A 132,612-nucleotide genomic window follows, 5' to 3' on the forward strand; every position below is an offset into this window, starting at 1 on the left:
TTGTTAAATGTAATAGTCTGATCATAATGCTCAATAAATGTCTTTTTAAAAAAATGTGCTCTGTAAAGTTAGTCTGCTCTGAAGCCATCAGGATAAATTACCCCAACAGTGTGAAGTTAGAACTCCTTCAGGGTGATGCCAGGTTCCATTTAAAATTTATTTACGACCTGCTTGGGCACACAAGCCACTGTCTTCAGAAATCTTTGGTGTAGTTGAACTGATTAGTTATTGTGTTGTGACCTTCAGTTCACCATTAAAAGGGTCCCTCGAGCAGTAAAAAAAAAAAAAAAACCCTACTGGTATTCCACAAGTTTTAAAAAATTATTTATTGTTGTTCAAGTACATTACCCCCCACCACTCCATCCACCCCCATCAAGCCATCCCCACCTCCCCCCCTGCTCCTTCTACCCTCCTTGGTTTTGTCCATGTGTCCTTTATAGTTGTTCCTGAACCACCCCCCCATTATCCCTTCCCACCTCCCCTCTGGTTACTGTCAGATTCTTCTTAATTTCAATGTCCCTTAATTATATTTTGCTAGCTTGTTTGGTTTGTTGATTATTTTCCAGTTAAAGGTGAGATCATATGGTATTTGTCCCTCACCACCTGGCTTATTTCACTTAGCATAATGCTCTCCAGTTCCATCCATGCTGTCACCAAGGTAGGAGCTCCTTCTTTCTTATTGCTGTGTAGTATCCCATTACATAAATGCACCATAGTTTTTTGATCCATTCATTTACTGATGGGCACTCAGGTTGCTTCCAGCACTTGGCTATTGTAAATTGTGCTGCTATGAACATTGGGTGCATAGGTTCTTTTGGATTGGTGTTTCAGGGTTCTTAGGATGTAATCCCACCAGTGGAATTGCCAGGTCAAAAGGCAGTTCCATTTTAGTTTTCTGAGGAAATTCCGTACTGTTTTCCACAGTGGCTGCACCAGTCTGCGTTCCCACCAATAGTGCAGTAGAGTTCCCTTTTCTCCACATCTTCTCCAACATTTGTTGTTTGTTGATTTGTTTATGATGGCCATTCTCACTGGTGTGAAGTGGTATCTCATTGTGGCTTTAATTTGCATCTCTCTGATGGCTAGTAATACTGAGCATCTTTTCATATGTCTCTGGACCCTGTGTATGTACTCCTTGGAGAAGTGTCTGTTCAAGTCTTTTACCTATTTTTTTTTAATTGGGTTGTTTGTCTTCCTGTAGTGGAGTTGTGTGAGTTCTTTTTATATTTTGGAGATCAAATCCTTTTCTGAGGTATCATTGTATGCCACAGATTTTAATGACAATCAGTATTTTTCTCTCTGGAAAACTTTAGAGAAAGTAATGTCTCTGAAAACATTCTTTTTCCCTCTTAATCTCTACAATTCCTCTTCCTTTTCTTTCATTTGCCTAGACACTAACTATAACTTAGACCTTACCTAAATGCCTCCAGCTTTGATCAAAGTCCTGCTGACTGGCATCTGGGGCCTCTTATGGGCAAATGTCCTTTTTATGTAGTGTTTTCTCTACTTAGTCCAGCCCTTGGCCTTCTCCCTCCCAGCCTAGGGAGGGAAACTGGGTGGTTGAAACTACTTCTGCTAACTAGAAGGAATTGGGCATTGCTGGACACAAAGCCAGGAATTTGAACTCTGCTAAGGAATGGAATGAGGGTAGCTGCTAACTCAGAGAAGAACTAGGAGCCTGCTCTCAGGGTGGCTGCCTACATGAGGGAGAGATTCTTCTGCTTCTGATAACAGACACCTTGTTCAGTTCTTGTCCTGATTCTTCTCTTGCTGCTTTTCACTGTATCCATGAGCTTTTTGGTAACTTTACTTCTCACCAAACTTTGCAATTTGCTGTAGATTTCAAAACTCAGGCTCCACCTCTCTTTCCTCTAAAGCTGCATTCCCCCCAAAGTTGAAAGCCAACAAAGACGATCATGTTTCTTTAACTCCTTCTTTCAGGGTCCTGGAACTGAACTTTTTGGGCCCATATGCCAGACAAGCTCTCTTTTATCCCATCACTAATATAAAGGTTCCCAAAGCATTTTGATTTTAGGTTGATCTCCAACCTAGAAGCTGAGAAAAGAGTTAAATACTCTTTTCAGAAATACTCATAATAATACATTCATGCTAGGACACTGATGATCCTTCGTTTGGGATAGCCCCTGGATTTCTCAGTTTTAACAACTGATTTTTGATGTTGTTTACTTTTTTTCTCCATTACCTTGATATTTTTGTCCCACTGTTTTTTTTCTTTCTTTTCTTTTCCTTCATGTCTGTAATCTGCTTCTCTCTTGATAGAATTTTCTCTTTTCTTCTTGATTTTTTTTTTCTAGTCAGGCTTCCCTTTCCTCTCTCTTGTGGTAACCTCTCCATTCCAGGATTTAACTTGCAGAATTTTATGAATCACTAAAAAGTGATTGCTAATCAGGGATAAGGGCAATTCATTCCGTTTGGGTTTAGATTCCTGGTCAGGCCTAGCTCTTAACTGCATGTGTAATCTTTCTGTATCTCCCTCCTACTGCTGTCTCAGCACTTCTTCTTAAATCTGTTACCCACACTTTTCTGGAGAGAGAGGCACCTTTTCTCATTTAAATTCCTCTACACTTTTGATTTCTCAGACATATGGCTGCCCTAAAACTGGCCCATGAATTCTGAAGCAAAAACCAGTTATTATGAAAATCTTTTCCTTGAGAGTCCTCTGTATGATTGCTCACATTAGCTGTTATTTTGTAAAAAGAGCACTAGATTTAAGAGTTAGAAAAGTTCCAGTTTTGCTCCCTATTGGCTGTGCAACTGAAACCAGAAAAGTTGGCATTTGTGCTGCCTGTCACTACCAGAACCAATAAGTACAGACAAGGATTGAATCTTTATGAGTGCTTTATTCAGGTGCCAGTGAGCTGAGAAGACAGTGGGTTATATACCCTATAAGTGGTCTTAACATCTCATCTCAAGCTGACCTTTTTTATAAGGAGAAGAAAAGGGTAGGTAAGGGGTTTGGAATTTGGGGGAAAGGTTAATCAGATAAAAGTTGCAGACCAGTGATGAAAATCTAGCATCCTTTCGTCTGCTGACCAGTGGTTCATTATCTGCATCCTAGTCAATGAATGTTCTCTCCCTGGAGTACAATGGCTCAGATACCACTTTGATCATTTGCAGTCCTCCTGGGACACAAAGGTTGAACTGGTTGCATTCTAGTTCCTGGAATAAGAGCTTTCTATGTGCATTAATCACTAAACCTATTAATTATAACTACAGCTAAAAAAAATTAACTCTTGTGTTTCCCCATCATTTCCCAGTTAGTTTTAACTATCTTATTTCTATTAGATTAATTTCATATGGAAGTAATCATTTTGCTTCTGAGCATTAGAAAGTCTCATAATTGCAGACCCACATAAAGGACACACTGTGTGCAACAAGAAGCTATGATACAGAAAAAGATAAAAAGGATAAAAACAACAAGTACCTCTCTAAGGCCAGTAATACTAGGCAGCTAGGAGGTTAGATTAGATAAACCAACAACAAAGAATCCCTCTCTTTATATTGAACACTACTTCATCTACTTGCTTTACGTTATGCAGTATGAGCTGTGGATTATTAGTCAGGTTGAAGCAGCAGAGTCCTTTAAATTCTTCACATTCATGATTAAGTCTTAAAAGGAGGTAGTTTATAACCACACAATCTTCTAATACTGCTAACTTGTCCTAGTTCTTCAATAATGGCATGAATGGCTTGAGGGTGGCATTCAAAGATTTTACCACAACACAAGCTAACCTACTTTTATATTCAAAGAGGTTACCATGATTACAAGTACAGTCAAAGTATTACAAGTATTACAAGTATAATCAAAGGTATATATTCAGTGAGGCTAAAAAAGTGCAAACCAATGTTATAATCAGGTACAAGAAAAAGTTCACATCAAGCCCAAGTGGTGGGGGGCTTCTGAGGCATAAACACCATCAGTCTTCCCAGAGAGCATGGTCCCCTAGAACTATTTGCTGGAACATAGAAATAAACAGTCCTTCTACATATGTCTAGTATGTAGAAACCATCTTGCAGGCAATTTGATGTGACTAAAGGATAAGACACATTAATGGTGGTGTTGTAATTCATCTCCCCATCTGCTGAAAGCACAAAACAATTTTTAGTATAGTTGACAAAAGTTGCACACTTTCCAGCTTGGGCTACATTAGTGACTTTTAAGAAAAATATTTCCCTGTCCTTTAGAGTTACCACAGGTCCCCAGTTATAAATATCAAAGCAGGTGATGGTCTTATTGATATGGAGAAACAAAGTATAATTTTGAAGGCTTTCCAGGGGGATACAAACACTTACAAGATGTGAAATGAATGTTTGTTTGACATAGGTTCATCCTTCAATACAAAAAATAGACATTTAGAACATTTTTTTTGCTAAATGTGCCCAAAATATTTTTATCTCATTTGAAAGGAATAAGTTCTCTGCAACATGGGATTAAACAAAAAATAAGGAAAATAATATAAGTCATTGTTTTCAAAAGATGATTTTCAGGTCTTCTTGTGGTTTGGTGGTCCATTGTTCTGGTGCTTTCTTTAGTTGGTGTGATGAATGCAAGGTTTTTATTTCTGCCAATTTCACCATGGTTGGGGGTAGTGAGGAGTACATTCCAAAGCCCAGTCCACTTTTCTTCTAGTCAGATTTCTGGGGACCCTATCTTCCAAGTCTTGAGTAGGAACTTATCTGAAGGCTCAAAGGAGTGTAGTGAACCTGTGTGGCAGATGTCTCTAATATAAGCTAGGTCATTAATTACAGCTAAGGTCTGACTTAAATGTTGTACATAGTTCTTTTTTTAAAAAGTATATTGTATTGATTATGCTATTACAGTTATCCCAATTTCTCTCTCTCCTTTATTCCCCTCTTTCCTGGTTTGCCTCTCTCACCTTCCAGCATTCCTTCTCCCTTCCCTCCACACTTCATGTCCATCGATTTTACATATAAGTTCTTTGGCTTCTCTATTCCTATATGATTCTTAACCTCCCCTATTTTGTGCTACCTATTATGCTTCTTATTCCCTGTACCTTCCCCCGCCATTCCTTCCTCCCCCTCCCCACCAATAATCCTCCATGTGATCTCCATTTCTGTGATTCGGTTCCTGTTCTAGTTGTTTGCTTAGTGTGTGTGTGTGTGTTTTTTTTTGAGGTTTAGATGTTGATAGTTATGAGTTTGTTGTCATTTTGCTGTTCATAGTTTTTTAAAAAATTATTTTATTGTTGTTCAAGTTCAGTTGCCTGCATTTATCCCCTATCACTTGCCCTCACCCCAGCCATCCTGACCTCCCTCCCCTGCTTCCACCCCACCCCTTGGTTTTGTGCATGTGTCCTTTATAGTTGTTCCTGAAAACCCTCTCCCCTTCCCCCCATTATCCCCTCCCACCTCCCTCTGGTTACTGTCAGATTATTCTTAATTTCAATGTCTCTGGTTATAGTTTGCTTGTTTGTAGTTTTTGGTCTTCTATTTCTTAGGTAAGTCCCTTTAACATTTCATATAATAAGGGTTGGTGATTGGTGGATTGCCTTTAACTTGACCTTATCTGGGAAGTGCTTTATTAGCCCTTCCATTCTAAATGATAACTTTGCTGGATAGAGTAATCATGGATGCAGGTTCTTGCATTCATGACTTCAAGTACTTCTTTACAGCCCCTTATTGCCTGTAAGCTTTCTTTTGAGAAATCAGCTGATAGTCTTGTGGGCACTCCTTTGTAGGTAACACTCCCCTTTCTTTTGCTGCTTTTAGGATTCTCTCCTTATCTTTAATCTTGGGTAACTTATTATGATGTGTCTTGGCATGTTCCTCCTTGGGTCCAATTTTTTGGGACTCTCTGGGCTTCCTTGACTTCCTGGAAGTCTATTTCTTTTGCTAAATTGGGGAAGTTTTCCTTCATTATTTGTTCAAATAAGTTTTCAATTTCTTGCTCTTTTCCTTTTTTCCTTCTGTATCCCTGTGATTCAGATGTTGGAATGTTTAAAGTTGTCTCAGAGGTTCCTAAGCCTCTCCTCATTTTTTTGCATTCTTATTCCTTCATTCTGTTCTGGTTGAGATGCTTATTTCGTCCTTTTGTTCCAATCATTGATTTGAGGTCCTGGTTCCTTCCATTCCTGTTAGTTCCCTGTATAATTTTGCCTTATTTCACTTCATGTAGCCATCATTTCGTGATCCAGCTCAATCAATTCTGTGAGCATCCTGATTACCAGTGTTTTGAACTCTGCATCAAGAAGTTATCTATCTTCTTTTAGCTTAGTTCTTTTTCTGGAGTTTTGATTTGTTCTTTCACTTGGGCCATATTTGTCTCAGTGCACCTGTTACATTGTAGGGAATGGAGCCTTAGGTATTCACCAGGGTGGGGCAACCCTCTTTGCTGCATTATAGGGCTGTGAATGGGATGGGGTCGAGAGAGGGCACAATGCTGCTTGCTCCACTGTGTTCCATTTTGCATCACTTTCCTTGCTCCCCACAAGCAGATTTGTGCCCTTTCAGGTGCCAATTCACAGGTGAGTGGTGTTTGTGTATGTTTTCTGTGGGTCTCCTCCAATGAACTCTCCTGTGAGACTGGGACTTTCTCCTGCCACCATAACCCTCACAATTTTTTTTTACAGCTTGGGGTTTTGAGTCTTTAGTTTATTGCACCGAAACCATGGGTTCCACAGTCTGTCTCACTCCCTCATTGTTCCACCATGCTTGTCTGTGCACAAATGTGGGATCTCCTGTCTGGTCTGCCAGCTTCTGCCTTGTCTTCCCGGTCCTCCACCCACCACCTTGCTGCATGTCCTCTCTGCCCGGCTGCCTGACTCTGTCCCTCCTACCATCCAGATGAATGTTTCTTTCTTTCACTTCCTGGTTGTTGGAGTTCCATGTAAATGTTTTTTTTTTCTGGCAGTTCTGGTTGTTCTTTGTATTTAAATTGGTTGTTATCCTCCTTTTGGTTGTGTGAGTAAGTGAAGAATTCCCGCCTACACCTCCATCTTGGCCAGAACTCTGTACATAGTTCTTTACTTTCACTTCTTGATCTACATACATATCTTCCGCCCCAATCATAGTCTGAAATGGTAATCCATACACAATTTCATAAGGACTCATTTGAATCCCACTTCAAGGTGCCAACCTTATTCTGAGCAGGTTAATAGGTAAATTTTGATCTCAATGGAGATGAGTTCCTTGGCACAATTTGGCTATATATTTTCTTCAAGGTATGGTTCATCTTTTCTACCTTCCCAGAAGCCTGAGGTCTCCATACTGTGTGGAGTCTCCATTTCATTCCTAAATATTTACTAACCTTCTGTGTAATTTGTGAAGCAAAAGCAGGTCCATTATCATTCTGGATGCTGCCAGGTAGGCCAAAGTGAGGAATTATTTTCTTCAGTAGATCTTTCATTACTTCTGAGGATTTCTCAGTTCTAGTAGAATAGACTTCTACCCATCCTGAAGAGGTATCAACAAGGACTAAAATATTTCCACCTCAGACCCTCAGCATCTGGTAAAGTCTATTTGTCAGTCCTCAAGTGGGCATTGTCCTTGGTATTATTTACCTTCTTTCTTTTGATGGGGATCTGTCTTGGGTTTGTCTTATGGCACAGGACACATATAACCATTACTTTTCACATGGCTTTAAAAATTCCATGACATGTGAGCCACAATTTAATATAGGTGATTAATGAATCCTTTCCATAGTGAATAGTCTCATGCAAATGCTTCATGACTGGCTCTATTAAATGTTCTGGAAGGAGTATGACTCCTTTCTTATTCTTTCTCCAATTGCCATAGGGACATTCTGCATCAAAACCTCAGCCTAACTTTTTCTAAGTCTGCAGTCAAATATTCAAGATTGGATTGTGACACATCTATGACAGGTACCAAAGACATTATAAATCTTCCTTTAGCAGCCCCTTTTGCTGGTCAGTCAGCTAGATTGTTTCATTTAACCATTTCAGTGACCTCTTTTGATGCAGTACATAACTACCACTTGTAAAGGTACATAGAGAGCTTCTAATAATCTTAAAATTTCTTCTGCATGCTTAATTTCTTCCTCATTGGAGGTTAATAGTCCTCCTTCCTTCCAGATAGAACCATGTGCATACATAATTAGGAAAATGTACCTCAAGTTGGTATACACATTCATTCTCTTTTCAGGTGACCATTCTAGTGCTCTTGTCAGTGCAATCAGTTTAGCTTTCTGAGCAGAGGTTCCTGCACTAAGGCCTTGGCCTCTACTATTCTTTCAGGAGTCACAACTGCATATCCAGCCTTTCTATTTCCTTTATCCATATAATTGCTTCCATCTGCATATAGAGTCAGTCTTTCTCCTCTAGAGGATGGTCCTGTAAATCAATTCTGTTTAGAATAAACTTCATCAATTATTTCAGCACAGCCATGCATTAGCATGGCTGAGTCAGCCTCCAGGAGAGAGGAGGCAGGATTTAACTTAGAGTTTTCAGGGAGATGTTGGGATTGTTGAGAAGAATTGCCTGCTACCTGCCTATTCTTCCAGCAAATTTCCTTTTTGCTCCATTAGGTTCAACAATTGGTGGTGCATAAATGGTGATAGGCTGTCCCAAGGAAACTTTCAGCTTCCTGTAAAAGCTTGTGGGTAGCTGCCTCAGCTCTCAAACAGGCGGCCACCCCTGAACAGTGTGATCTATTGATAATTTCTTTGACAAGTATGCAATAGGTTGTGGAATGTCACTAAGCATTTGGGTGAGGACTCCTAGGGCAATGCTCTGGCTTTCATGAGCATGTAATTGTTCATGTAATGCTTTAGTAGGTTTGGAAGCCCCAAGTCTGGTGTAGAAGCCAGATGTGCCTTTAGGGACTCGAAAGCCTGAGTGCACTCTTTATACTTTCTAAAGGACATTCTGGTCCTTTCAGAGCTTCATACAGTGGTTTAGCAATGAGCCCAAAGTTTGGAATCCAAATGCAGCAGTAGCCTGCCATTCCTAGAAATCCTGTTAACTGTGTTAGGAACTCTCATTTGAGAATCCTGGTATTGGGAATTCTCATTTGAATTAGGTCTCTTTTCTTATTTATTTATTTAAATTATTTCTTTTTTGTTCAATTACAGTTGTCTGTATTACCCACCACCACTACTCCTACCCCAGCCATCCCCACCTCCCTCCCCTGCTTCTACCCCCCATCCTGGTTTTGTGCATGTATCCTTTATAGCTGTTTCTGAAAACCCTTCCCCTTTTCCCCCCATAACCTCTCTCACCTCCCCTCTGATTACTGTCAGATTGTTTCAGCACAGTTCTTAATTTCAATTACTCCTGGTTATATTTGCTTGCTTGTGTGTTTTGTATTAAGTTTCTTTTCCATTCAAATAAGTGTCCTTTTGCCAGGCTCAAGCAGGAACCCAAGAAATATTACTTCTTGTTAGAAAATCTGTGTCTTCTGTGCTGATACTTATAGTCAAAAATACCAAATGACTTGAGGTAACTATAGTATTAGTTAAATATTGTTAAAATAACATTTGGTAATTAAGAGGTCATATACATTCTGTAAATGAGTTCGTCCTTCTAGTTTTAGACCCTCAAAGTCCTGTCTCAGGTTTTTTCCAATAAATCACGAAGGAGTTCTTGAACCCTTATGGTAAGATTGTCCAGCAGTGCTGAACTTTGACCTGAGATTCTGGGTCCTACCATTCGAAAGCAGACAATGGTTGAGAGTCTCTCTAAACTGGAATGCAAAAGTAGGCATCTCTTAAGTCCAATACTGAATACCTGGATGTACTGTTCACCAAAATATAAGGATTTGGGACAGTGGGGTGAGTGTTCTGTTCCATTGAATTTATGACTCTTAAGTCTTGTAAAATTTTACTCATTTGAGTGGGGTTTCCTTCTCTTCTTTAAAATTTTTTTCTAACCATTTTTTAATTTTATTAAATTTATTGGGGTGACAATGAGTAATCTAACCCTTTGTTTATTGTTGTTCAATTATAGTGTCCCAATTTTCCCCCTGTTGTTCTCTCATGACTCGCCCCATCCCGCTCTCAGTTAACCCCTACCCTGTTCCACTCCCATGAGTCCTGTATACATGTTCCTTGACTTGCCCCTTCCCATTCTTTCCCCTGTTAATCCCTGTGCCTCCCCTATGGTTGCTCCCAGTTTGTTCCTTATTTCCATGTCTGGTTCTATTTGCTCATTTCTTTGTTTTGTTCATTAGGTCCCACTTATAGATGAGATCATTTGGTATTTGTCTTTTGCTGCCTGGCTTATCTCACTTCGCATAAAGCTCTCCAGTTCTACTCATGCTGTTGCAAAGGGTAGGGAGTTCCTTCTTTCTTTCAGGTGTGTAGTATTCCATTGTGTAATGTACGACAGTTTTTTGATCCATTCATTTACTGATGGACACTTAGGCTGTTACAAGCACTTGGCTATTGTAAATAATGCTGCTATGAACATTGGGGTGTATAGGTTCATTTAAATTGGTATTAAGGATTCTTAGAGTACAATCCCATCAGTGGAATCACTGGATCAAAGGTCAGTTCCATTTTTAGTTTTTTTGAGGAAATTAATATTGTTTCCACAGTGGCTGCACCAGTCTGCATTCCCACCAGCAGCGCAGTAGGGTTCCCTTATCTCCACAAATTGCCAGCACTTCTTGTTTGTTGATTTGAATATGATGGCCATTCTGACTGGTGTGAAGTAGTATCTCATTGTGGTTTTAATTTGCATCTCTCTGATGGCTAGTGATGCTGAGGATCCTTTCATATGTCTCTGGGCCCTCTGTATGTCCTCCTTGGAGAAGTGTCTGTTCAGGTACTTTGCCCATTTTTTAAATTGGATTGTCTGTCTTCCTGGTGTGGAGTCATGTGAGTTCTTTATTTTTGGAGATCAAACCCTTGTCTATGGTATCATTGTCAATTATGTTTTCTTCTATGGTTGGTTCCCTTTTCATTTGTTGATGTTTTCTTCAGATGTACAGAAGCTTTTTAATTTCATATAGTCCCATTTGTTTATTCTCTCCTTTAAATCTCTTGCCCTAGGGATGTATCAGTGAAAATATTGTTGACATATTTGTGACTATGTTTTCCTCTAAGAATTTTGTAGTGTCATGACTTATATTTAAGTCTTTTATCCACCTTGAGTTTATTTTTGTGTCTGGTGTAAGTTGGTGGTCAAATTTAATTTTTTTTGCATGTATCTGCCCAGATCTCTCAACACCATTGGTTGATGCTTTTGATTTCTGAATATTGACTTTGTATCCCACTGTTTTGCTCAACTTACTTATTAGGTCGAGTAGTTTTTGGTGTAGTCTATAGGGTTTTCTATGTACACTACCATGTCATCTGCAAACAATGACAGTTTTACTTCCTTCTTTCCAATTTTGATGCCTCTTTTTTTTTTCTTGTCAGATTGCTGTGGCTAGAACTTCTAATATTATGTTGACTAGCATACAAGGCAGACATCCTTGTCTTCTTCCTGATCTTAGTGGGATAGTTTTTAGTTTTTGCTTGTTAATTATGTTATTGGCCATAGATTTCTCATATATAGCCTTTATTACATTGAGGTATGTTACCTGTACTCCCACTCTGCTGAGTGTTTTTATCATAAATGGATGCTGTACCTTATCAAATGCTTTTCTACAACTATTGATAGGATCATGTGATTTTTGTCTTTCCTTTTCTTTATGTGGTGTATTATGTTTATTTTGAATATTGTGCCCTCCTTGAATCCCTGGAATGAATCCCACTTGATCATGGTGCGCGATCATTTTAATGTATTGCTGGATGTGGTCTGCCAACATTTTGTTGAGGATTTTAGTGTCTATGTTCATCAGCAATATCGGCCTGTAGTTTTGTTTATTTGTTGTGTCTTTGTTTGGTTTTGGGATTAGGATGATGCTGGCCTCATAAAAAGAGTTTGGGAGTCTTCCTTTTTCTTGGGATTTTGGGAATAGTTTGAGAAGGATAGGGATTAGCTCTTCCTCAATGTTTTGTAAAATTCTCCTGTGAAACTGTCCAGTCCAAGGCTATTGTGTGCTGGTAGTCTTTTGATTACTGCTTCAATTTCACTAGCTGTTATCAGTCTGTTCAGGATTTCTGCTTCTTTTTGATTCAGCTTTGGAAGATTATATATTTTATAAATTTGTCCATTTCACCCAGGCTTCAAATTTCTTGGCACATAGTTGTTCATAGTAATTTGTTACAATCCTTTGTATTTCTGTAGTCTCAGCTGTAATTTCTCCTCTTTAATTTCTGATTTTATTTATTTGCATCCCCTCTCTTTTTTTCTTTGCTGAATCTCTTTAAAGGCTTGTCAGTTTTGTTTTTCTTTTCCAAGAACCAGCTTCTGGATTTATTGATCCTTTGAACTATTCTTTTAATCTTTATGCCATTTAATTCTGCTCTGCTCTTGATTATTTCCTTCCTTCTACTCTCTCTGGACTTTGTTTGTTGCTTTTCGTACAGTTTTTGTAGATGTAGGGTTAGGTTGTTCGTTCGAAATGTTTCCATCTTTTATGGGTAGGCCTGTATTGCTTATAAACTTCCCTCTCAGGACTGCCTTTGCTGTGTCCCTTAAGTTTTAGGCTGTTGTGTACTCATTTTCATTTGTCTCCAGAAACCTTTTTATTTCTTCCTTGATTGCATTGTTAAGTCATTCATTGTTTAATAGCATGCTATTTGGTCACCATGAATTTGAATTTTTTTTTAGTTTTTCCTTAGGGTTGGTTTCTAGTTTCAAGCCTTTCTGGCCTGAGAAAATGGTTAATATGACTTTATTTTTTTTTTCAATTGTTGAGGCTTGTTTTGTGTCATATCATATAGTTTTTCTTAGAAAATGTTCCATGTGCATTTGGAAAGAATGTGTGTTTTTGCTTTTTTTGAGATGAGAGGTTCTATATATATCAGTTAAGTCCATTTGAACTAGTTCATTGTTCAGTGCCACAATATCTTTGTTGATATTTTGTTTGGAAGATCTATTGTTTACATTAGGGTTTTAAAATCCCCCACTACAATTGTGTTGTTGTTTATATCTTTCTTGCAGTCCTCCAAGATTTTCTTTATATATTTGTGTGCTCTTATGTTGGGTATGTATGTGTTTACAATGTTTATGTCTTCTAGATGGATTCTTCCCTTGAGTATAATGAAGTTCCCTTCTGTGTCTCTTTTATGGCCTTTGTTTTGAAGTTCATTTTGTCTGATACAAGTATTACTACCCCAGCTTTTTTTCCTGTCCATTTGCTTGGAACATTTATTCCAACCCTTTACTTTCAGTCTGTGTAGGTCTTTTGTTCTGAGATAGGTCTCTTGTAGGCAACATATGTGTAGTCCATGTTTTCTTGTTATTTTTTTTTATATTTTATTTATTTATTCTTAGAGGGGAAAGAAGGTAGAAAGAGAGGGAGAGAAACACCAATGTGTGGCTACTTCCCATGTGCCCCCAACTCGGGACCCTGCTGGCCACCTAGGCATGTGGTCCAACTTGGAATCAAACCAATGACCCATTGGTTCACAGACTGGCACCCAATCCACTTAGCCACACCTGCCAGGGCACATTCTTATCTATTCAGCTACTCGATTTCTTTTGATTGGAGCATTTACTCCATTGAAATTTAAGGTTATTATTGAAAGGTACTTATTCATTGCCATTTACCCCCTTTCTCTCACTTTTTTCTTCATTTTAAAGTAGTCCCTTTAGCATATACTGGTCTATCTTTGGTATAGGTATATTCTTTTAGCCTTCTTTTGTCTGGGAAACTTCTTATTTTGCCTTCCATTTTAAATGAGAGCCTTGCTAGGTAGGGTAGTCTTGGTTGCAGGCCTTTGCTTTTCATTACTAGGAATATTTCTTGCCATTCCCTCGTGGCTTGTAGTGTTTCCATTGAGAAGTCAGCTGCTGGCCTTGTTGGCCTCCCTTGTATGTTACTTCTTGTTTCTCCCTTGCTGCCTTTAATATTCTCTTTGTCTTTTTATTATGATGTGCCTTGGAGTGGGCCTCTTTGGGTTCCTCTTTATTGGGACTCTCTGAGCTTCCTGGACTTGTATGACTTATTCTCTCATCAAATTAGAGAAGTTTTCCATCATTACTTTTTCAAACAGGTTTTCTATCCCTTGCTCCTCTTTTTCTCCTTTGGGTATCTCTATTATACAGATATTATTACATTTCATGCTGTGCTGCATTCCCTTAACCCCACTTTGTTCTTTTTGAGTCTTTTTTTCCTTTTCTTGCTCTTTCTGAGAGTTTTTTTCCACCTTGTCTGCCGCTTGCTGATTTGATCCTCTGGTTCATCAAGCCTGCTTTTGATTCCTTCTATGTGTTCTCCAATTTGGAAACTGTATTCTTCATTTCCTCCTGGCTCTTATTGATAGTTCCTATTTCCTTTTTCATGCTGATGTAGTTTGCGGTAAGTTCCTTGTAAGTTCCCTGTAGTTTTTGGTAATTGTCACTGAGCTTTTTAAGTGTCTTTATAACCATTGTTTTGAACTCAGTATCTGATAGTTTACTTGCTTCTATTCCATTTATCAATCTCCCTGGAGATTCCTCTTTTCCTTTCAATTGGGGGTTCTTTCTCTTCCTATTATTTGTAAGACACTTATTGTTTACTTCTGCTTTCTGAATTGATCTGTTTTGACTCCCTGACTTTATGGTGTGATCTTCTATAGTAGGAGACCTGTGTGATTCAGTGGTGCAGGCTCCTTTACCTCCTGAACTTGATGTTCTTGAGATGCCCTTTATGCCATTTATGTTGGCTTTTTGGATATAATTGGGTTTTGATTGTTGAGTCATTGTTTGGTGGGCCCTTCCCTCTAGCTAGTTGACTGAGGGTCACTCCACCCACCTTATCTTGTGCACGAGCTGCCAGTACAATATTACAAAGCCCAGGAAACAACCCCATACTGGGAAAAATAACCCCCACCTGCAATCCCACTATCTATAGTAAAGAACCAGTATTAATAATGATATAAAAAGACTGAGACTATTATAAGAAAAGAGAGTGAATATGAGATGACCTACTGAAAGAAAAATGATTTTGAGAGGGTAGAGGGTGAACGCTAATAAGTAGGAAATTGAAGCAATGCAAAGAGAGAAAGTAAAATAACATTATAATTAAAAAGGGGAATGAAGAAGACAGAATGGAGTAAGGGAAGGGAAGTGTATAGGATTAGGTTTAAACAGAAATTTAAAAATAGGAGTTCTGGCCAAGATGGGGGCATAGGTAGAAACCCCTCTCTCTCTTGCACAACCGAAAGGTGGATAACAACCAATCTAAAATCAATAAAGCACCAGGAAATCAAACTGCAAGGAAGTCTGACAACCAAGGAAATAAGAAAAAATTAACCAGAACAACCAGACCAGTAAGGTGGCAGACCACGTGGACAGACTCAGAAAAACTGTGGTGAGGCAGCTGAGGGGCCTGGCTGGCTGCTGAGCTCAGTGGCTGCATGGGAGGGGCTGACATAAGGAGAAAACTGAGACTCAGAGCTGACTGTGGGCTAAGGCTGGGATTGCTGCAGTAGGAGTTTCTCCCAGTCTGACACAAGAGTTTGTTGAAAAGTGCATAGAGATGAGCAGGTGAGCTGAACTGTTCCCTCTTTGGCCCCTCCCCTATAGGCAGAGCTGAAGTGCAGCAAAGAGCATTGCGCTGACCCAGTGAATACCTAAAGCCCTGCCCCCTTATGATTTATCAGCTGCACTAAGACAAAGAAATATGACCCAAATGAAAGAACAGCAAAACCTCAGAACTAAGTGATGAAGAGATTGCCAACCTATCTGATGGAAAATTTAAAGCCCTGGTAATCAAAATGCTCACAGAACTCATTGAGCTTGGTCAAAAATGAAAGAACAAATGGAAGATACCCAAAATGAAATAAAGCAAAATATTCAGGTAACCAACAGTGACAAGAAGAAAACCAGGATACAAAGCAATGATTTCGAACAAAAGGAAGAAAAAAATCCAACTGGATCAGAATGAAGAAACAATAATCTAAAAAAAATGAAGAGAGGCTGAGGATTCTCTGGGACAACCTGAAACATTCCAGTATCCAAATTATAGGGGTACCAGAAGGAGAAGAACAACAGCAAGAAATTGAAAACTTAGTTGAACAAATAATGAAGGAAAACTTCCCCAGTCTGGTGAAGGAAATAGGTTTCCAGGAAGTCCAGGAAGCCCAGGGAGTCCCAAAGCAGTTGGACCCAAAGAGGAACACATTGAGGCACATCATCATTAAGTTACACAAGATTAAAGACAAAGAGAAAATCCTAAAAGCAGCAAGAAAAAAGGAGACAGTTACCTACAAAGGAGTTCTCATTACATTACCAGGTGATTTCTCAAAAGAAATCTTGCATGCAAGAAGGGGCTGGAAAGAAGTATTTGAAGTCATGAAAGGTAAGGACCTACATCCAAGAATACTCTATCCAGCAAAGCTCTCATTTAGAATGCAAGGGCAGATAAAGTGCTTCCCAGATAAGGTCAAATTAAAGGAGTTCATCATCACCAAGCCCTTACTATATGAAACACTAAAGGGATTTATCTAAGAAAAAAGAAGATAAAAAATATGAACAATAAAATGATGACAAACTCATAACTGTCAACAAATGAACCTAAAAGAAAAGAAAAATAACAAAAACAAAAACGAAGCAAACAGCCAGAACAGGAACAGAATCAGAGAAATGGACATCACATAGAGGGAGTTCAGTGGGGAGAGGGAAGGGAGGAATGGGGGAAAAAGGTACAGGGAAGAAGCATAATTAATAGGCATTAAATAGATGGGGAAAGGTAAAAAATGGTATAGGAAACAGGGGACTCAAAGAACTTATATGTACAACCTATGGACATGAACTAAGGGAGTGGGGAATGCTGGAGAGTTGGGAGGGCAGGGTGGAGGAGGGAAAATTGGGAAAAATTGGGAAAACTGTAATAGCATAATCAATAAAATACTTAAAAATAAAAAAAAAAATAAATTAAAAAATAAAAGCAAGAGAAAGAAAAAGGAAAAAAGTAAATAAATAATTTTAAAAATAGGAACCAAATTGGAGAAAAAGATTCAGCACAGCACTATTTACAACAAATGAGCTAAAATTAATGTAGGTGGGATTGGAATAAGAGGGGAAAAAGGAAGAAAGAAAAGCTTAGGAAATGTTTAGAGGAAAGGAAAGTAATTTTCATATGCTAGCAATGAAGTAAATACTAAGAATGAGGGATGAAATCCAGGCTACGACAGCAAAGAATTAAAATTCAAGATGAAAAGAAAAAGAAAAAAAGGGCAGAATGAAAGAGAAAAAAGAAAAAATCAGGCTAAGACAGGTAAAAATTAAAATCTGAGACAAAAATGTAAGAGAGGTGGATGGTAAAATTTGAGAATTGAAATACAAAAATAGTGAATATCTAGAGGTAAAATTAGAAACATGCAAAAAGAACTACCCAATCCACAACCAATGAGCAAAAACTGCTGGAAGTGGAAAGAGAATGTGGGTATTTTAAGAGGGGGAAATGTGAGATGACCAGTGACAAAAAAAAATTGGTTTTGAGAAGGTGGACAGGGAGAAATAGCAAGAGTGCTGAAGAGAAACAATTGTGATGAGAGAGAAAAACAAAATTTAAAATGAAATAATAAAAGGAAGAAGGTAATATGGGGTAAGAGAAGGGAGGAGCAAAATATGTGAATTAAAATAAGCTATAATATAAAATCTGGTGACTTAATATGTACAAACTTGAGGGACAAGAAATGAATATTAAAAAGCTATGTAGGAAAGAAAATATCGCAAATCATGGATAATACCACGGTGGATTTCATCGTGGTATTATCTAGTATTTACCACTGTTTTTTCTCTCTGGATCCATCTCTGGTGATGTCAGATGGTGACATCTGACCTTCTGGCCTTAGGCAGTCTGTTTGAGGCTTCCAGTGATTTACTGTCTGTGGCTGTCTCCTTCAGTTGTTAATCTAGTCACTCTGCACTCAGCAGTCAGGCTTAAGCACTATAGGGAAGGGCAGAATCCCTTCTGGGGTTGGGGCTACTGTTTCCCCTCAGGCTGCTGCAGCTCAGAGAGGAATAGTGTGCCTGAGCAGGATGGCTACTTCTGCCTGCATGGGGGTTGACTCAGCACTGGGGTCCTGATGGCTACTCTCTCAGTTCTCTCCCCAAAGCCTCTGTCCCCAGTTTCTCCTCAAGCATCTCTAGTTTACTCTGCCCCTACCTTTGTAGGAGCCCAGGGTAAGTGGCTGCATATGAAAATTTATATGTTGGTCCTTTAAATGGCTCTTTGCATCTCATGCAGTCCATCTCTGGCAGAGAGAAACCACTTTTTGCAGCTGGATATTATCTATATACTTTTTGGGCTTTGGTGCTCTAGGCTGGGGATCCTAGCATAGGATTTAGACCCCACACTTCTCAGAGGGATCCAACTGGTCACTTAAATATCCCTCCAGCACTTCAGCTGCCACCTCTGGGTGCCCAGCCAGCCCTCTAGCGTGTCCACCACACTTGCTACCAGTCACATTGTGCTCAGTCTGTTTCTTTTGTGTCCATGGTTATAAGGCTTTCCTCTTGCTATTGTTCAGTTGTTTGTTCTGGATGCTTTCTCCACAATTTAGCTGTAATTCCAGATTGGTCCTGGGAGGAGATTAGTGTAAATTCCACTCACTCCTCCACCATCTTGAATCCCTCCTGCTTTCCATTTTAAATGACTGTCTTGCTTGGTAGAGTACTCTTAGTTGCAGGCCTTTTTCATTACTTGGACTATTTCTTACCATTCCCCTGTGGCTTGTAGTGTTTCTGTTAAGAAACCAGCTGCTAGCATTATCGGGTCTCCCTTGTATGTTACTTCTTGTTTCTCCCTTGCTGCCTTTAAGATTCTCTCTTCATCTTTGAATTTTTCCATTTTAATTACATGTGTCTTGAAGTGGGCCTCGTTAGGTTCATCTTAACTGGGACCCTCTGTGTTTCCTGGACTTGCATGACTTTTTATCTCATCAGGTTAGGGAAGTTTTCTATCATTACTTTTTCAAACAGGTTTTCTATCCCTTGCTCCTCTTCTCCTTCAGGTATCCCTATTATATGGATATTTTTTTTTTCATGTTGTCCTGCAGCTCTGTTACCCCTCTTCATTCTGAGTCTTTTTCATTTTTGTTGCTCTGCTTGGGAATTTTTTCTACCTTGTTTTCCAGCTCACTAATTTAATCCTCTGCTCATCTAACCTGGTTTTAATTCCTTCTACTGTGTTCTTCATTTAAGGTATTGTATTTTTCATTTATTCCTCACTTTTACTAATAGTTTCGAGGTCCTTTTTCATGCTGGTGTAGTTTGCAGTAAGTTCCTTGAAGCTTTCCTGGAGTTCTTTGAAGACCTCAATGAGGTCCTTGGGCATCCTTAAAACCATTATTTTGAACTCGATGTCCGATAGTTTGGTTGCCTCAATTTTGTTTAGCAGTCTTTCTGGGGCTTCCTCCTTTCCTTTCATTTGGAGGTTGTTTCTTTGTCTGCCTGCTTTAGGTGACTCTTTTTGTTTGTTTTCTGCTTTGACTCCTTGTCTCTGTGGTGTGAACTTCTATGGCAGAAGACCTATGGGACTCAGTGGTGCAGTCTCCTTGATCACTTGACCTTGATGCTCTTGGGCTGCTGTTTATGCCATTTATGTGAGCTCTCTGGTTGTAGTTGGGTTTTGGTTGTTGTGGGGTCATTCTTTGGTCAGTCCTTCCCTCTGAATGACTGACTGAGAGTCACTCTACTCACCACATCTTGTTTACTGTTGTGCAGGTGTTGCCAGAACAAAAACCAAACTGCCCAGGAAACAGACCCACACCCAAAAAATATCCCCACCCCCAGTTACACTATCAACAATAAATAAGTCAATTTAATGGCGTAACGGTTTCGACTATTCTACGCAATGAATATGCGACCCTTCTGCCAAACGCTTTTTGAGGTGTCCTCAAGGACGGACACGATTCGGGTATAGAGAGACGGCAAAGAGAACAAAATGTTACATAAATACGGGAGGAGGGAGGTGGAATGGAGTAAGAGAAGGGGCAGTAGGTCAAGTCAAAATTACAGAAAATATATATGTATATATCTAATGAGAGAAAAAGCAGATAACCACAACACACACACACACCACACAACCCACACACACATTAAATAATATGAATCTAATTGTAGGAAAAGCTCCCTCACAACAAGATCAACAACCAAACCACTAAGATTTATGTAGGTGGGATGGTAATGAGAGAAAAATGAAGGAAGAGCTTAAGAGATGTCTAGAGGAAATAGAAGTTATTTTGAGAGGATATAGGGAGAAGGAATACTAAAGACATGGGATGAAAACTCTGCTAAGACAGGGAAAGATTAACATTTAAAACTAAAAAAAGGAAAGGGCAGGAGGAAGGCAAAATGGAGTAGTAGAGGGGAATGGTGAAATTTGAGATTTGAAATACAAATGTAGTAACTTCCTAGAAATAAGATTAAAGAAGTTGTAACAACAACCTCCTTATCCACAACCTATGAGTAAAGGTTGATAAAAGTGGAGAGAGAGTAGTGGTATTTTAAGAATGGAAAAAGAAATGTGAGATGACTAATGACAATCACAAATGGTTTTGAGAGTTTGGAGAGGAGAGCAATAGTAATAGTGCAGAATAGAAACAAGTCATAGCAAAAGAGAAAATAGAGCTTAAAACAAAAATACGAACAGGGAGGAAGGAGGTGTTATGGAGTAAGAGAAGGGAAGAACAATAAATGAGATTTGAAATAAACTATATTATAAAACCTGGTGCCATATTATTCCCAAACTTGAAGGATATGAAATGAATGTTAAACAGCTCTGCAGGAGAGAATATAGTACCTTGTTGCATCTGTCTCTATTTTCTCTGTTCTGCTAGGTTTAGTAGATTGGGGCCTGAGGAAATGTATGTAGCAGGAAACTCCTGACCTTGGCCTAACTGATCTGTGGAGCTTGTAATCCCACAGGTGGGGTTTGGGTTCAAGTCTGTGAAAGGATCTGGCCAACTGCAGCAAATCTCAGACATTCAGTTCCTGTCTTCAAGACCCAAGCCTGCTGCTCTCTTGCAGGAGGTCCAGCCTGAGTTCTCCATTCTGAGCTGCTGTCCTCTCATGAACCATGCTGGGTTAGGTCCTCCTGTTCCTTCAGTGTATTCTCTGCCTCTGAGTTTTTGGTTAGCAATGCTGCTGTGCCCCGCCCTCACACACAGGCCTGCAAGATGTGGGTTCCTTTGAAGCCTTGGATCTCACCTCAGCTCTCCTTTTAAAAAAAAGTTTCTGTATGGCCAGCACTGTAGCACTGGTCCCTGGGTGTCCTGTTCTCAATGTGCTCTGAGTGGGGCTTCTTAATGGGCAATATGGGTATATTTTATGGGGAATAGCAGGGATGAATAAATCTATATTCCCAAAACTTCTAAATTATTGGGCATATTCCTTCTAGGGTCTCTTTTCTCAAGGGATATAGCCTCTTACCTGGAGTCCCCACCCCTGGTTTGAGGTCAACTTTAACAGGGGATGCTTGCTTAGCCCTCTCTGGCTTTTCCAGCAGTCCACACAATGGTGTTTACCTGATCCTCAAATTCTTCTGGCCACAATCGCTTTTCTTCTTCTTCCCATGGTTTCATAAGGAACTGCCAGGTGTGCTCTGGAGGGACCTATAGGTGGAGCTGTTGTTCTTCTGGAGAGAAAGTGATTTGTGTACGGAGTTTGGACAGCAAATCCCTTTCCAGAGTAGGAATTTGACACTCAGAAGTATATGAAAATTTATGAGTTAAAATCTTACCTCCCACAGCACATTCTAATGGCTTAAAGAAAAATTGGCTTTCAGAACTTCAGAGAGTCCAGTTATAGTTACAGTTTGCCACAAGGACTCAGAGTTCTATTGACCACTTAATATGTTGCTTTGCTACCAATCAAAGAGTCTACAATTTGCCCCCCACCATTAGTTTACTTAAGGTTCCTGGGCGGGGGGGGTGACTTTAATAGGCTGTTGCAATTATTGAACCTCTGGGCTCCATCATTCATTGTCAGAGTAGTTTGATAACTCTCAAGTTCTCAAACTCTGACTTCCTTTTCCCTCATTTGGGGCACTCATTTTTCCAGTGCCCCATTCCTTTGCAATACATGCATTGATCAGTGGCAAGCATTTTAGATGGGAGTTGGAATCCTCTTGCTTGCCAATGTAATTTCCCTGAGGCCTATTCCAAGAAAATAGTGGCTGCTTGGGCCCTTTTTTGTTCAATGTTATTATAAACTTTTAAGGCAATGTCTACTAATTGGAAAGGATTCTTGCCTATTCCTCCAACTTCTCAAGTTTCTTTCTGATGTCAGGTGCATTTTGACAGATAAAGGTCAAATTCACCATTCTAATATTTTCAGGGACTTAAGGATCCAAATCAGTCTATTTTCTGTAGGCTTGGTATGTTTTTTAAAAAAGAATTTTATTTATTTTTAGAGTGAAGGGAAGAGAGGGAGATAGAGATGGAGAGAAACATTGATCAGTTGTCTCCCACACACCCCCAGCTCAAGACCTGGCCCACACCCCAGGCATATGTCCTGACCAGGAATTGAACTGGCAACCTTTTGGTTTATGGGATGCTGCCCAACTCAGTGAGCCACATCAGCCAGGGTAGGCCTCGTAGATTCTATCAAGAAACTCCAAGGGCTCCTCTGTGGGCTTTTGTTGTACTGCCTGAACCATATTCAGACTTTTCTGCTTAGGGACTCCTTTCTTCAGTCCCTCAAAAATACACCTCTTATAATGCTCTAAGAGAGGAAGGCCATTTTCATTATGGTTCCACTTGGGCTCGATTAAAGGTATTATCTTAGTAGGGTTGGGAGCCCCATCTGGATTTTCTTGATACAGTCTCCTCTGAGCCTCTTCATTTGCTTATCCAATATCAACCTCTGCTCATCCTCCATAAGTAAAATATTCAGCAAGGCTTGTATATTTGACCAGTTGGGATGGTAGTAGCAAAAACTGACATAACTAAGTCAGTTATTTTAGTATGATCATTCCTATAAGAAGGATTTAAATGTTCTCAGTTTAACAAATCTGATGTAGAAAACAGAGTATGTGCCAAATAATATCCAGTGAGCTGGCTCTCTGGTCCTACTCCCACTGGAAGTCTTTGTAAATGGTATTGCCCTGCCCAGGTAGGGGATTTTCCTCCACTGAATTTGGTTCCCTGATGGGTTTGGAACCGAGAGATTAGTTTAGGCTCACCTCCTCTGGCTCCCTCAGCTGAGACAGGAGGAAAATCACCCAGTTGTGGAGGGGCTTTGGGAACCCTGACCATGCTCACAGCAGCCATAATATCCTGTTCTTCCTGGTTCCTCTCTTCTGAGCTTCTGCTGTCTGCCACAGGCAAATTCCTTTTTTTCTGAATCATTTATCTATTTCTTTTTAATCCTGCATCTTTATTATGCAAAGCCATAAAGCCTGTACCATTTCCCTGATCTTTGAAAAAACAACTCTAATTGCAGTATAATATAGTAATTTAAAGATGATTTCAGAGTCCAGTACTTTCTTGAGTCCAAAATATAAATAAGCCAAACAGTATTACAATGAAAAAATCATTTTCTTTTTAGTCATAGGTTCATAAGCATAGGTCAACCACTCAGTAAAAATTTGCCCCAAAGGGCTGTTTCCCAGCTCTTACTACACTCTAAAAGACAGAGCTCTGTAATATCACATAAACCAGAAGGCACTTTTATTCCTGATGACCGATCTACATCATGACCTGGAACTGTAATCCTGAACCAGAAAGCACAGCAATTCAATTGAAAGTGAAGGTGAATAGGGAGTGCTGAGAGTTGGAGAAGAGTTCCCAAGTGAAATCACTCGGTAGCTGCTAGGGGGTCTCCAAATCTGCACCCCAGAGGTCCTCCAGTCTAGGTAACCAGCAGGATTCCCTGTAAAATATCCAGACTTACCAGAGAATCCCAAACCAGTCCCACCACAGTCACCAGAATGTGAAACTGGAAAAGTTGGCATTCGTGTTGCCTGTTACTATCAGAACCAATAATTAGAGACAAAGATTGAATCTTTATGGGCACTTTACTTAGATGCCAGCAATCAGAGAAGACAGTGGGTTATACACCCTAAAAACATCTTAACATCTCATCCCAAGCCTATCTTTTTTACAATAAGAAAAGTGTATGTAACAGGCTTGGAATTCAAGAAAAAGGTTAATCAGATAAAAGTTGCAGTCCAGCAATTTTCTTAGTATCCCTTCATTTGCTGGCCAGCAATTCTTTATCTGCATTCTGGTCAGTAGACATTCTCTCCCGGTAGCACAATGGCTCTGATAACATTTTGATCACTTGCAGTCCTCCTAGGGCATAGAAGTTGAATTGCTTGCAGGCCTCCTGGAGTCAGTATGTTTCTGGTCATGCATTGCAGTTCCTGGAACAACAGCTTTCTACATGCATTAATCACTAAACCTATTAACTATAACTAAAGCTACAAATTTTTAATTCTTGAGTTCCCCCATCACAACCTTGGGCAAATCACTTACCTCCTCTGGGGTCTGAGTGTCCTCACTGATAAAATGAGTATACCCCATAGGAGTATTATAGAGATGAAATAAACAGAAAAGCACTTTGCAAACTGTATTGAGATGGTAGGGTAAATAAGCAGGAATATCTTGATTCTTCTTTAAATCCTTCAAAAGTAAAGGCTGATTAAACTTTAAGATTTGTTTTGGTCAGTTTATTTCAGGTGTATCTCAGGGAAAGCTACAAGCTAGAAAAGGCTCAGAAATCCTCATGGTAACATTTGGTTAAAATTAGGGTGTAAACTGTAGGACGTTTTGTCCACAGAGGGTGCTAAGGAATCCTGATTTGAGTTGTGAATCTGGCCCTAGGCTAATATAGCCTTAGGGAGGTGCTTTAGCAAGTTAAATCACTGCAAGTTAGTTTGAACATGCACTTCCCAAGCAAGGCTAAAGCCCGTTTTTTTTTAAAGAGCGTGTCTGGGCTAAGTCCAAAGCAGCATGGGACATTTCAGACTGGCACCACCTCTTCCCGCTGTTTCTGAGGCCATCCAGAGGCCAGAGGCCAGATTAACTAAAAAGTAAAGAGAGGACTGCTGAGTTTGGGACTTTGTGCAGACACGTCCTTAGTGTAGAGAGAGGGCGGGAGGGAGGAAAGGAAGGAGGGAAGGAGGGCGTTGGGAGCTGAGGCCCCACCTTTCATTCCAGCAAACTGCACCAGCCGAGCAGGAATGAGTCACAGACAGACACAGGCGCTCAGATTCCCATAGGTGAGAGACTGACTTCTCTCTCTGGGAAAATTCGGGTGCTCACTCCTTGGGAACGGCCTTGAGAGGGTGTTGGAGCCCTCAGTCTGCCTTGTCTGGTCTCTCCGGTCAGGGCTGGGTTTCCCTCATGTATGGCAAGAGCCTTATGCGTGCTGTGCTTCTTGGCATACAGCTCACAGGTAAGCTCACTGGTGGGCTTCCCTCAGCATTTCCTCCCTCATTGACTATCCTGGAAAGTTAGCTAATTGTCTATTGAATCGCAAGAGGTTTTTTGTTGTTTTGTTTTGTTTTTTGAGCCTGAGCTACACTTGCAGTTCACTTTAGTTTTGAGTTTACAGAAACCAAACTGGTGACTTGTTTTGAGGGAACTGCTTTTGGACAAACAGGTTTAGGTGTGTTTCAGCTGCCAGTGATTCAGGCACAGAGAGGGCTTTCAAATCTCAGATTACAAACCATTCTTTTGTGGCTACTTTCAATCTCTCGCTGCAGGCGGGACTTGGCATTTGGATTTCTGTGTGTGAGTCTTGTATGAGACTCTCAGTGACACTGGGAAGGCCAAAATTGTTAAGGAGAGAGCTCCACTGTGGTTTTGAAACTCCCCCAACATGTGCATTCTAAATGTAAATATCATGGTAAAAAGTGCCATTTGGTATGTTTCAGGAGTTCAGGCAAGCATAAACTCTCTGGGGTTGATTAATTTAATTTCTGCAGAAGAGTAGGAATAGTGCAAAATCCACATAACAAGAAACTTTTCTGGAAAACTTACCTGCTAAAGGACCATTAAACATACAATACAGAATGCTTAACTTGTATACATATGTAATTCATGTTATGATTACATTTTTGTTTCTGCTTTCAATTTTTATTTGCTGACGTTTGTAGTTTTGAAGTGGGCACCGTGAGGCTAGCATATCATACTGTGGAGAAAGTGAGAGCACTTAAAGAAGTTCACTGTGAAATATTTTTAGTTGTTATACAGAAAGGGAGGGTCAAGGTAGTATATAGATAGGCATGCAGACTCTGGATAAAAAGAAAGTATGAGAGCTGGGTCATTTCAGTTGTTTTATGCCCTAAACATTTACTTTGGTTGAGTCAGCAGTTTCTCTTTCTACACACACCCAGGTTAAACCCTTCTTTCCTTTTCTTTATTGCAGCTCTTTGGCCTCTAGCAGCTGTGGAAATTTATACCTCTGGAGTGCATGGAGGCTCGTGTTAATGGGACAGATGATTGTCGGTTTTAAAATGCACTTTATTTCCAGCTTGTGCCACTGTAGTGTATAGCTCCTGACAGTGACTTGGAATTTCCGTCCCCAAGATGGGGGATCTGAGCAGTTTGTAAGTAGATTATTGTCATTTCTAGGTGATCTATGTTAGGAAAACAAGCCGGTCTATTTCTCCTTGCCCTTCCTGCACTTTTTTTTTTTTTTTTTAGCAACAGAGGGTAAAGCTCAGAACAAATTCTTGGGACAGAGACTGACAGAACTGAGACTGAGAGGCCAGTGAAATGGGAAAGAAAGTTCTTGCAACAGAGCTACAGATAGGGCAATGGGCTTGCTGGTGTTTCTTCTGCCTCCACCTCTCACCTCGTTGCCCAGGCACTGAATGATGTTTTCCCAATTCTCCTTTCTAGGTATCTATTATCATGTGGATCCCTTCAAAACCCATGAGTGGACGGTTCAAGGACCGGGTAGTCTGGGATGGGAACCCTGAGCGCTATGATGTCTCTATCATCCTCTGGAAGCTGCAGTTTGATGACAATGGGACATATACCTGCCAGGTGAAGAACCCACCTGATGTTGATGGGCTTGTAGGGGAGATCCGGCTCAGCGTTGTGCAAACTGGTAGGTTACGCAGAGGAAACGGTTTTGGGAAGTGTGAGAGATTGTAGAAAAGAGAGGGGGATCTTTTGTGATGGCTGGAAGAGCAGAGAGGAGGACTAAACCCTTCAAATCTAGAAACCATGGAGGGAAAGTGAAGAATCCTGTGGTAAAAAGAATGGCTTTGTTTGTGGAAAGAAACAGGAAGTAAAGCAAAGGGACCTAGGGAATCTGTTACAAAAATGGCACTGAGATCATAAAAGGGAAAGGAAGCAACTTTCTGATAAAAGGGTAACAATAGGTTTGCCCATTCACTCACTTACTTACACGGTGCTGATTGAGTGCCTCCTCTGTAAGGTACTGTCCAAAGTGCTCGACATTACTCTCATTTAATCCTTATAACCACCCTAAGAGGCCAATACCAATAATGGTAGCTGTTGTTTATTGAGTGTGTTAGGGGCTTTGCATATCTTATTTAATCTTTACATATCATGTCAGGTTACTGTGCTCTTAGTACCTCCCCCCAATTTTACTAAAAGGAAACTGAAGCTAATAGAGGTTAAGTCACTTGTCCAAAGTCATGTAGTTGATAAAAGGAGTCACACAGGACTCAAATCCAGCATCTTTGACTCCAGAATTGTGCTCCAAACTAATGCATTGTTATTGCCCATAGTCTATAAAGGACAACCTGGAAAGCTCTGCCAGATAACAAAGTGCAAAGACCATAAAACTTCAGAGTTATAAATTTGGATCTGTAAATGCTACCATTTACTAGCTGTAAATACATCTTTTTTCTCCCTCTCCAGTAAAGTAAAAGTAATATAGCAAGGATTAATGAGGATAAAATGACATAATGTAAAATTTTCCCAAACTCTGAATTGTATTGAAAATTGTAACAGCTACTATGTATTCAGTGTTTTATTATGTGCAGCACAGCATAGAATAATTTAAATGAATAATTTTATTTTTTATAAGAATGCAAGAAATGGATATTGTTATCTCTGTTTTATACATTGAGGAAACTAACACTTAAAGAAGTTAATTATTACCCCAAAGACACAGCTAAAATAGTGGAGCTGATATTTAAAATTAGCTTTCTCTGGCATGCGCTCTTAACCAACACACAATATTATTACCCTTTAAAGTGGTATGATTTCCTCCATTCATTCTTAGTACTATCCTTCAAAGCCCTATGAACAGAGAGCTGTGACTTTGGAAAAGTGATCTGAGTGTTGAAAGTAATGTCATACCTTCGGGACCTCAGTTTCTTCATCTGAAAAATGAACAGATTAGACAAGAACACATGGTTCTTAAACATGAGATCACTGCTCTTTGAGATCTCATGAAATTCATAGCCTTCCTTCCCCACCACCCCAAAATGTACACACAGAAAATATGACATGGATTTTGTGGGCTTGTGTTCTCCTCTTCCCCCTCCTTCATGGTATCTAGGCTGGGAACCCCTGAACTAGATATTCTCCAATGTCTTTCCTGTTTCTGAGGGTTTTTTTGAAGTTTAAATCTGAAATCAAGCTAAAAGACAGGAGACCCAGGCTTCACAGACTCTAGCTGGTTTAGGGACCTTTACCTCTAGGTTCCCTCTTGCATCATTTACCCACTATACTATATAGTCCTGTGCCACATAATGATGTTTTAATCAACAAAGGACCACATATACAATGGTGGTCTTATAAGATTATAATAGAGCTGAAAAATTGCTATCACTCAGTGATGATGTAGCCATCATTACACCATAGCACATAGGTTGCAAAAAATAAGGCTGTGGTTGAGATGGCAAACAACTTTAACCTGAGTGTGGATAAGGATGACTTTTGGAGGTCCTAGATGTGGTTCCTGAGGAATTGACTAATGAGGTGTTGTTGGAACTGGAACAGCAACACATGGTTGAAGAGGAGGCAAGAGAAAAGGAAACTACAGGAGAAGAATAAGAACCCACAAAAAAATTTACAGTGAAGGTTTAGTGGAAGCTTTTGCAGACCTCAGTAAGCTCCTTAAAAAGCTTAAAAACAGGGACAACACTGAAAGGTTTTCATTAATAGAGAGGAATCTTCATGGCACATTATCTGTATACAAGCAAATTTATGATGAGAAAAAAAACAAACCAAGCAAAATGCCATGGACATATTTCAGAAAAGAGTGATACCTCCTCAAGAAGAGCCTCAGGCAGGTCCTTCAAGAGGCGTTCCAGGAGAAGGCATGGTTGTAGATGACAGCTCTGTGTGTGTTATTGCCCCTGAAGACCTAGTGGGATGTGATGTAGAGGTGGAAAATGGTGATACTGACAATCCTGACTCTGTAGGCATAGGCTAGTGTGTGTTTGTGTCTTAGTTTTTAACAAAAAAGTTTAAAAAGAAAATAAAAATTTAAAAATAGAAAAATGCTTAGATAATAAGAATATACAGAAAGTACTTTTGTACAGCTGTACAATGTGTTTGTGTTTTAAGCTGTCTTATTACAAGAGTTGAAAAGTTAAAAAAATAATGTTTATAAAGTAAAAAAGTTACAGTAAGCTAAGGTTAATTTATTGAAGGAAAATATTTTAAAATAAATTTAGAGTAGTTTAAGTGTCCAGTGTTTATAAAGTCTACTGTGGTGTATAATAATGTCTTAGGCCTTCAATGTTACTCACCGCTCACTCACTGACTCACCTAGAACAACTTCTAATGCTGTGAGATCCATTCATAAGTGCCCCATACAGGTGTACCATTTTTAATCTTTTATACCATATTTTTATTGTACCTCTTGCATGTTTAGACATGTTTTGACACACAAATACTGACCATTGTGTTATAATTATCTACAGGATTCAGTACAGTAATGTGCTTTAGAGGTATGTAGCCTATAAGCAATAGGCTATTCCACAAGCCAAGGAGTGTAGTAGGCTCTTCTATCTAGGTTTGTGTAAGTGTACTCTATGATGTTTGCACAGTGATACAATTGCCTAACAGTGCTTTTTTCAGAATGTATCCCTATTGTTAATGATGGATGGCTGTAGTTACTGACTTACCCTTTCATCTTCCCAGTGGGTATAAGTTCCTTAAAGGTAATGTCTTTTTTTGGCTTGATATTTCCATTAGTGCCTGGAACATGGTAGGCCCTTAATAAATTTGAATAAATGACTGAATGAATGGCAAAGATAGTTAGGGAGACTTTGGGCACTGGATTGATTAGGTCAGCAATAACCTTACACAGCTGGCCCAGTAGTTCTCATAATTTTAGCTTGCATCAGAATCGCCTAAGGATTTGTTAAAACAAATTGCCATCCCCACCTGTCATTCAGTAGGTGTGGGGTGGGGCCTGATAATTTGTGTTTCAAAGTTCTGTTGCTGCTACTCCTAGGACTATAGCCTGAGAACCACTGAAGTAGTCTGCATGACCTTCCTACTGCTACTAGAATTTACAAGGAAACATGTCAGAAGAAAGATTCCATTTAATGATAACAACACATCCTTATTATAGCTTTAGATTTCTCATAATCCTTCTCTTTTATAGAACCCTAACTTGACCTTTTTTCTCCTTACAGTACGCTTCTCTGAGATGTATTTCCTGGCTCTGGCCATTGGCTCCGCCTGCGCATTGATGGTCATAATAGTTATTGTGGTGGTCCTCTTTCAGCATTTCCGGAAAAAACGATGGGCTGAAAGAGCTCATAAAGTGGTGGAGATAAAATCGTAAGGCTGGGCAAATCTTTTTTTAACATGTACACAAATATTCACAGCTTTATTTGTAACAGCCCAAAACTGGAAACAGCACAAATATCCACTGATAGCTGAAAGGATAAAAAACAACTGTGGTATATCCATACAATGGAATAACACCCAATAATACAAATGAACATACTATTGATATATGTAACAAGATGGATTAATCTCAAAATAGTCAAAGTTAATTTAAAAAGCCAGAGGCCCCACTCCCCAGATAGCATATTACATAAAATTTTAGGAAATGCTTGCTGCTGCTTGTGAATCATGAGAAACGAGTTTAGAAAGGACTGGGAGGAAAGAGTGCTAAAGGGACACAAGGAGTCCCTTGTGTTGTTGTTGAACATATTCACTATCTTAATTGTAGTGATAGTTTCTCAGGTACATACACATGCTGAAACATTTCACATTTTGCATTTGTGCAATTTATGGGAAAATCTTTTAATACTCTTGTATGGTGACACTTGCTGTTTTACAATGAGGCTAAATAACGAACAGATAGTCTTTCCTTTGAATAAATCTTATATGAAATAATTCAGATTCCCAGTATGGATAAATTAGGGTGTAAATTAGTAATTTTACAAAAGGATTCTTAATTTTACAGATTTCATTATAGCCTTTCTCTATTATAGAGGATTTGAGATTATTAAAATCTGTTATATTGGATGAGTACAAGATTTATTGGGATGATCATATAGTAAGATATAATGCCTAATCACTAGGGTGTACACCTGAAATTAATATATTGTATAAAAAATTTTAAAAATCTGTTATGTAAACCTTTTTTAGAATACTGCTTACTTTATTTTTACAGAGAGGGGAAAGGAGGGAGGAAGAAAGGGAGAGAAACATTGACACACAAGAGAAACATTGATCAGTTGCCCCTAACTGGGAAACTGGCCTGTAACCCAGGCATGTGCTCTGACTAGGAATTGAACCCATGACCCTTTGATTTGTGGGATGATGCCCAATCCACTGAGCCATACCAGTCATGGCAGAATACTCATTACTTTTATTGTAACACATACATTTCTAAAAATCACTGGCCAGTCAGCAAGGGCACTATGAATCAGTACCTAGGAAAATCAGCTATGTGGAAATAAGGTGCTCAATAAATATTTTTTACAGATAAAATTTATATACTATAAAATTCACTTTTTAAATATTTCAGTTACCACTAGTTCCAGAATATACTCATCACCCCCAAAAGAAACTTGTGCATACCCTTTAGCTGTCACTCGTTATTTTCCCCTCCCACCTGACCCTGACAACAACTAATCTGGTTTGTGTCTTTATGGACTGACCTATTCTGGATATTTCATATAAATGGAATCAGGCCATACATGGCCTTTTTTATCTGGCTTTTTTGACTTAGTATAATGTTTTCAAAGTTCATCCGTGTTATAGCATGTAGTAGTACTCATTACTTTTTATGGCTGCATAATATTCTACTGTATGTATACATCACATTTTGTTTTATTCATTCAATTGATGGACATTTAGATTTTCCCCACTTTTTGGCTATTTTGACTAATGCTGCTATGCACATACATCTATAAGTTCTTGTGTAGGCATATATGTTTTCAATTCTCCTGGGTATATACCTAAAAGTGAAATCACTGGAATATATGGTAACTGTATGTTTACCTTTTTGAAGTATTGTCAGACTGTTTTACAAAACAGCTGTACCATGTTATATCGCCACCAGCAATGTATGATGGTTCCCATTTGTCCATATCATTGACAACACTGTTATTGTCTGTCCTTTTGATTATAGCCATAGTGGGTGTAAAATGGCTTCTCAGTGAGGTTTTGATTTGTTTTCCTAATGACTAATGATGTTGAGCATCCTTCCATGAGTTTATTGGCCATTTGTATATCATTTTGGAGATATATCTATAGATATATCTATTTAAATGTTTTGCCTATTTAAAAATTGGGTTTATTTTAAATAATTAAAAATTATTTTGGAGTATCTAAAAGTGCCTTATTAGATATATGATTTGCAATGATTTTCTCCCATTCTGTGGACTGTCTTTTCACTTTCTTGATAGTGTCCTTTGAAGCACAAAAGTTTAAAATTTTGATGAAGTCCAATTTATCTATTTTTTTTTGTTGCTTCTAATATTGGTGTCATATCTAAGACACCATTGCCTAACCCAAGGTCATGGAGATTTATGCCTATGTTCTTTTTCTAAGAGTTTTATAGTTTTAGGTCTTACATTTAGGTCTTTGATTTATTTTGAGTTAATTTTTGTACATGGTGTAAAGTAGGAATCCAAATTCATTCTTGTGCACAAGTTGCAGTTTTTTTGGTGCTCCCAGTACCATTTGTTTGTTTTCCTTGAGAAATTTTTATTGAAGTAAGTAGAACTGATTTTAAGGAGCCTAATGAACCCATCTCTGAGGTTCTGGTTTAAATTGAACATAATCAATAAAGATGACTTGTAGGTCAACACAAAACTTTTTCTAAAATTTTTCAACTACAGTTTACTTTCTATATTATTTTGTCTTGGTTTCAGGTATACAGCATAGTGGTTAGACAATCATATACTTTACATACTGTTCCCCTTGATATTTCCAGTACCCCACTGGCACCATACATAGCTATAGAAATATTATCGACTATATTCTCTACACTTTACTTTATATCCTCTTGATTATTTTGTGACTGCCAATTTGTATTTAATCCCCTCACCTCTCTCTCCCAGTTCCCCAACCTTCCTCTCCTCAAAACTTTTTCTTTTTTGAATGAGGAGTAGAATTGGAGGTAAGATACTAGTGGTAAATTAAGGTACCTGCTTTAAATCTCTGGGGTCCCCAAAATATACTATTCCCTTCTAAAAATATTCTGAAAAATGTCTGAGTTCAGATACCCAGGGTCATGTTAAGGCATGAGTATTATTAGTTAGATGGCACTAGTGATAGAGCTCTCTGTAAGCTTGGATCTATGGCCAGGTACATGTAATTCTTCCCAAAATATGGGGGGAAATATCTTACCTGAAGCTTTGTAAGAGTTGCCTCCCTTGCTTCCTGTACTGTTCATTTAACATTAGTTCCTGTTTTTTTTTTCTTCTGTTCCAGAAAAGAAGAAGAAAGACTCAACCAAGAAAAAAAGGTTGCCGTTTATTTAGAAGATACAGACTAACTTTCTTAGATGGTGAGGTTCACAAGAGGGTTAATTTCTTTCCCTAGCTTTCTGGCTCATCTCTAATGTAGACTTCCCAGATTATATGATTATTAGGTGTTTCCTATATGAAAATAGAGAAGCTGGATCAGGGAAGTAAAAGTCTATTAGTAATTATGGATGGCTTCCCCTTTGAGAGTGATTTGTACAAAGTTTTAGGAAGCTAGACCCTTAAAACTGAGAGAATTCTGATATTATTTGAGGCTTTGGGGGCTATATTTCTCATCCAGAATCATATATTAACTTTCAACATGTAAATAAATATTTTAAACAAAAGAATTAATATGTTTGTTTTGTTTTATTGTAAATCAGTCATGACATTAAGAGAGTGACTCAATAGATGTGCCTGACATTTTGGCAGAACTATTGTACTATATGGAATGGATTTCAATTCCTCTCATTTAGTTATTGGGACCACAAATACAATTTTAGTAGTGTATAATTTTGTTTTGCCAGTTTTGGGGTTTATTGGGCTTAAAAGGTAGGATGATTTAATTTTTTAATATAATCAGAATTTCTTCTATTCTTTGAAATAGGTCCACTATTATTATTTGCCAAAGAAGTCACCTTTTAATAGCCTAAAACTCCAGTGAAAGACCTTAAGGATTTATAAAATAGAATATGGGGAGAAATGATTCTATTGTAAACCCATGAAAACAAATTTAGCATCAGAGAGATTTTACCAAGGGCTATTTATTTTTAAAATCAAGGCAATTCTTTTAACATGTGAGTCATGGAAAAATAAGATGGTGGCTCTCTTATGTTTAAAGAATTTAATGAACTAACAGAATCAATGCAACGTGTGATCCCTGGCTGGATGAATACTAGTTTGAATAAACTAGTTGTAAAAAAGATTTAGGGGCATAACTGGGAAAGTCTTGAAAAATGTTTGAATATGGGTAATGTGGAATTATGAATTTTTATTAGGTATAATTAGGATATTGTGGTTATACAGAAGAATGTTCCTATTTTTAAAATGCATATTGGAGTATTTAGGGATAAAGTCAGTAATTTGTCAGCTAAAAATATATATTAAGGCAAAATGCTTTAAATTATGTGATGGGTGAATTGCTGCCTTCTCTACTTTTCTCTATGTTTGATTTTGCTTATAATAAAAGGAAGGGAGGAAGGGAGGGACGGAAAGAGAAGAAATGTTTGTATGAATGAGCTATGGATCATCCAATTGTCCACACAAGGCAGTGACTATGAATTAAAGACGCTGACTCTGAGAATAAGGATCAGGAAACTTCTTTTAAAAGTTAGATTAGGGGGAGAATAAATATGTTTAATAAATGAATATGTGTTCTCATACACAATGAATAATAGATCTAATGATATGTATGTAATTCATAATGCTAGGTATTTCTAATGCACTCTGCCCAAATGCATTATCCATTTAAACTTTTGTATTTCAGGAGGCTGAAGATTTCCAAGAACCACAACCCTGGGATAAGTTGAAGTTGATGGAAGCTTTTCTTTGTCTTTTTTTGGTTGTGACCCGTCTTCCAACCAGCTCTACAGTACATATCCACCTAGACAAGCAATACCCCTCTGGAGCCAGCACAGGGCCACTAGGGAGCAGATACCTCCAGACTCATATCCAGGCTTATTACTAAGGATTTATTTAATTTTAGAGTGCAAACAATTCAAATTAGCTTTTGTATATTACGAAGCAACATTTTTGCCCTTAAATACTGCTTTGTAGATTATGACTTCTATATACACATACTGGCAGCAAATGGGATAAAAGCCAATTTGTCTATCATGATATTTTCTTTTCCATATTAGTTTCTTTAGAACAGCACTTTTGCTACTAAATTTAATGTGTTTACTTTTTCCTCCTCACATTCTCAATTAAAAGTGAGCTATTTCTCCCAGCTGTTTGTGATTAACAGAAAATCTTGTGTTTAAACTGTTAAAGAACAGTTTGATTTTTATGGCTGTCCTTAAACCTGAGACAAATCTTGTATTGAATTTTAGTATCCTAGATGATATTTTCTTTTTTTTGGTCAGTTGATCTAAGGTATACCACAGAGCCAGTACAAATCACAGAGTAACTAACAAGAGGTTACCTATATGTTAATAGATTGACAAATGCCACCCTCAGGATGAACTGCTTGTCACCTTTTTTTCTGTACTGCACAATGCAGGTCTTTTTTGAGCAGTGAATGACTGCTTAGCTTACTGTGTCCTCCCTGTTTCCCCCTGCCCCATTTACATTATCTATCACAAAAAAGCAAAGTCTATGCTCATTAATTTGTAGGCTGGAATCATTAAGCAGTTTAAATAGAATTCTGGAATAGTATCTTATAACTTTAAGAACTTAGGGCTGGTGAAAAACAATCAACCCTAAATGATAATAATTTTGTCCAGTGTTATACAGAGCTCTGAGGCTTGGAAGAGATATTTAAACTTTTTCCTTTTTCTTTTTAATTTGCTTGTTTGGGGAGAGAATTTGGAATGGGGCAAAGAAATACCAAAACTAACAGAATGAAATGAACTTTATTCTTTTTTCCTGAAATGAACTTTATTCTTTTTTTCCCGTGTATCAGTAGATAAAGGACACTTTGTAAGTGGGCTCTGAAAAGAGCTTTTTTAAAAAAACGTTTATTTATTTATTTATTTATTTATTTAATTTATATTTAGAGAGAAGGGAAGGGAAGGAGAAAGAGAGGGAGAGAAACATCAATGTGTGGTTGCCTCTCATGCACCCCCTACTTGGGACCTGGCCCGCAACCCAGGCATGTGCCCTGACTGGCAATCCAGCAGGTGACCCTTTGATTCACAGGCCTGAGCTCAATCCACTGAGCTACACCACAGGGTGAAAAGAGCTTTTTAAAAAGGGTCTAGTTTCCTGGTTCCTTTTCAAACATAAGCTATACCAGAATTTATTCAAAGGACAGAAAACATATAAAAGTTTAGGCCTCCCAAAAATCTTTACAACATGATATTCTCAGCTTTCACTGACTGAGCTGAAGATGTATCTTTTTACGAACTGGAATTTTCAAATTTAAAGATGTTGAACTTTCATATTTTTTCTGGTAGTTTAAAAAATTGGCATAATTAACAGACAAACCTTAATTCTCAAATACATTCCATATATGTCTTGTTTTGCATATTACACTGTTTAAAGAAATAAAGTTTCAATACCCAGTTTTGAAACAAAAAATTAACTTTCAGGTCTATATTACTTTCCATTCACATTTTCTATTTTTCTCCATAATTTACCCTTTCAAAATATAAAAACTGGATATTTCTTCAAACAGATGGCTTGGATAATGTTCCATAAATATAGTGAAGAAGTAGTTAAAAACTCATGGAATGCCTTTCCTGAAAAATTTAATAGCTGTGTCTTTGTTAAAATACTCAATGATTAATAATTGCTCTTTTGTTCAGTGTCTTCTTCCTAAAGAGAAATTCTGTACTGTAATTTATAATTTTATTTTAATTTTTCAAAAATATTTTATTTATTTATTTTTAGCAAGGGGAAGGGAGGGAAAAAGGGAGAGAAACATCAGTGTGTGGTTGCCTCTCGCTGGCCTCTTACTGGGGACCTGGCCCACAACCCAGGTATGTGCCCTGACTGGGAATCAAACCAGTGACCCTTTGATTTATAGGCCAGCACTCAACCCACTGAGCCATACCAGCCAGGGCTGTAATTTATAATATTAGTGTGCCTTAAACATTTATGTAAATACCTTTAGCAATAAAGAAATTAATAGTTACAAAACTTGCTTTATCTACAAATCTAAATTTTACATAGCAGGTAACAGAAAATGGATAGGTGCATATTTTTATCATCACCAAAAACTCTTCTCACCAGCAGCCTGGAAGTCAATAAAGGATAGAATTAATTTCTACTGGATAAATAAACCTATACGGAGTTTCACAGAATTTTCACTTTGCTTTGGATAACTCAGAATCTGGTACAACATACTACTTAGTTGGGAATTCTTTCAAAGGAACAGTATCATCTATTCCACTTGGTACTCTTATAATACCTTCTTAATGGTGAAAACTACCTGCTTTCAAATCTAGTAAAGGAATGGGAATTAAAAAATGGCAAATTAAAACTTTCTCAAAAGCTGAAGCAGAATTTTGTTTCCCTCTTATTTTCAGTAAATATACAGAGATTCCAGGTTCAATAATAATTAAAGCAGGGTATCATTCCTTTTTCAGAAGCATGACACCATTTCTTAATTTCAACCATCGTGAAAACATTACTTTCTCAGTTTTCCAAGTAAACGCTATACAAATACCAGTTTCCTTTCCCCTCCATTACATGTTGTAATGATTATATCATTGCCAACGTCAACAGCAATTTAATAAACACCCAGTTCAGGTAGGTGCTGAGCTGGAATATGTAATAGCTATATTAAAAAAAAAGCACATGGAGACTTAAGGCTCAAATTCGCCACAAAGGCCTAATACATATCCTGTATTATCTCCTAGGTCCTTCTGAACTCTAAATTTACAGAAAATCTAAATTTTGAATTCTAAATTCTGGGAGCATTCAAATAAAATAATCCGAAGGAAGTATAAAAAAGAAAAACTAACTTTCCGGTACAGAGTCAGAGAATAAGACTATTTTGTCCACAGGACTCCATAAAACTAAATAGTAAACTTCGCCAAGTCTGTATCCTATCTCATTTTCAAGCAAAAGAGAATAAACTCCTACTTGAGAATTAAATCTTCGCGGGTCCGTGAAAATGTGGGTCTGGAAAAAAACCCATGTTCCCATGGCAACTTTGAATCACCATTTTAAGGGTTTCCGCTGCCACCTGTTTTACGTCACTTCCGCTGTTACCTGCGATGTTACTGGGAGAGGTAAACAAGGTGTACAAGCATCTGGAGAGCTGTCGGGATGCGGCAACGCGGAGCGGCGCGAGGTCATGGCTGCATTCTGCTTCCACTGGTGGGCGTCCTGTTCTTCCAGCGTGAGTGTGCCGGCTGGCTCTGCCCCACTTCCGGGGGGGGGGGGGGGCGGCAGGGAAGATGGTCGCTATTCCGCTTCCGGGTGGGGGGCAGTAGCGGAAAGCCCCCACAATGCTTCGGGGAAGGAAGGAAGGAAGTGGGAAGGTGTGGGGAGGATGTTTTCTTCTTGTAATCACTACCCACTCAGTGGTGTCGGTATCTTGCCAGTGCTTTCCAGAGCCCCTGTGATCTCGACCACCTTGCGTGACTGCCTGTGTTATGGTGATGGCTCGACTTGATAGAACCACGGAGGGCTCTGGTTTTGAGTGTACCCTGCATTAACTTGTGATTGACTCAGCTGTGGATTGTGGGCTGTATGTTATGATTTGGAAAGGGCAATTCTAGTGTTCATTCGTTTGTCTAGTATTTCGGGAAAGAGAAACATGATTATCAGTAATTTTATTTTTGGTAGGTGATTATCAGGGCCTTTGAAATAAAAACGTATTACATGAAAGATATGCTGTAACTTGGTTAGAATAGAGAAGCATTTTGTTGAAAAAACTGCTTCAGCATGTTAATAGCAAAATTTAAAAAATACAATAAAGGGCACATCAATTCTTTTAAAATTTTAATGTATACTATTAACTAATATAAGAAGTATAGTATTCACACTATGACATACTCTTAAAATTTGAATAAGTTTTGCTTTCATGCAGTTTCAGATTGCATTGTTTCAATTGAGCCTAATTACCTTCATTTTAGGGTGCAATTATTTGTTGGATTTTTTAAAAAATGTGTATGTGTGTGTGTTTGTGTGTGTTTTTGGTAAATCATGTGTTAGTAGAGCTAGCATTAGAATGACTTGTTAACATCGTATAATTTCCCTGTGGATAGTGAGAATTCCTGAAGGGTACCTTTAGTATAAAGACTTTAAGTGTTCTAAATCTCAGCAGGTAAGGTGGGGAAGTTTTTATTTGGCTCATGAGTAATATTCATGCTGCCAGCACATTTTCTGATCCTTCCTAGCTGCCTATGTCATTATAAGTGTCCAGTTTTTCAGCTAAATTATTTTGCAGTAGAATAATTAGGTTGACCTACTGTCATTCCAGATAATCCCAGACCCCCACCCCACCCCCAATGGCAACGTTCAAATATTGTCCCATTGAAGAAAACAAATGTAGAAATCATGGGTGATTTTTTTAAGCTTGATGTCATTTCACATCTAGCATGCATCAAATCTAGCAGACCAAATAATTCAAACATTAAAAGTTGATTTTATGATCTATATACTTGTTGAATAGATTTATCTTTTTGCCTTTTAAAAAGAACATTTTTTTTCTGGAGATATAATTCACATGCCATTCAATTTATTTATTTAAAGTGTACACTTCAGTGGATTTTAGTATATTCAGAGTTGTGCAATCATTACCACAGTCAATCTGGGATCATTTTCATCACCCCAAAGAGAAACTCCAAAACCATTAACAGCTACTCCCCATTCCTCCCTTCCCCCAGCTCTTGACATACATCAGTCTACTTTCTATTGTTACGGATTTGCCTATTGTGGACATTTTATATAAGTGAAATACTATAATATGTGGAGGGGGTGGTTTGTGACTAGATTCTTTCAATTAGCATGTTTTCAAGGTTAATCCTTTTTGGGGGGATGTTGATTTTGAATCTGTTAGGTGATACCTTTGTTTTGTTTCAGTGTTTGTCTTTCTTCTTCAGTGATAGGACCCATTACATTATTAGCTTGTTTGCTTTCTCCCTATGTTATAAATGTGGTTCTGCTATTATCAGTTGTCTAAGTATTAGAAACAATAGATTAGGGACCTAAGGTTTTTATACTTTTTTTTCATTTAAGTGGGTGATTTCTTTTTTTAAAAAAATGATTTTATTTACTTATTTTTAGAGAGGGAAAAAGAGAGAGAATGAGAAAGAGAGAAACATCAATGTGTGGTTGCTTCTTGCATGCCCCACACTAGGGACTTGGCCTGCAACCCAGGCCTGTGCCCTGACTGGGAATCAAACTGGTGACCCTTTTGTTTCGCAAGCTGGTGTTCAATCCACTGAGCCACACCAGCCAGGGCTAAATGAGCAATTTCATAAATCAAAGGCTGATAGATTTTTATTTTGGAAAAGTATACAAAATTGGAAGTTTTACCATTTTTTCATTTCTTCCATGTTTAAATGTCATTTTCTTGTTTTCCTCCCAGATTAAAATTTTGATAATTATCATGAGTATTTCTATAGTTAGCTGTTTTTGCATGGAAAGAATGCTTTTTTACTCAGGTGATAAGAAATATTCATAAGCAGATTAGCCCTAGGATAGAGATTTATAAATGAATGTAACATTGGATCAATATCTTTTATTATTTATTTTTTGAGTGAAGGAGACAAATGATTTTACATCCCTTGATTTTAAAACATGTTCAGTTTTAGTATAATATATAGAGAAAAGTGCACATGTCATAAGGGTACAGCTCAATGACTTATCAGAAACTGAACACACCTGGGTAACTGGCTTGATGTCATTTCATCATGCTTCCTTATGCTTCCTTCCAGTCATCATCCCTTCTTCCCCAAGGGGAACCAACATCCTGATGTGTAAATTAGTAGTGTAGTCTGATTCAGTGGCTGTGTCCCTCTGTGACGACTGTTTCTATCAGGTGGCAGTCTCTTCATCTCATATCAGGCTCTGGTAACACCACTTCCTTCTTTTGTTACTTCAGGCTTGGGGGTGGCAAAGGCCTTGACTTTGGCTTCCATGACCCTGAGAAAAGTTCCTTTGAAAAGTTGCCCATACACTTTTCAAAATCTTGGTTGTGCCTTCTATTTCTTGCCTGGGGTCTGTCTGATAGATGCATCTTCCCCCAAGCTCATGGGCTACATTGGAAACTGTGGATATCCAAAGAAAATCTGTGCATTGTTAGGGAAGGAGAGGAGGGGAATGGATAGAGCAGGCAACAAATAAAAGTTCACTACATTCAATGTGAGACCTTGTGATGGTGATACTCAAGGATATATCTAGTAATATTTGGACACTCAGGGACAGTGATGGCTAGTAATATAGATTGGGGAATCATTAGTCGATTAAGAATTGTTAAATCTATAAAAGTGGATAGGATTGTCCAAGGAGAATGTGTTAAATGAAGGACCATAGGCTAAGGATGGAACTTGAAGGCATGCCAATGTTTAAGGGGTAGGTAGGAAAGAAGGACACATAGAGATTTGATAGAAACTGTGAGAGATGTGGAGTGTGTGTGTGTGTGTGTGTGTGTGTATAGAGTTGGTTGCCATATCTGCCTTAAATCAAAGTAGGTAAATTTTGGTAAAGGGCCAGAGAATATTTTAGACTTTGTGGGCCACATGGTCTTTTGCAACCATTGAACTCTGCTGGATTATCATAAAGACATCCCAAGACAATGTATCAATGAGTCAGCATGGCTGTATTCTAATAAAACTTTTTGTAGCTCTGGCCTGTGTGGCTCAGTGGCTGAAGCATCATCCCATATACCGAAAGGTCACGGGTTCAATTCCTGGTCAGGGTACATGCCTAAGTTGTGGGTTTGATCCCTGCTTGGGGCACATATGGGAGATAACCAGTTGATGTTTCACAATGATATTTCTCTCCTTTTCTCTCTCTAAAACAAAACAAAACAAAACAAAACAAAACTTTGTGTAGATGTGGGCTAGATTTGTCCTATGAGCCATAGTTTGCTGACCCTGCCCTAATCCAGCTACCCTCTTGACATCATTCCTTATGTAACTCAAAGGCACCTTAAACTTATTCAAAGTAAAACTCATGTTGTTTCCTGCCAAGCGTGGTACTTTTCTAGTCTTCCCTGTGTACATCAGTGAATGGTATCACCAAATTAGGAACCTGGGAATTATCCATGGTACTTCTCTTTGTCTAACATTCCGTATCTGATCTGTCACCAATTCTTGCTGATTTTAGCTTGTATTGTCTCCCTAGTTCTCTCCGTGTCCACTGCCACCATCTTCATTCAAGCTCCCCTTATTTGTCTTCTTGACTATTGTAGTGGCCTTCTAAGTAATCTTATATTTACTCGACTCCTCCTAATTGTCCTCCCTAGAGCAGAGGAGTTGACCTTGCATAGAAAAAGGGACACCACACTCTTTGAGGTTGGAAGTTAGGATGAATGCAGATACAGGAAGGTATGTGGCTAGGCAGTTTGTATGGCCTCAAGTTTCTTGAAGAAGTAAGAGGAGAAAATTTTCTGAGAATGAGGGATTTGTAGGTACACAGAGGATAAAAGAGAATGGCAGAGTCTGAGGAATCAGGAGCTGACCAAGCCTGGTTAAAGGGCCATCAGTGTCATTAAAGGCTCAGCTGTGGGTGGAATTCACAAATGTCTTATGGTAGCTATCTGTGCAGTTGTGTGATATTTCTCCTTCAGTGTTACCACAGTCACAGTGTAGGCATGGTCATCTAGGAGTGTAGGGAACTTAAGAATGTTGAAAATACAGTAAAAGGGGGGTAGGAAGAGAGTGGGTGACCAGTGAGCACACTTTATTCCTACACTACAATTTTTGGTGACCTGTTCACTTCTCTGTCTCAGCCCTTCTCTGCCTGCTTCCTTCCTTCTGAATTTTGCCCTCAAAGTGGTACATTAATGGAGGAAATCATCTTTTGAAACTGAGTGTAATCAATGATATAGGTAGAGTAGCATTACGTCCTAAATGTAATGAGAACATTGAAGAAAGAACAATGAACTGCATCAGGGTATTTGGGTACACATCACAAGGGGGCTGATATTTGAGCTGGGTTTTGAAAGCATGTGAGCATTGGGGGATGGTATGTGAGGGAAACAACTCAGACAGAACTAATAGAGATGGGGAGATCCTTCCAGACAAAGACACATTCAAAAAAGGGCACAGTAATATAAAAGGACATAGTAAATTTAGGAAATGGCAGGACAGTCAGGGCATGGTGAAGGGGATGGGATTGGTAGGAGGGTGGAGAAGCAAATGTTTGGGGCAGACTGTCACTGTTTGTATTTTATTCTATAGCCCAATAGAGAATTATTGAAAGGTTTTGAATGTTTGTGGTATTTTCTTTAATAATAATAGCTAACATTTATTGAAAGTTTCTATTTCTGGTGCCATGCTAAGCATTTTGTGGTTATTTAATCTTATTAGATCCTCACAGTGATCCAGTGAAGTAAGTCTTATTATAATTCCCATTTACCAAGTGAGGAAATGGAAGTTTGAACAGATTAAGTAACTGTGATAAGAGTGTTACAGCTAGAAAGTAGCTGGACTCGAAATCAAAGTCCAGGTCTGTCTAATTCTAAACCCATACTTTAAAATCTCTCTGCTATGCTTATTCTTTAGAATAAAGGGTATGGAGAGAAAGTAGTTAACCCATTCATTTCCACCTTCCATTTTTTAGAACTGGATCTTGGGTGATGAGTAAGGTAGTTCAGGAGAGAGTAGGGACTGAGGGCTGAAGGCTTTTCAGGAAAAGGTACAGCATTCATGAAGGCATAGAGAAATGACAAGTTTATTCTGTCAAAGTCAGGATGCTATGAATGAACCAGAAGTAATTATCTTTGGGATGGGTCAGATTCTTATTAGAGTTGTGAGGTCAGTCTTGGTCTCCTCCTTTAAGAAGAATGTGAACAGACTAGATTGTCTGGAGAGAAGCAAGAAAAATTATTCAAAGCAGCAGAAATAAAGTCAGTGGAATGGATGACTCATAACTGTCTGTGATAAGAGGTTGAAAGAGTGTAGGCAGAACTGAAGATGTGGCAATAATGATGATGAAGCTAACATACATTGAACATTCTCTCTGGGTTCAGTTTGGCTTCTCAGTGTTGTAAATGTTTTATCTCATTTACTCCTCACAGTGAACTTCTAAGATAAGTGCTATTATTATTATTCCCACTAGAGAGAAAAACGGAAAAAGTAAAGTAACTTGCTGAGATCACAGAGCCAGCAAGTGATAGGGCTGGGATATGCATCCTGCCTCTACCAGAGGAACTTCTGGTATTCAGGACAGTGTGTGAGTTTGCTGTTCTGTTTGTCTTTGGCCCGCTGAAGCAATCATGGCTTATTGCCATAGAGAAGGAAGCAGGAAAAACAAAGTGGCCAGCGGCTTACTTCCCTAAAAAAAAAAAAAAAAAAGGCTCCCTATGGGAGAGAAATGTCTACTCACTGTTCTCTGAAAGCAGAGGGGATTGGTCAGAGGGAGGTGCCAACTCTTTTAGGGTAGTAGAGTGTCAAAGTTGGACATATGATGTGGTTTTAGAAAGAGTAAGTCTCTAGAGATTTAAAGAAATTGTATCATTTTCACATTTAGAATGGATTAAGTTGTTCTCTTTTCCTCCCCATGATTTACTTTTAATGAATATGATTCATTAACCAGCTTTAAGAAAGGAAAAACCAAAACAACGCTAGATAGAACCTTAGGGCAGTTTTACAAAATTATTTGAAAAAAATATCCTTTTCTTACTTTGTATTCTCATTTGGCTGGTAGTTGAAGCCGGAGTAGCTTCAGGTTACAACCATGCTGTAGTTGGGGTAAGTCCCTTAGACTACAATAGCTGACATACTCCAGGAGGGAGGGAGGGAGGGAGGGAGGAGAAAGAGAGATAGAGCGAGAGAGAGAAAGAGAGAGAGAGAGAGAGAGAGAGAGAGAGAGAGAGAGAGAGGGGGTGGGGAGGAGTGGGTGGTGTTTTCTTTTAGCCTGCTGTGGGCTGACCCACTTGTTTGAACGTAATTTAACCAAGAGTCTGTATTTGGAAAAATGCTGGTGGAACCACTTTTAAATTTTACCCAAGAATCCATCCTATGATTTAATATTGTAAAATGACAAAAATACTATCCTTGATTAATGCAGACATCCACTCCTTGTCCTTTTGGACTTGCATGAGAAGATATTTATTACTGTGGTTTCTATGAGAGTCCTAAACATGATAAATAGCATCTTTATGTTCTTTAGTCATCTGTATTTCTACCCAAATAAAAACACTTTAAATATTTGAGCTTGCTTTGATTAGGTGTTTACACTGCCCTTTCCTTGGAGATTAAAGTGGATGCCCATGTTCGGGGTTATGTTGGAGAAAAGATCAAGTTGAAATGCATTTTCAAGTCGACTTCATCTGTCACTGACAAACTCACCATAGATTGGACATACCGACCTCCCAGCAGCAGTCGCACAGAATCAGTAAGTGTATACTTCAAAAATTTTCTTTGAGTCTTCTGTGGTCTAAAGCTTAGGAATCCTTTTATTCCAAGTCCCAGGCATTCCTTAGGCATTCTCATCTTAGAATAGAAGATGAGCTTCTATTTCAATAGGAGATGAGCTGCTGCCCTACATAACACCCATTTGGTCACGTAAGGCTTTTTATTCTCTGTAAGAGTTTTGCAAATAAGCTATTGGAAAAAAAAGTTGTCAGAAATTCAGAGGAAATGTGGTTTAATTTTGTTTCCCCTTTGTTGTTTCTTTTTGCCTGGCTGCATAATATCATTTTCAGATTCCATGTACTAAGAAATGGTACCTCCAGGACTGTTGGCTAGAAAAATTCTATAGGTGTCCAGTCCTAGTCATCCTTTCTTTCAAAGCTGCTCATTTACTGTCATATGAAGTTGTCTCAGTGGGTGTATCTGCCTTAGTATCTGTACTCTAGATTTATCTTGGCATCTTTTCCCATTGTGTAAACATCTACATTGATTTATATAGTACTCTTGGAAGGAAATAGTAGCACCTGATGTTGATGACAGATGCTGTTGGTGACAGATGGTCTTTCACTACTAGAAGTGATACACTTCAGTCACACATATAAAACAATTTATGATTCAGATCCCATTGTGGATGTCTGATTGAAGATTGCAGTGGTATTAAAAAAAAACAAACCCTTTCTCTTGATGCTTCTAGCATTACCCTAGTTTGGAGTAGATACTCTCAATAATGAGAATGTCAAAGCTGTATATGAAATTGGATTTTTGAAAGTATCTTTAATTTGTTTTTCCTGTTTCCTTCATTGGAAAAAACTTTTGATTTAATTTTAACGTATAGCTTTGAATTTTTTTTAGGAGTCATTATTTAATGCCATGTAGCTTGGGGTTAGGTAGGTGACTCCAGTGAAGAAAGCGAGGCTGTGTGCATGGTCCTCTATTTTAGACCTAAAATAGTTTACTTTATTTTGAGTGATTGGGAGCTATGGCTCACCTCATTTAGTTCTGCCTCCTTGGCCCGAGTAGGAGCCCTGACTGGTATGGCTCAGTGGGTTGGGCATTGTATCACAAACTGAAAAGTTGCTGGTTCAATTCCTAACCAGAGCACATACCTAGGTTGCGAGTCAGTTCCTGGTTGGGGGCATGTGAGAGGCAACCTACTGATGTTTCTTTTTCACATTGATTTGATGTTCCTCTTCCTCTCTTTCTTCCTCCCTTCCCTTCTCTCTAAAAATAAAATCTTTTTAAAAAATATAGAACAGAGAAAGCAATGGGGATTTTCTTGGGTTAGAAGCCTTAACTGCAAACAGCAGGCTGTTCTCATATAGTGCTAGTCTCTGTTAGTCTGGTCAGAAAGTCGGCTCATCCAAGTTGGAATTAGTGGCCGTTTAATGTTATATAACATGATGTTGCAGTTATGTGGTCAGTCAGGGATCTATCAGACTAATCAGTTAGCAAGGATTTGAATATTACTAACTTGGAAGTTAGAAGTTAGATTCATCTCAAAGATACACAGCCAGCCTTGTTCTGTCAATAAGGAATTTCAAACCCTGTCATGCTGATGCTGATAATCAGCAGTAGGCATTCTTTACCTCCCTTTTTGGAACATACATTGCACATATTATTTCTTAACATCTGTATCTCCCACTAGACTGTAAATTCCATGAGAGCAGGGATTGTGCTCATTTGGCTCTCACCATATCCTTTTGCTCAACACAGTGCCTGGCACATAATAGGTGTGCAGTAAATATTTGTTGAATGAATACCTGAACAAATGAACCAATAAGAAGTGATTCAGCATCTTCTTTGGGAAGTTGCTCTTTAAAATTGGACAATTGTTCCTAAATGGGGAGGTACCAAGTAAACAAATAAAGAGGAAAGCCTTGACTCTTGCATGGGAGGGAGGGAGGTGGGGGTGGGGAGAGAGAAAGGGGGGGAGATATCATATTGTGTTGTACCTGAAGGGGCCTGCAGTCAGATAAAATTCCAGTAAGTGCTTTTGGTGATAATGTGTCTGATCACTCATCTGAAGCAGTTTTTTAATTCAGAATACATTCATTGAGTACTGATCATGTTTTTGACTTGGGATTTTTATTAATTGTCAAGATAGATAGCTTGAGAGAGGCTTGATTATATTATACCCTCCTGGTGATTTTGAGAAAATAAAAAAATCTCCCCTTTTCCATTTATTAGCTCTGTACCTTTAGTAGCTCAGTTGTTTTCTTTTTTTGGCCTTGTTCCTCCTTCTATAAATATGAAATAATTATACTTGCCCTGTATATAGTTGTTATAAGGCTCAAATAGCAAATGCATAGAATTCATTTGCAAACCATACAGTACTATATTAGATGCTACTTGGGAATAGGGTTTCTTAATTTTGTCACTGTTGATATTTTAAACTGGATAATTCTTTGTTATGGGGGCTGTCCTATGCATTTTGGGATTTTTAGTAATATTTCTGTATTGTACCCACTAGGTGCCAATAGTATTCCCCCCAACTGTGACAACGAAAATTGTCGCTGGATATTGCCAAATGTTCACTGGAGGACAAAATTGCCCCTGGCTGAGAACTGCTTTAGGACTTTAGGGAGAATTTAGAAGAGGTTTGAGAGTTAGGGTACCAAGATTCTTTCATCAGGCCTTTTTTTGATGTTTCATTAACCCGTCTTTTAACCTACAGGATGGAGGTGAACAAAGCATAAAAAAAATGCTCAACTGAGAAAACTGTTTACACATTTGTATTTTATTTTAGACCTACTAAGCTTTACATTTTCATTGCATTTTCCAAATTAACTTTTTTTTTCTCATGGTGTTGCTTTCTTAGATTTTTCATTATCAGTCCTTCCAGTACCCAACCACAGCAGGCACATTTCGAGATCGAATTTCCTGGGTTGGAGATGTATACAAAGGGGATGCATCCATAAGCATAAACAACCCTACCATGAAGGACAATGGGACATTCAGCTGTGCTGTGAAGAATCCCCCAGATGTGCACCATAACATTCCTATGACAGAGCTAATAGTCACAGAAAGGGGTAAGCTAACTGTCACTAACCTTTTTTCTGCAGTACCCAGTGATTACTGTGGTACTTTTTGGACAGATCAAAGACAAGCAAAACTACCTATCTTTGTAGTCCAGTTGGTCTTTGGAGCATTCTGCCATCCTGAATTGTCTATTAGGATGATTTTTTAAAGTATATTTTATTGATTATGCTATTACAGTTGTCCCATTTTTTTCTCCCCTATATCCCCCTCCACTGGTCCCCCACCCTCCTTAGTCCGTAGGTCATACATGGCTTCTCCATTTTTCCTATATTATTCTTAATCTCCCTCTGTCTATCTTCTACCTATCAATTATGCTTCTTATTCTCTGTGCCTTTTCCCCCGTTCTCCCCTTCTCCCTCCACTCAGATAACTCTCCAGGTGATCTCCACTTCTGTGATTCTGTTCCTGTTCTAGTTGCTTGTTTAGTTTTTTTTTTTTTTTTTTTTTTTTAGGTTCAGTTGTTGATAGTTGTGAGTTTGTTGCCATGTTACTTTTCAGTTTTGATCTTTTTTTCTTAGAGAAATCCCTTTAACATTTCATATCCTAAGGGCTTGGTGATGGTAAAATCCTTTAACTTGACCTTATCTGGGAAGCACTTTATCTGCCCTTTCATTCTAAATGAATGATAGCTTTGCTAGATAGAATAATCTTGGATGTAGGTCCTTGCCTTTCATGACTTTGAGTACTTCTTTCCAGCCCCTTCTTGTATGCAAGGTTTCTTTTCAGAAGTCAGCTGATAGTCTTCTGGGAACTCCTTGTAGCTCTGTCACTCCTTTTCCCTTGCTGCTTTTAAGATTGTCTCATCTTTAATATTGGGTTATTTAATTATGATGTGTCTTGGTGTGTCCCTCCTTGTGTCCAACTTGTTTGGGACTCTCTAAGCTTCTGAACTTGCAAGCCTATTTCCTTCATTGGATTGGGGAAGTTTTCTTTCATTACTACTTTTTTAAAGTATTCTTTTCTTTTTAAAAATATTTTATTTATTTATTTTTAGAGAGAAGGGAAGGGAGGGAGAAAGGGAGGCAAACATCAATGTGTGGTTGCTCTTGTACACCCCCAACTGGGGACCCAGCCTGCAACCCAGGCATGTGCCCTGATTGGGAGTTGAACCAGTAACCCTTTGGTTCACAGGCTGGCACTCAATCCACTGAGCTACACCAGCCAGGGGCTCATTATTTCTCTCAAATAGTTTTAATTTCTTGCTCTTCTTCTTCTCCATCTGGCATCTCTATGATTCAGATGTTGGAACATTTTAAGTTGTCCCAGAGGTTCCTACGCCTCTCCTTATTTTTTTGAATTCTTGTTTCTTCATTCTGTTTCAGTTGCATGTTTATTTCTTCTGCTCCAAATCATTGATTTGAGTATACAGGGCACTGTTGGTTCCCTGTATATTTCTCTTTATTTCACTTTGCATAACCTTCACGTCTTCCTTTATTTTGTGTCCTTACTCATTTCTTTAAGCATCCTGATTACCAGTGTTTTGAACTCTGCATCTGATAGGATGGCTATCGCCTCGTCACTTAGTTCTTCTTCTGGGGTTTTGATCTGTTCTTTCATTTGGGCCATATTTTCTTGTCTTGGCACAACTGTTACATTGTAAAGGGCGGAGTTTTAGGTAGGGCAGGGCTACCTACTTTGCTCCATTGTGGCACTGTATGTGGGGGAGGGATCAGAGAGGGAACAATAACATTTGCTTAGTTCTTGTCCTGCTTTCAGTCACTTCCCCCACTACCCGCAAGTGAATTAGGTCCTTCTGGTGCTGATTCCTGGGTGACTTAGCTTTTGTATGTTCTAGGAGCCTATGGGCCCCTCCAATGGACTCCTGTAAGACTGGGGTTTTTTCCCACCTCTACCCCCTTAGGTTTTTATAGCCAGTGGTTTTGAAGCTTTAGTTTCCCACACTGGGTCCCTGGGTTGCACAGTCTGTTCCCAACTTGCTCCCCACTTGTTCCTCCTGGTTTATCCACATGAGAATGTGGGACCTCCGGTCTGCCAGCCACTGCCTTGCTGAATTTCCTGTCTGCACCAATTGCCCATCTCCACCCCTCCTGCCAGTCTGGATGAACATTTCTTCTTTACCTCCTTGGTCATTGGACTTCCATACATTTTGATTTTCTGGCAGTTCCGGTTGCTTTTTGATTTTACATTGGTTGTTGTCCTTCTTTAGGTTGTGTGAGGAAGTGAAGAATACTGACATCTCCATTTTGGCCAGAAGCCCCCCATTTTGCTCAGAAGCCCCTCTCTTGGGATTAATATTTTAATTTTCATTTTGCAAGCTGAAGTTTTTCATCAAATACTGTCATAGTTTCTTCATCTCCCCCACCTCTCCTTTTGTTAAGTCTTCATGTGGCCAGAGGTGTGTGGGATGTATGACAAATCCTGTAATAAATGAAGGTTGTTGTCTCTGCCATAAAGAAGTCATTCTGGTTTCCCTAGTATGTTCATGCCTTAGTTATGAGACAGTGTTCTTACCTGTGTCTTGAAAGGGTACCTCCCACTCCAGTGATAGAGGCAGCACATTTCCTTGATGTTGCAAAGACCAGCACTTTCCTTTTAGTATGAAACAGAAGGAGAGTAGATTAAGGACTAATCTTTATTTTCTATGTTATTTCCTGATGACATTTGAACATTCTAGTTCTTAGTTGGATTTGAACCAAAGACTTAGAGATACAGGACTACATTATGGTTTTTTAAAAGATAATAACCCATAAGTTTCAAAGACATGAACACATTCACACTGGTGGGGGGAGTAGAAACTAATATAGTTTTTCTGAAAGATGGTTGTATGAATAGATGCCTTAAAAATATATACCCTTTAATTTAGAATTCTATTTAAAAATTTTATCTTAAAGAAATAGAGCTAAGCATGAAGATTTATGTACAGTGATGATCATCATAATATAACTCATAAATTCAAAGAATTGGAAGTAATTTGTATGTTCATCAATAGAAGACAGTCATTAAATTACTCAATATGGTAGAATACTATGCAGCTTTTTTAAAAATCACATCTGGAAGGAACTTTTAATGACATGGAAAATACTTATCATATATTAAGTGAAACAGGAGGTTAGGAATAATATATAAAATATTATTTGTACTTTTAAAATATACACTGTCCTCCCTATATGCAGACCCATATTCACATATACTTAGAAAGACAATTGAATAGATAGATACTAATGTGTCAGTCCTAGGTAGTAGGATTATGGGTAAATTTTTATTTTTTTTTATATATTTTCTACATTTTCTATATCCAATTTATTCCTTTTGTAATGTGAGGAAATGAAAAGGTGAAAGTAAAACCTATCTCATATCCAAGGAAACATTTTTGAATGTCCCTCTCTTTTACCTTCTCTTTTCCTTCTCTAGGTTTTGGCACCATGCTCTCCTCTGTGGCACTTCTTTCCATTCTTGTTTTCATTCCCTCAACTGTGGTGGTGGTTCTGCTGCTGGTGAGAATGGGGAGGAAGTCTGCAAGGCTGAAGAAGAGGAGCAAATCAGGCTTTAAGAAGTCATCTATTGAGGTTTCAGATGAGTAAGTCCAGTAAATCCATTTCCTCTTCAGATCCCTGCTTTGTGGATGGTACCAAGGTCACTGCACCCATGCCTTCCTTTCTTCCAGGCTGAGACTAGTTCTGCTGTGGAAATTTCTTTTTTTTTTTTTTTAAACATTTTATTTATTTATTTTTAGAGAGGGAAGGGAGGGAGAAAGAGAGAGAGAGAAACATCAATGTGTGGTTGCTGGGGGCCGTGTCCTGCAACCCAGGCATGTGCCCTGACTGGGAATTGAACCTGCGATGCTTTGGTTCACAGCCCACACTCAATCTACTGAGCTACGCCAGCCAGGGCCCTTTTTGTTTTGTTTTTTTTTAAAAAATATTTTATTTATTTATTTTTAGAGAGAGGGAAGGAGGGGAGAAAGAGAGGAAGAGAAACATTAATGTGTGGTTGCTTCTTGCATGCCCCCAACTGGAGACCTGGCTCACAACCCAGGCATGTGCCCTGACTGGGAATTGAACTGGTGGTTCTTTGGTTCATAGGCTGAAGCTCAATCTACTGAGCCACACCAGTCAGGGCACCTTTTTATTAAAAATTTTTTTTATCCTTACCTGAGGACATTTTTTTCATTGCTTTCCAAGAGAGAGGAAGGGACAGAGGGAGGTAGAGAAGGAAGGGAGAGAGAGAAACATGGATGTGAGAGAGATGCATTGATTGGTTGCTTCCTGTATATACCGTGACTGGGGATTGCACTTGCCCAGACTGAGAATCATATGTGCCATGACAGATCAAACACACAACCTAGGTATGTGCCCTGGCTGGGAATTGAACCTGCAACCTTTTGGTTACCAGACAACACCCCAACCGAGTGAGCCACACTGACCAGGGTTGAAACTTCTTTTGAAGAGAAGAGTTCTGCTGAGCATTACTACAGGGAAGGTTGAAAGTGAAACCTGTGGATATTAATTTGGAGAGAGATGGAAGGGTTGATTGTATGGTCCTCGTTTTCTACTTTGGAAATGAGACTTTATGATTCTTTGGTTCTGAATGTAAAATCTGATGTGGATATCTCATTAAAATGGATAGGAAGTTCGAACAAGTCATGTTGTTTTCTACCATTTCTTCTCATTTGATCCATATTCCAGCTACAGTGAGCTTACTTTCTTTTCTCCACATACTATACCCAATCAGGTCGTACTCCATCCCTCCTCCACATCCTTCTCTCTCACCTGGAATCCCCTCCTTCTTTCCCTTTTTTTTGCCTGGCATACTGTTCCTTATCATGTAAGACCCAGCTGAAATGTCCCTTTCTGTTGAGTTTTCCTGGGTCCTGCAAGGAAAATTAGTCACTCCCTCTTTTTTGCTGCCAGAGAATTTTGACCTTAACTTCATTAAAACATTTATATTATTGTATTATATAATAATGTACTTGTTAAGTTTCAATAGGTCTCTCACCCCCAAGAGACTATGAACTCTTTTTTAAAAAAATATATTTTATTGATTATGCTATTACAGTTGTCCCATTTCCCCCAATTCATTCCCCTCCACCCTGCACATCCTCTCCCACCCACATTCCCCCACTTTAGTTCATGTCCATGTGTTGTAAGTTCTTTAGCTTCTCTATTTCCCATACTATTCTTGCCCTCCCCCTGTCTATTTCCTACCTACCATCTATGCTACTTATTCTCTGTACCTTTTGCCCCTCTCTCCTCCTCCCACTCCCCTGTTGCTAACCCTCCATGTGGTCTCCCTTTCTGTGCTTCTGTTCCTGTTCTAGTTGTTTGCTCAGTTTGTTTTTGTTTTTGTTTTAGGTGTGGTTGTTAATAATTGTGAGTTTGCTGTTATTTTACTGTACATGTTTTTTATCTTCTTTTTCTTAGATAAGTCTCTTTAACATTTTATATAATAAGGGCTTGGTGATGATGAACTCCTTTAACTTGACCTTATCTGAGAAGCACTTTACCTGCCCTTCCATTCTAAATGAGAGCTTTGCTGGATAGAGCAATCTTGGATGTAGGTCCTTGCCTTTCATGACTTGGAATACTTCTTTCCAGCCCCTTCTTGCCTGCAAGATCTCTTTTGAGAAATCAGCTGACAGTCTGATGGGAACTCCTTTGTAGGTGACTGTCTCCTTATCTCTTGCTGCTTCTAGGATTCTCTCCTTCATTTTTACCTTGGCTAATGTAATTATGATGTGCCTTGGTGTGTTCTTCCTTGGGTTCAACTTCTTTGGGACTCTCTGAGCTTCCTGGACTTCCTGGAAGTCTATTTCCTTTGCCAGAATGGGGAAGTTCTCCTTTATAATTTGTTCAAACAACTTTTCCACTTGTTGCTCTTCTTCTTTCCCTGCTGGTACCCTTATAATTCGGATGTTGGAATGTTTAAAGATGTCCTGGAGGTTCCTGAGCCTCTCTTCATTTTTTTGAATTCTTGTTTCTTCATTCTTTTCTGGTTGGATGTTTCTTTCTTCCTTCTGGTCCACTCCATTGATTTGAGTCCCAGGTTTCTTCCCATCGCTAGCGGTTCCCTGTGTATTTTCCTTCATTTCACTTAGTGTAGCCTTCATTTCTTCATCTAATTTTCAACCAAATTCAACCAATTCTGTGAGCATCCTGATCACCAGTGTTTTGAACTGTGCATCTGATAGGTTGGCTATCTCTTGGTTGCTTACTTGTATTTGCTGTGGAGCTTTGATCTGTTCTTTCGTTTGGGTCTTTTTGTGTGTGTGTGTGTGTGTGTGTGTGTGTGTCTTGTAGTGCCTGTTACGTATGAGGGTCGGAGCCTTAGGTGTTCACTGGGGCAGGGCAACCCAAGTTGCTGGGTTGTGACACTGTATGTTGGGTTGGGGTCCAAGAGGGAACAGTGGCACCTGCTCTGCTCTCTGTTGGATCCCAGTACCCTCCGCAGCTTCCCCCAAGCAAACTGGGCCCTTCTGGTACTGATTCCCATGTGGGTGGGCCTGTGTACATTCCAGGACCCTGTGGGTCTCTCCATTGAACTCTCCTATGAGGCTGGGAGTCTCTCCCTGCACCTTAACCCCCACAGATGTTTTCAATCCTAGTTTTGAGTCCTGTGCGGCCTGTCTCACTCCCCAGTTTTGCCTGGTTTATCTGTGTGTGAATGTGGGACCACCCAGTCAGCCAGCTGCCTTGCGCTCAGTGCCTTGCTTCACAGTCGCTGCCTTGCTGGGTCTGCCTATTGCCACCCCACACCTGAGTCTACCAGCTACCACCTGTGCACCCAGGGTCCGCCCACTGCCATCTTGGATAGCTGGGGTGGGGTGCCTTGTGTGCTCAGTGCCATCACTTTTTGTGCCTCGACCTCTCTCTGCCGGCCCTCTGACTCCACCCTGCCTACCAGTCTGGATGAATGTGTCTATTTTAACTCCTTGATTGTTGGACTTCCATACAGTTCAATTTTTTGTCAGTTATGGTTGTTATTTTGTTTCTAAATTGTTGTCCTTATTTTGGTTGTGCGAGGAGGCACAGTGTGTCTACCTACGCCTCCATTTTGGCTGGAAGTCCGAGACTATGAGCTCTTTATCCCCAGCCTACCACAGTGCCTTAGACATGCTTGGTGTTCAGTATATTTCTAAATGAATGACTGGGACTAGCTCCTATTTATTGAACCCTCACTATGTGCCAGGCAGTGTGGTATGTATTTTATGTGTTTTTATTTTTTCTTTACTCCAAACCACTATCCTCTATCTACATTTTATAGGGGAAACAGGCCCCTGGAACTTAAATAATTTGCCCAGTTACCCTGATAATAAGTGGCAGAACTGGAATTTAAAACCAGATCTGTCTGACTTTAATGCCTGTGCTTTTAACTGCTCTAATACACTGACCTCATGATTGTTCTTATTTGGTTTGTCCTTTTTTACAGCACTGACCAAGAGGAGGAAGGTGACTGCATGGCAAGGCTTTGCGTCCGTTGTGCTGAGTGCTTGGTAAGCTTATGCCATTTCTTCTGTCCCCTGTTCATGTTTCACTCTTTTGCTTACTTCTTTTCCTTTGCCCTTAAAGGGAGCAGAGGGCATTCCAGTAGGCCCAAAGCATGGTATCACTCAAGGTCTTCCTCCAAAGCATTTTGGTTTCAGGGAGTCCCCTACCCCCAAACTCTAATTGTTATTTTGTTTTCTCTTTCATGGGCAGAGAGGGGTGTCTTTGGATTATAGAAGGGGACAGTGTAGAGCTTTCTCTGCTGATTGACAGAGAACATCCTGAACATGGAGTGTCCTCTGCCACTGAAGTCATGCTAGGAGACTTTGACTGGCTGGACCCAGAGCCCTGAATTGAACTTTTCTGCAGAGCCTCAGGTTTTTTTCCCCCATGGAATTAGAGTGATATAACCATTTAGGTGACTTAATGGCTTTGTCAGTAAGAAATACTCAGGTTGGAAGGACTGAATTTTGATTTAAATTTCAAAAGGTTGCCATTTCTCTCCTTTCAAGCACTTGCTGTGACTGATAGGTTTGTGTGGCTATCCCAGGATCCTAGGAAAAAGAAAGGCTTTTTCTTATGTGGTCCAGTTGGAAACAGCTCAGAAGTAACATGATCTAATATGACGCATACCTGTCATTTTATGGTTTAAACCCAGTCCCTTTTTGTACTTACTATAGCCAAACTCAGCACTTAGCCAGATGACCACAGCCTAATTACTCATTGCAGTGTTCTTTATTCCTCTTTCTCTGGTACTTCAGTGTAATAGGTAAGATGAGGGAAAGTGCCAGTGGAAACAACAAGTGTTAGAGAAGTTGTGGAGAAAATGGGACCCTAGTGCACTGTTGGTGGGATTGCAGAATGGTCCAACCACTATGGAAAAGAGTATGGAATTTTCTCAGAAAACTAAAAATGGATCTGCCTTTTGACCCAGCAATTCCACTGCTAGGATTATATCCTAAGAATCCTGAAACACCAATCCAAAAGAACCTATGCACCCCAATGTTCATAGCAGCACAATTTACAATAGCCAAGTGTTGGAAGCAACCTAGATCTCCATCAGTAAATGAATGGATCAAAAAACTGTGGTACATTTACAAAATGGAATTCTATGCAGCAGAAAGAAAGAAGGAGCTCCTACCCTTTGCAACAGCATGGATGCAACTGGAAAGCATTATGCTAAGAGAAAGAAGCCAGGCAGTGAAAGGCAAATACCATATGATCTCACCTTTAACAGGAACCTAAACAAGAAAACAAAGAAACAAGCAAAATATAACCAAAGACACTGAAATAGAGAACAGACTGACATAGTTCAGAGGGGAGAGGAGAGGGAATTTCAGGGAAAAAGGGGAAGGGTATACAGGAACAAGTATGAAGGACACATGGATAAAAACTAGGGGCGGGTGGAAATGGGAGGGAGGTGGGGAGCACTGGGTGGGTGGGTTGGGATGGGAGTAAAAGATAGAAAATTGTACTGCAACAACAATTAAAATAAAATTAAAAAAAAAGAAAAAAAAAGAAAGTGCCAGTGGAGAAGATCTAATACCAACCCTTTAGAGTTTGGATATTTTGATAAGTTATTGATGGAGCATTTGATGTGTGCCAGATATGACTCTAGGTAGTTAGGAAATAGCAGTGAACAAAACAGACAAAAATATTTGCTGTCAAAGAACTTTTTTTTTTACTTTAAATAATTTTTTATTGTTCAATTACAGTCGACATACAATATTATATTACTTTCTGGTGCATACCCCAGTGATTAGACATCTATATAACTTACTAAGTGATCCCCCTGATAAATCTAGTACCCATCTGACATGGTACATATTTAGTACAATATTATTGACTACATTCCCCATGACTTTACATCCCCATGACTGTTCTATAACAACCAATTTGTACTTCTTTTTTTTTTTTTTAAATATTTTATTTATTTTTTATTTTTAGAGAGGGAAGGTAGGGAGATAGAGAGAGAGAGAGAGAAACATCAATGTGCGGTTGCTGGGGGTTATGGCCTGCAACCCAGGAATGTACCCTGGCTGGGAATCGAACCTGGGACACTTTGGTTCCCAGCCCGTGCTCAATCCACTGAGCTATACCAGCCAGGGCAATTTGTACTTCTTAATCCCTTCACCTTTTTCATCAATCCCCCCAGCCTCCTCCCAGCTGGAAACCATCAAAATGTTCTCTGTATCTATGAGTCTGTTTCTGTTCTGTTTTGTTCATTTACTTAAAATTCAGTTGTTGATAGACATGTATTTATTGCCATTTTATTTTTCATGTTTTAGATCTTATTTTCTTTTTAAAGAAGACCCCTTACATTTTTTATAATACTGGTTTGGTGGTGAAGCCTTTCAGCTTTTTCCTGTAGAAAGCTCTTTATAAATCCTTCAATTCTAAGTGACAGCTCTGCTGGGTAATCTTGAATGTAGGTCCTTGCTCTTCATCATGTTGAATATTTAATACTTGTCCCTCTGGCCTGCAAAGTTTTTGTTGAGAAACCAGTTGACAGTCTCATGGGAGCTCCCTTGTAGGTAACTAACTGCCTTTCTCTTGCTGCTTTTAAGATTCTCTCTTGGTCTTCAACCTTTTGTATTTTAACTATGATGTGTCTTGGTGTGGGCCTCTTTGGGACTTGGTGTGGGACTCTGCTTCCTGATGTATGTTTTTAAAGGGTCATCTGGCTTCTGTATTGAGAATAGGTGGTAAGGGACCTTGACAGAACCAGAGAGCCCAATTAGGAGACTCTAAAAATGCAGGCGAGAGGGGATAGTGTTGGTTTGGGTCAAGGTGGTGGTAGTAGAAGTGGTATAAAGTAGTTATATTCTTATTATAGTTTAAAGGTAAAGCCAGAGGTTTCACTTATAGGTTGCATGTAAATATGAAAGAGTGAGAGGAGCAACTAGTAGAATAGAGTTGCTGTTTTCTAACATGCAACGAGTCTGTGGGTACAACAGGTTTTTGGAGGAAGATTGGGAGCTGAATTTGGATATATTAAGTTTGAAATAGTTGTGGAGATTGGAGTAGGCAATTGGTTATATAGATGTGGAGTTCATAAGAGAGCTCTAGACTGGCAGTATAAATTTAGGAATCATTAGCAGGTAAGGACTGGTAGAGCCATTTCTACTAGGGAAATGAGTATAGATAGAGAGGAGTCAAAGGACTGAGTCCTGGAGTTCTCCATGGTTGATAGATTGGGGAGATGAGGAGGAATTAGCAAAGGAGGCTAAAAAGAAATGTCCAGTGAGGTAGGAGGAAAACCAGGAGAGTGTGGTATCCTGGGAGCCAAGTGAAGAAAGTGTTTGCAAAAGAGAAGAGAGAATGAGTGTGCCAATTGCTGCTGGGTCAGGTTGGGTAAATGAGCATTGATTATTGGATGATATGATAATGTGGAGGTTATTGGTGACTTTGGCACAGCAGCTTCAGTGGAATAGTGGGATGAAAGCTGAACCAGGGTAAGGTTAAGAAAGAATACAAAGATATTTGCTGGTGACAGTGGGTATAAACAACTCTTACAAGGAGTTTTTTTTTTTTTTTCCTGTGGAGGGATGCATAGAAATAGGGCAATAGTCAGAGGGAAGTGTATGTCAAGAATTGATTTTCTATTTAATATGGGAGAACTAATAGCACATTTGTATGTGATAGTAGATGAGCCAGTAGAGAAAGAAAAGTAGCTATCAGAAAAGAGAGAGGTGAGGATCGCTGGATTGACTCCAGGATCTAGTGCACAAGTGAAGATGTTGGCCTTACATAAGGGCAGGGAGAGTGTATCTATAAGAAGAATAAGGAAGGCCAGGTAGATGGGCCCAGATGTAGATGAGTAAGTAAATATGATGATGGGAGCTTGTGGAAGTTCACTACTGAGTGCTTTTCTATTTCCATCATGGGAGTGATCAAGATCATCAGCTGAGAATGAAGTGAGAAGATTTTGGAGGTGGGGAAAGTGGGAAAGGTATGAAATAGTCATCTAGGAGAGTAGGAGAATGAATGGACTAGAGAAATGTGGTGCGCCACGTAGTGGTAATGGCCCACTTGAGGCTTGAAGCAATGAGTACAAGTTTGAATAATAAAAATAATGGTAAGATTAGCTAATCTTGAATGAGTGCTTACAAAGAACCAGGCACAGTATTAAGTGATTTACATACATTGTCTCATTTAATTCCCATAGCTGCTATATGCAGTATTAGGATTTTTATTATCCTAGTTTTATAGATGATGAAACTGAGGCTTACAGAATTTAAATAATTTTACTCAGGGTCACACAGCCAGCAAGGGGTTAAAACTCAGTGGTAGACTGACTCCTAACCTAAACTCCAAGCTACAGTCCTACGCATTCTGCAGTAGACAGGCATCTTTTAATGAGTGTTCAGGTTTTTAAAAATCATCAAGGAAAAGGGGATGCTTAGGGTTTCAAAGCAGGAATTCACCCAATAGTCACCAATTATATTGAGGCCCTGGGATGCTTCATGGGAATTTAGGTGTATTGAGTCATTGCCACCTCACAGTAGATACTGCCCCAAACTAGGTTCTGTTTGGGAGATCCTGATGTTTGGCCTTTGGCTAAATTCTGGCTGTTGTATTATACTTCACATATATACCACAATTACTGTTTTTTCCCCTCTAGGATTCAGACTATGAAGAGACATATTGATGAAAGTCTGCATGATATGAGAAGAATCACCTAATAACCGAAAATATCCCATTCCACTGGCAGCTAAAGGCTCTCAGAGAAGTGGAGCTGACCTGGAGACTAGTGATGGAAGATTCTCGAATTCATCAGTCAAGACTTTAGGAACCATTTATTTATTGAAGAAATGATCTTTTTGTATTTATAAACTGTTTGGAAACTTTCAGAAGAGACTCATAACTACCCCTTTTAATAACATACTCTAATTGAATGAAAGAATTCTTCTCCTGAACACAAAGATACTTTTTATTTCACCTTTGCTTTTGAATGTATTACATGTTTTATTCCAATTTGAGGAAGAATCCTAAATGTTGACCACACTGCTGATACCAAATTTTTTTTTAAATGAAATAGAGCTTTGTAGCTTCCTGATATGCTACCAGACGAAATGTTTGGGTTTTTTTGCTCCCTGAACATTTTCAACTGTGAGTTAGCATGCAGCATATTACTCACTGGTTTAATTATCTCATCATCAATTATGTTTGGGTGACTTGGAGCATATAACATTAATTTCCATAGAGTTGATAGGCTCAGGAGTAAGTGCTTTGAGTGGGTTTTTAAAGTGTTATCAATTTATAGTCAAGTAAAGGAATGGTGAGACACAGGGAGTCCTTTTTTTTTTTCCTTGCCAAGTACAACTTGTTATTTTACTTTCTTAGGGTTGGTTTCCTTCTTGACATTAAAATCAGAGGCAAGAAAAACTCTCCAAAAGATTTTGTGGGACTATATAGAATATATTACCAGTTATTTACAAGGAAATATTCTTTTAACCTGTGTTGTCTTGAAAATGTTTTTTGATTTATAAAACGAACCAAATATGAGTGAACTGAGGTATTTACAAACTGTTTTTATATAATATTTGAGATAAGGAAGTGATGTTGTCATAACCTATACTTCTCCCTTCTGATCTCTCTCACCCTTATATCAACTTCCTTCCCTTTCCTACAGCAGCCTATTTTAAACTTTAATTTACATGAGAATTTCTATAAGCCATTAAGAAATATGTATGACATGTCAGGAAGGACTGACAGTGTAGTCCTCTGTGATAGAGTGATATAGTTCTCTTCTCAAGTATGAGAGACAAAAATTATCCCTTCTTTGTTTTTTCATCAGGATAGTCCCTCCCCATGCTCTTCACTAGGTGGCTCAGCACATTGCCATTGTACATACATTATACACTGTATATGTTATTAAATATCACTTTTATATTCTTTGCCAAGATCTATTTTTTAAAATTTGATTTGTTAGCTATGTCTCATAGATTTGGCCTGGCCTCTTTTGTTAATCTTGTCCATAGATTAGAGCCTGGCTAGTTAATAGACATTATGATTTACCTCTGGTCCTATAAGGAAGTAGAAGTGACAGGATACAATTAGCAGTTTACATTTCCAGTGTTTAAACCTCACAGTGAAGGACTACTTCTTAAGTATGTGGTTGTCTGGGGCCAATGTAGTGGGCCAGTCCGGCACCTCAATAGAGAGAGGGAAACAGTTTGGGCAGTAAGAGTAAATAATTTAGTCTCTAGAGGATTTGAAGATGGTGATGTAATTGTGAGGCACACTTTTTGTAGGTCCTCATTTCTTTGGTAAAGATGATATTCTGGGAACCCAGTTAAAGCCACATCCCACTAAATGAGGAACTAGTTTTAGCTAGATTTTCTTGTAATTTTCTCTCAGCCATGTTTTCAGGATTAATCCTGTGCGATATGTTTGTCACTTCAGGCAAATGGTGCTCTATGAATCCTTAGTTGTGTTGTTTTGTAGCTCTGATCATGATTTGAAGCAGTCCCTTGCTTTTGAAATGAATGAACAACAGAGTCCTTCATAGGAAGAGAATAAGTTGGTAATTGAGTCAGCTCCATGGGTTTGTGTTCACATCACAGTCATAAGGCTGCTATCAGTTTCCTTCTTCATTCCTTATTTTGAGGTCTGGGTTATAGCTTTCTTCTTCAAAGGAGCACAAGGCAGTGTTTGAACACCTGCTTTCTTTAAGGAAGTAAGAAAGATAAAGTGTTTTTGTTCCTCTGTTCTAATATATTCTAGGTGCTATTCTTTATCTTTTTGATGTTCCATGAGTTTTTATCACACTATATGGAGACTATAAAAGGAATTTAATTCTGAAGTCTTCAGAAGGGGTTAAAAGCCTTTGAGATGTTTTCTTTGGCTGCTCAAGTATTTATTTCTGGTTATATTACTTTATGAGTTTTGTGCATCTAACTCTTAATTCTGTTTCCAAATGTGAACTTACAGAATGCTTGGTGTTTTTCCCATGTGGCCTGTTGCCTTAGACTTCTTGGCGAACAGCTTAGTTCTCTGCAACTCCCAAATTAGATACTGGTACTTCAAGGGGGAATATTGCATGTCTCTGCCTTAAATACTGGAGGCCAGATCCTGAATCTGAATATTCTGATGTGCCACTCTGTTATGGTTCCAAAGGGGAGCTTTAAAAAGATCCACAGGGGGTGGACCAAGACTACCATTTAATTGCACATCTCAAAACTTGGCTGTCAGGAGAGGCAGCTCCATACCTTTGACCCCAGTGCTGTACTGTTAGACTGTTAATTGCTGCATTTCACTGTATTTTATTATTTTTGTTTTTAGGTAAGAGAACATGTAGCTATTGGGCCATGTGCACAGACATTGTCAGGCTTGATCTCTTTACCACATCATAGTTAATAAACTTTTTTGCACTTTCTAGTGTATATCTACATATAAGATGAGAACTGTCATATGTAAGAGGGGCAGGTTTGTGGTTTTCAGCACCAAGTAACCCATTCATCTCTGAGCTGCACCTCGCTGAGAACTTGCATAAATTTAGTGGTGTGCTGGATCTAGCTCACATATCAAGAGCCAATTGTTAATTTTTTTTAAGATTTTATTTATTTAGTTTTAGAGAGGGAAGGGAGGGAGATAGAGAGAGAGAGAAACATCAATGTGTGGTTGCTGGGGGGTCATGGCCTGCAACCCAGGCATGTGCCCTGACTGGGAATCAAACCTGCAACACTTTGGTTTGCAGCCCATGCTCAATCCACTGAGCTACGCCAGCCAGGCTTAAATTTTTTTTTTTTTTTTAGATAATTGGAGTTGCTATGTTTTTTTAAGATTTTATTTATTTATTTTTAGAGAGAGGGGAAGAGAGGGAGAGAAACATCAATGTGTGGTTGCCTCTCATATACCCCCACCTGGGGACCTGACCTGCAACTCGGGCATGTGCCCTGGCTGGGAATTGAACCTGCAACCCTTTGGTTTGCAGGCCAGCACTCAATCCACTGAGCCACACCAGCCAGGGCTAAATTTTTAAGAATATTTCAATTCCTCATGCTACATTGCTGGTAGCTTGAAATAGGCCATGGTGGGTATATTTAGGTAAACTGCTGACTTACCAGGACATGACTTCTCAAGAACCATGGAGCATAGTCCTTGAAAAGAGCAAGTATTCAACAACTTTTCAAATGATACAGGAAAAATTGCAAGTGTGCCCATGTGTAGGTCAAGCCAGTCCAGCCAATGTAGAAGGCGTGTACATTGGGAACACTTATTTTGAAGTGGTGACCTAAAAGCAAAAGATACCTTGAAGTGAAAAGTCTTGAGTTCTTATCTAGGATGTCCAAGACACCCAAGGGATTCTCTGGGGGAATGAAATGCTATCTGTTTCCTGGAAATACTTATATCACAAGGTCAGAGGAAACTGACATGTCTAGGTGGTGAGTTGGAGGACTGAGCAGGCATAGCTTGGAAGCAGGGATTGGGGGATTACCTGCCTCTATCGCACCTCTGTGTTGAGAGAGAAAAATAAGAGAGGTTGCTATATTTGTAAAAAAGACATGATGTTTTGTGTTTATCTTAAATTTATTGTTTCATTTGCCCAAATCTGATTTTTCTCTCAGCAAACGTTTGCCCACTGCCACCCACGATTCCACTCTCAGAGAGCTGGTAATCTTGCAGGGGAAGGAATGCCTGCAGAGGTCAGAAATATGAAGTTCTCCTCAGGAGGTTGAATTTATTACCTCTTTTTACATTGAAAGTACAAATACAAATTGAGTAATGAGCCAAATGACTGAAATGAGAACCTACATTCAGAGGTTCCTGTCTGTGTCTCTGCAACCACCTCAGGACTCACGCATTTGGTTTCTCTGAGCCTGACCTTCTCTGCTTGCAGCGTCTCTTCAGTTAGAGTGGAGAACCGCAGTTGTGGCAGAGCTCAGTGCATTGCTGCTCCTGGGTGCTCCTCATCTTGGGTAAGCAGTTGCTTTGTATTTTTAAGCAGTGAGTTGAACTTTTCTCTCTCAGAAGAAGGTTCTGGAGGTTTTAATTGCATTCTTTTTGGATTGTGAGGCCACAATCAGAACTCTCAACCTCTGTGGGAGGACTGTGTAAGCTAGTCTAGTGGGTGGGTGCCATTTCCCCTTCTATAGTGTAGAGTTACTTATGTTAAGATCCTCAGAGAAAAGAGTAGTAAGGCTTGCTTTTAATAAAAGAGTAAATGATGATAAAGCTTTAGTTTTTAAGTCCAGCTTGATGCTGAAAACCACAAACCTGTGAGTTTAGGCAGAGCTCATGGCCAGACCCTTCCTTCACTGTTTCTCTTCTCTCAGTCCTCAGCAGACTAATATTTAACCATAAGAAGTCAGGACCTGAAACCTCACAAGAGAGCTGGGCTATTGTCCATACTTGTCACACCTTTTGTGTAGCCCTGATCCCAGGAAGGACTGATGTAGTGTGGTTTAGGTAACCTGGTCAGAGGGTGCAAACAGGAGTAATGACTTCCAAGGTCCCCTTCTGTTATGGGACAGGGCCCAGGCTTCAGGCCAGCCTGTTGGGTGTGTGCTCTTGACTTCATGCAGGAAAGATTTCACAACATGACTCCAGGTGGTTTTGAGAGAATGTTTATTAAGGCTAGAGGTGGTGAAACAAAGGAAGGACTTAGGGTAGAAGAAGCAATAGGAGAGAGTCTAGACTGTGCTCTGCTTTGGCTCCCCAGAAATGATACAGGAAAGAAGTGAGCCAAGGCAGGGCTGCTATTAGCTCATTGGAAATTCAGACAAAAAGGGAGCCTTGGAGACAAGTTCAGGGGGTTAGCCTAGGATGAATTGCCACTCCCTGCTGCTCCCCAGGTTGCAAGTTTTGTGGGAACCCTTAGAGCTCAGGAGAAAGTAAGTAAAATGTTCGTGCCCAAGAAAAGGCATGGATGTGCTCCAGAGAGAGCCCACACGAAGTCTTTGAAGGGTTTTTATCTTTCTATAGGGCCGGAATCCTAGGGGAGATCTCAGGGGAGTCTTAATAGAATATTCATTAGTTTTCCAGGTGTGTTCTTCAATATGTTGATTTGTGAAAATGAGTGTATAGGGGAGTTTGGGATTATTCTCTGGTCACTTTCACTACTTTGCTCTTATCTTGGGTCTGTCTGGCTCTAATTGTATTTTTGTTGTTGTTGTTGTTATTTGTTCCCCTTACTTCACCCATCCTTTAGTTTGGCTGGCATAAATGACATTAACTGAGCCTTTGTTACATATCTCCCAGTCCAGGGGAATTTCAGCTATGTATCTCTGGTTAGCAAGGAGTGGTATAAACCATTTGCTCTCAAGTGTCCTTGGTTGGGGAGGTAAGGTCTTGCTGGCTGTAAAGTTGCTCAAACTCTTTGGCCTTGTTTAGTTTTCTTGTCTCAGTTTCCCTATTCCATTTGCCCAGGACTTTTCCTAGCTTCTTACTATCCTGCCTCACTTTTAGTAGAGGGTTGACTGATGTAACCTAGACTGTGTTTCAAGAAGCTTTGTAACCTATCAGTCTGCGTTAAGTGGTCTTGGAAGGAATAACAAGGACGTATTTTAAGAGGTTCATTCCTCAGAATGGTTATATGGACTTACATACCTAAAAACATCTGAGATCCCAGAGGTGCATAGCCATGTGTAAATTGAGGGAGCATAGAATTGCAGGTGGAGCTGGCTGTGTGAGTAAGGGAAGGGTGTGCCATTGTGTTTGCTCAGTGGTTGGTTTTCCTTACTAGGGGCAAACACTTTGAGACAGCACCTCTCCCTATTTTGTCTTGTAATAGTGTAATATGTGGGGGTTATTTTCACATACTGTGTGGTGATCTCATTGTTATGAGTCTCTTATCTAAGGATTTTTTCTGTCATAATTGTGTCAAGGATAACAATTCCCCCACACAATTAATAATTGGAAAGCAGATCCTTACAGTTATAACTCCCCAGGAGTGATAGAAGATATTTGCTAGGTATTATATAGTGAAAGAAGCTCAGTCAAAACATTTAGCCAAGATATGAGATAACTTACTACATAAGATTATCTCAAGAATATCTGCTGAGAAGATAAATTAGTGTCTGGAGAAGTAAGCAGAGTAGAAATTGAGAATTCAAATAGAGCCTATTATTATTAAGGTGTTTTAAGGTGCATCTGAATGCTTTGGTGGATTTTTAAAGACTGAGATTTATTTTATATACTGTATGTCCTTATATTGTCAATAAGTTCTTTGAAACTGATGTTAAAGCGGGGTGAAACTACTCCTTAACTGTTAAGGAGTTGAAATTACATTTGGCCCTTTGAAGGCAACTGCGAGGCTGATGTGGCCTCTGGTGAAAATGAGTTGGACACCCGTGCTTTAAAGGAATCAGCATATGCGGAATTGGTTTTATCATAGACTGATGTAAACAAGAGTTAAATTCTTATAGCATATTTCTAGTCACAAAAGCATCACTAAATTTCTAAATAAAGACTCCAAACACTAAATAAAGACTATAAACACCAAAATAAAAGTGAGTTATACATACAATTAGGGAAGATTAATAAAAACTAGTAAGATAATTATTTTCCAACCCACTTTTTCCACTTTGTGGTCGCAGGTGGCAGGAGTCTATCCTGCAGCTCAGGGGGCAAGGTGGGACCCCACCCTGGACAGGACACCCTTCTATCACAGAGCCATTCACACCCACACCCTCACACTCACTCAGCTTGGGACAGTTTGGTTACACTAGTTAACCTAACATACACATCTTTGGGATGTAGGAGGAAACCAGACTCCCTGGAGAAAACCCACACAGACATGGGGGGAATGTGCAAATAGACAGTGACCCTGGTTGGGAATCAGTTTTTTTAAATCATTGTTATAATGAAATTATACTGAAAAAATTAGGTTATTTGAAGACCTGATGTATATAAATACAGTTGACCCTTGAATAACATGGTTTTGAACACATGGTGTGAGTCCACCTATATGCAGATTTTTTCAATGAATATACACAGTACTGTAAATGCAGTTTCTTCCTTATGATTTTTTAAAAGATTTTATTTATTCTTAGAGAGGGGCAGGGAGAGAGAAAGACAAGGAGAGAATCATTAATGTGTGGTTGCCCTCACACAACCCCTAACTAGGGACCTGGCCTGCAACACAGGCATGTGCCCTGACTGAGAATCAGACAGGCAACCCTTGGCTTTGCAGTCCAGCACTCAGTCCACTGAGCCACAATAGCCAGGGCTCTTCCTTATGATTTTTTAATGGCATTTTCTCTTCTTTAGCTTACTTTATGGTAAGAATACAGTATATAATACATATAATATACAAAATATGTGGTAATCAACTTTTTGTTATCAGTAAGGTTGTGGTCAGTAGTAGGCTATTAGTAGTTAAGTTTGGGGGAGTCAAAAGTTATACTTGTGATTTTTGACTATGTGGGGTCAGCACCCTTAGCCTGAATGTTAAGGGTCAACTGTATTATATATAAAATTCAGAATTTTATCATTCAGATGTATGTCAGAATTTATATATACCCATATGTATATTCAGAAATTCCTATCATATACATATGTGTGTGACTATTCACAATTTGGTGACTATGTATGTATATGATAGGGGATTCTGAATAATTGCCACTAACTAGGACATTGAAACTTGACTAGAGTGTTCTGAGCCCTGTTATTAACTCATGGGACAGGTGGTCACTGGGCTTTCACACCCTGGGCCTTACTCCATGCTGGCACTGGAGGTGCAGTGGCACATCGTGCAGTTCTTGGCCGCATGGAGCTTACAGTCTTGGAGGGGTGAGGATGGGGAGAGCAAGACTTATACAAGCACACAGATAAATGGACAATTAGAAACTGGGACAAACCGTAAAGGAAAGATCAATAGCACTATTAGAACATGTGCCTCAGTATCTGGCCCAGGAAGGGGATTCAGAAGAAGTTTAACTTGAGATCTGAAAGATGAACAGGAGTTAACTAGGTGAAGGGGTTGTGAAGAACATTTTAATTGGGGAGAAGATTGATTTTGTTTTGACAAATGAAGTTCAGAGGAGCCTTGCCCTAAAACATGGAGGCGCAATACAAAGTAGTAAGGAGAAAGGCTCTGGTCCAGAATGCGTGGGTTTGAACCATGGCTCTGCCACTCGGTGTGTGTTATTAGGCAAATCACTTACCAATCTGTGCCTTACTTTCCTTATCTATAAAACCTCATGGAGTTGTTGTGAGAATTAAATGGGTTAATGTGTAAAGTGCTCAGACAATACCTGGTGTATAACCTTCTCTGGTTTATTACATACCAACTACTGATTTCTAGTGTGGTGACACATTAACTAGGGGGATAAAAAAAAGTCTGATCCTTTAATGTTAGGGAGTCTTCTAGTCTCCAGGTAGATTGAGTGATTTCCTGAAGATTAAAGAATAGTTACGGGAAGGTCTGAAGTAGGGAAGAGAATTTTTTTAAAAATTCTATTCGTTCTTTTTTGTTTGTTAAATTATTGCTTATCTATTCATTTATACAGTTCTAATGGAGCATTTGAGCACTTAGAACTGAAAATCGGTATCTTTTATTCATCATATTGTTTGTGCATTCTTAGAATTTGTTTGAAAAATAGTTTGGGTGTGGCTCTAAGCAACCTGAGTTTGGTGATCACAATCAGGGTCTTTTGGGGGTTGCTGGTTTCCTCTTAGAATAGAGTGGTTCAGTTGCAGGATATCTAAGTTGATTTTAATTTGATGGTCATATTGACAGCTGTCATCAATTACCTGGTATATGCTGGGCATTTGACTAGTACTGTAGCACAGGCATGGGACACTCATAAGTAAGACATGTATGATTATGCCCTCAAGAATATAGACTTAATGTGGTTTGATGTTAGACATGTAAATCAATTATTACTTTTCCCTGCAAATTGTGCACTGCTTTGGGAAATGTACAAGAGCTGTTTGCTGGGCAGAGGAGGGAGACCAATCAACTCCCTGGAGAAGAATTCATCCAAAACTTGCCAGGAATCTTAGGGGTCCCTGATATGATGTATTAAAGTTCTGACATACTATAAAGTGAGCCCCTTATTATGCTCACCCATGTAAGTGTTGGGTAAGGTGGGCATCCTGGAGCAGGAATAGGGCTGTGGCTATCTTAGAGAGTTCTGTATTTTCATTAAATGTACTTGGGGAACTTAATGTTACTTTTGGTACATCTGAATTGGTGTAGTAATTGTCTATATTGATGTGATGGGATTCAAAAATTGAAACTTTAAAGTTTTCCAGTTCATTATGATTCCTCATTTGCTATTTTTATAAAGGTAGATACTCTGAATCACAATCTACCCTGAAAGCTATACACTCTATTTCCTGTCTGATTTTCAGATTATAAAAAATAGGATATTAAAATGGAGTAAAAATATCCTCTTCAACAAATGGTGTTGGGAGAGCTGGACAGCTACCATCAAAATATGAAACTTGATCACCAACTTATACCATACACAAAAATAAACTCAAGGGGGATAAAAGACTTAAATATAAGTGGAAACACCATAAAAGTCCTATAGAAGAACATAGGCAGGAAAATCTGATACTCCACACAGTAATATTTTCACTGATATGTGCCCTAGAGCAAGGGACATAAAGGAAAGAATAAATAAATGGGACTTCATCAAAATAAAAAGCTTCTGCACAGTTAAAAAAACACCAGCAAAATGAAAAGGGAACCAACTCCATGGGAAAATATATTTGCAAATGATACCTCCAACAAAGGTTTGGTCTCCAAAATATGTAAAGAACTCACAGGACTCCACTCCAGGAAGACAAACAATCCAATTAAAAAATGGGCAAAGGACCTGAACAGACACTTCTCCAAGGAGGACAAACAGAGGGCACAGAGACATATGCTGAAAGGATGCTCAGCATCACAAGCCATCAGAGAGATGCACAATGAAACCACAATGAGATACCACTTCACACCAGTCAGAATGGCCATCATAAACACAACAAGTGCTGGCGAGGTTGTGGGGAAAAGGGAACCCTAGTGCATTGTTGGTGGGAATGCAGACTGTTGCAGCCACTGTGGGAAACAGTATGGAATTTCCTCAGAAAACTAAAAATGGAACTGCCTTTTGATCCAGTGATTCCACTGATGGGTGGAGGGGGTAAAATGGAGACAGCTGTACTTGAACAACAATTTAAAAAAATGAGAAAATAGGATCTTATGCTTTCTATTTTTCAAAGCACTGTTATCTACATTATCATATTTATTCGTGCATTATTAATCCCCATGTTATAGGTGAGAAACTGAGGTTGAGCAAAATCAACTGACTTCTCTGCATAAGTTGGGACCCAGGGCAGGACCTTCTTGAATAGTTTGACTCTGGTTTTCCAGATGGAGGATTTTGTTGAGTAGAATACAGATAAGGAATCTTTTAAGAAATCATTTTTCATAAATTAAACGGCTACCATAAGTTCTGGACTTCCCAGCAGAGCTGGGTAGAATACTGTGATGTTAATGCACAAAAAAAAACAAACAAACCAACTTTCCTCCTAGCAGGTTCTGAGGTGGAATTCCTCCAGTGGCTGGTTGTTATGGGTACAGGGATCATGGCTGAGATTAGCCACAGTAGTAGATAGGACTACAAGGCTTGCTGAATTGTGACTCGGAGTTGTGTCCTTCTGTTTCATTAAGAAAATTGGGAGGCACTGTGTAAAACAGTGATTCCTTTCCCAGGAACTGGTAGATGCAGTGAAATTAATACCACAGAGATAATATAAGCATTTAAAAGATAACTTCACCCAATTCTTATTCTACCCATGCTGCCCTGCCTAAAAAAATTTAAAAAGAGAGAAGAAAAAAGCTTTCGTGTGGCTTCTTTATGTCATAGAGCTTGGTGAATGCCTTAACTGTGTTGAAATATTTCCCCTTATTTGTGTATCTCCTTTCTCACATGTCCTGAATATTCTTCATATGTTTAAAAGTAGTAGTTTTCATTTAGTTGGAGGGATAGGTAAAAATTTCAGGCTGAGAATCCTGTAATCTTTTGTTTATGGGAAACTTTCAGGTTATAGAATAATGTCTCGGGTTGTCATCTCAAGGGTATTCTGAAGTTATTTGCTTTTTCCTCTCTTTGTTTTTAAGATTTTATTTGTTTGTTTGTTTGTTTATTTATTTATTTACAGGGGAAGGGAGGGAGAAAGAGGAAGAGAAGTATCAATGTGAGAGAGAAACATCAATCCGTTGCCTCTCCTGGGGACCTAACCTACAACCTAGACATGTGCCCCAACCAGGAATAGAACCAGCAACCTTTTGCTTTGCAGGACAATGGCCAACTCACTGAGTCACACCAGTCAGGGCACTTTTTTGTTTTTGAAAAGCAACTTTCACCTAATCTTCCCTTACAGCTAATCTAAAGCAGCCCCCAAGTGACTCACCCAGTACTACTATTTTGTTTTATCATGGCAGTTACCAGCATCAGCTGTTTTATTATTCATTCATTTGCTTCTTTTTTTCTCTATCTCCCCCACACGCACACTGCAGGTGAGCAAGGGCCTTATCTTTTTTGTTCAATGCTATATCCTACAGCCTCAGGCAGAGGCTGGACTTTGGAGGAACTCACTGTTGGTTTGTTAAATTAATGAACTGCCCCTGAAACTATTTTCTGATTTTTTTTTTTTATCCTAAGACTGAAAATTGAGTGCAGCATGTTTTGCCTATGGAAACTCATCCTAATGCCAGGATTACTGGGTAAGTAGAAGCCAAGGGAGCAAGTGGCAGTGGGGGTGGGGGAGATGTGATTTCTCATAAGTCTCCTGCCTTTTGAAAAGCCAGTTTTGTGTATTTTCATTTTGCTTTGGTTTGTTGGAAACAGAAACCCTAACCTGGAACTTCACAGTTTTGTGGAAACAGTTGTTTTGCTGAAACAGCTGTTTTAGAAGCTATGTAGCAGACTTTATTGGAAAGCTGAATCTTCCTCTGTTTGTAGTGAAAACAATGCCTTGGGTCCTTACTGGGTGTTCTAGGACCCTCCTATGTGATACAAAGAAAACATCCTTCTGGCATTCCTGCCCTTTAAATTGTCATCTTTGAAACCATAGCTAGTGTCAGATCAGTAAATGAAATTACGAAAGCAAGTCCCAGAATCCCTGTAGTTTCCATGCTTTAGCCATTCCAGTCTTCTTGTGGTTCCTCCAATGCACTGAGCTCTTTCCTAATTTTGGGCGGTTTCTTTTGCCAGGAGCCTTCTCTCCCTATCTTACTTTAGCAAGCCTGCCTAAAGTTTCCTTATCCTTAAGGTTTCCCCTTAGGCTCCACTTTCTTCTAACAAGCCTCCTCTGGCTGTCTTTTCAGACCATGCTGGAGTCTCCTGTTCATAGGTAACCTAAGTGCTTGTTGCTCATTTCTCATCTTCGCTTCTTTCTAACTTTTCATCCTTTTATACTATTTTGTCTTTCTCTGTATCCTTTGAATATATCTCTGTAGAAAGAATAAATTAATTAGATGCTTTGCTCTCATAGCTTTTTACTTTTCTCTTTATTAGTTTTTTTTTTTAAACTGTGGATGGTGACCTGAACACCGACTCACTGAAGTACACAGAAGAATTGCCTTTGTTCTAGTTCCAGGCAACATAGAGTATGCACTAACATACACACAACACACACATGTGGAAATGGTATGTATTAGACAATTTTTTAATAAATTTTTAAATGATTTAATGGTTAAATATTTTCCCAGCAGTCTGTAAAGTAGTCTGCAGGTTTTTGCCCTTCTACACATAGAGTTAACAATCCAACCCTGGCCCTTGCTGGTGTGTTGCTCAGTGGATTGAGTGCCAGCCTGTGAACTGAAAGGTAGACAGTTAAATTCGCAGTCAGGATACATGCCAGGTCCCCAGTTGGGGGCGTGCGAGAGGCAACTAATCGATATTCCTCTCACATGTTGATGTTTTTTTCCTTCTATCTTTTTAAAGATTTTATTTATTTATTTGTTTCTAGAGAGAGGGTAAAGAGAGGAGAGAGAGGAGAGAAACATCAATGTGTGGTTGCCTCTTTCACGCCCCCAACTGGGGACTGGCCTGCAACTCAGGCATACGCCCTGACTAGGAATTAAACCAGTGTGACCCTTTGTTTTGTAGGCCAGCACTCAGTCCATCCACTGAACCATACCAGCAGGGTACCTTCTCTTCTCTCTCTAAACATAAATTAAATCTTAACAAAAGAAACAATCCCCCTCCCCCCCAAAAAACAAAACAACAACAATCCAACCCTGTATGTCATGTCTTGGTGCATCAGAGTTTCCATACTTCTTTGTAGAGGTTTTCCTTCTGTAGAAAGTCTCATTTTCTTTAGTCATTTCTCTGCAAAGGTTATCTGTCAAGTATAACTTTCTCTTTGCTTTAGTTGCTGCTCTTGCTTTCTAACATACCTTCATTTAATTCTCCATATAGCATGCTTAATGTTAAAAAAAAATAGCTTCCTATACCTTTAACTGCATATAAATTTGCTCAGTTCTTCCTGACAGGAAAATTCCAAATTGGTTTTAGAGCTAATTTTGATTTATTTTAAAGTAATTTCCTCCAAATTGTTTAGAATTCATGTTTTCTTTTATGTCTTCCCTGTGATGTGTGTATGCCTGCTCTTGGGCAGGAAGTTATCACTCTTTTCTCATCCGAGCAGCAGCTCGGATGAAGAGACTGGCACATTATCCATTTTTCTATATGTGTTCACTTCGCTCCTCTTTGATATAAACTAGCCAGTATTTGGACATATTTTTCTTTTTTTAAATATTTTACTTATTTATTTTTAGAGAGAGGGGAAAGGAGGGAGAAAGAGAGGGAGAGAAATATCAATGTGAGAGAGAAACATCGATTGGCTGTCTCTCTCATGCCCCCAGCTGGAGTCTGGCTCGCAACCCAGGCACGTACCCTGATCAGGAATCAAACTGGCGACCCTTCACTCTGCAGGAAGACACCCAACCAGCTAAGCCATGCCAATCAGGGCCCAATTTGTACTTCTTAATCCCTTCACTTTTTTTTTTACCCAGTACTCCCAGCCCCTCCTTTCCTCTGGCATCCGTCAGTCTCTAAATGTGTCTTTTTTGATGTTTTTGTCTTTGCATAAAGCATATCTTGTAAAAACAGAAATAGCCATATAATGGTTTTCTCTTTTAGAGAAAAGAGAAATTACTTGAGTGACCTACAAATAGTGGAGTGGTACCATGTGTTCAAACACCTAGAGACTGAAAAGCCAGGGCTGTTGGCAGAGCTGGAGGGGGACATAAGAAGTCAAACACAAGACAGATTCAAGGGAAGAGCTGTGTTCTGTATTGGCCCAACTACAAGGGCCTTCAGCACAGCCAGAAGATTCAGAGATAAGCTTCTGTAAAGGAACTAAAGAAAGAGAAAAGAAGAAGGAAGCAGAAATACCTGTGAATTCATTTTTCAGATAGGGAACTGATGGTAAACTAAGAGTAACAGTTATCTCAATTCCTGTTTATGGGTATTTAAGCACATGATCTGAAAGTAGGGACTTCAGGGTTCTTTTTTTCTTTAGAAAGGAGATGGGGTCAGGGAGGAATTCTGGAAAAGGGGAAGGGACTAGCTAGGAGAATGAGACCAGTTTAGTATTTGTGTAGTGTGAAGATTGCAGAACCTCCTGGTTTGAGCCACATAGGTAACTAGAGGGTATTTTTCTTATCCTTGGGAAGGCCATGTTGGTTTGAGGGGAGCCTTTGAATACTTTGTCCATGTTTGGACATCTGGGGAGGGAAGATGTATGGTACTTGGTGATTAATACTGATGTTTGTTGAGGGTATTTGTCTAAATGATGTCTTCTCTTGTCTTTGACTTCTGTAGGTTATTTCTTGGGTCTGAACGACTTGATTGTTTCCTCCCTTGAGCTAACAGTCCACGTGAGTGATTCAGTCCTGATGGGATGTGTTTTCCACAGCACAGAAGAGAAACGTATAACCAAGGTAGACTGGATATTCTCATCAGAGGAGCATGCCAAGGTAACTAGGAGGAAATATCACAGTGTAGTTGAAGCCCTGGTGATGGTGTCAGGACAGTGGAGGAGAGGGAGAATCAGGTCTTCTGCCATGAGGTGGTGTTGTAAGAGCTTGGGCTCTGGGGCTTGTCAGAACTGTTTTCAGTCTGGATACTTGGCTGTGTAATCTGCTGGGCAAGTTATCCAACCTCGCTGAACTTCTACTTCTCCATCTGTGAAGGTGAAGGTGATTATAATAATGGTAATGCTTAACTGTTCAGGTCATTTAGAAGCTAATGGGAGTTCTTAGCTCTTCTAAAGTTATAAAGTTCTTTTAGTTTCTTGCCTCAATTTCTGCACTTTGTAGAGGAGCATAGGCGCATAGGCTGTGAGATGATAAGAGCACTTTGGCTGAGTAGACAGAAGGGTTATGGTCTAAGCATAAGAATGACGTCACAGCAATAGTGTTTTCAGTGTTCCATTGCCCCATTTATATGCTGGAGAAGCTTCTCTTCTTCACAGCTGCTTGAAATGCAGATGTAGCATAGCTGAATGAGGGTATTTCATGGGAGCTCTTTGGAGTAGGAAACAGTGTATTAAGCCTTATTAGAGATGTTGCAAAGATACTTGTATGTCAGGATCATTCATGAAGTATGCCCTAAGTAGTGTGTTACTAACAACAAGCTCCCAATGTTTGCAAATGATCATGTTATTCTTATAATGCTACTCTCACTGAACTTATTATTATAAGAGGGATATTCCCATGGTGTAAGTAGAAATAGGAATTCCTCAGGGCTTTCTCTCCAGCCGTTAAACCACTCCCTGTTGATGACTTCTCATGCTCTATGATAAGTTACCTAGAAGAGAACAGAGAGCAGAAGGAGTGATGACAGCCAACATTCTGGAATTCTCACAGCAGTCTGCTGTGGAGTGCATTGTGCCTCTGAGTGTCCTGTGATCTGGGGACCATAGCAAAAGTTGGGGCAAAGATGGCAGGTGGTTTTCAAAAGTTGTGAGTTTGAATCCCCAGAGTGATCTTCAGAGTGGGTATTACGTTTTTCTTTACACTGTTCCAAAGAAAAAGTACGGACTCTGTTTCTCTACTTGTTTTTGTATAAATGAGCCACAGAGCCTTGTGCAAGTTAGATTATTGCCCACATGTTATTACTGTTAACTGGGTAACAAATACTTTTTGATCATGATAATGATGATAACCATGCTGCCACCATAGAACAGGGTCTTTTGAATCCAGGCTCCTAGGTCTGGTGTCACTGATATTAGTTTTTCCCCAATGTTGTGTTGCCCTCCAGGATGATTATGTGCTGTACTATTATGCAAACCTCAGTGTGCCTGTGGGACGCTTCCAGAATCGTGTGCGCTTAGTGGGGGACATCTCACACAATGATGGCTCTCTCCTGCTCCAAAATGTGGAAGAGGCTGACCAGGGAATCTATACCTGTGAAATCCGCCTTGAAATGGAGAGCCATGTGTTCAAAACACCAGTGGTACTGCATGTACTACCAGAGGAGCCCAAAGGTACATGAAATTTTACTTAGAAAAGGGAGAGGGGCTAGAGATTTGTAGAGCAAAGAGAGGGAAGGGAACTGATTGTGTGAGTATGCCAACCTTTGGGCTACACACTGACCATAGAGTGAGTCCTCAGTAAATAGTGCTCTTTATACTAAAATAATGATGATTATTATTTTATTGTTACTTTAAACATATTTCATCCTCTTGAAAATTCTGTGAAGGAAGTACTGTTCTTTTTATTTTACAGATGAAGTAACTGAGGCTTAGGGAAGTTAAGTGACTATGCCTAAGGACCTATATTTATAAAAAGTCATATCCATTACTTGAACCTTGTCACCTTTGACAATAGAGTTCATGTTCTTTTTACTATACCTGATACCTCCCTTAATTTATCCACATTGATGCTACATCCATATTTTATAGGTACCTATGTTAAGTGCTCTGGGGGATATAAAAGAAATGAGCAGATTTTCCATACTTCTTTGGTCCTCATGTTCCCATTTGTAGATGGAGGGAGTGGCTTCAGTAGATTGGTGGTTTAAAAACTGCTCTATAGAACCTCAAAGTCCAAGGGATCTGGTAGACCACACAAAGGGTGAAACAGAAGGAGTTGATAGAGGACCTGGTCAGGCAGGACCTCTACCTTCCACCTCCACTGCCACCATAGTCCTTCATCTTTTTCCCGATTTATTATTGGGCTGCCAAGTAAGATTTTGTTTAAAGAAAGAATTCTGCTGCTTAAAAATGTTTGAAAACCACAGAATTTGAAAAATTCTTTAGTCTTTGGCTTCAGGAAACCTTGCAGTCTAGCTAGAGAGCTAGAATCTGTACCCTCCCCTCCCCATCAGCTAGTTTAGTTCTACTCTTTTAATGAGCCCCTCTGGAGCACCCTGTCCTTCTCTTTGGTGGTACTCATCATACCTGTTCAGTTGTGTCTTCCCTGTTTGCCTGGGTCTGTGTTCTTTGTTCTTGACTAGCTGTGGGCACAGTGCCTAGCACAGGATAAGCAACCAATAAACATTTGTTGAATGAATGAAATTTTTGAATCAGTGTCCCTCACTTGAATTTAACTCCTAAAAAATGGAGTTGTAGAAGGTAGCTTCTGGCCTCTCCTAATTTTTTCTACTTTTTTTTTCAGTTGACATTTTTCTCTTGATTCCAAAGCTGTGGTTCTCTAGGAAGAGGAAATGAATCAGTTGCCAGTGTTCCCAAGGATTACCTCTGGGCTACATCTTTTAATGCAGTACCCAAGCATTTTTCCATATAAGCATGACCTACAAAATGAATGCCTTTTCCTGCTTAGAAGAGACAGACACACAGGGAACAAACCAAAAGGATCTGATTTCAAAGAAATCCATGGAAACAGGCTAGAACAATTTTAGGCGTAGTTAGATATTTCCCCAATAGTCAGTGGGGCAAATTGTATATATTTTTCCCTGTAGCAGGAGTGGGAATAGGTCTAACTCCTAACAGTTTGCCTGGTGACCAGTGCAAAGTTGTCCATCTTGCTTGATGGAGGTTTTTTCCCATGTGAAAACTCCATTTGTGCAGTCATCTATAATTTTCTCTACAAAGTTTACCCTTCAGCTTACAATTTTTATGATTCTATTTCCTTAACTCTTTTTTAATACTTCTTATTTAAATATTGTAGACAATATTCTTACAAATAAAAATGACACTAACTTCCTGCACTTTCACTCTGGAGTCAGCCAACCTTCCACTAATAAGAGGTAGCAGAGTACAGTAAGTGAGAAAGCTTGTACTTTTTATCACTCAGGCCTGTGTTTGAGTGCCAGGCCTATGTTTTACTGGCCATGTTGTTTTGGTCTCTTTTATTTTCTTCCTCTGCAAAATAGGAGGGTAATAGTGAATATATCAGAATATTATAATGACTAGCTGGTAAACAATACAAGGTATCTCTGATATGCCTGGTTCATTGAAAGGACTCAGAGGTTTAGTTATCATTATTGCATTTAAAAAATAGAGTTCATGTGATATATTATGTTTCTTGATTTGTGAATGTTGTACCATGCTTGCATCCCTAGGATAAATCCCACTTGATCACGGTGTGTGATCTTTTTAACATACTGCTGTTTTTGGTTTGCCAATATTTTGTTGATGTTCATCAGCAATATTGGCCTGTAGTTTTCCTTCTTTGTTATGTCTTTACCTGGTTTTAGAATTTGGCCTCATAAAAAGAGTTTGGGAGTCTTCCATTTTCTTGAATTATTTGGCATAGTTTATGCAGGATAGAAATTAACTGTTCCCTAAATGTTTGGTAAAATTTGCCTGTGAAGCCATCTGGTCCAGAGTTTTCGTGTGCTGGGAGTTTTTCTTTTTGATGGCTGCTTCAATTTCACTAGCTGTTATCAGTCTATTGAAGGTTTCTGCTTCTTTTTAATTCAGTTTTGGGAAATTATATGAGCTGGGCAGATATGTATAAAAAAATGAAAGTAGGTCACCAACTTGCACCATTCACCAAAATAAACTCAAGGTGGATAAAAGATTTAAATATATGTGTGACACCATAAAAGTCCTAGAGGAAAACATAGGCAGTAAAATGTCAGATATCTCATGCAGCAATATCTTTGCCAATATATCTCCTGGAGCAAGGGATATAAAGAAAAGAATAAATAAATGGGACTACATCAAAATAAAAATCTCCTGCATGGCTAAAGAAAACATCAGCAAAATGAAAAGGGAACCAACTCCATGGGAAAATATATTTGCAAATGATACCTCCAACAAAGGTTTGGTCTCCAAAATATGTAAAGAACTCACAGGACTCCACTCCAGGAAGACAAACAATCCAATTAAAAAATGGGCAAAGGACCTGAACAGACACTTCTCCAAGGAGGACAAACAGAGGGCACAGAGACATATGCTGAAAGGATGCTCAGCATCACAAGCCATCAGAGAGATGCACAATGAAACCACAATGAGATACCACTTCACACCAGTCAGAATGGCCATCATAAACACAACAAGTGCTGGCGAGGTTGTGGGGAAAAGGGAACCCTAGTGCATTGTTGGTGGGAATGCAGACTGTTGCAGCCACTGTGGGAAACAGTATGGAATTTCCTCAGAAAACTAAAAATGGAACTGCCTTTTGATCCAGTGATCCCACAGCTGGGATTATAAGAATCATGAGACACCAATTCAAAAGAACCTGTGTACTCCAGTGTTCATAGCAGCACAATTTACAATAGCCAAGTGCTGGAAGCATCTGAAGTGCCCATCAGTAAATGAGAGGACCAAAAAACTGTGGTACATTTACACAATGGAATATACTACATAGCAGAAATAAAGAAGGAACTCCTACCTTTTGTGACAGCATGGATAGAATTGGAGAGCATTATGCTAAGTGAAATAAGCCAGGTAGCGAAAGACAAATACCATATGATCTCACCTATAACTAGAACCTAATGAACAAAACAAATAATGAGCAAAATAGAACCAGAGACATGGAAATAAAGAACAAAGTAACCAGAGGGGAGGGAGACAGGCATAACGGGGGAAAGAAGGGGAAGGATCTAGTCAAGGGACATGTATAAAGGACACATGGGCCCTGGTTAGTGTGGCTCAATGGGTTAAGTGCTGGCCTGTGAACTAAAGGGTAGCTGGTTTGACTCCCAGTTAGTGCACATGCCTGGGTTGCAGGCCAAGTTCCCAGTGGGCGGTAAGTGAAAGGCAACCACACATTTATGTTTCTCTCCCACTCTTTCTCCTTCCTTTTCCCTGTCTCTAAAAATAAATAAAGTCTTTAAAAAAAAAAAAAAAGGACCAGACTTCTGGCCAAGATCGAGGTGTAGGTAGATACATTTTGCCTCCTCGCACAACCAAAAAGACAACAAATTTAAAAACAAAAAATAACCAGAACTGCTAGAAAATCAAACTGTGTGGAAATCTGACAACCAAGAAATTAAAGTTAAAAAACATTCATCGAAACTGGTAGGAGGGGTGGAGACGGGCAGCCAGATTGGAAAGGACTCATGGCAAGGCGGTGACTGGAGAAACTGTGGGTGAGGCGATGGCTGGCAGACCGGGCAAGGCGGTGGCTGGTGGAGTGAGTGGTCCCATACTGGCATGTAGATAAACCAGGAGGAACAACTGGGGAGTAAGACAGAGTGTGCAACTCAGAGTTCCAGTATGGGGAAATAAAGCCTCCAAACCTCTAACTAAAAAAACGTTAATGGAGGTTGAGCTGGAAGGAGAAACTCCCGGCCTCACAGGAGAGTTTGTTGGAGAGACCCACAGGGTCCTAGAACGTACACAAGCCCACCCACCTGGGAATTAGGACTGGAAGGGCCTAATTCACTTGTGGGTAGTGGAGGAAGTGACCGAAAACAGGATGAGAGCTGAGCAAATGTCATTGTTCCCTCTCTGATACCTCCCCCACATACAGTGCCACAATGGAGCAAAGTAGGTAGCCCTGCCCTACCTAAGGCTCTGCCCCTTACAATGCAACAGGTTTGCCAAGACAAGGAAATATGGCCCAAATGAAAGAACAGATCAAAACCCCAGAAGAAGAACTAAGTGACGAGGTGATAGCCATCCTATCAGATGTAGAGTTCAAAATACTGGTAATCAAGATGCTTAAAGAAACGGCTGAGTAAGGACACAAAATAAAGGAAGAAGTGAAGGTTATGCAAAGTGAAATAAAGAGAAATATACAGGGAACCAACAGTGCCCTGTATCACTCAAATCAATGATTTGGAGCAGAAGAAATAAACATCCAACTGAAACAGAATGAAGAAACAAGAATTCAAAAAAAATAAGGAGAGGCTTAGGAACCTCTGGGACAACTTTAAATGTTCCAGCATCCAAATCATAGGGGTGCCAGAAGGAGAAATGGAAGAGGAAGAAATTGAAAACTAATTTGAAAACATAGTGAAGAGGAACTTCCCTAATCTGGCAGAGGAAATAGGCTGCCAGGAAGCTCAAAGAGTCCCCAGAAATTTAGACCCAAGGAAGCACACACCAAGGCACATCATAATTACATTACCCAAGACTAAAGATAAAGAGAGAATCTTAAAAGCAGCAAGAGAAAAGGTGACAGTTACCTACAAAGGAGTTCCCAAAAGAAACCTTACAGGCAATAAGGGGCTGGAAATTAGTATTCAAAGTCATGAAAGGCAATGACCTACATCCAAGATTAATCTGTCTGGCAAAGGTATCATTTAGAAGGGAAGGGTAGATAAAGTGCTTCCCAGATAAGATCAAGTTAAATGAGTTCATCATCACCAAGTCCTTAGTGTATGAAATGTTAAAGGGACTTATCTAAGAAAAAGATCAAAACTATAAACAGTAAAATGACAACAAACTCACAACTATCAACAACCAAACCTAAAAAAATAAAAACAAATGAACTAAACAAACAACTAGAACAGGAACAAATTTACAGAAATAGAGATCACATGGAGAGTTATCAGCAGAGAGGGAGAGTGGGGAGAATAGGGGAAAAGGTACAGGTAATAAGAAGCATAAATGGTAGGTATAAAATAGACGGGGAGGTTAAACATAATATGGGAAATAGGGAAGCCAAAGAACTTAAATGTACAAACCATGGACATGAACTAAGGTGTGGGAATGATGGTATGGTGGGTACAGGACAGAGGGGAAAAGAGGAGAAAAAAATGGGCCAACTGTAATAGCATAATCAATAAAATATATTACAATTACAGAAGGACCCATGGTAATGGACAACAGGGTGAGGACTGACTGAAGGATGGGCAGTGGGTGGGGCAGGGGATAGCAATGGGGGGAAAATTGGGACAATTGTAATTGAACACAGTAAAAAAAAGAGTTCAGTTTTTAATGTGTTGCTGAATTAAAGGGTGTTTCTTTTCTACTGGTATTTGGAGTGAATTTTTATTACTTTCAAAATAACTCCCTCTACAGAGTTTCTTTTCTTTTCCTTGTGTGTGTGTGTGTGTGTGTGTGTGTGTGTGTGTTGGCTGTTGTCATTTAAACATTTTTTAAACTTTATTATTGTTTATAGAGTTTCAAGTTCATAATATTTTCTTTTGCTTTCCTCCCATTATTCATTTTGCCTGCTGGGCAGGAAGTTAATGTTCTCCCAGGGAAACAATTTGGATGAAAAGTTCAGTTTATGCACTGTTTGTTTCTTCATGAATTTTTCTTAATGGTCTTTTGAAGGAACTTTGTCCAGTTAAGACCTAGGGTTATGACTCCCTAAATACCATCCACTTTTCATTTTGTAATTGATTTTGTGGTTGATTTGTGTAGTACATCATTGAAAAAATCAGAAACATCTTTCTAGTTGTTCCCTTTTTCAAGGACCTCCTGAAATGACTTATACAGTAAACATATGGGGTCAGCTACTTATAAAATAAACAGAAGGAAGAGCCTAGGACTTGAGAATCCAGAAGCAAGAGAAGGGGGATCAGGTGGGGAGTGGGGGCAAGGATTGAAAAAGAAACTAAATTCAGAGGAAAACTGTGTCTTGTCTTGGCCTAATTAGCAAGGAATCTTGTGACCTGTTCTGTAGCCAGAACTGTCCTAAGACAACTTATAAAAAGAATAAGAGAAGCTGAGAAAAGTTACCATGATTCATTTTTTCAGCCACAAGATCCAGTGGATTATATATATATAAAATCCATAGGAATATATATATAAAAAAATATATATAAATATATATAAATATATATATATATATATGAGAGAGTCATGTAACTTTCTACTTCCTGTTTATGTAAAGCAGATGTGGGTATCTAAGTAGGTGAACAGAAAGTGGTAGGCTTCAAGATTTTCTCTACTTTCTTAGTATAAACTGGAAGTGGAATTGAGGCTCATAGGAAAAATTCTGCAAAGGAGAGGGAGAAGAGCATCAAAGAAGACCAGAAAGTATTTGTTGTAGTATGAAGACAACAGAACCCCTCAGACTTGGTGTATGTAGGTAGCTAAAGTGTATCCTCTTACCATTGGTGTATCTTGCTGGTTTGAGTGAGAGGCTTCTGAATACTTTGTCCATACAGGGTCATCTGAATCATCTGTGGAGAGAATGTGTGCAGTCTTTGTTGGTAATGTTGATTTTACTGTTGAGGATTTTTGGCTAAACATTATCTCTTCTAGAAGTTCTTTGGCTTCTATAGATTAAATCTTGGTTTTAACTTGATTTATCATTTTATCGCCAGAGCTCACAGTCCATGTGGGTGATTCAGCCCTAATGGAATGTGTTTTCCGGAGCACAGAAGAGAATCTCATGACCAAGGTAGACTGGATGTTCTCACCAGAGGAGCACACCAAGGTAATGAGGAGGAGCCAACTGTGTAGAAGAAGCCCCTGGCCGAGGTGTCAGGACAGTAGGGAAGAAGGAGAATCTAGGCATCAGGTGCCATGTGGTGGTATTGAAAGGGCTTGGGCTTTGGATCTTGTCGGAACTGGGCCTTCTCCTAGCTTTGCTACATGGCTGAGCAACTTTAGCTTCCTCTTGGGAAAAATAACTCTAATGAAGATAATGAAGAAGGAGGAGGAAGAGAAGAAAATGCATAACTTTTAGGGTAGTGAAGACACATATATAAGATAGTCCATGTAAAGCATTTGTATATGACTTGGCCACTGCATTTTAGTTTCCTCCCTCTTTTCCTTTCTTCTCTTTGGAGAGTTCATGGGAGAATGAGGGAGATTTTTGTGGCCTAGCCAGGAAAGCTATGGCCTATACATAAGAACGATTACATCTTTATTCTTATTTGGGTTATTTTTGTGAGTTTTCTTCTGTGCTCCCTTGCCCCATTTATGTGATGGAGGGAATGTCCTCTGTCTTTATGGGTGCTTCAGATACTGGGATTAGTACGGTAGATCCCAGGGGGTCAGGATGAGTAGTTCATGAGAACTCTGAAGCAGTAAACAGCATGTTATTTGACTAGACCAGTGATATCAACTATGACATGGTGATGTACTTATGGGTCAAGCTATGTTTTAGGGACATGCCAAATAACTTTCTGTTCAAAAAGTTAAGATGCAAAGTTTATAAAAGTTTTAGCTTTTATAAATTAAGATGTATTCCAGGTAATCCCTATAAAAAAGTCATTTAAACTTACTTAATTCCTATATGCTGTCTGAGTAGGTCAGAAAGGGTGGCATCATGGTGGATCATGGGCAATTATATACAGTCTCAGGTTCACCTCTGGGGACTTATCATGCATTGAAATGTCATCCACTAAGTGAATCACAACAGAAAATAGAATAAGAATTGACATTTTGAGTTGTGAATTGAATCACAAGAGACAAGAGGTTAGGGGCTAGGTCTTTTTATTTATCTTTGTGTCTCTATTCCCATCCCATTAACTTTTCTTAAAAGCTTTTAAAAATCATAATGTTCATATACCTTAATTTAAAAATTCCAACACTTAGTCCTTAATAAGTATTTTTTAAGCATCTGATATGCAGTGAAAGCCCCTGACCCTGATGGGGGACTTACAATCAAGATGGAGGAAGATACACAGTAAAACAATGAAGAAATAAATACAGAATCTGTTAGGTAATAGTAACAGCTATGGAGAACAAGAAAGCAGAGTCTTGTTGCTATTTTATAGAGGTGGTTAGGGAGGCCTCACTAAAAAGGTGACATCTGAGCAGAAGTCTGAAGGAAGTAAGGGAACCACAGGTATGTCTGGGGAGAAGAGTGTTCCAGGTATAAAGAGGAGCGAACAAATGCAAAGGCCTTGAGGCCAGTACTCAAGGAGCAGCAAGGAGGTCAGTATGGCTGGCGTGAAGTGACCCAAGTAGGTGAGGAAAGAACAAGTGGAACAAGTAGAATTAAATCATAGAGGAAAAGTGTCTGTACTTTTAGTAAATATGGAAGTGCCATTGGAGGGTTTTGAGCAGAGGAATAATGTGATTTAACTTATATTTCTTTTTTTGTTTGTTTTAACCTTTTTATTTTTTAAATTTATTTTCTTTTTATTTATTTTTTGTTTAATTGTTGTTCAAGTACAGTTGTCTCCATTTTACCCCCCACTCCTCCCCCAACCCCAGCCATACTGAACTACCACCTTGATCCTATCCTACCCCTCTTTGGTTTTGTCCATGTGTCCTTTATACATGTTCCTGAAAACCCTTCCCCCGTCCCCCCATTATCCCCTCTCACCTCCCCTCTGGTTACTGTCATTAGAAATATAAGTTAAATAAATATTGTCAATTTAACTTATATTTCTAATGACTCATCTTCTGAAAATAGACTGTACTTGAGAGTAAGTAGGGAAACAAGTAAGGAAGCTCCTTGCAGGAATCCAGGTAAGAGATGGTGTTTGGACCCTAGTGGCAACCATGGAAGAAGTGAAGTGGCTAGATTTGGGATATATTTTGAAGGTAGAGGTGATAGGATTTTCTGAGGGATTTTAGATATGAGTTGTTCAAGAAAGAGAGGAGTTAAGGATGACTCCAAGATATTTAGCCTGAGCATCTGGAAGAAGGCATTGCCATTTACCAAAGTGGGACGGACTAGAAAGAACTGGTTTTGGGGAAAAACTTGGAGTTCAGTTTTAGTTATGTTTCAGATTTCCTATTGAAAATCCAATTGGAAATGTCATAAAGAGTAAAGGTATACTTTCACTTTTTTTTTTTTATTAGAGTAGTGTAAAAAGTTAAGCTCCCTCATTCTTACTTCCTCATCCCCCCTGCAGATGGAACAGTTGTTCATAACTACATGCCAGCACACACATGTGTGTTCACACTGTTGTGTTATCTAATACTTTCTGATAATACCTATACTGGCTACACATTCAGGGGCTCTCAACCTTCCCCACTCCCAGCACCTCCCCTCATACTTTGTAGCAGTCTCATACATTTTGCCTTTCTCTTCTAGGAGGAGATTATGTTGCGTTATTACACCAAAAAATTACCTAGTGGGTACCACCAGTATGGGGGCCGCTTCCAGAACCGTGTAAACCTGGTGGGGAACACTGCCCACAATGATGGCTCCATCAAGCTCCAAGGAGTGAAGGAATCTGACAGAGGAAGCTACACCTGCAGTATTCACCTGGGGAACCTGACATTCAGAAAAACCATTGTGCTACATGTGATTCAGAAAGAGCCCCAAAGTATTTAACATTTGGTTGGGGAGGGATGAGGGACCTCATAGCTGGTAGGCATGGCCAAGAGTAGGGTGAGGTAGAAGAGACTTTTAGTGTGCAAAACTTAAGGGGGCATCACTCTTGGATGCTGACACTACTTGCATGACCCTGAGACTGATGTCTCCTTAAATTTGTTGCCCTGGGCACCTTGTTTGCCTCACCCTAATTGTGGTCTCGCTAAAAGTCAGTGAAAAGAGGGCTAATATTTAGTGAACACCAGCCCTTTGCCAGATGCCACTCATTGTCAGCACAACCTACCAATTTAAAGATACAGGAACTCAGAGATGAACTGGAGTTGATGTTCAAAGTCATTTTTAATTAACTTGAAAAAAGAGGCTGTGTGCTCTGTAGTTGAGGGGGAATGATCCTGAGCTGGTGAGAGACAGCAAAGAACAGAAAAAACAGGAAGGGAGCAGCACCAAAAAGAGGGGTTTTCTGAGCAAAGGTTTTGTATTCTGGGAAACGCTATGCATTGAGGCCAGTTTGTAGGCAAATAAAGACTCAGTTGTGTTGACTGAGAGAGGTTAATAAACTATAAGTCAGTTTTAGCAGTCAGGATGTGGCCTGTGGACTTTGCCTTACACTGGGGCCCTCAGGGGTTGGCTGTGGTTGGTTGAGGGTGGGGGTGGGGGTGAGGATGGAACACATCTCAATACCTCTGGCCAGAGACTTAAATCTATGGAGGTACCTTCTCGTTAAATAGTAAAGGGTCCCAGCTGGAGATAGAAGCAAAGCAGATAGATTTCTTCTCTCTTAGAAATCTGAATCTTACAGATAAAACTCAAGCCATTAAATGGGAGCTCATTCAACCTCCAAGTCTTCCCCACCCACAAATATGTCTATAATCTGCCCTCATCCTTATCTCTGCCTTGCCATCCTTTCTGCTTGGGCTTATCCAAATCCCTGTGCTCAGGTGCATTCTCTGTTCCTTCTCACTCACTCTCCATTGGCATCTACCATTCAGCATATAAGTATGTTCAAGTCTTCCTCTCACCTTGTGTCCATGTCTAATTTAGCTCTCATCCTATATCTTTCTTTTTCTTTTTTTCTTTCTTTTTTTTTATTTTTTATTTTTTTATTTTAATCATTGTTCAAGTACAGTTTTCTCCCCCCTACTCCCATTCCAGCCCACCCACCCACCCTCCCCCCTTCTTTCTTTTTCTTAAAACAGCTTTCTTGAGATACAACCTACATACCATACAATTTTCCCATTTAAAGTCTACAACTCAGTGATTTTTAGTATATTCAGAGTTGTGCAACCTTCATCACAGTCAATTATATATTCTTTCTTGACAGCCAAATAGCTTGTAAAGGTACTGTATGTAGTGTCTCTCATCTCATTCCTGGTAACTGTTCAGTGCACTGCATTCTGGCTTCTACTCCTATTCTAGCTTGGATATAGAGATGGTACTCTGGATCTCACATCCGTGGCTGTTTTTACCTCAATGGTACCGGATACTACAGTCTATATATTCAGCATATTCTATGCTGGACACAATTTATCTATCTCTATATATCTGTGTGAGCTCCACCCAGATATACCACAAATATTTCAAATACCACATATCCAAATCTCCTCTGGCATACCTCTTCCCATCCCATCACCTCAACCTCAGTTAATGCCACCACCATCTATATAGTTCTCCAACTGGGTACCTGGGAGTTGTACTTGCTTCTTCCCTTTTCCATGACCCCCAGACTAACAGATCAACAAGTCCTGTCATTTCTGATACTGACTTTGAATCTGCCTTCTTTCCAGGCCATCCCTACCACCTTAGTTCTGATTGCCTTTATCTGTGTTTTAGACTGTAGGCCTCTAACTAGTTTCTGCTTTCATTCTCAGCCACTGTTCATTCTTCATGCATCTTTCTAAATCATGCATCTCAATATTCTATTCCACTGCCTATGATCTTTTCATTGCCTACAGAAAAAAAAAAGCCAAATTCTTGGTTGAGATCATCAAGGTCCTTTATGACTTAAACTCAGTTTCCTGTCCACCCACCAGTGCAACTTTTGAGCCCAGCGCATGGAACTGTTTCTAAAAGCATCATCCTATGTTCCCTTTAAGACTTGATGTCCCCTTTAAAGCTCAGTTCAAACTTTAGAACTTTGGCTAACAAATTGTCATATCCACATAGAATTGGGTACCGTTTTCTCTGTGTTCCTCTGCATCCTGTATAGACTTCTGTCATAGCACCTAGCAGTCTGGTTTTCTGTTGACATGGTTTTCCCTCTCCTTGGAGGCAAGGACCAGCATTTTCATGTTTGTGTCTTCCATGTCTAGTAATATCTGGTGCCCACGAGGTCTGTGATGTATGTATTTAGAGTGAATTGAGGAGTTAGTGAAGGGTACCATATGGGTGGAAGTGTCTGCAAAGATCTTACTTGGTATCATGTCCATGGGGCTGAGTGTTGAAGCATAGATCCATTTGAAAGAGTCGCTTCCCATAAAAAGATCAGTAGCCTCTAAGATGTCTGTTATTTCTATGTCATTTGGCAAACCACATTTTAAGATAGAATTGTTAATGCAAAAGAAAACTCTACTATAGGTGAGGTGCTGTTCCCTTCTCCTGCCCACCTTAATCTATACTTCAGGAGTAAGCAAGGGGGCCAGACTTTGGCTCTCAGTCTAACATTGACAGGAGGAATCCTAGTGTTTCAACATGGAGTAGAGTCTGGCCTTCTCCCCTAACTTCCTGACCTGGCTGTTGCTACTTTGTATGTAGCTGGTGGGGCTGTCAGCTGTTGGAATATTGAGGCCCTCTCATTGCTTTTCTCCTTTCCTAAGCATTGGTGACTCCAGTAGCTTCCAGACCTGAGATCCTGGGTGGTAATCAGCTGGTAACCATTGTGGGGATCGTTTGTGTCACTATCCTGCTGCTTCCTGTCCTGATATTGATTGTGAAGAGGACCTATGGGAATAAGAGGTACAGGGCTACTCTCATCTCTGGGGCTGGGAGGCTAGAGGTGTAGGACTGCCTCTAACCTGAAGTGGGAGAGAATGATAGGGCCCTAACTGTGCCAGTTTTACAGAGGGTGACATCAGTTAGATGTTGTCTGTATAGCGACCCTGCTGTCTTTGCTCCTGGAACACCTTGCTGCACATTCCCACATCATCCTCATTCACTTTGGTATTTCTTACAAACATTGCCAGCTCTTTTACAAAGGGTGGTCTAAGTAGAGCATGATTAAGAGTGTAAGTCTTAAGCATGAATTATAATGGCACCATTCAATGCCTGAGAGAGATGATTTTTAAATTATCTACTATATATGCTTCACACAGAAAACCAGATCTTGAGGGCTTTAGTGGCTTTATTTAAAAGACCACATTCTAGTTGTGACAGCCTATTTTTGAATGGATGCCCTGAAGTCCTGTGTTATTTATTGTTGAAATGTATGTTTAAAGGCTTTAATTTCATCTAGTATCTCAAAAATGCCCAGATGCTCTGGCCTGGGCACTAGAGTTTCATTGGCTGAGGTACATTCCTCAGTTTACCCAACTGTTGATGAAGTATTTTGCTAGGATAGATTGACTGGCTGTCTTGTTGAGATAGTGTCTATGGGAAAGGGCCCTCATTAAGATGAAGTAATGCTGACTTTTGAGTCTCTTTTCCCCATGGAACATGGATTCTGCAGAAAGTGCATATGCCCGCCACATTTGCACTCCCATTTCTAAGGGTCCTATAACTTGGTTTTGAACTTGTTTGGCTTCTCTGAGGGTCTTTGCTCTGGGCATGCTGAATTAGACAACCTGGGTTCCATATCAGATCACTTCTCCCTATGGACCTCAGTTTTTTTTTTTCCAAAATGAAGAGCAGTACTTCCATGTCTACTTGTTTATTCTAAAGAAACAATCAGATTGATATGTCATGTTCATGAATATGCTTGCTGTAGTATTGATTATAATTAAAAGTTGAAATCACCTTCTGTGTCAGAACAGTAATGTTTTAAAGAATTGGTATTCCATTCAATGAAATAACACACAACCCTGTATGTAATGACATGGGAAGATGTCCAATTCCATGTTATAGACTACATAGTATGATCTCATGTTTATAAAGAAGGAAATTATATTACGCTCATTTCAGCAGCATATGTTTTAAATATATTTTGTGGGGGTGTACCTATGCTTACACTGACAAAGTTTTGGAAGGATATTTCTTAAATAGTAATAGTGATATTTAGGATAAAGGAGAAGGTGGGTCCCATGAAGGTAAGGAGTTTACTGGAATTTCAGCCTCCAGCAGTCTGAATTTCTGTATTATTTGAATTATCTAATAATGAGAATATACAACTTAATAATCTGCAAATACAATAGAAATATTTCTGCTTGAGACAAAAAATATGTTTTTTTTTTCTGACTTTAACTCTAATTGTTTTTTACGGTCTACCTTAGGTCAAAATAGATAAAAAGGAAAATGTATTCAGTAGCAATTTAGAAGGCAAATGGTCAAGATATCAAAGGCTAAGGACCAGGAAAAAAGAGCTCACAGCTTGGGATGTTTGTGTGGATAATTCATCTTGGCCCTTTGAAATGATGTCTAGCTGAGTTTCTGCTATCCCCTGCTAGTACAGCTATATCTCCCTAGTACTCAGAGATAATAAAGTCTAATACCATGGCTCGGCTCTGTTCACCTTACATTGTTATAGACAGAAAGTTCTTAGAGTGATGATGGAGAAGTGGAAGCTGTAATTCAGCCCAAACTATCTCCTGCTCTCCATGAAAGATATACTCCCAGACTTCAAGTAGAGTTGGGTAGGAGTCTAGAGAGAATAGCTTCTGCTTTGGTGATTCTGTCTTCACAAAGCTCTGTAGATATAGCCTTGAATATACAGTGGTACCTGGTTAATTTCATGTGTTTCATGTCTTGCAGTTCAATAACTTCCACAACCCTGGTAAAAAGTCTGGAGAACACAAAGAAGGTTCACGCAGAGGTAAGTGAAGAACTCTGCCATTTTGCTGCTGTGGCCAAGGAGGGTGAGGTGGATACTGCTTCGTATCAGGATGGTAGTGTTATTATTCCTCTGTACCCGTGTCTTACTCATTGTTATCTCTCAGCACTTAGGCTAGTGGCTGGCACAGAGCAGGGGCTCAGGAAGTCATCACCACTGGAGTAAAAGCCCTTGGGGGCTTTTCATGTGGAGGGCAGGTGGGGCCAGTCCAGGATGGTCAGGCCTTCCTGGGAGGGCCTGAGCAAAGAGCTGGACTTTTAGTCAGAAAGCCCCAGTTCAAAAGATGAATGTGGGACTTCTGGCCAAGATGGAGGCATAGGTAGACACTCTGTGCCTTCTCACACAACCAAAAGAAGGACAACAATTTAGAAACAAAATAACAATCAGAACTGACAGAAAATTGAAGTGTATGGAAGTCTGACAACCAAGGAGTTAAAATTGACTGGTAGGAGGGGAAGAGTTGGGCAGCCGGGCAAAGAGGGGTTGTGGCAAAAAAAGGCGGTGGCTTGTGGACCCCAGGTGCTCAAGGCAGCAGCTGGCAGACCCCAGGCATAGGGTAGCAGCGGGCAGATGCAGTGAGGTCGCGATTGTGGAGTGGGGCACGGCACAGGAGGCTGCTGTCAGACCAGCGGTCCCACATTTGCTCGCAGATAAACCAGGCAAAACTGGGGAGTGAGACAGACCGTACAGCCCAGGGTCCCACCGAGGGCAAATAGAGCCTCAAAACACCAATTGAAAACACCTATGGGGGGTTGAGGTGCTGGGAGAGACTCCCAGCCTCACAGGAGAGTCTGTTGCAGAGGCCTACAGGGTCCTAGAACATACACAAGCCTACCCACACGGGAATCAGCACCAGAAGGGCCCAGTTTGCTTGGGGGAAGCAGCAGAAGTGACTGAAATTTAACAGAGAGCGGAGCAAGTGCCATTGTTCCCTCTTGAGCCCCTCCCCCACATACAGCATCACAACCCAATCCATCACAATCCAGCAACAGGGGTTGACCCACCCTGATGAACTCCTAAGGCTCCGCCTCTCATATGTAACAGGCGCAACAAGACCAAAAAAAAAAAAAAAAAAAAAGGTGCAAATGGAAGAACAGATCAAAGCTCCACACAGTAAATATAACTAAGCGACAAAGAGATTGCCAACCTATCAGATGCACAGTTCAAAGCACTGGTGATCAGGATGCTCACAAAATTGGTTGAATTTGGTTGAAAATTAGAAGAAGAAATGAAGGCTATGCTAAGTGAAATGAAGGAAAATACACAGGGAACCAATAGTGATGGGAAGAAAACTGGGACCCAAATCAATGGAGTGGACCAGAAGGAAGAAAGAAACATCCAACCAGAAAAGAATGAAGAAACAAGAATTCAGAAAAATGAAGAGAGGCTCAGGAACCTCCAGGACATCTTTAAACATTCCAACATCCGAATTATAAGGGTACCAGAAGGGAAAGAGGAAGAGCAACAAGTGGAAAAGTTATTTGAACAAATTATAAAGGAGAACTTCCCCATTCTGGCAAAGGAAATAGACTTCCAGGAAGTCCAGGAAGCTCAGAGAGTCCCAAAGAAGTTGAACCCAAGGAAGAACACACCAAGGCACATCATAATTACATTAGCCAAGGTAAAAATGAAGGAGAGAATCCTAGAAGCAGCAAGAGATAAGGAGACAGTCACCCACAAAGGAGTTCCCATCAGACTGTCAGCTGATTTCTCAAAAGAGACCTTGCAGGCAAGAAGGGGCTGGAAAGAAGTATTCCAAGTCATGAAAGGCAAGGACCTACATCCAAGATTGCTCTATCCAGCAAAGCTCTCATTTAGAATGGAAGGGCAGATAAAGTGTTTCTCAGATAAAGTCAAGTTAAAGGAGTTCATTATCACCAAGCCCTTATTATATAAAATGTTAAAGGGACTTGTCTAAGAAAAAGAAGATAAAAACCTTTTACAGTAAAATAACAGCAAATTCACAATTATTAACAACCACACCTAAAACAAAACCAAAAGAAACTAAGCAAACAGCTAGAATAGGAACAGAACACAGAAATGGAGATCACATGGAGGGTTAGCAACAGGGGAGTGGGAGGAGGAGAGAGGGGCAAAAGGTACAGAGAATAAGTAACATAGATGGTAGGTAGAAAATGGACAGGGGAACGGCCAGAATAGTATGGGAAATAGAGAAGCTAAAGAACTTACGACACGTGGACATGAACTAAAGGGGGGGAATGTGGGTGGGAGAGGGTGTGTAGGTTGGAGGGGGGAAAAAAAGAAAGCCCCAGTTCAAGCCTGGCTCTGCTGCCTCCCTGAGCCTCAGCATTCTCATCAATAAAGCCAGGATAAGGACAAGCATATTTGCCCTGTTGTGTGGTTCAAATAACATCATGATATGCAAGTGTTTCATAGTCTGCGAGACACTGTGTAACTGCAAAGGAGAATTGTGATACATTTGGGAGTTAAGTGAAGGAGTTAATGGTTAAGATTAAATATTCAGGGGCCTTTAGAAAGAGAGGATCAAAAAGCACTTTCTCCTCCACATTAGTTTGTAAGGGAGCTATGAATGATTGCTACTAGGAATTGAGAAATGGATTCATTTCCTTGAATTCCTTTTTCTTTCTTTCTTTTCTTTCTTTCTTTCTTTCCCCTTTTGGAACATTTATCTTTCCATCTTTTGGTCTATTTGTGACCCAAGAGTAGGATGTTCTCACAGCATAGTGTGGGCCCTCCAGCAGCCCAAGAATTTTTCACTGGATAGCATTACTTCCCCACATAATGACAGAAATGGGAATCACAAAGTACCCCCACCCCACAGAACTGAAGATCAGAGAGGGCTGTTCCTGCCATGTAAATACTCTGAAAGAGTTGACAACAAATTAGCTGCTGATTAATGCCAGCCATCCTGCCATGACTCTAATTAGTAGGAAATAACCACAGAGTAGATATAATTTGTCAAGATAAGGATTCCTGCTGCTACCCAAACACCTATCAAACAAAGACTGTTTGGCTTTTGAAGCAAAGAATTTGGTTCTTAAGATAAAGTGCTCTTTGCTGACAAGTTAATTTCCCTAATTTTGTGGAACACTGAGGACTGAATTATTGTTATTGTTGATAATTCTCTGGCTTTCAGTATCTCCCTGAACCTGCCAGTTTTGGTGGCTGATGCCCTGTGAATACTAGCAGATGGCCTTTTCTCTGTCATAGAAGATCTGCTGATTTTTAGGAACATTTATACCATTTTTCCCTTCTAGAACCATGTTTATTCCTCAATAACTACACAGGAGGTGACAGAGGAAGAAGAACCAAGTGAGAAATCAGAGGCCACCTACATGACAATGGTGAGATGATTCTGGGCCCAGCTGAGCTAGGTGTCTGGAGGTTGGGAGGACCTGGGAAGGGTGTGGCAGCCTCTTGGGAGTGGATGTGGCCAGGTCACCGGGGGAGGTAACTGCTGAGGGCAGAGATTTTTCTAAGTGGTAAGAAAGTCAGAAGTTGAAACTTGGCCAGATATAAGAGTAATTCTCAAATTGCCTTCCCGCCCAACTGAAGTATTATGGGGAATTAAGGCTAGAGGTGATTGATTTTAGTGGTGAAAGTGGGACCTTTACTGTGGGGTAGGCAAAGGGCCTCTGTCTCATCAGTAGAACCTAGTGAAGAGGGCACCCTAGATCCTTATATCCTTTCTTAGGTTAAATACAACCTAATAAAGAGGATGCCATAGACCCTTGGTTAAGCATTGTGTTGCAAGGGATTGTTTTCTATCAAAAGGTCCCTTCCAACTCTTAGATTTTTTTATTCTGTGACTTATTATGCTTTGACATAATCCAACTGCTAGGAAGGCTGCATGCAAAATTCCATATCATAATGTGGGGTCTGATTTCTTCTTCCTCTTTGCTCAATTCCCCAGGGAAGTACAGCACCTAGAAAAGGCACCTGGAGTGTCAAGAGCAGGGGTAAGGACAAAAGAAGTGAGCTGGCAAGGGGCATGATGCTATTTGTAGACTATAGGTACCAGACCTTGAAGAGTACAGTGTTCTGCTGCGTTCAGGAAGGCCAGCCTCCTCTGTTTGTAGGGGCCGGCGATGGCTTGTGTTTGTTCGTGTTGAACCAGCAGTGAGGACACATGACTCCCTGGTGACCGCAGCAGAGAAAGGTTCTGCCAGGGAAGTATAAGGTCAGAGACCTGGCCTGGTTCCACCAAGTGAAACAGTATATCCACTCTGAAGTTGTAGTTGAATATAGTCATTCCCCCCACCATCCCTCTCCCATTATTGCCATGTGATACTACAGTAATTAATACTCTTCCTGCCACTCAGAGACCTACTGACACAGCTGCCTTGTGGCTACTGCAGTGTTCACCCACCTGGGTGATACTTTTGGCAGAAAAACAGCTACCCTCCCCATGTTCAGTGCTAGGTGCTTGTGATTTAAATTGCAGAAAATGGCACCTCTGTCGTCTTGAAATGGATCCAATAAGGCAAGTGCAATGAGAGGCCAGGGCCTCAAACTCAAAGACCTTCCGGGCCTGGTCAAGTTATTTTAAAACACTGTGTATCAAATTAATAAGTATGTGGGTGAATTCTGGCCTGCAGGCTACTTGTTTGAGACCTCAGGTGTAGAGGTGTTATCTGATAGGGAGCAGGGGTAGCATAGAATCTTTGATTTTTTTCCTGGAATTAAGTTCACTTAAATGAAGAGGCACCATGCGGTGTCCCCTTTCTTTGTACAGCACAGTGGCCAAGATCACAAGCTTTGGAGTTGGACAGACCCAGGTCCAAATCCTGACTCTGAATTAGAAGTTAGATGAACTTGGGCAGCTAGTTTAGCATCTCTGAGCCTCATTTTTCTCATCCTTAAAAGTGGGAATGATAATACCTGCCTCTCAGGTACTGAGGATCAAAAGAGATGATACATATGAAATTGAGAACTGGGCCACATAGATGCAAAGAGCTCAATAGGTGATAACTATTATGATTTAAATACTTTTACAAATGTGCTTCGTGTTTCTTCCTTCCCTTTCCCTGTAGCACCCAGTTTGGCCTTCTCTGAGGTCAGCACCGAATAACCCACTTGACAAAAAGTCAGCTGGGGAAATGCCAAAACCAGAGCAAGCCTTTTAAGAAGAAATGAGAGTTCCCTTCACCTTTAGGAGTGGCAGAGACCCTCCTCTGTGTGTCCTGAGTCGCTGCACCAGTTGTTACAGAACCCCCACCCTCCCAGTTGTCCTCCTGCCTCATCTGTTGGTCAAGGGCTGAAGATGGAAGGCTCACAGCCTGGCAGAAAGATGGGGCAACTCTGCAAGAATAGGCCTCAATGAGAGGAGCATGGACTTGACGCCTCTGCAGTGGGACACTGGCTCTGGGGACCCTGGCTGAGCTGCCATAGCAGTGTCAAGCATGCTGTCTGATCAGACCCTCAGCTTGAATGGTGTTCTTTGTGGATGAGTTACTGGGAAGAATCACAGAAATAAAAACCAACCTAAATGATTCCTTTGGCACATTATCCTTGAATAAATGTGGTTTATGGAAATCATCCTGTTTTTATACACTGGCTGAGGGGTGAGTGGTGTGTTGGTCAGGAACTTATCCTTGAAGAGCTGAAGTGACTAGAGGAAAGCCACAGTGACCTAACCTATTGGGAACTGTTTGGGCCCTGGGAAAGTTTTGGAGGGGTTGGAAGTAGGGTAGGAATACATTCTAGGATTTAACCCAGTACTTCTTAATTCTGGCTGGGTATTAGAATGGCTGGTAACTCTGCTGAGGCACACCAGAGGCATCTTGGAATTCCTGGGTGGAGCTTGGGCATTTGTCTTTTTCAGAAGTTATACTCATGGATTGCCAAAGTGGGTAGCCATTGATTTAACTCTTGGTCTGAAATGTGAGGTTCATATACTTTTGGTTACTATTGTCAGGTGTAATAGGGTTAGGTTTTTAAAAATCCTTTGGTTCTGTGCTCCTGTTTCTAGCCTGGGTTCAGCTCATTTCTCCTCTCCTCGACTACTGTAGGCCTTTCCTCATCCTCTGTATCCCATCCTTCCCATTTAGCTGCTCAGCACAGGATAAAGAGGTCTTTCATGGTTCTCTCATTTGTGGTACAATTTCTTTTTTTATTATTATGTTTTATGGATTATGCTATTATAGTTATCCTGATTTTTCCCCCTTTGCACCCTTCTGCCCAGCATCCCCCATTCCCTCAAGCAATCCCCCCCCACCATTGTTCATGTCCATGGGTCATACATATAAGTTCTTTGGATACTCTATTTCCTATACTGTACTTTACATCCCCACGGCTATTCTGTAATTGCCTATTTGTACTTCTTAATCCCCTCACCTCTTCACCCATTCCCCCACACTCCACTCCCATCTGGCAACCATCAAAATGCTCTTCATATCCATGATTCTGTCTCTGTTCTTGTTTGCTTAGTTTGTTTTTTAGATTCAAAATTGTTAATAGATATGTATCTTTTTGCCATTTTATTCATAGTTTTTATTATTATTATTTTATTATTGTTTAATTACAGTTGTCTGCATTTACTCCTTACCATATTGTTCATAGTTTTGATTTTTTTCTTAAATAAGTCCCTGTAACATTTCATATAATAGTGGTTTGTTGATAATGAACTCTTCTAGTTTTTTTTTTTTTTTAATCTGGGAAGCTCTTTATCTGCCCTTCCATTCTAATGATAGCTTTGCTGGGTAGAACAATTTTGTTTGTAGGTCCCTGCTTTTCATGACTTTGAATATTTCTTGCCAATCTCTCCTAGACTGCAAAGTTTCTTTTGAGGAATCAACTGACAGGCTTATGGAAACTCCCCTGTAGGTAGCTAACTGCTTTTCTCTTGCTGCTTTTAAGATTCTCTCTTTATCTTTAACCTTTGGCATTTTAATTATGATATGTTTTGGAGAGGGCCTCTTTGCATCCACCTTGTTTTGGACTCTCTGTACTTCCTGGACTTGTGTGTCTATTTTCTACCCAAATTAAGGAAATTTTCTTTCATTATTTTTTCAAATAGATTTTCATGTCGTGCTCTTTCTCTCTCCTTTTGGCACCTGTATGATGTGAATGTTGGACCTCTGAAGTTGTCCCAGAGGCTGCTTATAGTATCCTCATTTTTTTGGATTCTTTTTTCTTTTTGTTCTGATTGGTTATTTTTTTTCCTTATGTTCCAAATCATTGCTTTGATTCTCAGCTTCATCCACACTACTGTTGTTTCCCTGTAAGTTGTTCTTTATTTCAACTAGTGTATCCTTTGTTTCTGACTAGATAGATCTCTTTTATGTTGTTGAGGTCCTTACTAAGTTCCTTGAGCATCCTTATAAACAGTGTTTTGAACTCTGCATTGGACAGATTGCTTATCTCCATTTTGTTTAGTTCTTTTTCTGGAGTTTTGATCTGTTCTTTCATTTGGGTCATGTTGTTTTTTGGGGTTTTTTTTTTGGTCCCCTTATTTGGGCAGACTCCTTATGTTTGTTTCTACATACTAGGTAGAGATGCTCTGACTCTGTGCCTTTTTTAAAAAGATCTTATTTAGTTAATTTTAGAGAGAGGGAGAAAGAGAGGAAGAGAAACATCAATGTGTGAGAGATACATTGAATATTTGCCTCTTACATGCCCCCAACTGGGAGGCTGGCCTGCAACCCAGGCATGTGCCATGACTGGGAATTGAACCAGTGATGTTTCACTTCTCAGGCTGGCACTCAGTCCAATGAGCCACACCAGCAAGGGCTGACTCTGTGTCTTGGTAGGGTGGCCTAATGTAGTAGGTGTCCTGTAGTGTCCAGTAGCATAACCTCCCCTATCACCCAAGCTAGGTACTTGAGTTGTGCCCTTCGTGTTAGCTGAGTACACCTCCTCTTGCAGTTGAAACTTGGTTGCTGTTGGGAGATCAATGGGAGGGATTTACCCAGGGCAGTCAGCTGCAAGGATTTACTGTGACCACTGACCACCGACCAGTGCCCTCCATGGAGGATGAGCTGTACAGGGGCAGGGTGGTGCCACCACAATGTGGTCTGTAGCTGACCACTGTGTGCACTGGCCCTGGGGTTTCCTGGGTGGTACAGGCCAAGGTCAGCCTCCACCTATGTTTTGCCTGGGGCCACCCTGCCTGAGCTATAAAGCAATCTGAGATGGCTGCTACTTATACTGGGGTTGGAGATTCCCATGCAGAGCCAAGCTGTGAATCTATGCTGGCTGCTGCTAGTGCCAGGCCTGGGGGGGTGGGTCACTGAAGCCAGCTGTTGCTTATTTGATAGGATTAAGGAATTTGTGGAGCATGAGCCAAGACCAGCCATTCATATGGAAAAGCAGCTTGGGTGGGCCCATAAGTTGGGTGGGACAGTGTCTCTGGTGATCTCCAAAGTTGGGCCAAACAGTGTTAGCCAGGTTGATGGAATCCCAGATAAGGCACCAGCTTGCCAGCTCTGGCTCTGTGGGGGGAGGGCTTAGAAAAGGGACAATGGCCTCTGTTTACCTTGATACCAGATACTTCAGTTTCTCTGTTTATACCAATGGTGCCTTTCAAGCTGCTGTCCTGGTGCTGGAGCTCAGAGGGAATGAGTCTGAGTAGATGAGTCTGTATCTGGGTTCTTTAAGAGGATCTGCTTGGGTTTCTTTCACAACTGAGTCCCTGCTGGTTTTTGTAGCCAGATGTTGTGGGGACTCATCTTCCTGGCACTGGAACCCTGGACTGGGGGGCCTGGTGTGAGGCTGGCACTCCTCACTCCTGAGATATTCCTCCCCAATTTTTATCGACCACATGTAGGTGAGGGGCCAGCCTGTTCTGTGTCATGTTCTTCCTACCAGCCTGGTGGATGTGATTTCTTTAATTCCTTCATTGTCAAACTTCCATTCAACTTGATTTCTGACAGTTCTGAGTGATGGTTGTTCTACATTTTAGTTGAAACTTTGATGTGGTTGTATGAAGAGGCAAGCTGTGTCTGCCTACGCCACCATCTTGACCAGAGGTCCCGAGTTCTGATTGTGATTTCTGATATAATTCCAAGTCAAGCTACATTTTTTATAAGATTCCTCTAACTCCCTAAACATCAGGACCCTCTTCTAAAATACCCATTATTAATTAACTCTCTCTCTCTTTACCAACTGTTCTTGGGTCTCTGCTTAGAGGCCTAGGGCCTCTTTTTGTTCTTCTTCAGCCATAACTAAGAGTCATTAAATATTTCCTTCTTACCTTTTAGCTCTAAATAAGGAATATATCAGTTATTCACAATATGTGTATTGAAGGCAAAATCCTGTCCAAGACATACCAGAGAGGGGACACATAATGACACGAGGAAGTGGTTTCATTTCTGGGCTATTAAGTAACATGCTGTCTTTGGCTAAGTGGCCCTTTTCCAGTTCCTCAGATATTGTCTGCATAGGATGAGGACCTTCAGGATACAGAATTAGCTAGGTGGATGGCAGTTTCACATCTATCATTCTGGGTAGAAGAGAATAATTGGGATAACAGCTGGAGGGTAGGCTGAGAGCTTATCCACACCCTTCTGCAGAGGGCATTTTAATCATAGAAGTGTGGGCACACCCAGAGTTTGACTTGCCCACATTTGAATTTGATTCAAGGTTTGGCTCCCATTTTGTGTTGAACAGTTGTAACTGAAGAGGAAGAAAAGGAAGCCCACTTTTCTTCCCCTATCCTACCTCCCCATGAACCTTCCTCTTGTACACAGGTTGAGGGTGGAAGCCCAGAGCTGTTAAACACTAATTTTGCCTAAAACCAAAACAACCCTACTGCGGCCATGAAAAAAATCTGCATGTCCTTCTCCTAGGGGTGATTATTATATTCAGGAACATAGAGGCTTATGGTACAGGAATGGGCTTCATGGTCAAACAGGCCTGATTCAAATCCTGGCTCTGTTCTCTGTTCAGTATTGCAACATTTACTTCAATTCTTTGAGGCTTTCCCCCCTACATATGAAATGGATACTCATAGGAATTTTTGGGAGGACCAAATGAGGTCATTTAGGGACTAGTGTCTGGCCTAAGCCCTCCATCCCCTTTCAATGTGTTTTCCTCAGTTGGATTTGTCTTCTGGTGATTCAATCCCCATCTCTCATTAAATTTTTATTCTATGTGCAGGAAGCCTTTTAACCCCAAATACCGGAGTCCCTTTTCCCCTCCAAAGAGCGTTAGGAAGCTGAGCTTAGGGGAGAGCCTTGCATAACCCTGAGGGGTGACATTCTGAAGGGCAGAAAACCTGCTGGAGATGGAGAAAGCTAGAGCTCCTTGGAGTAGATCGTTTAGCAAGCAGTTTCATTACATGAATTTGCTGTATTTTAAGTCCTCAGAACACCAGATGCTTTTATATTCACAGGCGTCCAGAAGCATTCAGATTTTTGCCAACAGAAAGCAGGCTTAGGGAGTAGGGAGTGGGGCCACCTATGAATAATGAAGAATCTAGTAGCATCAGAATTTGGCTATTGGAATTGAAAACAGTTCAGTTTCTCCCCTGAGGACCTATAAAAGACGTGTCTTCTTTAAAAGGCTGCAGCTTTCCACCAGCCCTTCAGTCTTTTGTTCCTCACTACCACTGACTCTTTTTCTCCTTTTGCCTGGTCAGTATGCTTACATGTCTACATCGGCATTTTTTTTTTTAAATAAAACACTGTTTGTGTTTTGCAGGGGTCATACTGCCACTGAATTAGCTCAGTTTTGTAGAACCAAAGAATGTTAGGTTGCAAGTTTTAGCCCAACAGAGACCAGTTATCTGCTTACTAAGAAGAAACAAAATTTCTCAGGACTTCTGTCTGTCCTGGCCAGCTGGTTTGCAAATATGGTCTGGTCTTTCTCAAGGGAGATCAAGCAATCCATTACCACTTCTGTAAACCCAGCTCTCAAAACATCTTTTTTTTGTTATTAAAAAATAAGGGAACTTGGAGCTTTCTCAGAAAGCTAAGACCTTTGTGGTGAGAGCAATAGTGATTTGCCTGTCCCAGAACTTTCAAAGCACCTGCCTGAACTCCACATTGTGTGTTCATGACCTTCTGAATTCATGTACCATCTTGTCTAGCCATCCACACCTTCCTTTTTTTTTTTTTCATGACAGGAATCTTCTGCTACATACACCTTTGTCTTTCCTGCTTCTGAGCCTTTGCTCTTGGCGTTCCTCTTCCTGGAATTCCCTTTCCTTTCTTGCCTGCCCAAATCAATATTCCTTCATGGTGCTGCTTGAGTCCTGCCTTGGTGATCTTCTATTTCTCATGTCTTCCTAGATGTCTATACACTTATCAAATTTTATATTCTGATGTTCTCTAATGAACATCAGAATATTTTATTGGTGTGAGGCTTTAATTTCTTCCAGAGCTCCTAAGCTCTTAGAGATCCTTCTTTGGGTCTTCTCTGTGAGCTTTGCAGCATCTCACCCCATGTGGGAAAATCTGTTGTTGAATGGGAGTGAAAGAGTGTGTGCTGCTGGGATCCAGTCCCAGTTTGACTCCTGTGTGTAAGGTCAAGCCGATGGAGGTTCTGCCCTTTTTCTGGTTGTAAAACTGAGTCATTCACTGTTCTTAAAGAGCTATAGTCTAGTTAGGGAGGTAGGAAGTATAAACAAAAATGACAGTACTCTCTGGCTCTTGTAAACATGGAGACCCAGAAATACCAAGTATACCTCTGTTCCCGTCCCTCAGTAAGTGGAATTGTTCTCATCATGCTATATTAAGAGTTTATACATTTGTCTCTCAAAAGGTGGATTGCATCTCATTCATTTCTGAGTCTCCAGTTTCTAGCTTAGTGTCTGGCACATATGGGGCATTAAATAGATATTTGAGTTTGTTGAATGAGGGAATTGATGTGCAAATGAGGGAATGTACCCAGTGTCACAGGAGCAAAGAGAGAAGAGGTATGTAGAATATAGGAAGTTGGTGATGTGGTAGATTTCTGAAGAAAGACTAGGAGCTTGCTGAGCAAACAAGAGAGGAAGGGCATTTCTGGAAAAGGGAACTGCAAAGGCAAAGACAATAAGGAGTGAAGCCCTGTGTGGGGTAAGAGAAACCTCACCTGCTTTGGAATGGCTGGAGATGGGAATGGGACAGAGAAGAAAGGGGAGTGAAATGGATCCCTATCTTGTTACTCCTGAGCAGGCTGCCAGGTATTCTGCAAATGACCTGAGGCCAGCACTTAATCCTAAACTTGTTCCTGCGTCCTAGTCCCTTTTCTCCAACACCCCCTCTCCCAAACCTGGTCCCTTGTTCATGGGATGCAAACCTTTTAATATTAGTTGAAGTTAATACTTCTCAAACTTTAATGTGTCCAAGAATCACTGGAGATCTTGTTGAAAATTAAGATTCTGATTTCTTGGGTCTGAAGTGGGACCTGTGACTGTATTTCTGAGGAACTTCCAGGTGATGTTAATGATACTGATCTGAGGACCACACTTTGAGAAGTGAGGCTTTAAGGCAAATATGATCAGGGAGTTTTTCTGTGGCTCCAACCAGGCCAAAGACCAAGTAAACTATCTTCCTTTGGATTATTTGTTCTTCTCCCAGCAGGACAGGTAACCATTACCTAGTAAAAATTTGCAGGGATGTATGGTACTTGGTAGAAATGCCACAAATAGGGCTTCACTCTCCAAATAGCCTATTTTGATATTGGTGTTTTCATTCTGCAAATTAACTCTTTGAGTTTCTGCTTCCCTGTTTCTTATTAGCTCCCAGGGAAGACTTACTTTTTTGGATTAAATGGGCATCTGGAGGCCCAGGTGAGCCGTAGGGAGGTCCTGGGGTAGCTCTCCTCTTGTTTCACACTGTGAGGGTACCTCACCCCTGATTTGGTATCTTTTGAGCTTCCTGTGTAAGAGTTACATACCTGGTTTCTCTTAGTCAAATATTGAATAGAAACAGAGAAGCTTCTGGATCTATTTCTTATCTCAGATGTCCCCAGACAGAAACTTCTAGACCTAGTGTGAGACCAAGTGGGCTGGATAAGTGGCTTCCCTGGGTTTCTCAGGCATCCTCGGCAGCATTATGAAAAAGGAGCAGGCCGGCTACGTCAACCCAAAACTCTCCAGCTGACGTGTGCCTGCGGCAGCCTGGGTGGCTGTACTGCACCCTGGGACCCATCTTGAGGGTCTGGAGCGGGAGCTGAGCCCCTGATTGTGCCTGTCTGCCCCTCTCTAGACTCACTTGAGCACTGGTCACTGCTGACTGTGAAGGAGGCCTGGGCCTGGGAGCAGCAGGGTGGAGCCTGGCTGTGGTGCTGGAGGACACTTTCTTCCAGGTTGCCCCTTTTCTCCTTCCCTGATTTTCATTCCTGTGGACTGTACATCTTATGGATGAGCCAGCCATAGTCAGACTCTAACGAATTGACAGAGGTCCTTTGGCAACAGAGTCTGTGCAAGATCCAAGCATGATCTTGCCAGGCCAGAACCACCTGTGATATTGTGGGGAACCTTGGCCATCCTCTTACCAAAATCTGGCCCACTTCACTCCTCCCCAGCTTATAGAACAGCTGCAGCGGCCTAGGCTAGGTTTCACCACTTTCATCATGATGTCTACTTGCCCCTGTTCCCTCTCCAAATTCTTTCATCCATTCAAGGGTGCCCTTCTGCAGCTAGGCTTCACCTGTTTACCGAGTGCTCTGAGCCGAGCACTGAGCTGGCATCCTATTTTTTCCCCTCCATGTCCTGCCCTTGGGACCTTCTTTTATATTAGAGGCAGAGACCCCTTGCTTATCTATTCCATTCTTCTCTTCCATGTGTGATAGGCCACATGGAATACTGGAAACATCCAGTGTTGCACACAGACTCAGTTTGGATGCTGTGTCTGAGTCTGCTCTTAACTACCATATATATATAAAATTGGGTGGTTAAGCCCTGTCAACCTGTTTCCTCATTTGCAATAAAAAGAAGAGGAAGAGAAAGAGGAAGAAGAAGGAGAAGGAGAAGGAGAAGGAGAAAAAAGAAGAAGATCAAGAAGGGTAGGGGAAGAAGGAGAAGGAGAAATCACCTATCCCAGGATTACAAGTTGAGGAATCACTTGTGAGGTGCTTGAAGCAGAGTTAATGCTCAAAAATATTAGTTGCAACCTCTTTGGTGCATCAATGGCCCATCGAAAAAGCATGCGATTGCTGCAAGAAAACCTGTGTTCTACTTAAGTGTCTTCCCAGAAGAGTGGGGGTCACTTCTCTGCTTAGGGCCTCTTTGGCACTCTACCTCAAGTTCTCCTATCTGTGATATTAGCCTATTTTTTTCTTCCCTTTTCAAAAACAATTTCAAACATAACAGAAGAGAGAACTGAAATGAACTCTTTGCACCCATCACTAGTTTCAACAATCAATAACACCTACCTCCCCTCATTTTTTTTTGTCTTAGAATATTTTAAAGCAAATTCTAGTCATCAGGCCATTTCACCTATAAATACTCTGGTGTGTGTAATAGATAAAAATGTTAAAGAACATAGCTACAATATTTTTATCACACCCAACAAGATTAAGAACTCTTCATTAATATAACACCCAGTTCATGTTTATTTTTTTCCGATTGTCTTGAAAATGTCTTTTTATTGTTGATTTGATTCCCATTAGATTCGATTGTAAGATCTCTTAGGTACTTGTTTTTTTTTTACACCGGCTTGCTTTGACATACTCTGTTTTCAGTGAAAATACTAGAAAAATAAGGAAGTCCTTACTTCCTGAAAGTCTCCTGACTCACTTTCCTGAACCCTTTCAAAATAACATAAAAACAAGTTCCTCCGTTTGGGGTGTTTTTAAATGACAAAAACAGTCCCCTCACCTTTACAGCAGCTTTGAAATAAATTGGTTCCTCTAACAGCTTTCAAAATCCAACAATGACTCAAGTTAAGAAGAAAGACAGGATTTGCTTTAGTTCTTGTTTTAGAAGATAAAAATTTCTGGGCATCCTTCTTTTCAGAAAGACTTTTTATGCCCTCCCACCTGCTTTTTGAAATCCAACAACCATAAAATTTACCCTATCCTCCCCCCACCCCCCTTTTTTTCCTCTCTCCCTCACACACTCTGTTTCTTTTTAGCAGCAACATACAGACCGGCCATGTTAGAGAGATGAAAATAAAGCTTTCTTAACGTTGTATGTGTCTTTGAAGTACATCCGTGCATTTTTTTTTAGTACCTAACAATTCCTCCCTGGTAGCCCTCAGCCCCTCATATCACCCTCTCCCATATCTTGATTAACATCTCAGTCTCTGAAAATGCACAAAGATGCCTGGCTACCTCGCCCTGCTTTCAGCCTCACGGGGCTCAGTCTCTTTCTCTCTTTGGGTAAGTTACACTGCGCATCTGCATGCTTCTGAGGGTCCAGAAAGGCAGCCACGACTGGAAGAGGATGGGGGTAGGGGCAGGAAAGATGTGGCTGGAGCTTCTCTTTGGTGTCCTTGGGAAGAAAGGTGCCTGAACTGGGGAGACAGTGGTGGGGACTGTATGAGGCTGGGACTGCTTGGTCACAGAAATGCTCAGTGTTGCTCAGGGATGACAGTTGTCAGGGGAGCTGATTTTTGTTTGGATAGCCTTGAATTGGACCTGTGTGTGTGTGTATTGAGGGTGGGGGGAGCAGGCATGTAGATCCATCCAGAGTCTATGGATTTTTTAAAATGCTGCTGCAAACGTGGGGTCCTGAGACTTAATGATCCTTTAAGGAGCTTCTTTTGTGAACCTTGATCCTTGGAATCTGCTGGATTTATCGTATTAGGAGACACTGTGTGGGGTAGTTGGGGGCTGAAGGTTGAATCTGGGTCTGGCTTCCTGGAAACCTATTATCACTGATTTTTTGCAATGTGTTGGGGAGTGAGTGGGAAGCTTGAGGAATGATCTCTGGATTGTGAGGAGATTTACTGCCACAGACACTGACAGAGAAGGCACCTCTGTCTTGGGCCACATGGAGTTGGGGAAGGGTCAGGTGAAGAGATCCAGAAGGAAAAAACGGAAAAGGAAATCAAGGGCCAGGGAGGCCGTGGCCCTTTAAGACCATGTCTCAGAGATGTCCAGCCCAACCTTGCCTTGCAGACTGCCCTCTCGAGTGATTCAAGTGTTAATTTCATATTTGACCATTCATGGATTTTTTGGTGGATAGGTGGGCTAGAGAGTTATTTGCAATATTGCTTTATAGGTAGTTTCATTCTTGCTCCTAAACATATTCATTGCTGGCATAGCAGTTGACAGTGAAGTCCAAGGATTGTCAGTGGGAATATTCCCCATCACATAGCCCGTCTCTCTCTCTCTCTCTGTCTCTCTCCTTCCCTCCCTCCCTCCCTCCCTCCCTCCCTCCCTCTGGTATGCTGTGCTGGATAGATTATTTGGCAGGAGTGCTAAACAGAGACAGTGCAGAGCCCCTGGAAGCCGGCATGATAAGACTTACTAACTTTGCTGAGTTACTGGACATACTAACAACAGAGCTGGTATGTATGACAGGAAAAAAGAGCATGAACCGTGGAATCTGATCTGGATTGGAGGCCACCTTTGTCATCTATTTGATATCCATGGGCAAGTTACTCAAACCCTCTGAGCTTCAGTGCTTTTATGGGTAAACTGGAGAATACCTGCCGTGTGGGTTTTTGTGAGTCTGGCATGTAAGTGAGTCAGGTGCTCAACAATAGGTTAATAACCTTTATGAATGTATTTCACATGCCCAGGCACTGTACAACTTGTTTTGTCCTTGCAGTAGTCAGTAATTGTATGAAGTAGATACTGTTATTATCCTCATGTTACAGGTGAGGAAACAGGTATAGAGAAGTTAAGTAACTTGCCCAATAAGGTCATATGATGAGTTTAAAGTGAGCTGAGATTTGAATGCCTGTTTGTCTGACTGCAGCAAGTTCTTAACTGTTGACCTCTACTGCTCCCAATGGTCGAGAAATGTTACTGCTCTATTAACCTAATTGATCAGAGAATCCCAATTACATGCAAAAAGTTGGGGATGGAGGACAGGGGACCTCCATCTGGAGTTAGGTGGAGCTTCCTGTGGGAGAGAGGCAGCCTTATTTAAGTGAAGGGGCTCCGTAACCAGGAGGAGGATGTGACTTAGGGAAAGATGGATTCTGGGGTGAGGATGATAGGGCATGGAGGCTGTGACGTTGTGATGGGAGGAAGCTGAAGCCTCTGCAAACATGGGTGAGGAGAGGATGTGGGCAGGGAAATGCTGAACATGAGTTGACTGGTGCTGTGGTGAGGCTCACTCTAGCACTCCAAGGCTGAGGGCTGAGGTGGAGAATGAAACTTTGGGTTGTAGTAGCATCAGTCCTCAAGATGGAGGGATGCTATAAGTGACAAGGGAGGATACTGTCAGGGACTGAGTTGGTGAGGATGACTACACAGCTGGCAAAGGGGAAAAGCTGGGCAGTCTGCTGTACACAACAAAAGCATGTAAGACTAGTTTTTAGCTAGAAACAATTCAAATGATTGGGCTGTCCCAGAGTTTTTCTCAAGACCATTGGCTCTATGGTCATTGGCTTGGTTACCAAAGTTTGGGTTATGTTGGGCAAAGCCAGAAGTGGAGACTGGTCCTCACTCAGGCCCACTGAACATATCTGCTGTTGGGACCCAGACACAGCCGGGAGGGGGCAATGCCTTTCCTTTCTTCTACAGACTTCTACTGAGTGTCCCATATTGTTCTGGGTCCAGGGATGCCAGGATGAATAAGAATCAGTTCCTCAGAGCCTTAGGAGAGATGCAGGCACATAAACAAACAATAGTAACCCAGCATTGAATATGCTGAGTAATAGTGGCTAACTTTTGTCCTGGACTATGTGCCAGGCACTGCTGTGAACTTTATACACTAGTAAGTTATTGAATCCTCACAACAGCCCCAAAATGGAGGTCCTATTGTTGTACCCCATTTCATAGGTGTGGAAACTGTGGTGCTGGGAGGTTAACTAATGTTGCCTAAGATCAGATCAGGGCACTAAGAGCCCTGGTCTAGGCCACTATGCCATTCTGACTTCCAGCCATATGGAATCAGTAGAACAGGGCTGGGGAGAGGACACAGGCACTGGGAGGCTGTCAGGTGATACTTTTTGAGCTGGCATCTGTAGTGTAAGTGGGAGGATCCCAGGTGCAGAAGGGTGAATTAGCTTCCCAACTTGAGGCAAAAATGTGTTACGTTGTCAAAAAAGGAACAGTGAGAGAGGGTGGTGTTTTCAGGAAAGTAAGAACTCTGGGGTCACTGGAGTGGAGGAAGTACAGAGGGTTGGAAGTTGACAGGATAGGACATGAGCATGGAGTCTGGTCCCAGAGTGCAAAGGGCTTAGAAACAGCGTGCAGGGGCCTGGACTTGATCCTGAGAACAACAGGAAGCCAGTGGAGGTTTGGGGTGAATTTCTGTCATGGCTGCACAGGAGTGGACTGGGCCTTGAGGGAAGCCCGGGGTAGGTCTGAATGGTAAGTCAGTGCAGGGATCAGGGGCTGGGGTCCACAGTCGCCTGAGAGGCCCGGGCTGCCCCAGGAAACGGTGTGGTCCAGAAGATCTTAGAGATAACTTCTCTGCTTATACTCTCGCTCCTTTTTTTTTAACCAAGCAGAAAGTAAACCTGCTTCATAGTTTGGTACAGGGTTGGAAAGAGGAGTGAGGAGAATTAGCTTCTAGTCTCTGCAGGAGATAGTGTTTGGCAAGAGGTGAGCAAACTTTTGTGATTGCTATAAGATGAACCAGTGAAAACAGTGGATGACAATGGGGCCTGAGGGCCAGAGGAACATGGGGAGGCCTTGCACTAGTGCGGTTTGGAACTAAGATAAAAATCTACATCCTTATTGCACCCCTGTTGATCATCACTTCCTTTCTGTGAGTTGGAAATCAAGAGATCCAGGCCCCAGGTCTGGCTGGTGCCAAACAAACAACCAGGAAGACTACAGGCTTCCCTTGTTTGGAAGTTCCTTTAAACAGAAACATTCCCCTTTGGCAAGCCTGCTCAGAAGTGGTGGCTGGACCTACTATGTAGATAGCAGGAGGTCTGATCCTGGGGACACCCTGAAAAACAATCACACCCTCCCTACCCAGCCTCAATCCCTCAACCTTCTGTCTAGAACCTGGCATCCTGGGTTCAAATCTAGCTTTGCTACTTAGCTAACTTGGGCTACTCATTTAACTGCTTTTTGCTTAATTTCCTTATTGGGAAGGTGGAGGTGTAATAGTGTTGTGAGTATTAAACATGGTAATACCTACAGAGTGCTTAAACAGTGCCTATAACACAGTAAGCACCTTGTTGTTATTATATCCTTTTGTAGCCCTAGCTGTGGATTGGGTACTTTCCTGAAGCTGCAGAATTCATCAAGTGATCAAGATTTTGCTTACAGCTCTGACCTTGTTGGGATGGTTTACTTGTTTTTAATGAGGGTCTGGATGGGTGAAAGGCCTAAAGCTCCCAGCTTGAGCCTGAGATCCAGGTGAGGTGTTATGGACTAGGAGTCAGAAACATGGTTCTGGTCCCAGCTTGCCCCATACTCTGTGTTTGTGTGTGTGTCTCTCTCTCAGGGCCTCACTTTCCCCACTGGTAAGACAGTGGGGCTAGGTCTACAATTCCTGAGGGTTCCTGCTCTGGCTTCCTCTGAATGGTAACTCCCTGTTCTTTTACTCTGCAGTTGGGACTTGGCTGTGGACCTTTCTGACCAGTAGAGGGCATGTGTATTCCACCTAGTATGCTTCCTGCAGGACCTCAATGTCCTGGATTCTGGGGAAGGACCCTACGTTGCACCTCTCTATACCCACTCCTGCCAGCCACCAAAGGCCCATTGGTCCCCATGTCGCTGACCTCCTACATGGCAGGGTGCTGTCTCATTGGGTTCAAGTTCTAATAAGAATGATGTCATGGACTAAGAGGACAGAGGCCAAGGATGGATGGGTCAGCCAGATTTACAGCTCCTACTTCCTGGTGTCACTTGGAGGCTCCTTTGGCTGGGGACCCTGGGAAGGTAGCAGACCCTCTCAAGGGAAAGTGCTAGAGAAGCAGAGAGTTCCTAGGAGATGAGGTAAGCTCAGGACAAGGCCCTGCCAGGTTCCTTCTCTGCAGATTTCTCTGCCTGTGCAGAGTGGGGGCGGAGACGGCATTTTCTGCACACCTCCTCCTTGCCTGGAGCTGTGCAAGGTTCTTTCATAATAGCTATGAATGTGGAGAGAGAAGAACCGGGCTTTGTTCTTCTTGGTGGGCCTACTCACCCTCTCCAGTTCATACTCCCCTAATGAGCACCTTAGTGCATACCTGGGAGACCTGGCCTTGCAGGTGGGTCTGCATGCCTATCCCTCTATCTAGGCTAGGACTTCTTCATTACAGCTTCCAGGGCCAGCAGTTCAGAGTGTCTCCTGCTCTTAAGGCCTGCCTACTGGCCTGACCACTCATCCTAAGGGCCAGGCTGGGCAGAAGGACTTGATATCTCCCCTTCCAGGCTGCAGTGGGATGGGGCCCTGCAGCTTTGCGCAACAGAAAAATTGGAAAATGGAGTCCTGCAGGGGCCATGCTCTGAGGTGCCCTCTGCCAGGAGACTGCCTCAGAGCCCTTCCTGTCTAGGTGAATGGGTCTCGAGGAGAATTTAAGATGAGCGCTCCCAATTGCTGAGCACTTACTATCAGGCAGACTGCAGTGTGCTTTATATATTTTGTCTTGTTTAATTATCATAACGATGCCAGGAGGTGGGGTCATCAGCTGCATTCTACAGAGGAGGGAAAAGAGGCTTAGAGGGTGAAGGATCTTGCCCATGGTCTTGCAACTGATCGAAGGCAGAGCTGGGGTTGAACTCACATCTGATCAGACCTCTATGTGTATACTAGTCCTGTAGAGACAGGAACAGCTTTTGCCTGGACAGCTTCCTAGTTGCCCCTGCTCCCAGTCCCTAGTGGTTTCCTGTCTTACTCCAAGAAATTAGATTTGAGTCTAATTTCTAACAGTTAAGGAATAGTTACATTTATACAGCCCTAAAATTATTTTGGCCCTTTGCAGGCCACTGGGAGGCTGATGTGGCCCCGGGTGAAAATGAGGTCGACACCCCTGCCTTAAAGTTTGTGCTGCAGGCTTTCTGTCCCATAGAGGGCACTGCAGCTTTAGTTTACAGCTTCACCCTAGCTAGACTCTGCTCTGCTTAGAATGTCAGAATGGGACCGGCCTTTCTCAGTTCCATATCCAGCTCTCCTACACTGGGTAGAATTCCACAGAAATCTGCTGTCCCCTCCCTGTTGATCAGATTTTTTTCTGCAGCATTTCCAGGCCTGACCTCTCCAAAGGGACTCTTGTCCTTGTAGACCCATCACTTGGTCACTTGGTCCCTTGGTCTCTTCTTCTGGGGCACCTCTTCCCTCCCACTGCTTGTTTGCCCTCTTTCCTGCCTGCTGGAAACCTGGGGATGGTAAAGGAGCTGGGCTGGGCACTGCTCTGGCCTTGGGGCACAGAGTGTGAGGCCTTCGGAGTTTCTATTTGTCCTCAGTGCTCAGTGCTGCCTGCCCCATCAGGGACACTGCCCCTTCAGCTGGAAGGGCTTTGGCTCAGCAGAGATGGTTGGAAATGGTGGAGAAGATGGGAGAAACTGAGGCCAGCTCAGTGAAAATTTTTTTCCAAGGTAGCAGGCAGCAATGGCAGGACTGGAGCAGGATGGCCAGGGGGAGGGGCTGCCCAATAATGGTCCTAGGAAAGGCTTGAGGCCATTTGTCTGTCCCTGCTTGACAGATGATTTGGTGTCTCTCTACCCCAGCCTTGTTCTCTCCCTATTTTACCCCCAGGGCCACATCAGTTACTCCTTATGAGCTTTGCCCACTCCACTTTGGCCCCTTGCTAATTTCAGCCATGAGGGACCCAGCCCTTGGCCATAGCTCTGCTCCACTTCTCACCAGCTATGGCAGGCTTGCCTTTCCCTGGTCCTGTCAGCCAGAATACTCACCAGCTTGTGGCTTTGTCCGTAGTGCCTCCAGGGCGGAACATGGAAGTCACAGTACCTACTACCCTCAATGTGCTCAATGGCTCTGATGCCCGCCTGGCCTGCACCTTCAACTCCTGCTACACAGTGAACCACAAACAGTTCTCCCTGAACTGGACTTACCAGGAGTGTAGTAATTGCTCTGAGGAGATGGTGAGTCCTGGGATGTAGGTAGGGTTGGGGAAGGAGGCAGGAGCCCATGCATCATGAGGCCCACCTTTCCCACCACCTGCCCCTACACTGGACCAGGACCCTGTAGTACCTTGGTGGGCTGTTTGCTCCATAGGGCTTTGGCCAAAGGGGTGTTGTCATGTCCGGGTGGCCCTGGGAGGGGTGGTGGAGGTCTGGAGGTAACTATCTGTCTTCCAGGTAAAAGAGTGCATGGGAGGGGGGCATCCCATTCTCCTTGCAGCTCCTTGCTCATCCAGTCCCCCATCTTGTCCCTTGCGCACCTCTAGTTCCTCCAGTTCCGCATGAAGATCATTAATCTGAAGTTGGAGCGATTTCGAGACCGCGTGGAGTTTTCGGGGAACCCTGGCAAATACGATGTGTCAGTGACGCTGAAAAACGTGCGAATCGAGGATGAAGGCCTATATAACTGCTATATCATGAATCCACCTGACCGCCACCGTGGCCATGGCAGGATCCACCTGCAGGTCCTCATGGAAGGTGAGGGGCAGGCAGAGGGGAGCAGGGCTGCAGTGGCTGCAGTGGCTGCAGTGCAGACCCCTGACTGCTCCTGGCCAGTGACTCTCCACAACTGTTCTCTAGTGGCATTAGCTCAGGGCTCCTTGGGAGAGGCTGTGTCTTCCTGAGCAGAGGGATCAACAGCTTGTGTTGGGTACAGAGCATCTATATTCCTCCCTCCAGCCCTTAAGGACATGGGAACATGTCTCAGAGAGTCCTTATAATGCTATCAATCATGATCATGATCTTAGGAATCATTATAGCAGCATTCATTTATAGGGCACTTACTATGCTCGGTTATAGGACTAAACTCTATATGCATTATCATATTTCATCCTCATAAAACATTATGAGGGAGGTACTGTTATTTTACAAATGAGGAAACTGAGGCTTAGAGAGCATGTTATCTAAGATCACACAATTAGGAAGTAACAAAATCAGGACTCAATTTTGGGTCTATTTGATCTCAAAATCCATGCTCTTCAATACTGCCTTATACTGCCCTCCCCTGAGGCTTCTGGGCATCCTGGGATTTGGGGGGGTGGGGTACTTAGAGACAAACAGCCTGGGTTGATTTTTGGTTTTGCCCACAGTTCTTTCTGGAGGAGAGTAAAATCAGGAGCACCCCACACATGCTGTGGGAGCAGGGGACAGTGGGCAGGCTCCCTTTTCCAGCTCTAGTGTTCAGTGAGTCTCTTTCTTTTCCCTCTCCAGAGCCCCCTGAGCGGGATTCCACAGTGGCAGTGATCGTGGGAGCCTCTGTGGGGGGGTTCCTGGCTGTGGTCATCTTGGTGCTGATGATAGTGAAGTGCGTGAGGAGGAAAAAAGAGCAGAAACTGAGCACGGATGACCTGAAGACTGAGGAGGAGGGCAAGACAGATGGTGAGGGCAATGCTGACGGTGGTGCCAAGTAACAGGTGGCTGTCCCTGCAGCCCCCTCATGCCCTGTTCTCCCTGTGGCCCCCTTGTGCCCTTTTTCCCACTCCACCTTGTACAGTGTGCCCCTGCCTGCCCTCTCTGGTGTGCTTCTCTCAAACCAGGATCCCAGGGCCAACCTGGTACCTCCTGAACCCCTCACTTTGTATTCCCCACTCTGCACCAAGAGTAACCCACCTCTCTTTAATTTGAGAAAACTGCCATGGTGTACGGTGTGTGTGGCCCCTGGGGGAGGGAGAAGTGGGTTCAAAACTGCCAGTCCCTGAGAGAAGGCAAGAGGCATGTGTGAGGGCCCCAGGGAGAAGGGGCCCAGGGTGAGCAGTAGTGGAGGAGAGGGTCAGCTGTCCAGCCTGCTCAGTGCACGGATGCATCTGGTAGCAGCTTCAGAGAAGACCCATGAGTGGGATATGGGCTCTACTCCCAGCCTAGAGCAGCCTTGTCAGGCCAGGGGGTAGCGACGTGTTCCTTTAATTTGGAGGTGGGGCATATTAAAGGGACAACTGTGCATTTTCTGAGCATTGAAGGAAAGCCAAAACCAGAGGCAAATGGAGATGAACCTTGGTCCGGGGAGCTCTGCTTTCATCTTCTCCATTGATGGCTGCTACCCCGGAAGCCTGTGGTTTTCTTTTGGCTGGTGATGCCTTCAGATTTTTGGTGAGAGTGGTACTGAAGAGCTCAGCTGAATCATGGTGGGCCATGCTGTCCAGGTCATTTTCCACCACAGCTGCCCACCAACAGGAGATAAATTTCCATCAGCCAAGGGACTGCTGAGGTGGGGCTCAGTTGTAAAATGAGCTTACTGCAGACTGCCTTCTCTAACAGGATGACCATCGGTCTGAGCTGGGAGCAGCCAAGGTGCAGAGATGAGGAGGGGCTGGGTGCCACGGGCAGAGAACTTGATGTGCAGAGTGGGGGCTTCATTTGGAGCTTCTGTTCAGACTTTCCCAGTTACCCTCAGCAATTTTTAGCTGACTTCTGACTAGAGACCAAGGAAGGGAATGCCCTAAGGGAAGCATGAGGGGAGATGCTGTGGCCATGTCACATCTAGAGCCATGTTACATCCTCCTTGCCCCAACAATACTCTTGTGGAAAAGAAAGTAGCATTTGTGGGGATCCAACATTCACTGCCATTTTATTCACAATTTAGAGAGTGGTTCAAGAGAGGGAGAGAAACTGATGATGTAAAGAATGCTACCTTGGAGATCAACCAGCCAAGTCACTCATACTACAGATGGGGAAACTGAGGTTCAAACTGACAAAAATAGAGGGTCCTGTCACCTTCTCTGACTCCTCAGTCTCCAGTCTGAATTCACAGAGCCCTAGTTGTCCTTGTGGGAGGGGCCTCTGTGGACTGGAGGGAGGGAAAGAGGGAGGGAGGTGAGGTGAGGGGAGTATACTCACCTCCCAGGAGCCCAGCCTCTCCAGGCTGTGACTGAGGCAGGGATGGAATGATGACAATGAAGACAGAGCCACTGGCAATGCCCCATCCCATGCCCTAGGCTGAGCCTCTTTCCGGCTTTCCAGGAGCTGAGGTCCTGCCCAGGCTCAGGGAGTCAGAGCTCAGAGCAGGAATGAGTCTGGGGGAAAGGGGTGGAGATCGGACAGTGACAGTCTCAGGGACCATTCTCTGCCTCTGCCAATTAGATGGTCAGTTTGGGGAGTGAGCATATAGGAGATTTAGTTTAATTCGCTTCCATTTATTGAGCATCTCCTATGTGCCAGGCACTGTGTTAGGTGCTGGGGATGTACACAAAGCCATAACAGAGTTGGGACCTGCCAGGTCAGCCCTGTGGGAACCAAGATTAATTTTTTTGGTGCATCTAATTCTGTCTGCGCAGTTACTACTTCCAGGGCTGGAACTGGGGAAGAAGGAAGAGATTGCAGAATCTGAGCCCTGGGAAGGAAGGAATGGGAAGAAAGGAGGATGATACAACAGGGAAGAGGGTGAGAAGCCAGGCATAGTGGAGGGTGGCCAGCCAGCCAGCCAGATAGCTCCTGGGTGGGTTGGGTCCAGCCCACCCTGAAATTCTAATTCTTCTGTTCAGTACCTAACTGCCAATCAACACACTGCCAGTGGGGGTCAGCTAAGCCTCCAGAATGCCCCGGGGCAAGCAGACATCACCCAACTTTCAAGACAACCAGCGGAGAGGGGAGCATGTGGATAACTCATGCCAGCTGAAACCAAGGGTGTTTGTTTGCACTTCTGTAGTTTGCAGATAGCACTTTTTGGCAACCTTTCAAGTACCCTTCTCCTGGGACAAGTGAGGACGAGTTCTGATGCTGGCTGGGGACCTTTCTTTTTCCAGGACTCATAACATTCAGCGCAATTATTTGTAAGATTCCTTAGGTTTATTCTAAGAAATACTAACTCTCTGTAAAGTGGCCCAAGACTTCTGGGTTCCTTCTCTTCTCTGCCGTGACCCATTGGGGCCTAGGGAGGGCAAGTCCTCTCCACAGGCCTCAGGGGCCCGAGCAGATGAAGATGGACCAGGAACCACCTGTGCCCCAGGTGCCCACCCTCATATGCACCTTTTTCTCAAGCCTCTTAGAATCTCCTCCAGAAGTCTCATAGAGCTGCCTCCCCCAGGGCAGTGAGGTTGGGAACAAAGTCAAGCTTTTGTGAATAGAGGTGGGAAAGTATGAGATGTTTCCACAGCTGCCAGCTCTCTACTTTGCTTTCTAGTTTGTATCAGCAAGCTGTTTCTTTTTCTGCACTGTGGAGTTCAAGCCCTACTCTGGCTGCATGTTGCCGTTACTGCACTCCGCTGGGTCCAGTCTGCTGGTTTTCTCAACTGCCCCACCTCTCCTGCTCTCTCAGAACCCCCTATTTGTCTGTTCTTTTTAATCAAGGGTCATTGTAAAGAGAGGTGGGCTGGCCAGCCCATGGAATTTAGCTTTTAAGAACAAAGCACAATTATTCAGGATTAAAATGCCTTGAGGTGCCTTGGAACTGGCTTTGGAAATTTCTGCCCCCTAGATATGGGCTAATCACATTTATTCCCAATTAATACAAAGGAAAAGCTGATTGGATCCATATTTCTCCCTGTTAATCTCCTTGGGGAGGTTGGGCTGGTAAGTATTTACAAAGTCAGGTTAAGCGGGTGGACAATTGAAAATACTGGCCAGGTCCAAAGGATAGTCCCAGGCCATGGGAATGGCTTGGTGCAGTTGGAATGGGTGATAAATCAAGAAACTTTCCTTTCTACTTATGTCTTAAGGATAGACAGCCTGTGTCTCTTGCTGTGCCTCCTGCTGATGTCTTCCTTTATTAAAGCTTGCTGATGCATTTGTAGACAGTCTATATATAGGGATAGGTATATTATATATACATGAATATAAAACATCTCACTACACCCACCCCAAAAGATACATTGGGGAGGGAAACAATCATTTCTCAATGTTTTGAGTTGAATCACCAAAGTCAAATTATGGAATGTTTTTGTTCCTCTTTGTGCACTTGGAGGAGACAACTCAACTACTTATATACTCTCAAGATTTTATGTACTATAGGGTGGTTGGAAGAGGTGGTGGGAGAGAAACTTAAATGGTTCCCTGTGGCCCAGCTGCTGGGATGTGTTTGCTTTTTGGAGCACAGTGGTGTTTGTTTGTTTGTTTTTTTGTTTGTTTGCAGTTTGTCTTCTCCATTGGATCTATTGCTATAATAAACAGATTGTCTTCCCTGAGCTTTCCTTGAGTGTGGCTTTTTTCAGCGTGCAGAGTGGAGTAAGTTGAGGCTTTGCCAGGATCCTGACTCTTGGCACTCCTTTCCTGGTAAAACTTAATATTGCCAGATCCCCACCAAGGATGAGGTTTTAGTTTTAGTCTACTCTTATTGACGTGTTTCATGTCTTCCCCTTTGCCTTCCCACAATCCTGGAAGACTCTCAGAAGCACCTTGGGGACAGGGTGGCTGAAAACTACTTCTTTAAGGGCTCTTGGTTATTTCTGGGATGATGACAATCTTTTTTTTCTTTTTTCAAAAAATTTTTTAAAATTTTATTTATTTATTTTTAGAGAGGGAAGGGAGGGGGAGAGGGAGAGAGAGAGAGAGAGAGAGAGAGAGAGAGAGAGAGAGAGGGAAAGAAACATCAATGTGTGGTTGCTGGGGGCCGTGGCCTGCAACCCAGGCATGTGCCCTGACTGGGAATCAAACCTGCAATGCTTTTATTTGCAGCCCGTGCTCAATCCACTGAGCTACACCAGCCAGGGCTTGATGACAGTCTTTTAAGCCTTCTAGGGCTAACTGTTACACTGATGTCTATTCTTTCTGCACACAGATGGATCCTCCTTCCTGTCCTGTTTCTAAGCCATGTCTAACTAGGCAGACATCTCTTTTGCCTGTTTTGACTCAGAGGAAAAATAGATGACAGCTGATCACAGTTTGCCCTCTTGCAACTTCATAACCAATGGTGGGGGGTGGGGGAGGAAGAGTAGGTTATTCATATCCCATCTGCATAGTGCTGTATCCTGTTTGCATACCACTGAGTCAGCCCTACGTTCAGGACCAAAGGCAACCCCTGGCCTAGGGGCTCCACTATTGCAGACACACTTGGTCTTTTTCTCTCTTGGTCCCTGTTTTTATATCTTTTTGTATTTTATTCTCTCATACACACACATACTCACGTACTTTCCAAATAAGAAAAGTCTCAGTTCAGAAAACTGAACATTCAGAAATGACAAGGTAATGCCAAAGTGGTTGGTTCCTACATTTCTCCTGGTTTGTCATTTCTCTTTGCTCCCTGGTGACTTACAGACCTTTGCCATGGTTAGTGGCCAGATACATTTTATAGTATTCCAGAAGGATCCTGACGCTGATAGTCCTAACGCCTGCAAGGATTACTACTGCTACTAAGAGAGAAGCCAGACAGGAAGTGGCAGGATTATATAGTGGTGGCTGGTATTTAATAGAACCAAAGTTACCTTGGTTTGAAAGGGTGTCTGTCCTCTGGAAGCTTCCAAAAATGGGATGTTGGAGAGGGTGCTTTACTGTTGAACAGTCAGGGAAACTGAATCAGGGGAATAGACCAGCAGCAAAAGGCACTGGGGATTCTTGCTTGTTCCCTCTGGGGTAGAGACAGCATCTTTCTCATTCTACAGTTTTTCTCCCAGAACACTTGGGAGGACACTTTGGAGCTGGGCCTGGCTTCTGGGATTTGGTTCAATCATCTCCCCTAAATTAATCTCTTGCTGCTTGGAGCCTGGGGGAGTAGTTCTGGTTGCAGAATGAGCTGCCTTGTGGGGGAAAGGCTAGCTCCCACTCTAGGGCTCAGCATTGGTCATCAGCTTTCTGTGTCCCCCAACTGAGATGGAGGTGCCTGTGCAAGAGCCTCTCAATTCTCACTGCTCCTTCACTTCCCACTGACGCCCCCTGCAGGGCTCAGGTGGAGCCATTGGCTTTCAGAGTCCCAGGACAGGTCTTGAGTGGGGATTAAGTTGATTTTTATAACCTCAGAGATGAGAGGGGTCCAGGGACTATCTGGCCAAACCTCCTGATTTTCCAAAAGGGGAAACTGAGGACTAGAACAGGAAGTGACTTGCTTAAACCCACATGACATGTCAAGGACAAAGACAGAATTGCTCACCAGGTTCCAAATCAGCTGTTCTTTCAACAGCTCACACCCAGTCTGGCCTAGCACATAGCTTAGCACACATCAGCCCAAGCTCCTGACTGCCCCTCCCCAGCAGTACCTGAGTTTAACTAGAAGAGGCCCCCACGCTTCCTGTGAGGGCTCAGTTTTTAAAGCTGAGATTCAGAGAGAGAAAGTGATTCTCCCTAAGTCACACAGTTGGCTAATGACAGAGCCTAGGCTGAAACCCAAGTCTCTTTTTTCCAGGTAAAGTCATTCACCAGGCTGACCTGATGTTCACAGGCAAGAAAATATACCTGTTAGCTCCCATTTCCAGAGTCCCATTCCCATACTCAATAGTGTGACTGATTTCTATATGGGCCACTCTTAGGCCATTTGTTTTCCTCTCATCTTGAGGGAATGGGGGTAGTATCTAAGAAACTTCAGGTGAGAGGAGGCTGGGACAATGCCTGGTGGGGTATGAGCTGGGCAGCCTGATTGGCATTTTGCGGGTTTCAGAAGATCTGCTGGCAGGGCTCTGCAGAAAGTCTCAGATGGCTCTATGGTGTCACTCCCCACAGATCCCTCACCCTGAAGCCCACCAGGTTTTAGTCACTCCTGGCTGCCTGCTACCATGCTAATGTCAGGGCATTAACCATTTTGTTGCGATAGGCCCGACTACCCAGTGGATAAAAGCTTCAGGAGGACTTGAGGAAGGAAGCCCAGCTGAAAAATACATCCTGGCACCTTGACATGGCATGTAGATTTGGTCCTAAAATAGATTGGCTTAGCCTAGCCTAGGGCCCACTTCCCTGCAGAGCTGTGGAGGGCTCTGGCTACAAAAGGGAGAAAGACGGGATGGAAGGGGTAGGAATAGATGAGGTGGGCATGGGAGAGTAGTTATGCTGGGTGTGGGTAGCTTGGAAAAGCAGCTTTTCCTTTTCTCTGGCAATAAAGACCTGAAGAGTCCAGGAGGTGCTGGGAGAAGGGGCAAGCGGACACTGGCCATCAGCTTGGCTACTTGGGATTCCATGGGACAGGTTTTCCCTTACATCAATGGCAAAGTCACCTTTACCCCAACCACAGCTGCCTCTGTTTCTCAACTGGACAAATTTCCTGTAAACAGATGGCACAGGACTAGGAAGTGTTTGCCTCAACAGATTGAGAGTCACTCCTGTGGGAAAATGGTCAGATCAAGAGGGTGTGTTCCATCTGGATGGGAAACGTGCATCATAGCTGTAGGCTGATACACTGGCTGCGGCTGTAGCCACGGGGGAGAGGGATTAGACGTGCCCCCCTGTACCCCAAGGCAAAACATTAGGGCTGCTGCACAGAGACTTATCAATTGAATGTAAATCAGAGCTGTGCAGAGGGTTGAGTTTCTCTGCAGTAATGAGATCCCCATTCTGGAATGTACTCAAGCATGACTTGGGGGTAGTTGAGAATATTCATATGCCAGGGCACACTTTTAGATGCCTTCTACTAACAATGACCCTCTGCAGTTCTCATTTTAGGATTCAAATGATAGAAGTGGAATTAACTATTGCTTGCCTGAAGATAAATATGACACCTGCACCTGTCCCTCTGCCTTCTTACTTAGTCATGTTTTTCACCAGGCCACCTCTGTACATTTGTTCTCCTTTACCCTATTCATCTTTACCCAATTTATCAGTGATTGGGAGAGGGGATGTGGCAAGCCCCATGCACAGTGAGAAACAGGCTGGGAGAGGGTGGAAATTAGGAGCTAAGTACCCTCAGGAATTTCTTTCTAAAGATCAGGCCAAGTTTAACTTTCATCCTTGGCCCTCCATCCAGAGCAAAGCTTCCCCTGTCCTTACAGTCAAGACTGTAGACAAAAAGTGACAGTCCTCTTCCCTTCTCCTCCCTTCACCCTCTCAGCTTCACCAAAGTCTTCCCCCTTCTCATCCTGCCCCGCAGGATGCACGCACCATGTGGGCCCTCCACCATCACTAGTGCTGCTGGGAAGGGCTGTGTGATAGATTTATATCTGGCCTGAAAGGGCTTGGAGCAGGGCCTGGAGGGTGGAGGGGTGAGGTGAGAAAGTTTCGGCTGCCTAAGTGAGTGCCTGGCTCTGAGCTAAGTGCTCTGTGTTTGTCAACCGGTTTAATCCTCAGGACAGCTTCCCAAATAGGCATTCTTTTCTCACTTTCACAGATGAGGAGACCAAGGTTCTGCTATTCTAAGTACATGTATATACGACATGACATGGCTAGAAAATAGAGAGGTCAAACTCAGACTTTGGTGTGACACCAAAGCTATTACACCACATTGTGAGAAAGGACAGTGGACTGGCCTCTTGCAGTCCACAGACTCAGGGGAGTGTGGGGAAAGGGTGACTTATAGCTAACCTCAAAGTGACTGTGGACAACATGGTAAAGGTGACAGTGTTTGGAAGTAGAGGCAAAGCCGTTTGAGTAGGTTCCTAATATTCCACTCCGCCTCTTGAACTCACAGCTCTATGCAAACAGCTCTGACCTCTGCTGGCCACCTTCTCTCTTGGCTTCTGAAAGCCTGTAAAAACCACTTCTTCACCTGCTGGCCAGTTGTCCCCCTGTCCCTACCCCTCCTCCTTGGCCTGTGTCATATTTCAACTTCTCCAAGTTACCCTTCACTCCAGGGAGACGGTCCTCTACTCCCACACTTCCTTTCTCTCAGTTTCTCCATCTCTCCCCCACCTTCTTCCCCTGCCACATCTCATCTCCTACTCCAGATCCTCCCTCTCTCCTCACTTTGCAAGATCACTGCTCCTGCACTAAAATGTTCATAGCTGATGGGGCCAGAACATTCAGGGAGCATGTCTGGCACTGCATACCATTTTATGCTCCTCTCACTGCCCAGTTCAGGGTCAGGGCTAGGTCTTGGGTTCCAGGAGGACATCTCCATTCAACTGACAAGACAGTCCCATGGGCAGCCAGGCTGAATGACAAACCCTCCCAATGCCTCTAGCACTTAGCCTTCCTGTGCCTCCACTGTCCCTTTATGGGAGTGTAGGCGGCATGGTAACCTATGCAGCAGAGAGGTAAACACAGCTCTGGGTTACTAGGTAGATTGGTTAAGACTCTGCCCTGAGGCTTCACCTCCCATCCCAGTGTGCCCCAGAACAAAGAGGTGCCCATGACTCACCCCATTTCTGAGCTGCTGTGGGGAAGCAGATGCCTGCTCCTGAAAGTTGGCATACACCCCTGTCTAGTTCAGGACTATCTAGTGAGCATCTCCCTGGTCAGGATATTTTAGCTCTTTCCTACCTCTGCCTTCCAATGAGTTTATCTGTCTGGGGCTCTCCACTCCCCTTTGCCTGAAAGGATGTTTGGACACAATGAGGCAGAAAACAAAAAGCAGAAGAAAGAGATGGAGGAGGTAGCTGCCTACCTGCCTGTGCCCAGAACCCTTAGAAAGTGGAGATGGGTGAGGAGAGTTTAGGAGGAAGCGCTAATCTTTATTCTAACTTGCTGATTTGAGGTGGGCTGGGGAGCAGTGGGCAAGTGGCCAGTACCAGTTCCATGCTAAACTGCTAAGCTGCACGCCTGATGGTTGGTTTGGTGCATGCTGTCCTGTTAACCCCCTTGGTACCTGCCAGACTTCAGTAGATGCAGAGACTGTGGCTGAAGACAAGCTGGCACTCTGAGCTGGATGGAAAAATTAGTGAGTAGGGATGGGCAGGGAATAAACAGACCTAGATACACTGGAAGGAGTTATTCCAGGTAGTACCTGGCAGCCCCAAACTGAAAGGCAAAAGGATTTGGGGGCATTTCACTTCAAGTTAATACATGCAGAGAATCTCAGTTCCCACCACCCTGAGGTTGCACCCTGCTTATAACCAGAGGGATGCTTAGTGAAAGTGGAGAGGGGAAGCAGCTCCAGGGGTTTACCCAGGCTGACTGGTAGAAGAGGAGCTGTGAGGTGTGGGTGCAAGAGCTCCCTGCAGAGACTGTGTTCTCTGCCTCTAAGAGCCCAGTCAGGCTGTTACTGCAATGTCCTACAGGAGCCAGGAGCTGCTAGGACTTATGGGGGATGAGGGGGAGAAGCAGGCATCAGGCAAGGGCAATAAGGGAACCAGAGGGGAGGAGGCTCCCTGTGAGGCTCTTGTTACTTAGGAACCCCTCTCAAAATAGCTCAAGAAACCTCATCAGAGCTCTCCCTTTCCCCTCCTCCCCTGCTGGGGGCTTGGCTGGCTTTGTGGGAACTGCCAGGAGATGGAAGCTTTTATCTCCCCACCATGGTAGAACAGGGGACTGTCCCCACGGGTGAGTCCATGTAAGAACATCTCTCAGAGGCCAGGAGCTGGAGCTCTGCTCCCATTACTGCTGGTGCCACTTCCCCACCACACACCGACCCCCCCTGTACCCCTCCTAGCTCCAATCCAGTTCCCTGGGGGGCAGGAACTGAGGGCATCACCTGGCCTCAGGGCTGTTAGACTAATTGCAGCAAAGAACCTACATGACCTTCCTCCCCAAAGAAAATAATCTCCTTCCCCTTAAATCTAGGGCCCATCTCTTCCGGCCTGAGCTCCTTGACAACTCCTTGGCATGGGCTTGATCCCTCTCTGCATCCTTGAAAACTTGCTCCCCAGGGTATTTCTGAGCCAGCTCCTCTAAGACCTGAGTGTGCACTATCCCATCACCAAGAATCAAGATTATTGGGGTGTAGCTGAGGGCTGTATTTATGCCACCATCTCCACCCTCAAGGGACTTTCAGTAGAAGGGAAAGGGATGACGGTGTTCTTCCCCAAGCAGTTCTTCCCATCTGCACCCACAGACTGGGGGCTCCTGAGTGGGTGAATCAGGCAGGGTTCCTCAAAGAGATACTTTTCAAAAGGAGAGAAAGAACTCACCTTTTGTTGCCCCTCCCCTGGCATCCTCTCCCCTGGTACCCTCAGGAGGATCCTACAAGCTTGATTAATGGACTAGTGTTTTGAGAATTTTTGAGGAAAGTGCTCTATAAATGTAAAAATCCTCCTGCTGCTAGTGCATTTCTCAAGCACTTTCCCCAGCTGCGGAGCCCTCCTGAAGTTCTTTAGAGGAGAACTTGGGGTTCAGAGGTGCAAAGCAGATAACAAAAGAGGTCCTAAGCCTGGCTTTAAGAGTCACTTTCTCTGTGACCTTGAGCCACACATTTGACCACTCTGGGCCTGTTTCTTCACCTGTGAAGTATGTGGGTTTTCCAAGGACCTGTCTGGCTCTAAGAACGGGTGAACAGTAAGGCAGCAAGGAAGGTAGAGGTCAAACAGTAAACTGGTAGGTACCTTTTCCTGTCACCAGGATCTAAAGATATCCAGGCAGCTCTAGCCCCTCCCCTCCTCCTACTCAGGGCAGGGGTTACTTTCCTTCCCTTTTGGCTCACCTCCTGTCTCACCTCAGCCTCCTGCTCTGAGAAATATGACCCCTGCTGTAAAAATAGAGTGGGCAGTGTGTATGCCTGGGTCTAGTGTCAGGAACTGCCCAGGAAAGGACAGAGTGAGTGTGCAAACCTGGAGATGGAAAGAGACTTAGCCTTTTGGGGCCACAGACCTCTTTGAGAATAGTAAGAGATAAAATATACTGTAGACTTACTCTATGCCTAGCACTCTGCTAAGCACTTTCACATGCAATAATATCTCAGTCGGTCTTCATAGTCAGGTCCATTTCTGATGTTTGCAAGACCTGGGGTGAATGTACAAATGGAAATTACATATCTGTCTAAATATAAGTTATAAATTAAGATAACAAAGTGTTACAATTTACCTGTTATCCCCTCCCCCTTTGGTTGATTTTCTTTGTCTTAATTTTAAGACTAAGTCCCAAAACCATCACTTGGTCCACTGTTGTCTGGTCCTAAGGGACAAGTGCTCTTTCCATGGTTGGGCAGCTCCTGGCCTCTGAGCAACACTCCAGCTGCATGCCACATTCCCTCTAGTTCCCACCCCTGTAAACAGCTGCCCTTTGCCTGTGAGTGCACATCTGCATGGTCAGCTCCTGAGAAGATACTGGAGCATGGCCTGGAAGAGGAAGTGCACAAATGCACCTATCCCACAAACTCCTTTTCCAGTGAGGAGTATGGCCAGAGGAGGGCCAGAAGGAGGCCTTCTAAACTCAAGAGTCCTGGGCTGAGGCTTCTGTTGCTCAGATCTAAGGGTGCCACTGCTCTTAACAATCCCAGGAGATAAATATCATTATTTTCAGTATTTACAGATGAGGCTTCTGCAGAAGTTGCATAACTTGCTCAAGGTCATAACATAATAAATGCTGGAGCTAGAATTTGACTCTCCAGTGCTTGACTCCAGAGCCACGACACTCTCACAGCTATACAGAAGAAAGGCAGAGAGCTTCTCCTCAGAAAACAACAACAAAAAAACGAATACACCTGCAGCATTTCCCACACAACCTCAAGGGGTTTCTCTGAAGCCCACCAAGGACCAGGGTTAAGAAGGTGGGTGGTGGGGAGCTGTAAGAGGTGGGGGAGGGGCTATAGCAGGGGTCATACCGTGGAGTGGGAGCAGGTTTTCAAGTTTGAACCAGTTTTCATGCATGAAAAAGAACGGAGAGACAGGAAGTCAGACAGGATTTGTGGTAGAGGGAGGAAGTTTAATGGTTGGGAAGGGGGAGGCTATCAGACATTAGCTACCAAACTACTCCCCACAACATTCCTCATTTTTAACTCAAGACTGGAAAAAAGGCCTGCATGTTGGCAGTCTCACCTCAGCCCTCTCACCTGCCTGACCCCCAAGCCGGGAACCCGAAACAGAGGCCAAGATAGGCTTCCCGGATTCTAAAGGAGACCAAAGAAACTTTTGGAGGAGGATGAAAAGGCAGAATTTGAGGGGTACCTCCTATGTGGGAAAATGAGAAGTAGGGGTGCCGCTAGAGGGTGAAACAGGGAGAGGATAGGGTGCGTCTGACCTGATTCCCTAACCGGGGGCACCACTATTTCCCTGGTGTCTATGAAGAAATGGGAGTGACTGGGGGGCAGTGGACCGGAGCAGTGTTCAATTGCAAGCTCTGCTCCTGGAGCCGGGCGCGTACGGTTCCGACCGGCCGCGGAAGGCAAGACCGCCGCACTGGCTGCAGCAGTGCCAGCTGAGGACATCGAGTGGTCCCTTTGCGACCCCGGAAGAGGAGCCGCTACCCTACCCGTGTTCCCCAAAGCAGGACAACACAGCCTTCCAACACCGGAAAAGCTCCACCTGTACTCCCGGTCAAACTATCCTAATCGGCAGCTCAGTGCTGGCAAGATGCAGGCTGCTGCCGGCGACTCTGCAGTGCAAATCCGCAGCAACCCAGCCTTAGCTGGAAACAGTGTGGGGGTGGGGGTGGGGTGGTGCCTGCTCTCCGTGCTTCGGGACCACGAGGCCCGCGCCTTGGGCTCTGCAGCGGCCACCTCCCCTCAAGCGGCTGGAGTGCTTCCAGGGCAGAGGCGCAGGGACACTGGCTTCTGCGCTCGCTCAGCGGTGCTCCAGCTTCTCCTGCTTTTCATACTCCTTTTTCTCCTCCCCTAGCCCTCAGCTACCGCTCCCGCAGCTGGCTCCTCCTCTGCCTCCTCCTCTGCCTCCCTCCCCCGCCTCTTGCTCTCTCCTCGCTAACTTTCCCCAGGCCCAGCCGGCGGCGCAGAGCTCCTCGGCAGCTTGGGGCCCACTGCAGACTGCGGGCTGCCAGCTTGGCTGTGCCCCTATCCCATCCCCGCACCCCTGGCGCGCCCTGGAGAAAACGGAATGATGCCCAGGGCTGGGGACCAAGGCGTAGCCCGGGAGAGATGGCTGGGCACTGGGATACTGGGTAAGGCAGCCCCAGCTTAGTCTCCCCTACCTCGTCCTCCACCCTTCCTCCAGAGGAGGCGACACTTAGAAGCTCAGTGCCAGGGACAGGGTGGCCTTTAAAGTGCGGCATCGAACTAGTGCCACTGCTTCCGTATTCCCGGCGGAGAACTGGCTGGGTTGGCTATCCCAGCCGCGAACCTTGCGCGTCCCCAGCCCCATCAGCCTGCCAGCCTCGCCATTAGTTCTCTGCTGTCTTTGGCGCCTTCCGCTCCGAGCTGGATCTTGGGGCTGCGGCGCGGGTTTTCTGAGTTCCGAGGGTTCGGTTTGCTGGGGGAGGTGGTCTGTATCTTGGGTGGTTTTGCACGTGTGATTGTTGGGAAGGTGTGTTCTATCTCTGTCCAGAGCTGTTTGCAACTTGGCTGTTTGTAACCCAGGCATCACGCATACACCTATTGGGGGAGGGGGACTCTCCATTACTCCTGACTCTCTCGCTGTTTGGCTCTTCTGCCCTCTACCACCTTCATTGCCCACTGCACTGCCTTCTCTGCAACTCCACACTAAGTCCTGGAAGGGACTGGAGGGACTTGGAAGAGCCATCAAGCCCCCTTTTAGGAAAAGTGTTGTCTCTTGGTGCAAAGAGATTCCATAGGGAGGGCTTGTTTAACCTGATCCTGGCTCTTCATTTTTGGGATAAATATGAAGACTTAGGAGACACATCCAGAGAACACAGAAGGAACAGAATATTAATATATATGAACATTTACACGATAGTTTTGAGTGTCAAACAACAAGAGATTAGGGAACAGTACTTATTAGTTCAGAATGCAATTTCATAAATCATGGATTTCAATGTAAGCTGACTCCATCTTTGGCAACTGCACCTCTTCTGTTTATATTGGTCAGATTTGGCTTTTGGCCGCTGCCCCCCATTGGGTTAGGCACATAATGTAGGCAATTGTGCTGAAAACAGGGAGACAGAAACCTTTAAGGGCAGTACTGCTGTTTTGGCAAATATAAATTGTGTGCAGAGCTGTTACGTTGGCACCCATGGTGGAGGGGGGATAGAGTATTTCTTAACTCAGGAGCTGTTGATTTACACCCCCAGTGCTAGATAGGTTGACACTGGTGTTTTCTCTGGTACCTTTGGCACAGCTGTCTGCTGGTCTCACAGAGACCCCCACAAAACAGACCTCTGAGAGGCCTGACACTTCTCCTCATGGGGTGGGCATAGTGCCACTCCACAGTAGCTCCCCCTCATCTCATCTCTGATCAGCCCAGGTTCCCCTCTGACCATGGCAGAGAAACAGCATCTCTGGGGAATTCAAACTCACAGTCATTACACTAGCCTACTCATCAGTACCTCCTGCAGCTTAGTCGGGTGGTGGATGCCAGTTTTGGGGCTATTTAGAATATTTAGAGAACCAGTCTTCTGTGGGAAACCACACTGTACACTAAGTATGTGTATGTGTGTGTGGGGGGGTGGGCAGAGTCTTGGCACTTTTCTGCAGGTGGAAGCTCCTTCCTCCTTTGAGGACTGTGCAGCTGGTAGATTAGGTAGGGGCAGGGCCCATTGGAGCAGGTTTGGACGAAGCCCTCCCTGAGCTACCCTTGAGGAGTCCAGGAGAAAGCAGAGTGATTTGTAGGTGGGTGACCAGCCAGCCAGCTCCAGAGCTAGTCCTGCTTGCTCTGCCCCCTGCCCTGATCATCCCCTCTTGGACCTTGCCAGCCAGACACTGCTGAGTCCTCACAGTGACATTTTCCTGAGCTTGAGACACAGATGCCATTTTTGCTCTCGGTTCAGTGGGGAGACATGACAACTGGACAGTTAACTGGAGATGCCCCCTGGCAGCATCCGAGCTGGCAAGAACTTTGGAAACCAGAGCACAGAGCTGCCCTAAAGGCGAGGAAACCATGCACTGGAGAGGGAGGGTGACTTGCTCAGCTGTGCATGGCCAATTGATGGTCAAATGGGACAGAATCCAGGTCTCGGGCTCTGTCATACTAACTTGTCTTCCAATTAATCAAAGTCTGATGAGGGAAAAGTCAGTAGAGATTGTTCTGATGGGCTTGAGACTGTAAGAAGCTCGGGTACGGGTGTGGAGGGATAAGGGCTGCGGGTGGGGGCGCAGAGGTATTGTTGTCAGAACTATGGGGCCTGGGAATGGAGCAGTAAGCTCCCAGCAGTTCTCTACCCTCTCCCCATATCAGACTCAGTCTCACAGACTGAGACTCATGTGATTATAATAACCTGACAAGATACCCTTCTCTTAATTGAGAAGCAGTTCCCAAGGCTGTAGATTGCAGTTGAGGTTTATGGGATTGCCAGTCCCTTCTTAAGTATATAACTGGTAATATATCTGTCCTGCACACCCCTTCCTTGTTTCCTGATTTTCTTAATTGCTGTGATCTGTGTTTAATCATCACTTGTGAGGGTGCTATGTTCCACAGCCCTCTCTCCCTCAGCATGTATTTATTAAGGGCTTGTTTAATAAGAAAGCAGTTAAAGAGAGGGTGCTCAATCTCACTCAGAGGAAGGAAAAGGAAAGGGTAAGCAAGGAGTTCATGGGAGGAGAGGAAAGGGGAGAAGTGGAGGGAGACCCCAGGTTTGAATCTGGAACCACTTTAGCTCTTTTTCTGGAGATGCAGGCCTGTGGGGCATCCCACAGCCCTTATGGCTGGCCAGCTCCTGGTGAGATAGGAATGACAGGCAGAGCCTCAGCACAGATTCTCCCAGTTTGTTCTGTTGCTGGGGGTATGGTGATCTCTGCATAAACCATGGGCTGGCCCTGCTAAT

General features: G+C 41.8%; 5 protein-coding genes across 9 annotated transcripts in view; all 5 read left to right on the forward strand.

The window, feature by feature from the left end:
* Positions 1–25,099: 25,099 nt before the first annotated feature.
* MPZL2 (myelin protein zero like 2) lies at positions 25,100–36,326 on the forward strand. Its single transcript, XM_028515966.2, is given in 8 exon segments — positions 25,100–25,382; positions 26,358–26,485; positions 26,488–26,542; positions 26,834–26,859; positions 26,861–27,044; positions 30,565–30,712; positions 33,827–33,902; positions 35,345–36,326. Coding segments are annotated over 7 exon segments (657 nt in total). The 5' UTR covers positions 25,100–25,330; the 3' UTR covers positions 33,891–33,902; positions 35,345–36,326.
* A 2,389-nt stretch (positions 36,327–38,715) lies between these two features.
* Positions 38,716–63,924, forward strand: MPZL3 (myelin protein zero like 3). Its single transcript, XM_028516785.2, has 6 exons — positions 38,716–38,866; positions 45,872–46,038; positions 48,874–49,084; positions 52,467–52,632; positions 56,481–56,544; positions 61,161–63,924. Exons 1-6 carry the CDS (start codon positions 38,794–38,796, stop codon positions 61,185–61,187), a joined length of 708 nt encoding a protein of 235 aa, XP_028372586.1. The 5' UTR covers positions 38,716–38,793; the 3' UTR covers positions 61,188–63,924.
* A 594-nt stretch (positions 63,925–64,518) lies between these two features.
* Positions 64,519–98,541, forward strand: JAML (junction adhesion molecule like). Of its 4 annotated transcripts, none has more exons than XM_036028490.1 (10): positions 64,519–66,375; positions 73,144–73,205; positions 76,312–76,466; positions 77,752–77,977; positions 85,129–85,241; positions 87,801–88,035; positions 90,857–90,995; positions 92,943–93,003; positions 96,261–96,347; positions 98,037–98,541. In XM_036028490.1, the coding sequence occupies exons 1-10, from the start codon at positions 66,308–66,310 to the stop codon at positions 98,127–98,129; spliced, it is 1,239 nt and encodes a 412-aa protein (XP_035884383.1). In that variant the 5' UTR covers positions 64,519–66,307; the 3' UTR covers positions 98,130–98,541. The 4 variants fall into 4 exon arrangements, with proteins under 4 accessions (XP_035884383.1, XP_035884384.1, XP_035884385.1 ...); XM_036028491.1 differs by having other exon boundaries at positions 87,804–88,035; XM_036028492.1 differs by having other exon boundaries at positions 64,519–65,460.
* A 9,419-nt stretch (positions 98,542–107,960) lies between these two features.
* Positions 107,961–120,185, forward strand: SCN2B (sodium voltage-gated channel beta subunit 2). Of its 2 annotated transcripts, none has more exons than XM_028515941.2 (4): positions 107,961–108,252; positions 114,866–115,032; positions 115,338–115,548; positions 116,281–120,185. In XM_028515941.2, exons 1-4 carry the CDS (start codon positions 108,183–108,185, stop codon positions 116,478–116,480), a joined length of 648 nt encoding a protein of 215 aa, XP_028371742.1. In that variant the 5' UTR covers positions 107,961–108,182; the 3' UTR covers positions 116,481–120,185. The 2 variants fall into 2 exon arrangements, with proteins under 2 accessions (XP_028371742.1, XP_028371741.2); XM_028515940.2 differs by lacking the exon at positions 107,961–108,252 and adding an exon at positions 108,304–108,377.
* Positions 120,186–129,378: 9,193 nt separating this feature from the next.
* Positions 129,379–132,612, forward strand: part of SCN4B (sodium voltage-gated channel beta subunit 4) — a 21,466-nt gene continuing 18,232 nt past the window's right edge. The window contains exon 1 of the mRNA XM_028515943.2: positions 129,379–129,837. Within this exon, the coding sequence (XP_028371744.1) occupies positions 129,774–129,837 (64 nt within the window). The 5' untranslated portion in view covers positions 129,379–129,773. The remainder of the gene's footprint in view (positions 129,838–132,612) is intronic.

Source organism: Phyllostomus discolor, chromosome 6 (genome assembly GCF_004126475.2).
Source record: "Phyllostomus discolor isolate MPI-MPIP mPhyDis1 chromosome 6, mPhyDis1.pri.v3, whole genome shotgun sequence".
Classification (NCBI taxonomy): domain Eukaryota; kingdom Metazoa; phylum Chordata; class Mammalia; order Chiroptera; family Phyllostomidae; genus Phyllostomus; species Phyllostomus discolor.

Bases quoted from the DNA above. Each gene is read 5' to 3' on its own strand.
- MPZL3 (XM_028516785.2), top strand. From the start codon at position 38,794: ATGCGGCAACGCGGAGCGGCGCGAGGTCATGGCTGCATTCTGCTTCCA. The intron at 49,085-52,466 runs GTAAGCTAACTG...TTCCTTCTCTAG, and splicing joins GCTAATAGTCACAGAAAGGG to GTTTTGGCACCATGCTCTCC. The intron at 52,633-56,480 runs GTAAGTCCAGTA...CCTTTTTTACAG, and splicing joins TCTATTGAGGTTTCAGATGA to CACTGACCAAGAGGAGGAAG.
- SCN2B (XM_028515941.2), top strand. From the start codon at position 108,183: ATGCACAAAGATGCCTGGCTACCTCGCCCTGCTTTCAGCCTCACGGGG. The intron at 108,253-114,865 runs GTAAGTTACACT...CTTTGTCCGTAG, and splicing joins CAGTCTCTTTCTCTCTTTGG to TGCCTCCAGGGCGGAACATG. The intron at 115,033-115,337 runs GTGAGTCCTGGG...GCGCACCTCTAG, and splicing joins GTAATTGCTCTGAGGAGATG to TTCCTCCAGTTCCGCATGAA.
- JAML (XM_036028490.1), top strand. From the start codon at position 66,308: ATGAATTGCCACTCCCTGCTGCTCCCCAGGTTGCAAGTTTTGTGGGAA. The intron at 85,242-87,800 runs GTAATGAGGAGG...TTTCTCTTCTAG, and splicing joins CACCAGAGGAGCACACCAAG to GAGGAGATTATGTTGCGTTA. The intron at 88,036-90,856 runs GTATTTAACATT...TCCTTTCCTAAG, and splicing joins GATTCAGAAAGAGCCCCAAA to CATTGGTGACTCCAGTAGCT.